Source organism: Rissa tridactyla, chromosome 1 (assembly GCF_028500815.1).
Source record: "Rissa tridactyla isolate bRisTri1 chromosome 1, bRisTri1.patW.cur.20221130, whole genome shotgun sequence".
In the NCBI taxonomy this organism is placed as follows: domain Eukaryota; kingdom Metazoa; phylum Chordata; class Aves; order Charadriiformes; family Laridae; genus Rissa; species Rissa tridactyla.
The window spans coordinates 24,804,871-24,949,049 of NC_071466.1; the positions used below are offsets into that span (position 1 = coordinate 24,804,871).

At 40.5% G+C, this 144,179-nt stretch overlaps 2 protein-coding genes across 3 annotated transcripts; one reads left to right on the forward strand and one right to left on the reverse strand.

The window, feature by feature from the left end:
* The first annotated feature begins 3,749 nt into the window (after positions 1-3,749).
* On the forward strand, positions 3,750-79,237 carry WASF3 (WASP family member 3). Of its 2 annotated transcripts, XM_054194357.1 has the most exons (11): positions 3,750-3,828; positions 28,534-28,627; positions 29,359-29,430; positions 51,729-51,871; positions 58,837-58,971; positions 62,315-62,468; positions 64,605-64,722; positions 72,690-72,856; positions 73,706-73,969; positions 75,592-75,962; positions 76,641-79,237. In XM_054194357.1, exons 4-11 carry the CDS (start codon positions 51,739-51,741, stop codon positions 76,796-76,798), a joined length of 1,500 nt encoding a protein of 499 aa, XP_054050332.1. In that variant the 5' UTR covers positions 3,750-3,828; positions 28,534-28,627; positions 29,359-29,430; positions 51,729-51,738; the 3' UTR covers positions 76,799-79,237. The 2 variants fall into 2 exon arrangements, with proteins under 2 accessions (XP_054050332.1, XP_054050340.1); XM_054194365.1 differs by lacking the exon at positions 29,359-29,430.
* A 37,202-nt stretch (positions 79,238-116,439) lies between these two features.
* GPR12 (G protein-coupled receptor 12) lies at positions 116,440-117,444 on the reverse strand. The gene has a single exon (XM_054222872.1). It carries the CDS (start codon positions 117,442-117,444, stop codon positions 116,440-116,442), a length of 1,005 nt encoding a protein of 334 aa, XP_054078847.1.
* Positions 117,445-144,179: the final 26,735 nt, after the last annotated feature.

The window sequence follows — 144,179 nt, forward strand, 5'->3', positions numbered from 1 at the left end:
TTTAGGAAAGGACTGTTGGGTCTTTAACAAGCATATGTCTACAGTGAATCCAAAGAGGAGAAATAAAATTTAGCTCATCCTTAGCTGACGGAAAAGTGTTTTTGGTACAGCCCACTTTGAAACACTACAGACTGTCCTGTTTGTAGGACTCTAACTATCCTTGAGAGCTGACCTTCTCTTCTCTTCTTTCAGATCAGATATTCACCCCATGGTTCTTGTTTCTTAGCTTCATCCCATTAGTCCTAGCTGCGTCCTGCATTGTACAGCTGCTAAACCAACAGTCTATTACTAATTACAGCTTTCTGTATATCATTTTTTGATCTGCTGAGGAACTTGGAATCATGTCTTTCATGTGTTTATTTTTAAAAAGGGAGCTTGTTCAACTGATGATGCTGTAAAACCATTAAGAGACTACGTCCACTCCCGCTATAGATCATCAGTCCCTGCTTTGTAGGATGCCCTACTACACTGCCCTACCAAAGTGTCAGAGCCAGCAAAGACAGATGAGTGCTTTGCATAACAAACGGTTTTTATGACTTACAGTTAATGGACCTTACTATTAATTGGCAGAATTACAACTCTTCTTGAGTTGATGAAAGTAGCTGTCTTGAAAAGTTATTAGACTTCCTTTTGTTCTTGTTTGCCTGCATTTTTTTTCTCAAGATTGATTACACAGTGCCTCTTTGAACTTATATTGAATGTTTCCTTTGAGGATCTACTTGCATCTTGGTTTCATATACTTTGCTAGTCTTTCAGTATTCCAGTGATCCAGGGATATTAGAAGGAAAACAACAACAAAAAAAGCAAAACAATTAATAGTCTCAGGAAAATACTCCTGATAAATATGAATAGTATGGAAATATCAATAATACTGAAAATATGAAGAGTATGAGAAATACGTATGCAGACTTATCAAGGCTAAACAGTTTTACATTAATGGAAAATAAAGTCCATCAACAGAGACGTAGTAGTGAACAAAGCATCTTATGTTGTGCATTGCACGTATCTGCTAGCTGTCCTAAATCAATTACTTTAGTCAAGACATGTTTCCCCTTTCTCTGGGGTGCGGCTGCGGCTGGAGGGAAAGCAATTTATTTAAGAAGCTGATTCAGCAAGAGACTCTTCAGGGCCCCATCAATGTCCCATTAATAATCAGAGATGCTGTAATGATTATCGGTGGCATTGTAAATCATTTGCGTAACACTATTTGTTTTAACATTATTCAGCAATTTTGTGTTTCCTGAAAGACAAAAAGATTTCCGTATCATGAAATATGCCCTTCAGCAGGAAGCAACAAGAGGTATAACAGACTTTTCAAATATTGATTCTTCTTATGCTGTACCTTTTTTAGTGAAACTAACCATTCAAGAAAAGGAGGTCCTTATAAATTTGATCTAAGCCAGTGATATTATAATCAGATATTAAAAAAATGTCATGTTCACTTCCGCTAACTCGTCTTGGCTTCAGTCTCTAATAATCCTCCCTTTTCATTACTCTCTGAAGCCTGCTTCTGTCTTCAAGTGAAATTAATGGGAGAAAGATCAATCCTGGACATCTCTTGGTGTGTCAGTCTAAACCTGAACCTACTGCCTTCAGAGGACTTTTCTGAAGCATGATTTCAATAAAAATAACAATTGAATTATCCCTTGCAGAGAATTTAACCACCTTTTTTTTGTCTCTTGATGGAAACTCAGTACAGATTAAATGCAAAGTGTTTGGCAGATTTGCCTTTTTTGCAGATTCTAAGGCAAGGTCAAAACAGCCATAATAAAGCTCTGCCTCAGTTCTTTTTTTACAAGATGTAGATGTTATTAAAACAGCATTTAAAATGTCATGAATACAGAGGAGAAAAATGAAAGCTGAGAAGGAATCCAAGAGCCTGGAAAGCAGCTGGAATGAAATAAGTGTTCATTAATACCTTGCGTCACACAGACTCCTTACTTCTATTGATTGAACAGAAAAAAAATTACTGGTAGTGATATGTCTGTTTGAAATTAATATTTTTCAAACCTCAAGATCACATTTTCAGTATGAAAAAAGCATCACTGAATGAGCATAAATGCAGCTGCGTTTTAGCAACGCCAGGTCATTTTCCTCCGTTTTATTTTACAGTCTGAAGAGTTTCCTCTTGCTGCATACACGTTTTAGGGAAAATACTCTCCTTTTGAAAAGAACGACCTTTTCTCAAAACCTAGAGACTATTTTCCTTTTAGAATTTTTGTCTTAGTGAGTCCTTATGCTGAGTAAAAAGACTGCTGCTTCCTTTTTTTAGGGTTATGTTACTTAATGGCTTCTTTTCTGTTTGCTTTGCTAGTGATCATAAAACTGTCACCATCCGCACTTCAAAGCTGCCTTGCAGCTTATTGTTGTGTAACCTTGAGTGATTACAGCAGTGATTCTCAGCTGCTGCGTCTTACCACGACCAGTATCGGTATCTTAAGCACAAAAAAATTTTCTAAAATTAATAGCAGTACTGTGTATTATTTTTGGGGAAAAGGAGGTGCGTGTGAGCCCGTGTCTTTGCCGTAAGGTGAAGTGTGGATAGCTGAAGCCAGTGGTGCAACTGGGTTTGAGTTCAGTAAACTTTCAGTTGCCAAACACGATTGACTCGAGACGGTGTTTGATAACCTCTGCTTTCATCTGTGATTATTTATTGAAGTGCCCCAGGCCATGAAAATTCGGTGATTATTCTAACCCCGAAATCTCATTCACATGATAAAGTCCGATTTAATTTTTTTCTAAAGGCTTTGCAGTGAGCAACAAAGCCCCTGTTACAGGGCTAACCACAAAGGACAACATGACATCTCCGGCAGAGCAGGGGAGGGGGACATTGCTGGGGCTGGGCCAGCAGCTGCGGTCCTCACAACACACCCCGCCCAGCGGGGCAAAGACCCCCGCCGCCCTCCCAGAAGCCAGCCCCACCGGCGTGCGGCTGCCTGTCGGTACTAACGTGACTCCCTTTAGGGCCTGGACCCGAAGTTGGATGCAGCGGGAATCGTGTGGGAAAGGCCGGCAAAGGGCAGGGGTGATGCCAGTGGGGGATGAGGGCAGAGGCCCCGGCCAGGCGGATGAGGGGCCATGCCGGCGGGTGGATGACAGCGCAGGCCCCATTAGCAACCAGGAAGGCTGGGGGAAACCCAAGACGGCCCCCATGGCTGCGGGGGACTGGGATGAGCGCCCTGAAGCCGGGAGAAGCGTGACAGGGTCCCGAAGGCCCGCACCCCGGCCCTGCCTGTGAGGGGAGAGCGGCCCTGAGGGCAGGGGGACCCCAGCAGCGGGGTCAGGCTGCTGAGGCGCCTGTGGGGGTGCGGGGGCGAGGCCGGCGCGGCGCCGGGGCGAGAAGGGACTGCTCCTGAGGATGTTGAGGGGGAGACAGCCGCCAGGCAGCCTCCACAGCCCCGGGGAAGGGGGCGGTCCGGCGACCCCACCGAGCGGCGGGAGCGAGGCCCAGGGCGGCGGTGGGGGATGGAACGAGCTGCCGCGCCGGTCAGCGGGAGGAAACTCCCCTCCCCCGCGTCCGGCCTCTTGTGAACCCCAGGTAGGGGCCGCTGATTGACAGCTCTCCCCCCCCCCCCCACCCGTCTGGCATTTTGATTGGGCGTCTTTCACGCCGATCAGCAGTGTGTGGAGCCAAGCGCCGGCTACCATTGGCGCACCTTGCCCCGCCCCTCCCGGCACGGGTCAAAAGGGAGGCCGAGGGGGGCGGGGCTTGAGGCTAAGGGGCGGGGCGGCGGCGGGGGGCGCGGAGGCTTAGCCCGCGAAGGCGGTCGGCGGCGGCTGGAGCGGTCGAGCGGCGGCCGTGTGGGTTGGGATGGAGCACGGCGGCAGGTGGGTGCGGGACCCCGCTCCCGCCTCGGCGGAGGGAGGGAGGGAGGAAGGAGGGCGGCGGCGCTGAGGGGGGTCCGTTACCCCACCGCCGGGAGGGGCGCTGAGAGGGGAGCAACCGCTTTTTAACGGTCTCTTACCGGATAATCCCGTCGTTGCCCTGTGGGAGCCCCCTCAGCGCAGCGGTGGCGTCGCCTTTCTCCTCACGGCCGCGGTGAGGGCAGCTCGGGGCCGGGCTGAGCTACCCGTCCCGGGGCCCTCCCGCCTCAGCCGGGAGCGGGGAAGCTTTGTTTCGAGCCCCCCTGCCGGCCTCGGCCCCTTGCCGGTCCCCAGAGCCGCGGGCCGCGTCCCCTTTCGGGTCTCGGGGGGGGATGTTGGGGGGGAGCTCGGTCGGGGAAGAGCCGCCCCCCCCCCACTCCCATCCCCCGGACTCGGCGGTTCTCGGAGCTGGGCGTCGTGTTCCCCGCAGCCCGGTCGGAGCAGCTCCGAGAACCGCCGAGTCCGGGGGGCGCTTCTTCCCCGACTCGTAGCCGTGACACCGGCAGGTCTCTTCTGATGCCCAGCGGTCTTCAAGTACTTAAAAATAATCGTCTTTGGCTTTGAAGGGCGCTGGGAGACCTTGGCGGCTCAGGAACTTTTAAACGCCCCCCCCCTTCTTTCCTTTTTTTTTTTTTTCTACTCGTGTTTTTTTGCAGATTAATCGGATTTTTCCCACTTCATAAGTGAATGTGCCGCTGAGAAGAAGCTGGGAGTCTGAGTGAGTGCAGGCGTGTGAAGGCAGGGATTTATTGCAACTGCTGAATGTCTAACGCTATCTGAAAAGTGGCTAAGAAATGCTCATTCTCTTTCTTGTCGTTTCTGGTCCAATTCAGTCATCTCTGCAGATAACTAACAGAAGGACTGAGCAACAAGGTCTCAGACTGAGCAACAGTTTGTGAAGTGGGGCCAGTACTTGAGTGATGGGTTATTGGTTGCGGTTGTGAGATTCCTTGATAGAAAGTACTTCAAAGCACAAATGGTTTAGTTTGTAGGCTGTTTGTGCAGCAATAGGAAAAAGCTGTCTAGCTGTGGTTCTCTGTGCTTCTTTTGTGAACTATTAGAAAAAGATGGGGGCAAATTACGAAAGCAGCCAGGAGCTTCAAGGCTTGTAATCTGAAGGTGACAAGGAGGAGGTAATTTTGCCTTGTGTATCATGCCAGACTGATTTTTTTTTGTTGTTGTTGTTCAAAACAACAGTCTGTCTCATACAAACGTAACATTTTTAATTACATTTATGAGAGACAGACTGTTGTTTTGAATTTGCCTGATACAGTGTTTTCCATAGTCATTAATAGCGTGTGTGCTTGAAGAAGGGAATGAAGTAATGGAATAAGGCTGTAGTTCTTGCTCTCCCACGCTACAGTGATCTGTAGCTCAGATGTGAAATTGTGTGGTCTCTAATATATGGAGGTTGACATGATACAGAATAATTATTTAGACTGATATTCAAGTTGTAAATCTGTTGTGTTAAAGTTATAGTGCTTGCAAACTTAAAGATTCAAGATTAAACCCCATATTTGAGCGGTGGAACTGAGCTTTGGTAGGTGTTGCGTTCAATTACAGCTTACTTTTGCCTTTGAGTTCTCATCATAAGAAAATACACTAAGATGGCAGGACAGTTATCTGCCTACACTTAAATAAAGGTCCTAAATCGTTTGTACTCAGGAAAAACGTGGCTTTCAATAAGTCCTGTAAGAAGGATGTTTTAGCTGCAGCTCTTCAGCTGAAACCAGGACCAGACCATGTTCCCTTTGAGCAATGTGGAAGCTCCTTTTATTTTCAGCTGAATTTTGGGGATGAGTTGTGCAAAGCAGACTTTTCCTGTTGCTTGCTGGAAAATTAGTTTTGTGTTTGTATTGCTAGTGACAGTGTGAACGTAATTATTAGGTGGTGAAAACAGAGGTTTTATGGTACATGAAATAACACATAATTGAACAGGTCATCTTCTCCTTTTCCATGGCTATTTTCTTCAAATAAAGAAAAATTAGAAAACATTTTTTTAATTGGATAGATACTGAAACAATAGTCTTGATTATACACAATAGTTACTGAAACTGTGTGGTCTTTGCTAATCTTCCTATTTGTCCATGGAGGTAATAAAAGATGACTTTATATGTCAGAAATAGAATTGCTTGTGCTTTAAAAAGGGACTTTCATAGTAGGAATAAGTTATTGAGGCTTCATGTTTGATTTATATGGCACAACATATATGACATTTCATAGTTAATAGCAGCATAAACCTGCTTTATTTTCAGTATATGCCTTGTCTGTACAACATGCCTCAAAGGATTATGATTTTAGGAGTAGTAATATAAACTTCTTACAGGCCAGCTGCTCACTGGTGTGACTACTTTAGCTCGGGTTTATTTACTTTATTCTTCAGTGAGAAGGTACATGCCATATATTTCACTGAAGCAAGAATAACATTGTCTGCAGGCAGTGTTCCTGTATGGAGGAAAGAGGAAGAAAAGCCATCATCTGACAGATGATAGGAGTATTATTTTGAAGTTTCTTATATACAGTGATTAGCAGGACAGGGTTTCTAAAAACCAAACCAGAGCAGATACTTCAGTGAAGAATTCCAGAAGAGCTGACGGTAGCTGGGTCTTTAAGTCATGGTATCAATGTCACCTGGACAGTGAGTTAGCTTTCATGCCTTTGCAAGTCTTCCCTTGTTGATTAAACTTCCTGCATGGACGATTACATCTTGGTGTAATTTGCACTAATTGGAGTGGGAGAGAGCCTTGAGAGAACTAAGTGGAGGACTCGTGATGCAAGATAATAAATATATGCAGTTAAATTTTTGTTCTTTTGAGCTCTCCCATAGCACCGTCTTCCAGAGCTCTCCTGACTGCTTTTAGTGAGGAATGATCAAGAAATGTTATTGCAGTTAATTGCAGTCTGCTCTTTCAGGCCTGTCTTTAGTTGGTGTTCACTTGATATGGCTCTTGTAGCTGAGCTTGAATCTGATGTACGTTGTATAATACATCACTTTTTGGCTTTTTTTTTTTAATTCAAAGGTGATGTGTTGGTATCTTCCTGATTCATGTGTGGCTTCAATTAAAATTTTTGGACATCTTGTATTCGTTATTATGACTTCTTTTTATTTTATTTTTACTTGCATAGGCTATTGAGCTACAAGCTGTGTATCAGGTGAATTGCACTACTAGTGTAAGTTACTAACCAGGCTATGGGTGTCCAGTGGGTGTTAATACTAAGTTTTGTTAATTACCTTATTAGCAGAAAGATACAAATTTACAGTACTGATGGGGAGAAGTTGCTTTTATCAGGCTTATTTCCTAGTTCTCTAATCTTAAAGCCATTCAGTATGTGAAGATCATTAATAGGATCAGGTTACAAATACATGTCTTCCAGTGTTACATAGAACTGTACATTGCCTTCAGAAGTTTCCTTGTACAAGGAATACTATGGGTCACAGATTATAACTGCTTATTCTCTTAGCAAAGAAAGAGGTAGAGGGTGAGTATTGATAACTTCTCCATATGGAAGACTTGCATACAGAATACCTGTAGTGTAAGAAAACTGGTGACTAGACTAAGAATTAAATTGAGGCATCTTGAACCCTAGCTCTGTAGCAGAACTGCTATAGCACTTTCATTCTCCCCTGAGAACTTAGTCTACCCTTAGAGGTAATAATGAAAATAACCTGAAGTTACACTAGATTTATTTATTCAACTTTAACCTGTGAGTGCATTCCCGCACACTTGCTGTTATTTAGATCTAACTGTTCAGAAGCCAGGCTGTTGTAAAAGCCGTTGAAATGTTGCACTGGGGTGGTGTTTTTAACTGGAAAAGCACTGTTGTTTTTCACCCCTCTCTTGGAAACTTGGAGAACTGAAATATTTTTAGGTGCTGATAGATGTCACTTCTTTTTCCTCAGCAAAAAGGGGAAACACAACATTTGGGAAGAAATTAAGAAATTTGTGTGTAGAAACAGCTGGAGATCAAAATGGAAGTCTTCGTGCTCATTTAAGATGTAAACTAGGAGCTTATCTTGTTGAATTTCTTTATTTTTGGCAGGTGAGATAGCTGGAGAATTTTTGTTGAAGGCTTATTAAGCATTTGTTGGATTTGCTTGTTTGTTTTTTTTTTTTTAAAAACATATCTAAATTTATTTGTGTTAGGGATTTACAGGTGTTCTGAATTTAAACACATTGCGATTTAGTTTTTCCTTTCTCATACTTAAATATTCTGCCATTAAACTAATGGTGTTTTCTGGGTCTAGATTTGATCACTGTATGTGTTTGGGATTTTTTTTATTTTTTGGACCTCTCTTGTTTAGCAGATTTTTTTAGTTACTCTTTTTTTTCAAGACCCTTGGAGCTGCTTCCTACCTATTGGTTACAAATATCATCTCTATTCTTACAGAGATTTGGTAGCCTAATACAGTGATGGGAACAATGTGTGTTTCTGTTAAGTGTAGGACATCTTTATGCCAAATGTATTTAATATTTTATTTTTGAATATTCATTATACTCGTGCCACTCGAAGGCATACTTCAACACTGAGTTAATATTTTGTATTTTAAAATACATATTTTTCAGAAGCAGAAAAATTGAATGTTATTCAGGTTGAACTTGGTTCATGTTTGTGTTAAACACAGATGTCATTCTACAATAAAACCAATAGAAAAATATTTCCCCATCACTTGTATACTATCAGACAGATTATACTTAATGCGTAGGTTTTCTTCTAAACCTTCATAACTGCAAACGTCCTTGTTTTGGTAAGAAGTACTGGCAAGAACTGACATGGACTCTTGAGTGCTGAGTTAGAGAGTTGGCTAAACATTAGTGAACATAGTAATGTAACTAAAATAAGTGTCTTGGATGTGGCTGGCATGCAGGTATTTTTGCTTTAGTTTTTTAATTAATCTTACATTCTGTAGATACTTAGGTTTTATAATAGTCTTCATGATATGATGCAACCTTTAAAATGCTGCTAAGTGACAAAGATAAAGTAAGTATAGATATCAGTGGTAATTTGAATCTGTTCAGTGTTCATATTTTACAGTCATCATAATTGATATAAATAGAAGTAGTCTACGCTAAGGCAGTTGTAACTTCCATTAATCTGTCAAAACCAGAATTTTTGGTTGAATGAAATGTGTTTTTCTCCAGGACAAGAAGAAAAAAGATTTTCAAATGCTGTGTACAGAATTACAGCCTGGCTTGTTTTCTCTCTAGTTCCATAAATCATAAATCTATTTCACTGTTCCTTTGGCTTTTATTGCACATCCCTGTTGTGGAAATCTGCCCAATATAGAAACTATAGAATAATTTTTTGTCGTTAAGCTCTGTTGAACGCTGTTCATTTACACAGCAGTATGCACAGATAAATTCACATCGATGAAAAATACTTATCACTATTAATTTCAAATGAGACAGACTTTCTGGAGGCTTCTGCAGTGGTTACGTTTCTTCCTCTGCTGGTGTAAAAGCATAGTTCATGTTTGTTTGGGTGTTGTAACTATGCATTAATATGTTTTTGATGTTGTTTTTTTGGTACCTGAATATGCACTTGCGCTAGAGTTCTATATAAGTTATGGTGATTCTCAAGTCCTCTGTCAACCTTGTGTTTGCTGATGAACTTCAAAACTATGAAGGAAAGTTCAAATTATAAGTAGTGAAAATACTGTTTAATACATGATCTAAATGAAATTGATAGATTAAAAAAAATCTTCAACTTTGTAGCAAGTGCTACTAGAAATTACAATTTTTCAGACATTTGAAATTTTACATAAGCCTAATATTTGATACTTTTAGGTAAAGAATGCTGAAATACTTTGCTGTCATTCAGACTTTCTAACTTTTTTTTCTTTGAGATTTTGTTGAAATTGTGTCTTTCAGCCTTTCTAAGGTAATGTCATGTTTTCACGTGCCTGGCTTGTCTGTGAGCACATGTAACTATGTATATTTAAGCTGTGTGCTGAACTGTTAAATATTAAAACAGGGTGCTGTTTGGGCTGGGGCTCTGCTAGTACAGCGTGGAGGCTACAGCATCTTGTTGAGTTGAAGTGCTGTGTCTGCATGGCCACACTCAAAGGGTACTGCATGTATTTTCCTGTTGGGTTACCTGAGGGGAAGCCCCAACATTTTAGGGGTGTATCTCTTAATAGTGAACACTGTACTGTCTTACCATTAATATGTTAGAGATTCCTCATTCAGGAAACACTTGCGTCTTCTTGCCAGGAATTGGGGTGATGTTATATTTTTCTTGGAATGCTGTAATCTGCTACTTCTGCTTATATCTGTCTACGTTCTTCTCTAGTGTCGTGTCCTTTAGGTTGCTGGGTAATTAGTTGGATTTTGGCATGTAGTAATATTCTGGATTAAAGGAATGTGCTTTCTTCATGACCTACAAAGCCTGTTTAATGTTCTTGATGTATTGGTAGGTTATGAAGGCAGAGGTTGTTGATGAAATAAAATATACCAACAGTTCTGGGCTTTGCAATATAAGCAGGATATGAAAATACTACAGTGTGCCCAAAGAGGGCAACAAAGAAGGTGAAAGAACTAGAGGGCATGACTTAGGAGAAGGGGCTGAAGATACTGGGTTTGTTCAGCTTGGAGAAGAGGGTACTGAGGGGTGACCTCATCTTTGTCTACAGCTTCCTCATGAAGGGGAGAGGAAAGGGAGGTGCTCATCTCTGCTCTCTGGTATCTGGTGGTGGGACATGAGGGAATGCCTTAAAGCTGCATCAGGGGAAGTTCAGATTGGGTATTAGGAAAAAACTCTTCACTGAGAGGGTGGCCAAGCACTGGAACAAGCTCTTCAGAGAAATGGTTGTGACCCCTTGTGTTCATATTCGAGAAGGGTTTGGACAATGCTCTTGTGCATCTGTTTTAACTTTTAGGTTGCCCTGTGTGGATTCGGGAGTTGGACTTGATGATCCTCATGGCTCCCTTCCAACTCAGGATACTCTATGATAACATGAAAGCTATAATGCAATAGTATTTTAGAGGCCTTACAGGACTTGAATTTCCCTGACTGTTTAGAAGATAGCATATGCAAAAATATTTCCTTTTATTGTTGATATGTTCATAGAAACTAAAAGTGAACAAAGCACCTCATCAGTGAAGACTGAAAAGTGTGTATAATCTAATAAAAAATGTACTGTTCCAGTCTGGTTGCCAGTGCAAAGAGAACATAATGTTAAGGCTGTGTGTAAAGGACAGTGAGTGTAAGTTGGGAATTACTGGAGATCTGCCATATTTATAGGCAGGGAATATGATATAAAATGTGACCATCTGGACTATTCCATGGACTGGTTAACCGGTTACCTGCTTGTCACTTACTGCAGAGTGGAATCCCATTGACAGGGCTTAGTAAAGGCTTGGGTTCAGATCGAATCTGGGGGTGAAATTTGTTCCAGTGCTGAAGACTGTAATTGGCAGCTGAGTCTGAATATTCCTTTATTTGAGGGTTTATAGTTGTATGCAGTCATAGCTGATGTATGCAGCTCTTGTCTGCTTGTCTCTCTCAAGAAGCTTTTTCTTGCAGCCTAGCACTGCTGTTCTTGTTGCAATGCCCGCCTTTGACAGTCAGAAAGAGCTAACGTATCTTTTCTGTTTTGTGCTTCTGATGCCCTATAGGGTAGGGACAGTGGTGATTGGGTCACTGTTGTGTACCAGAGCAGAGAAGCCTGTTAGAGCAAGTGAGCAGTATATAACTCTTGGATCAATAACTCGCTTCATCAAAAAAGGTTGGTAAAGGTCGAAACAGATTCTATTCTGCATTCCTGTGACTTGGAAAATGAAATGGCATTCGGGCACAAACTTTCCTTGTAGCCATAGATGTTAGTTTTTCAGCTGATGGATCCCAAGTTTTTTGTGCATCTTCATAGTGGTAACCAGTTTGCTTGTAATGAGTAGTAGTTGGAGAGTTTGTGTATGTAATGGGTGACAGGCATAATATGTCAAAACATGTTAACAGTATTTCAGTGAATGTTGGAATTGATTTCTTGATGTTTATTTTGAAATCTCATAGTGGAAAACGTTGGTATTCTCTGATGCTGAGGAGGACCATTCATCTGCTGTGGACTTGATTCTGTCCTAACAGAGCAACAGGCAGCTGTGGGGACGAGTGTGCTACAAGACAAGGCCTGGGAAGCTTATTTTATTTTGAAACTTCAAACAGCCTTTGGAAATGCTTCTTTGAGAAGTTCCTCTGCCTCATTACATGTGAATGAAGAAGAGTTTGAACTTCTGAATTAGAGGGGGGGGCTTTAGTGCAAATGTGGCTTTTTAGTTCTTTCTTATACAGCAGTTGAGCTTGCTGCGGAGTCTTCTATAGAATGTTGAAATTCTCTGGAACTCATATCAGCACAGGTTTATTGTAGAGTTATTTCCTGGGAAAGTACTGTTTTTCTTTTTAAAGCTTGGCTGCTGCTTTGAATGCTTAAACAGCTGCAGACATGGAACAGATAACGCATCACTTAAATGAAGCCTGCGTTTGATTTTATGCTGAATTTGAAGACACTTTCATATATGTATTACTGTTTTTTTGCACACGGTTTGACTGTTGAAGTTCCCTCTAACCACTGCATGCCAACTCAGGAGCTGGAGTGGGGCTGCAGTTAAGTAAGTCATGTTTAAAGAGAATGTCTTGGTACAGTTATACAAGTGTTTTGGTTACAGTTTCAGGTTATCTAACTTTGTAGTAGGAGAAGAGTATTTGCCAGGCTATGCTAGACAAGCAGATGTGCAAGCCACACGCTCTCTGTCCACCCTTTTTTTTCGCAGAAAGAACCAGGAACTAGCATTTTAGCAGCTTCGTTTTTTCCCAGATGGAGGGCATTCTGTCTCCTTCAGCTCAGTCAGCATGCTTCTCTTGAAGCTTTCCATTCTTCAAATCCTACAGGTCTTGTACATCTTCACTGTAGCAATCACTTTGTATTTATAGCAATTAAAGAGATGAAGAGTTTGTGCATGGCAAGCATGAAATACCTGAATGTTGAAGTGATGAGGTACAAATGCCTTCAAGAGGAGTGTCTGAGACTGCGCTGGGGTATAGTCTTCCAGCCCTCAAATGAAATGTAGTTATTAGAACATTTGCCTCTGTCATCAAATACTGGTCATGCTCTTGTAGACTAGCTTGAAATTTCAAGCATCCTTTGATTCAGGGTGGGTAGCACAAGTGCATAGATAAGATTAGGAGCAACACCTAGTTATAGCTCAAGCTAATAATGCTGTAAAGACAGACCATGTCTAGCTGCTGAATTTCTGTGCTGGATTTGCACTGCTAATGACAGGAAAAGCTTCCATGTTGGCGGACTAATAAGCAGTTGGGTTTTTAATGTTAAGGATTTTTATTAGCCTGAAATAGGTGCATCTGAAATACTACTGTAAGATCATTTGGATTCTGACCTTATTTTTCTAAAATATTTGCTATTCTACTGTAGAAGGTATGTACTTTGCAATAATGTTATTCTGGTTGCCATACTAACAATTCTGAGGGCTTCTAAGCTTGCATGGATCTGCACCTTGCTGTTGCTTAGGAAATTATATTCTTCTTGGTCACTCAGCTGGCTAAACTGTTGGCTTGATTTTGGAGCAGGTTTAGCAGCCTTCAGGAATTTCTGTGTCATGGAGAGTGATAGCAAGGTTCTGTTCAATGGGATTTGTAACTCTTATTTGTAAAAACTGCTGGGAAGTGGTAATTAAAATTCTGTGATTGGGGAAAATTACAGAACTTCTGTTGTCCTAGATGCTTCAAGTTGACTAAATATTTTACATCACTTAGTAAACTGGTCTAGTTACTATTTCTGTGAGGTATTAATTGATGTCTAATAAAATGAATAAAGGATGAAGTCAAATATTGTAGCATATTGAACCCTTGTCTTAAAATTGTGGCTTTCTGAAATGTAAAGAAATAGTAGTCTTATGCAGTATATAGTCCAGTTTGCACGTTTCCATTACCAGTTCGATCTCTTAATCTGAGACTATGGAGGAAGTGGTGAAATAAACACCTTTAGTGGATGGGTGGTATTCTTGCTGTTTGTGACAACAGCAGCTGAACCCCCAAATCTGTCTCTTCTCCCTGTCTTACATTTTAAGACTAAGCTGTTAATGTTCTTTGTTGTGTGCTACTTCCTCGTTTGGGTTTTCTGTTCCACTTCCTCCTGCTGCAGACTCTCTCCTAAGGATTTCTTCTGAAGCCTTCTTTTACTTCCCTTTCGAACTTTCTTTTATATCCTAGTATTCCCCATAAGAAAGAAATGCATTGTGATGAACTTCTGCTTCGTGTCATTTCTGGTGAAACCCACAGATGCCTTTTTTTTTTTCTTTGAGTGAAATGCTTAGAGATGAAAAAAACCAAAACCCAACAAACCACAACAAAACCCCTCCCCACTGCCACATTCATCCCCAAAGAAACTTAAAATGGAGGGAAGTAGATGCAAGACATGAAATGTAAACCCGTCTTCCCTCAACTGAGTGAACTGCCTACTATCAGATTTCTTTAAACCACAGAATGTTATTTTTGGCAGGAACATCAGAAAGTATTCTTTCTTTTTAAACAGTTGTTGTTTGGAAAACAAGCATATGTCTGGCATCATCATGGATTTCTAAAAGAGGAAAAAGTGATTTTATTTTCAAAACATGTAGTAAAAGTGTATTTTCAGCAGAATCAAATGTTAAATGCTCTTGGAAGCTTAAATTTAATGTTGTGTCCTTACAGTTGGTTGTCAAGGTTGAAACAACAAGCACAGTTAGCCCTTAAGCTGCTAAATGCTAATCATAGCTTGGCAAGAGTTTTCCTCAGCCAAGTTACTGCACTGCAGAGAAGCACACAGGCAGCCTGTAATAGTTTTTTTGAAGTTTTTTCAAAGCTAAACTTAAATGTTGAGGTTCAGATATAAATAAATAAGGCTTCAGTTTATACTTACTGGAACCATGATGTTAGCTGTAAAACCCATGGCTAGAAAGATGTAGTTTGAGTATCACCACTCTTGTTCATCTTGGTAGAATTATGTCTGTTAATGCCTTTGAATATTAAGCATTAGAAAATACACTGAAGTAAGTTTTGTGGACCTGAGGGATGACAGTCTGACCAGTGAACAGCTTTGATTTGTTGGTCAAAGGTAACTTTCTTTATGCCTCAGTACAGAACAGTAAATACACCCTGCAACAGTCCCAGGTAACCAAGGAAATTTGTCTAGGTTCATTCAGTTACAGGGATAGGATAAGAATGGCTTTAGCACTGAGTGGGAAACATTAGGGAGGTTTAACTGTGAGGGCAGGAAGTATGGCTATTGAATCTAAAGGAATAAAAAAAGTGAATTTAATTGAGGGTTACTGAAAGTTATTATATTCTCTTTAAGATGTTCAACCTGATATTTTAGAACTAAAATATATGGAGGAAACCTTGAAACAAAAGCTTGTCTGAAATTCAGATCTTGAAGGACAAGCGTTCTTTTGTCAGAAGTGTATTTTTGAGTCTTCTAAATCAACTTTGAACAAAATACTAAAATAAATGTAACTGTAGGAAAGATAAGACTGTAGAAATAATTAAATTCCACTGTGGATTAGCTAATTTGCATGATATTACCAGTGTTCTATAAAATATGCCTTCCATGCTTTTTCCCCATTTCTGCAGGTGCATAATGAAGTGTTGATCCTCTTTCCAGGTTCAAAGCATGCAGGACTTGCTGATTTAAATCAAATTCTCATTGGTTGTTAAAAGAAGGATAAACTTGTCAAAAGTGGGAAGCTTGAGTATTACTTTTTATCTAGGCTTGAAACAAGATTTGGTGATTCTGAATAGAAAAGAACGTGACCTATGGAACAGCTGGCCCATAGGGATGCAGTAGCTGCAGGTACCCTGCTGTCCTCTTCCCCCTCAAACAAACAATGTTAGTTGTTAACTGTTTTGTGTAGGATTGGGATTTGCAGCAGTTTTATCCAGGAACATATACTGATGCTCTAAAGGCTTAGGAGAAAGTGAAGTTCCCTTCCGTATTAATGAGTAGTCTTTGCTAGATAGATTCTTGGTAGCCAAGAAGAGGCTTTATAAATCACTCAACTGATCTAGTAATGCTTTTCACCTACTCTTTATTTTTAATGCCTTTTGTTCCTAACGCACAGATAAATTGCTTTAGAGCTGGTTGTGCTTGGGGATGAAAATTATTTACTGTTGATAGCATAATATCACTTACAGCCATTAAATTAATGTTCCCCTGTTTTGCAGAAAGAGATGGCAAAGAAGGTAAGTTGCAAAGGGGCATGAAATCTGGAAATGTGCCTCTTGTGTGTTCTGATATGCTTTTGTTTGAATTCTGGCTAATCCCTTTTATTTTGCATTTTATTTCTTCAGAAGTGCATCTGGTACAAGATGGATTTAATGTTAAAAATTTTTCTCATATGTCTGTTTACTATTTAATAAAAAACCAGAATGTAGTAGAGAAATATTTATCATCTGTACTGTAACTGTACAAGAACTTGGAAAGTTTAGCCTTAGATTAGGCCTAGTTAGCGATGCCTTACTTTACTGGGCTTGGTTTAAAAAAAAAGTGCCACAATTCCTCTAAAGGGAAAGGAAGCTTGTGCTAGGGAGGAGAGACCTTGTATTTGTGGGAATAGGTATTGTGTGGGTTCCCATTGCCACAGATACTGCCCATTGCAGTATCACTCTGTGTAATAGTCTGTTTGCATTTAAATTTCTCAAGTACAAGTCCTAACTCTCCTTCAGGCAAGTTCACATTTCAAAAGAGCAAGAAGCTGGTAGGGGAAGGGAGAATTCTGCTAATACCTGAAATCCTGTTGATTTGTCCAAAATTTTATGTGTTACTGTACTTTTTGTTATTACTCAAATGCTATTGTCCATTAATAGTTGTTAATTACTTGAATAAAAGCAGAACAGTGACTGACCTGAGGTGATCAGATGCAGGGAGTCTAATGGAAAAGGGGTTTTGAGATTAAAATTCCACTTAATTGCACAATCCAAACTAATGTATTTTTTGCACAAAACTAGTAATCTATTTACCTGAAAAATGCAGAAAAACATTACCAGTGGAGGATCAGTGCTGGTGCGTGGTTGGACTTTTTCTACTACTTCCGTTTGTTTTGCTTTATGTTTATGGGAGGACATCACTATTTTTGTAGCAGTAAAATTATGTCTAGAAAGCTGTCTTGATCCTAGTTGGAAAATCTTAAACTTCAGTCTTTCAGTCGGCTGCGTGAGGACAAAGATCATTGTGTGGATACAAGTTATTGTTACGGTGACATTTTATTGGGGAAAATGTCCTCTCCCCATGACTGCCTACTTGGTCCTGATGGTTGTTTAGTTGTTTATTTTTTTAAGCACTTGAATGTGGGCTTGTGCTAATAATGTCTTAAGTTGTCCACTTTAAAGTTGCGAGATTCCCTTTTAAAGTAGTAGTTTTGGTGCAGAACATTTAATTATTTACATGTTAACCTGATAACAGGCTGCTCCTAAAGAAAAGCCTGTCTCAAGGGCAGGGCATCTCTGTACTGTTGTCATGCTTGAAAATGAGGTAGGTGGAAGGGTTTGTTCCCTTTGGTTTTCTTCTGTATATGTCAGCAGCATGGCTAAATCTCACTTTCTGGAAGTCTTGACTTCAAAAAGAGGAGGGGAAAAAAAAAAAGATGTCAGGGATATAGTTAGTTGACTAGTGAAACTTAGCCATATTTAGATGCCATTTTTACATTTCCATTGGTCTAAATGTCCCAACAAAGTTGAAATTTATTGAGTATCTATGATCCAGAGATCTGAGCTTGGATCTTCCATGTGTGTCAAAAGAGGAGAGACAATCATTCATGGAACTTGGTTGGAAATGTGTTGATTTTTCTAAAATATACCTGCATGGCAGGAGTAAAATTGGTGAGACAAGAAGCGTGTTGCCAGTAGTTTATGGAAATGCCAGTTTATGCTTCTAGTTAATAGAAAATGCCACTATTTCTGCAGCCAGTAAGTTGTGAAAATGTAGGATCTTAAGTGTTGGGGGCAATAACCTCTTTTTTTTTTTTTTTTTTTAATAAAAAGAGGCATGATTCCCATGGTAATCTGCAATGAGTTGCTAAAATAAGAAAGCCAGTACGCATTTGTGCTGTGCTGAGCTGAAATAAAAAATATAACATGTGGGATCAGGTGATACTTTTAAGTAGTTCCTCATAAAAGAGCCTTTGGAGGAAAAAAAAAAACCCAAACATGAAAACCCAAACCTCCAAATAACAACAACAAAATAAAACCCCAGACCCCAAAAGAAACAAGGTTCCATGTTGCTTTGGATGATCTGTTTAAGTTCATTGTACTCGATACAGAATTTGTCAGGAATTTAGTAACCTGTAATAACATGAGAGGTCAGTTCAGATGATTGTGGTGCGTATACCACCTCACCACATGTTGGTCGTAGAGGTCACCTATGAAGAACTACATGAGCATTTCAAACCAAGGTCACTTGTGGTTGTAAGGATGAGAGTAAAGATAAGGCATCAAGTTCTCAATCTGATGTGGCTTTACTTGCTAGCTTCCACACATCTGCAATGCACGTGCATGATTCTTTGAGCAAAAGCTTGACACACTGAATATCAGTAATTCTCAAACTTTTAACTGAACCTTCCTTTTTGGTAATAGTTTGTTCCTCTACTGTTTTTCTGCCAGCATCAAACAGATGTTAAACAAAGAGGGAAAGAGGAAGCAATGTGTCACAGCTGTCTTACCCTGGCCCTGTCCTCTGGGAAGTGGAGCTGAAGCCCCAAAGCATTGTGTGGTTTCTGCTTTCCTGTATGGAGGTGGGAAGAGGTGGATTTGAAGCTCTGCCAGGTTCCCTGCTGTCCCTTCTCTTTCTCTTCCTATCTCAGAGTGGTCAGTAAAACCCAAAATATCTGGTTGCTTCCATTCCTGAGCGTAAACCACATGTTTGCTTTGGAACTGTCAGCTGTTCCTTGGGTAGTCATGGTATTGCCTTGGGACATGGCATGCTTCCTTTCCTGGGATACATTCTGTGCCTCCACTCCTGTCTACATAGTGTTAAAGAGAATAGCTTTTGCTCTTCAAGTTAAAAAAAAAAAAACAAAACAAACTGCTGTGGATTTCTTGGCAGCCTATGCCTTTCAGTAGCCAGTTACCACTGTTTTAAAACACTTAAGGTTTAAGGTTTTTTCCAAAGTTGAAAACAACATTATTTGTTGTTTTCAAAATCTTCAAGAGAGGAAGGCAAGGGGAGTGTGACTTGAAAATGTAGTTGAAATGGGTAATTTATGGTTGTTGGAAGACTTAGGAAGGGACACAGGCAAGAAACTGAGAGAGAACAGGATGGCATACCTGCAGTCATATTATTATGAACTGTTAAGAGGGATCTGGGATGTATATATATACATGCAGTATTATATGTATTAAGAAATTTAGGTTTTCTTAGACTTGGTTATCAGATCAAGATTTTTTTCATTGTTTCAAAATCTCTCCATGGAAATTAGTTTTGTAAGATGCTGCATTTGTGGCAGCTGCCTGCCTCCTCCCCCATGCCAACAACAGCAACAGAAAATACTAAACATGGCTGTCAAAATGATGCGGAAGTAATGTGAGGAATAGGATTTATTGAATTTATGAAAATATTTAGTGGGAACAGACAAATCTGATCTCTTGAGTTAGTATCAACTGCTTGGTGTTGAGTCTTATGGTAAAGCAGTAGATAACCTGGATGGGTTATGTGATTAGGATAATGAAGTTCATACTTTTCTCTTCCTTACCCATATTAAACAGTGTGAAGTAGAAGTAGTTTTAAAATTCTCTTTTATGTAAACAAATCTTAATTAAAGCCATAAAAATCTCATGGTAACAGCAGGCATGATGGCTTTAAGCCACTTCAACCTTCTTTTCAAAGGAAAAAGTGGACTTTATTTCACATACTTCTGGATTTCTGTGATTTGTTTGATCTTCCTAAACTGCTAAGCTCCTCTACATTGAATGAGATTTGAGGTCACAGATCCATGCAAAACTGCTTAAATTTAACTGGCTTATAAGTAAAAATGTTAATAAAAAAGACCCAAAAGAAACAAACACAACTGCCTGTCTTGTCTGGCCCTTTAAGAACAGTACGGGGTGGGGGGGGAACCCTTGAGAAATCAGGATAAACTTGAACTGTGTAGTTAATACTAGAGTATGCTAATCTCTTTCAAGAATAGCTCTCCAGCTAGGGTGTAAAATGGAATAATTAAATACATAAGTTTCACCTGTTAATGCTTTCATTTTTCTCCCTCCTTTCTCATCCTCCTTATTTCTTTACATAGTGATGTCCTTAACTGAACCCTATAGATGAACTGTAAGGAGTCACTAACCATTAATTCCATTGAGTTTTAATTTTATAAATGGTGGCTTTTTAATCATTAATCTGTGTGATACCTACATCTGTCTAAAAACAATTTAAATGCTTTTTGAGACTTTCAAATTGGGGGAAACCCCATATTTTTCATAAATATCTTCCAGTCTGTGTCCTACTGAACCTTTGTAAAGGTTTTATGTGTGTAGAGAGATGTGTATCAATAGATATGTCTCTCTCTATATTTCTAGATATAAAAAGGCTTTATAAATAGTGAGAACTAAACTACAATAATATATATATCTACATGCATACCTAAGTATGTACATATGAGAGAGAACTGTTCATAAGAATAGAATATTTCAGTTAGAAGAGACCTACAGCGATTGTCCAGTCCAACTGCCAGACCAATTCAGGGCTGACCAAGAGTTAAAGCATGTTATTAAGGGCGATGTCCAAATGCCTCTTAAACACTGACAGGCTCAGGGCACTGACACCCTCTCTAGGAAGCCTGTTCCAGCGTTTGACTATCCTCTTGGTAAAGAAATGTTTCCTAATGTCAAATGTAAACCTCCCTTGGTGCAGCTTTGAACCATTCCCATGCATCCTGTCACTGGATACCAGGGAGAAGAAGAGATCAGCACCTCCCTCTCCACTTCCCCACCTCAGGAAGCTGTGGAGAGCAATGAGGTCGCCCCTCAGCCTCCTTTTCTCCAAACTAGACAATGTGAGGACCTTAATGTTGTTCTTAAATTGTGAGGCCCAGAACTGCACACAGTACTCGAACTGAACTGCTGCTTTTGATGGGCTGGTTGTACTGTGTTTGATGCACCCCAAGATGAGGTTTGCCCTCTTGGCTGCCACGGCTCACTGCTCACTCCTATTGAGCTGCTGCCGACCAGCACCCCCAGATCCCTTTCTGCAGGGCTGTTCTCCAGCCACTCCTCTCCCAGTTTATACTTGTGCCTGGCATTACTCTGTCCTAGGCTGCAGGATCTGGAATTTGGCCTTGTTGCATTTCATCTCATTAATTATAGCCCTATGCTCCAGTCCATCTGGATCCCTCTGCAAGGCCTCTTCTCCCTTGAGAGAGTCAGCAGCACCTCCGAGTTTGGTATCATCAGTAAACTTGCTAATGGTGCATTCAATTCCTGCATCCAGATTGTTGATAAACATATTGCACAGAACTGGCCCTAGAATTGAACCAAGAACACCACCACTGATGGCTGGTCACCAGCCAGATGTAGCCCCATTTGCTACAGCCCTTGGAGCTCTGCCCTTCAGCCAGTTCTTCACCCAGCGCACTGTGAACCCACTCATCCCACAGTTGGACAACTTTTATGGAAGGATGCGGTGAGGGACAGTATCAAAAGCCTTATAAAATCCAGAAAAAACACATCCCTTTTTTAGAAAGGGGAGAAAGGAGGACCCTGGGACCTACTGACCTGTCAGCCTCACCTCTGTGTCTGGGAAGATCATGGAACAGATCCTCCTAGAAGCCATGCTAAGGCACATGCAGGACAGGGAGGTGATTCAAGACAGCCAGCATGGCTTCACCAAGGGCAAGTCCTGCCTGACCAACCTAGTGGCCTTTTATGATGGAGTGACTAGATCAGTGGGCAAGGGAAGAGATATGGACGTTGTCTATCTGGACTTCTGTAAGGCCTTTGACATGGTCCCCTAAAACATCCTTCTCTCCAAATTGAAGACAGATGGATTTGATGGGTGGACTGTTCGGTGGATGAGGAATTAGTTGGCTGGTTGCATCCAGAGGGTAGTGGTCTGGATGGTTTTTAGCAGGGCCTCTTGTGATAAGACAAGGAATAATGGTTTTAAACTAAAAGAGGGCAGATTTGGATTAGATACAAGGAAGACATTTTTTACAATGAGGGTGGTGAAATGCTGGCACAGGTTGCTCAGAGAGGTGGTAGATGCCCCATCCCTGGAAACATTCAAGGTCAGGTTGGACGGGGCTCTGAGTAACCTGATCTAGTTGAATGCGTCCTTGTTCATTGCAGGTGGAGTGGAGTAGATGATCTTTAAAGGTCCTTTCCAACCCAAACTATTCTATGATTCCTCTCATCCACTAGGTGGGTGACCTTGTCATAGAAGGATATCAAATTAGTTAAACAGGACTCTTCCTTAGTGAACCCATGTTGACTGTGCCTGATACTTGCATTGTTCTTTACATGCATTTCAATAGTACCCACTATAATCTTCTCCATGCTTTTTCCAGGAGCTGAGCTTAGACTTGCAGTTCTGTAGTTCCCTGGGTCTTCCCTCATGCCCTTCCTTTAAATTTGAATAACATTGGCTAGCTTCCAGCCAGCAGGGACCTCCCAAGACCTTTGGTAGATGATGTAGAGGAGTTCTGTAACATCCTCTAGCTCCTTCGTTACTCTGGTTTGAATCCCATCAGGCCCCATGGACTTGTGAACATTCAGCTGATACATCTAGTCCCTTACAATTTTCTTGGCCACAAAGGGAAAGTCACTGTTCCCACCCTTGTGGCCTTCTGACCTGGGGGACTGGGCAGCCCAAGGTCTATCAGTATTAAGACTGAGGCGCAAAAAAAAAAAGGCATTGAATGCATTTGCTTTTTATTCATCTGTATTAATCAGGTGACCATCTTCACCAAGTATTGGTCCAATGTTTTCTTTAGACCTCCTCTTTCTATTAACATAAAAAAGCCTTTTAATGGGTCACAGAGCAGTTTACAAAGGAAGCAAGCTTTGTATCTCAGATGGGTTTTTGAATGAAGGATGTGGCCTCTGAGGAGAACATAATTACAGGAAAGGTGAGGTTTTTCCATGAGCCTGTACCACAAAGCATCATTCTGTCTACTAGGGTGAAGGATGTGCTTCCTATTCTCCAAACAGTGAATCTGAATGCTCTTGTCTTTTTCCATTTCTCTTTCATTTCCAAACTGTAGGGGAATTATAGAGTGATGCAAGTGGTTACTTTCAGCTAGATCCAGATGTAAAAATGTGTCTTGCCCTTGGATGGGGTGTGCTAGGGAGAGCAGCTGCTTTCCTGATCCAGCCTGTGACCATCTGCATAATTCCGATTCCATGGAATTGAAGCTGGCTGTCAGCTATGGCAGTGCTGAGCAAGATACCGTTAAGTATGACCTTGCTGCTGCCTCCTTTCCTGTTGCACCTCTTTATAGATGTGATATATTTTTTTCCCTTTTTAAAATTTACATCAGTTCTGTTTAATTTGCCTTTTTTTTCTTTAGGCATTCTGAAGCCTGCTAAATTTCATTTATCAATTTTAGTAGTTAGGTGTCTCATTTTAGTGGTGTGTATATATATACGTACAAGTAATATTTCTAACACTTTTCAGTGGGGTTCTGTATCCTGTGCTGATTCATGCTTCTGTTATTCTGCCACTTCTCTTTAATGTTATGAAGCAGTAAGGTATGAACTGCATGACCCTCTACTACTTAATGGGAAAGTCTGAGCTGAAGAAAATAGTAAGTTTTGTCCAGCACAGGGTGAAGTCTGCTGTTTGCTTTGAATGTTGACTGTTAGCTATCTGACAGTGTTTTTGTGTTGCTCATGTCATCGTATCCACCTTTTTTTTAAATGAAGCATTTAACTTTGAAAGCCTGTACCTCTGTCTTTCCCATCTAGCCTTGGACTAATCCCTTTATTGAGGCTACAGGTTTTCTTTCTGTCTGGGGTACGTATTTATGCAAAGCCTCTCTCTAGATGTTCGTGCTTTGTAGCAGTATCTGCTAACCACGAGAAATGAGGTTGAATGCTCCAGAAAGCAGAATTTAAGGGACCTTTTTATTTTAAGAAGCATGTTCTTAAATCTTATTAACTGACAAACAGTGCTATATAATGTCCCCCCGGCTGTAAGAGCAATAACTGAAATTACAGAGGCTGTGCCTGGTGAGGAAGGTCCATTTTTAGTATTGTTACTCAAGTGGATCTCCAGTTGGATGTAAAGCCAGCAGCATTCCATTAAGTAAAGCATTAGGGGGACATCTCTGGTTACTGGGAGTGGAGGTAGGAGGGAGCTCTTTGCCTTTTTGTAAAGATGTGTACACCAAACTTCTGGAGAAGAGTGTGGGGTTATATTGGGAGAAGGAGCAGGCTGATAGTACAGAAGATTTGTACTATGAGATTAGGATTGTTACCTGTGAAGATTTAGGGACAGTAAATGCTGCCAACAAACCTTTTCAAGTGTTTGAAAACATTTTAATATTGACATCCCAGATGAAATTTGCTCCTTCTCGGAGTATTAGACTTATTTCTTTGTTGGTGATTGAAGAATATTTTCTTTTTAGATGGAAGGTGAGAGAGTGAAAGAGGTACTTCCTGCCCGTTGTACTAGTCATTTGTTGTACAGCCTTATATTTACACTTGACTTCATTTGCAGTAAAGAATCATTGCTGACCATTAAGGGAGAGGGTTGTCCTTTACAAGCCTCTTGCCGATGATGTACCAAAGAGGTGAGATGTTGGGGCTGGTCAATGCTGGCATGTTGCTTATCTGACAAGAATGTCTGATAAACCAGTGCTGTTACAAGCTGGCTCATAGGCTTGATGGGCTGTCTTTTGTAGACTGCAAAATCTCTGAAGATCAAGTGTACAGCTTCAGATAAATTCCACAAGATATTTAGGATTTTGCCAGACTCTAGTTAAGATATATCTGCTCTATGCAGTACTGAAGGACTGCTGTACTCGGTCAAGCAGTGAATATTCGTACCATAATCCAAGTGAGATAAAATGAATAAAAGAGATATCAGGTACTTCACAACAGGTTGGATATTTCTACTTTGTTGTCTGCCCGTGCTTTAAAGAAAAAAATCCAAGAGCTTAAACTTGTTTGGAAGGAATTGGTGGCAGAGGACACACTGGGTGCTGTGACCAAGTCTGACAATCAAAGCAGTTCTCAGAAAGACACAGAGTAGGAAATTGTCTCTTGAGGGCTTGGCAGAGGGCAGATTTCTCCCTGCACTCCAAGGACAGTGTATGTTGTAGGTAAGTCCACATTTCTGGATATCTGTGGAGACTGAGAGTTTGGGCTAGACAACAGCAATTGAATCTTAAGGTAAAGACCACTTGGAAAACATGAGCTGCTGTGTCTTCCTTTATGCTGCTCCTGTTACATGCCCAAGTTTAATACTGGGATCTGGATCAAGCCTAGCTTAAAGATAAGAAACTTTCTAGTTGTCTTTAACAATCTCATGAAAGTTGCTTAGGGTGGGACACGGAGAGGGCTGTTGGTTCCAAGTAAATGATTGTTTGGGTCTCTTACAGAAAAGCTCCTCCATCCTACTGTAGAAGTACTGAGTGGGTTGTAACCACTAATTGATGTGTAGTTTTGCTCTTTGAAGACTCCAGAACCTGTCTGGGTTTTCCAAATGTCTGCTGTAGAGTTACAGAAGTTTCCAAGATTTTAGTTTCATGCTTTTAAGATTGAGTACACGCAGGAAGTTACCAAGGCAAATCAGTACGGGAGATTTAAACCACGTCCTTTTTTGTGTGTATGCATTGATAAAACAGTTACTTTGTAATTCAAACTACAGTAGTAAGCTTTGGATCTCCATATATGAAACTTATGATTTAAAACCCCTCCCCCCACCCCAGAAGCAGACTTTAAAATAAAATCCTTTTTTTTTTTCACCATTTTGATGATGACCTACTATTTGGATACTTTTAATCCTCAATCTGTATAAAAGTTACATCTTGCATTAAATCCTTTATGTTTGTTTTTTTTTTTTTTCCCCTTGTGGATTTCTGAAGTAATCCTCTGAGTGCCATATAGCTTGTTCTTCAAATTGCTTGCGTACAATCTCCTCATTTCTAGGAGTCCTGCTTAGAAAGTTTTAAATCATTGATTTTAAACAAAATTCAGCTGGATATATGTTTCTAACTAAAAGTCAGCATATACATTCTGCATCTCTAAAATCTTACCCTGTTGAAACTGTTCAGTACTTTCTGTAATTTAGTCAGTGAATATGAATCAAATGGGGCACTTAGCAGAGGAGTCAGTGATGTACTTAGTAATGAGTAAGAATCTTTTTATAATGGCTTTTGTTGGGATTTCTTTCCTCTTGAAGATTTTATGGGAAAGAGAGAATCCATTCAAAAGGGAGTGTGTATATTTACAGTTATGCCAGTAGATAGATATTGCTGGAAAGTTAATGGTGTACTGAAATATATTTTCCTTTCTGTATCTTACGTTGCATGCATCTGCAATGTTTTTTTCATTGTAACTGTGTATCTTAAATGTGGAACATGTAGTGAGAGAGTCCAGTATTTCTTCTCTGGCTTATCCTGGGTCCTTTTCTTAGTATTTTACTCTTAAAAAACAAAAACAAAACAAACAACAACAACAAAAAACCCCAAAAACCAACAACAAAAAACCCAAACCACAAAAACAGAAAAATCTGATTTAAAAAAGATATGAAACTACTGGACATTGGCCATATCTTGATGTCTTTATTTAACCACATAAGGATTTATACTAACCCCTGGAATATATGTCGGGATAGTTGACCTCAGTTCACTGTGAAAACTGTGCAAGAGTCTCATCCTCGCAGTTCACATGGTAATTCCCGGCTTCCTTCCCGTTCCTGTATAGGTCATGCATATTGCTGGCCTGAGTGGAGACTTCTTTCATCACAGGATGGATTCTGTGATCCTGTTTATGTAGTGCAGCACTACAGATGTGTTGATGTAACTGATGGAAGCAGTGAACCACAGTGTGCGGACAGGAACGAGTACCCAATGTGGGGAACTGAGAGCTTCGTAACGTGCCTTTGCTGCCGTGGCTAATGCAAATGTGCAGATATGTCCTCAGCCACCCTGTTAGTACTAGAGGATTTGAGTTCTATATAAAGTTCCAGTCACCTTGTACTAGGCTAGTGCTCTCTGACATCTATTTTATAGTGTTTTCCAATCTAGGGCTAATTGCTCTAAAACAGATTTACTGTTTCTTGAACCACAGGTATACTTGAATAAATCACTGTTGGTTCAAATCACTTAGGTTGACAGGATCCTGACTGACATAATTTTAGTCAGGATTGCGAAGCTGCATTTGGAAGGCACCTTCCTCCCCATATGCCACACCTATCCTGGTGATAAGATAGGAAGACCTCAGAGTGTGAATGAACTATATGTACCTGGGCCTTTTATAATGTATAACTTGAGAACAGGTCCTTTTGTAAGCATATAAACACTTAAGTGAGGACCAAGGCTGTGGCCAACTTGTAGATCTTGGTAGCAAGCTAACTAAAGGGCAGGCAATATTATGTTTGGAATAGGTGGCTGCTGCAAGATGTTGAACTTTGAATATTTTGAGGGAGGATGAAGGAAACTTAGAGTGGTGAAGTGGTGCTAGTGAACAAGAGGTGTTGTCTAGGACACTGATGTCTTGCCTTTGAGAAATCTGTGCACGGTGACTTCATCAGTGTCTTGTTCTTCTAGATGCTTTGCTATAAATCACATTTTACATAAGTGTCCTTGAAATAGAAGGTTTCTTTTCTTCTTGAAATTTTTGTCTACAATGTCTAATCAAGTTCCATCAAGGAATGTATAGCAGCAGTCTTTACAAATATGACGGTAAGATTAGTCTCTTATAATCAAATTTTCTAGTTTAGAGATCTTCTTTGTACAGTTCTTGCAGAAAGGGTAGCTATGTCTTAACCATAAAAAACTTACTTTATAAAAACTTACGTTATGACTCAATGATAGAATGGTTTGGGTTGGAAGGGCCCTTAAAGATCATCTAGTTCCAACCCCCTGCCCTGGGCAGGGACACCTCCCACTAGACCAGGCTGCTCAAAGCCCCATCCAGCCTGGCCTTGAACACTTCCAGGGATGGGAATAAGTAATCTGTAAAGCAGAGTAATCTCTTGATGCTATGATCTGTAATATTTTCATGGAAACATCTTGATACTTAATTTTTGCAAGAGATTCTCATTGCTTTTTTTTTAGTGTGTTTGTTTTGTTTTAGTGGGTTTGTGTTTAGTAATATTTAATTTACTGTGAAGTATACCAGAGGGACTCAAATCTGGTGTTTTATTATCCTGTACTATAGGCCGTTACCTTGTATTTTTCTGTCCTCACAGTCTTTAAGTGGGTGTTACCTTCTCTGCTGATGTTCCCTGTTAAAAAAAAAAAAAAGGCATTGATTATAAAATAGCAGAAGCTATTTTCTTACCTTGAAAAAATTTAAACTGTAATATGAAATAATGTTTAGCTCAAACCAGTTAAAACTATTTCTAGATTCTACTCATGCTTGTTTTAGTAAGTTTTTTTTAACCAATCACTGAAACTGATTTTTTTTTAATGTGTATCTCTAATTATTCGGTTACTGAAAAGCTAAATTTCAATTTGTCTTTGTTTGCAGATAAAGCCACCTGAGTGTGTCAACAAGTTATAGAACAGCTGTCTTCTCAAACGTGTAAACAGAAAGGATGTTCTCTACTCCCTTTTTTTAAATGGTAAGTTGTTCAAGGGAACTCTTACTGAACATACCTTGTCACTTACTTTGCATTTGTGTGAATCTGTTGCAAATAGCTTTGAAAACTGTGGTAAGTCCTTAAACTGAAGACCAGTGATGAAGTCTGGAAACTGTCCAGGAGGTTTTGAGTTAGCGTTATGAAGGAGGTTTATAGTTTTGTGATGTTGAAGTTATGCTCTATTAGGCCCTGAAACAAATGTCAAAAGCACTTCTGGTCCAGGAGACTAGCATAATTTAAACACTAATCTTATTGTGTAGAAAACAGAAGTAAATTTACTTTATTTGTGGATGTTCATGAGATATTGGATTTCTAAATTTGCATCTGTTAATTACTTTTACCCTGTATAATCTGTACTTTGCTGATGTGTCGTTTTAGAGATTTAAACTAAATCTGCTGAGGTTAAATGTTTGACTGTTTGCCTCAAAGTGCAACGGATAATAAAAGATTTATATTTATTGATATTAAACTAGCTTTGTGGGGAAAAATCTCCCTTCTCCCCAATCTGTCTCAGCTGCGACATGCACACCACACACTTCTAGACAAGGAATATCTGTTTTGTTGGTGGAAGAGTATGAAAACAACTGTGTTGCATTTCCGTCACTGTGTGATGTAAGATGTGGGCTACGCTGGGTGGTGCTAATGAAGGATTACTGTCAAAGTGCAGACAATTTTGTTAGAATTTAAGTAAAGCTGATACTTTTTTTTTTTAGGGGGCTGCAGCTTGTCTGCTGCTGCAGTGGGAAAGAGAAACCTTTTGAGCAGGGGAAGAAGCTGGAGAGCAGGTTTGTTGTTCTTCCTTCTGAGAGCATGAGTAGGTTAAAAGTAATATTAGCTACTCATAGGAGAGACTGCTTTCTTCGTGCATTGCACATCACAGTGCTGCCTTTGCCAGAAACCACAGCCAGTCTTGCTTCAAGGTCTCTGAAAAAAGCAAAGTATGCAGCAATGCTTTAGGATAGTGTTGTTGGCTTTGCCTACGTCCTAAAGCTGACCCTGGCTATGATTCTTTGGCACACTTCATCTGTTCAGCTGAAATTCACATATGCTTATTTTAATTTTGAGTTCTGATCATATGCTTGATGATATTCAAGATGCTTATCAGTGTATATGTTGTGAAAGATATTGCACCCTAAATTAGGAAAAACTCAAAGGAGTTCTGAAAACTCCACTATGTATGCATGCATTCACAGTGTCAAGTCAGAAACTTTATTGTGAGGGATGAAGGGATGAGGAAGCAATATGGTGCACACAGAAATGTGAAAGGTATGGCAACAGCCTTGGAAGGAGAAGGATGAAAGAAAATCCCTTCTTTCCCCTGTCTGCCTCTTCCACTATTCCTATTACATGGTAAGGTAACTTGATGGTTATATACTGAATTTTTTTGAAAAAAGATCACTTGCTATAAATTTCAGAGGCGGAGGAGTGTGTCAGGGAAAATAAATGGTCTGCAAACAATTTGGTAAACAAAATGGACATATCAAAGACCGAAAATATGCTTGGATTAGCATATTCTTATTATTTAATGAAACAGTGAGATATATTCCTCTTAATATATGTATTTAGTGCCTCAGGTGTCCTGTTGTCACACAGGTGTGCATACAAATAAAGGTATGTGCAAAGGTGTCTCCAGTAGCTAATTCATGCCTATGGTCACTCCAACAGCTGACTCTGACCCCGATCTCTCCAGTATCTGGCCCCCAGACATACCGTCTCTCTAGTAGCTGGCTTGACAGACCTCTTATCCTGCTCTTGGGATTAAAAAAGTCACTGCTGTCATGTTGTAACTTCCAGTGTTCCTTTTTTTTTTTTTTAATATTATAAACTTAACAATTGTTATAGCACAACAGTTGTTATATTTCAGTTGCTTTCATGCTGCATGGAAACATCATTGCTTGCTTTTATTCATTGTAGAGATTAGTTGTTACAGGAATAAGAACCTACGTTTAGGAATATTTTATCTAGGTTGTATTTATTCATAAAATTTCAAAAATTATTTGAGATATTTACTGTTCATACTCAGTGTAGTATTATCGCATACTTTCTATGTCTTTGTGCAGGTTAAGCGCAACTTTTGTGTAGAGTTTAATTGAAATGTATCTAGTGTTTATTAGTCTGGATTTTAATGTTGTTGAAGGGTATTTAAAGACAGAATGCTGAACATAATTGAAAATAATCAGCTTGTGATTTTTTTTAAATTAAAACCCAAATTTAGTAAACATAAAAAATTCTAATTTTGGTTGAACACTAATCGTTTATATATCACAAACTTTCTAATAGGATATACAATTTGGAAACTACCTGGTCAATAAAATGACAAGCTTGTATTTAAAATAATGATTGATTTCTACAAAACCGTAATATTTTCTTTTTAAATTTCGCTTCCAATTCATAATTAAAAACTTAAATGGCTTAATTTGCCTGTTTTGCATGCATAGTAAGGCATTTTCATTTTAAACCAAGTCATTAATTTTGTCACTTGAATTATAATTGTGCCTTATCTTTTTTTGCTTCTCTGGATTTCCTAGTGTGTTTTGCTAATATAAATGCCCCCAAAAGTTGTCAAGTTACTCAAAATAAAATACAGCTATTAGATGTTTGGGAAAGCTGCCAATTACTTAACATGCCATCCTGTGTTAAATAACATACACTGGCTTTTCTAAACTTCCCTTGTAATCCTACAACACTCCACTACAAAAGTGTTTCCCACAAAGAGAGTTAGGGTGTGTAGTCAGGAAGGCAGTACCAAATGTGGGGCTTCAGGAAGGACCCTGATGTTTACCAGCCCCAAATGTCAATTCACTTGACCAGCTGAAGAACTCCTTTAGGAATTGCTTGTATATGAAGACAAGGAATACGTATTTATAGTTCGGCCTATAAAGATGTTATGTATTCACTTAATGTTTTGAAGAAAGATGTTAAAATTATGTTTGTGATTGCTATGTGGATAAGACTGTTCTGGTCTTTAGAAATACTTCTATTGTGAAAGCAACTTAGATATTTTTAGTTGGGGTTAAGCCAAATTTATTTGCAAGGACTTTTCCCTGCTCTATCTGACTCTTCAGTCACATAGCCTATATACTTAGTGGCTGGCAAATTATAGAATGATGTAGTAATTTAAGTTCTTGATTTAAAGCAAGCTATTAAGAAAAGTTTCCTCCAGATTTTTTTCAAAAGACTACAGTTTGCATTTTCCCTGAAGGAAAGCAACTTTTCAGAATACGAGAGAGTGAGTGCAAAAGGTAGGTTGGATAGGAGAGAGAAATAGTCTTCTGGAGGGTGGCAGAAGGTTTTTGAACTGCTCAGCAATCCAAAAGCTGAAGATTGCTAATTACATAGCAGTGGATGGGGGAAAGGTAGGATGTTTCCCAAATGGTCTCCTGGGGAGAAAAAAGGCCTGTGAGAGAGGAGAGAGAAAGTATCCCAGAATCCTTGCATTACAAATGATAAAGCCGAAAGAGGGTGGACCTGATTTTGGGAGAGACTGACTTAAGTCTGATCACAGATTCTCATCTTAAGAGATCCATGTGTTTACCATGAGCTTTTCTTGTTTTCTGTCTGGTTTTGATATCAGAAGAGGCTGAATATTTGGGCTCAACACTTGGGCCTGTCTTGGGTTAAACTCTATTCATTGTGCATTTACTCACTTTATATTTTTAAATTGTAGCCTGGCAAAATAGGTTTGATGTTAATACACAAGGAGGAATAATTTGGTAAAACTGGCATCTGTGCAGTGAGCGCCTTAGCACGCTCATCATGTTTTCCAAGATAGTGATAGGAACACGTACAGAAATCTTCTTCATTATTACTGTCTGAGACTGTGGGAAATTCAGTACTACTTCAATACTACACATAAATCCAGTCGTTGGCTTGTTCTCTGAACTTTTTCTGTGATTGGCATCATAGTAACTTCCCTTCTGAATTATGCAGCTAGTGCATAGGGATCTGCTTGAAGAGGAGATTTAAGTCTTGGTTGCCTGTGCAATGATTAACTAAATCAGTTTCTAAATTTAACTGATGTAGTAAAATTGCTTCTTGAACTGTGTGTAGATTAGTCTCTAATGGCTTGATTTTTTTTTTTTCCATAAATGCAGCTTGTGGTCTCTGTAGATTACTATTTTAAAGTGTAGTTAAGAGCAATGCAGGTATTGATGGGTTTGTTACATAATTTGGTGGGGTGTATGGAAGATCCATGTAATCACAGATAACTATAAAAGACATTCTTTGAGAATTGGAGTCAATGTGTTTGTACCTTGTGTTACTCTATCAGTACACACAAACTCTGGTCTGCAGTGCAGTTGCACAAGTTTTGCTCAAATTGATGTGATTCTCAAATAGCCTCAGGCAGGGTGCCAACAACTGCAGTTTTGTCTCCTGAAGCCTCATCACAGAGGTGGCAATAACAATCCTCTTCTTGCTCAGCAGCCAGCTGGTTACAGCCGTAGTCAAGAAATCTATTCCTCTTGGATTGTGGGATCTCATGAATTCAATGGGATTTAAACTAATAATTGCCTTTCACAGGAGAATATTTTATCACCAGAATAACAGCAAGTTTACAGTAAGCTCACTTCAGAATGTTGCATCCTTTTTTGTTTCTGTTTTTTAAAGAACAACAAAAACACTCTGGACATCAGCATTTTAGGATTTTGTTTCCGTTGTTTTTACTTCAGCATGTTTAGGTTTAAAATCTACTTGCTGGTGTTAAGCATGAACGTTTAGGAAACTTTTGTTCAAAACAATTTAATGACAGATCAATATTGAAAGTATTTTGGTCCAATATGCGAAATATTATGAAGCAAACTCATGGCAAACTTCAGGGCTAACCATTGTGGAAATGGAATGGGGAAATAATCAGATTTTTTTTTTTTTAAAATAGGTGTTGAAATTAAGCTCATATTGCTTTCTTTAAGTTCACAAGAGAATACAGTGATCATCAGGATCTAGATGGTTGCCCTTTCCTCTCTAACTTCATGAGTAAAATTAAAGCATGTTTTATGGATACTCATTGCAGTAATATACCTTTTCTTGTAAATAAAACATTAACTTGTAAAGCTTCCTCACTTTTTTTGTGCAGTTTGTATATTTATAGGATTAAATGGTCCACCCTTAAACTCTGTTCTTCTGGTTGCCGCCGCATAGCTTCTTTCTGCCTCAGCTATGCATTAAACCAGTTTATAAATAGGTATTAATGGCTCCTTATATATTTATAATATATGTATTAAAAAGCACTGAGAATCTTTGCAGGCAGCTGCCTGATCTGAAGCCTGCTAGCATTTACTTAGCTAGGCACATCTTCCCCATGATCTGTGGAGAAGCTGCATCCAGTCGTCAGGGTTTGTGTAAATAGTTGACATATGTTATGGGCCCTGTCTGAAGAATTTTCGTATTCAAATAAGAACACAGTATTTGAATAAGATATTTTATCCTGAGAGTGAGAGGGGGCTTTGGGAAGTCTGTGGGGTGTGGATAGGAAAGAGAGTAGAGCAACTACCCTGTCCCCATTCTTTTTGCTACTGGACTCTCTTTTGAGAGTAAAAAACAATCTTTAGAATCTGTCTATGACTAGTAAACAGTCCTAATAGAAGAATCATAGAATGTTTCAGGTTGGAAGGGACCTACCTTAAAGATCATCCAGTTCCAACCCCCTGCCATGGGCAGGGACAACTCCCACTAGACCAGGTTGCTCAAAGCCCCATCCAGCCTGGCCTTGAACGCTTCCAGGGATGGGGCATCCACAATGTCCCTGGGCAGCCTACTCCAGTGTCCCATCATCCTGATGGTAAAGAATTTCTTTCTAATATCTAATCTGAATCTCCCCTCTTTCAGTTTGAAACCGTTACCCCTCATCCTACTGCTCCACTCCCTTATAGAGAGTTCCTCCCCATCTTCCCTGTAGGTCTCCCTTAAGTACTCGAAGGCTGCCTGAAGTGAAGAAAAGAGCTCTCTGTCAGTAGGGCTCCTATAGAGGAGGAAAAGGTTGGATGATGGCTCTAAAATGTGGGCAGGGCATCTTATAGAATAGTTTGGGTTGGGAGGGAACTCACGAAGGGGAGGTGCTGATCTCTGCTCTCTGGTGTTCAGCGATGGGGCATGAGGGATTGACTTAAAGCTGCACCAGGGGAAGTTCAGATTGGATATTAGGAAAAAGTTCTTCACTGAGACGGTGATCAGGCACTGGAAGAAGCTTCCAAGGGAAGTGGTTGTGACCCCAAGCCATTTGGGGTTTGAGAAACATTTGGACAGTGCCTCTGGGTGTCTGTTTTAACTTTTAGGTTGCCCCGTGTGGAGTCAGGAGTTGGACCTGATGATCCTCATGGCTCCCTTCCAACTCAGGATATTCTATGACTAAAATCCTCTTTCCATGACAATATTGACACCATTTCTTGTAGGAAGCAGTTATTAATCTGTTTGGTCTAATTACCACACTTTAGGTAATCCCTTGTGTTTAGCTTGCTATTCACCAAGCCACTAAATGTTTTAAGTGGTCTTTTGAACGCCTCTATCCTGTTTCAGTATGAAATGGGAGGTTAGCTTGAATCACTGCTTGTCTGTTGTTTTTTTGTTTTTTTTTTTTTTTTTTTTTTTTTTTTCCTTTGTACTGAAACAGATTGAGCACTCTCACTGTCACTTACGTGGTATCAGCTGTAAGGGCAGTAATTCCATAAACTGCTTTGACTTCTTTCCTCTGGATTATGTTTCTTCACATTTCCAATCTGATTCCAGCCCTGGAAGCAGCTCAGCCAGGAGCAGCAGCTATAACAGCAGAAATATTGAAACAGGGAATGGGGAGAAGAATGCATTTAATTAAATGAAGGAGTGGTTGGCTTACAGCTGTCTTAAAAAGCACAACTGTAAGTGGAGTGGATCCTAAGGCAATAACTGGGTTTTGCTTCTGAGAAGGAAACATAACTCATCTTGTGGTTGAAGCATTTGTTGCTGAGTATTGGTATGATCTAGGTCCAATTTCCAGTCCTTCTACGGGCCTTGTGTGCTGGCCAGCATCATCAAGTAGCTTTGTGCTTCTCAACTGTATAATTGAGATGCTGCTTCTTGCCTTTCTCAAGTTTGGAGAGTAAATTTAATTTCTAGGTGTACAGATATTGTAATAACATGGGTATTATGCAACCTTACTGTAATAGGCTATTTCTGATGCTATTTTGCAGTTGCAACTTTGCTAGGCTTGGGCAGTCTGTTCCTCCTTCAGTGCATTTTAGTTGGCGGTATTTCCAGGAATTTGGTATGTGGTTGACTGCCAGTTAGTGGGGAAGATGGGATCCTTCCCCAAGTGTTGGGTGGCTGAGTGCATTACAGTGAAGGAGAGGACAGACGAAGCTCTGACTCTTTTGCGTAGAACATCTTTATTCCCTCCTTTCCCATGGAGCCTTCATCTGTAAATATTGGAGGGAGCCATAATTAAAAAATACTGTCTCTCAGATTTTCAGCCTTAAGATGATTGTGTTGGTTTTTTTTTCAATCAGCATTTGCCTTTTTTTTTTTTCCCCTCCACCTTGTCCTCATAAAACTAAAACAAAATACAACCATTGTTTTTTGGCCTTTACGTAGTGAATTAAAACATTGTGCCCGGTCCTGCATTTCGGTCACAACAACCCCAAGCAACGCTACAGGCTTGGGCAAGAGCGGCTGGAAAGCTGCCCGGCAGAAAAGGACCTGGGGGTGCTGGTGGAAGGCCAGCTTAACATGAGCCAGCAGTGTGCCCAGGTGGCCAAGAAGGCCAGCAGCATTCTGGCTTGTATCAGGAATAGCGTGGCCAGCAGGAGCAGGGAAGTGATCATGCCTCTGTACTCGGCACTGGTGAGGCCTCACCTCGAGTCCTGTGTTCAGTTCTGGGCCCCTCTGTACAAGAGGGACATTGAAGTGCTGGAGCGTGTCCAGAGGAGAGCTACCAGGCTGGTGAGGGGTCTGGAGACCAGGTCATATGAGGAGAGGCTGAGGGAGCTGGGCATGTTTAGCTTGGAGAAGAGGAGGCTGAGGGGAGACCTCATTGCCCTCTACAACTGCCTGAAAGGAGGTTGGAGAGAGGTGGGTGTTGGCCTCTTCTCCCAGGTGAATAATGACAGGACCAGAGGAAATGGTCTGAAGTTGCGGCAGGGGAGGTTTAGGTTAGATATTAGGAGGAATTACTTTACTGACAGAGTGGTCAGGCACTGGAACAGCCTGCCCAGGGAGGTGGTCGAGTCACCATCCCTAGAGGTGTTTAAGAAACGTCTAGATGTGGCACTTCAGGGCATGCTGTAGTGGCAGAGATTGTAGGTTGTTTGGTTGGACTCGATGATCTCAAAGGTCCTTTCCAACCATGAAGATTCTATGATTCTATGTTGAGACAACAGGCACTTTAGGGTGCATTTTGCTATTGGTTTGGTTTGGATCCAGGAGTATGTTTATGATGTGAATTCCCCAGTTGTGGAGTATATGAATTCTTTTCATCTTGCTTGAGTCTAAATGAAAAAGATGCTCTCTAGGAGCATACCTGATGGTGTTCAGCTTCTAATGGGCCATGAGACCAGTTGAGAGCTATTTTGGAACAAATATCCCTGCTTCCCTATGAAAAAAAAAAATTATATAAGACAGAATCATCAGCACTAACCACTCTTCTCTGCAGGTCTCTTTGCTCCTATTGTACCACACAGCTTGCTAATGTAGTCCTTAACCTTTGTTACTGTTTTCTGAATTCCTTTTGAAGTCTTTGAACATCCCCAGAGGTCCACAAGTGGAAAACCACTGATGGATGGTGCTGCCCTTTCTTGTGGGTTCCATGTATTTTGTTCAGTTCTGCTTTTATTTTATACTGTGTAATACTACTATACTATTTGTTTCCTCCGAATTCACCCACACTTGGCATTGACTAAAAGAAAAGAATTACAGAGATAACTGTAAATCAGTATGATACTTCCAAATATTCAATGTTAGGTTCTGAAACTTCATAGACTCTTAAAAAAGTGATGTTTACATTTTCAAGACATATGCATACATGTCTTGAAGAAAGACATAAAGACTTGTGTTTACAAAAGGTTCCACAAAGGATATTTAAATGCACTAATTTGATATATTGTAGGAAAGCAGAGTTTAAAAATTATGATTGGTAACCTCTGCATCCTCAGTAATCATAGCTAAGATTTAATGATTTTAGCTGGGGAAAAAAAGTTGCTTAAACCTCTTAGTGATTGATTATACATGGTAAGAATACTTTTTTTTTTTTCCCCCCACTTGAAGCTGGTTTCTGGAGCACTTCTACCCTGCTAGCTCCATGGAGATCTGTTGATACAGTGCCAGATTTCATGGGACGCAGCTTTTCAGCCTTCAAGTCTTGAAAGGGGATTTTTAGAGAAGACTAACTGCTGTATTCGGTCTGAGACTCACTATGGTTTTATAGTAGCTTATTTGTCTCATAATGGGAGTTACTGTATGCGTAACAAGGAAATCTCTTTAATGCTGAAAATAAGGTTTTGTAAGGCAACATTACTGTATCAAAACATGTTACTTTTACTAATGCCTGACGTTCATTTTAGGCTTTACTTAAAAACCCACGCACACCACCACCCTCCCCCGCCATAAAAAAAAACAAAACAAAGCAAATCCAAAACAAACAAAAAAGCTGAGACAAGTGTTATATGTTGAATTATTAGGAAGTTAACAATGGGAAGAACTTTGACACCTGAGTTTGGGATGCTAGTAAAAGGGAGGATTTGTCACAAAAGAGCCAGAAACGCCAAGGGAAAGTAATGTTTTATATTTTGGGAGATGTAGCTGCTATCAATCTTGATGTGCTTCATATGTTAAAATATTAGATATATCAAGTGTATTCAGATTATTTTTTTTTTTACTGCAGTTTCATTTCTCTTGGTATGCTGTTCCTGTGAAAGGTTTAAATGGATATCTGTCCATGTAACTTAATTTTTAAAAATGTCTTCAGTATTGATAAGGCCAGGAAGAGAGGTATGGACCCTGTATTACTTGCATGTGATTCAATTGTAGGGGTAAAGGAGCTCCTGTGCTTCTTATAACTGGATGTTCTGCTGTGCTATCTGTAACTATTACTGTTTTGTTTTATGAACTGAAAAATTATGAATTGCTAATTTTTTGCGCATCAAACGCGAATGGTTTCTGTGATTAACTTGACCACGTGGGGGAGAGAGAGGAAGGTTACCTGAGAGAAGTTGCATTGTTAATGTTCAAGTTACCGAACGCTGGCATTAGGAAAGATATAAAAAGCATCCCCACTCTGGGAAAACCTTATATCAGAGCTCAGCCCTCCTTTTGGCACGAAAGCGAAATAACTACAATACACAAAGAATACCTGGCTGCATTAATGCTGTGGCTTAATAAGCCTACTTGTGCTTTGTGGTGTGGGTGGTTTGTTTTGGCTTTTGGTTTTTGGTAGTGTTTGCTTTTTTTGCCACCGTTTTGAGTGTTGTTCTCTATCATTCATAGTATCTTTCTTGATTTATGTACCAGTCCTCGACTGCCTGGCACTTTGTGACACGCTGTAGTACAGTAGCCACCAGAAGATGGACTTCATGGGAACAGATGGCGCACTTGGCTCAGGATGAAAATAGTTGGGAATTTTTATGTGAATTCACTTGGACTCAGCTGTTGGATTCAAACACAAAATATTTTGCTCAGTTTTTCCTTAAAATGCACTCAAAATAAATCTGTGATGTTCCCCCCCCCCCATGTAGACTGGCTGCCACTTCCAGGTTTCTGTTATATAGGGAAAGTGCAGTGTTGATGGTAGCTTCATAGTCAGAAAAATTAGGGAAATCCCGAGTTCCCTGCTGAAATTCCATGGCAGGGGTGGATGGAAATCTTCAGTTTGAGGAATTTTAGGGATGCTGATTTATTTTGTATTAACTTAAATCTTCATGGGCTGTCTGCATGCTGGGAACATGTGGCAGGAAATTTCTGCCCCTGGCTGCCAGAACCTGGTTGTTCAGGTGGACATTGAAGTTGCTTGACTACAAGGTATTTTAGGGGTTGTGGTACACTTTAATAGCCTGATAGTTGTTTCCTAGTGGGAAGGTCTGTTCTGCCTGGTGAGGACTGGGAGTAGAGAAGGCATGTTAGGAGTCGAGGCAGACAAAGATTAATGCTGAATTGTCACGGTACAAAGTGTTTTTTTCTTTCATAGTTTGACCTACGTTATTGCTGTCTTCCATCATCGCAGAGTGTCATGTATAAAAAATGTGTATGTATCTCTGTGTGTATTTGTATATATCAAATATATATGTACACAAACTGTGTACTTGTGTGTGTATATAAGCATATATGATTTTTTGGTGGTTTTTTGGTATGGAAAAGAATTATAAAAAACTTAATACTTCCCTATGACACTTTAGATTTTGGATTAACTGAACTATGAGAAAACTTAACACTTCCCTGTGACATTTTAGATCAACTGCTGTAGGGAAGAATAGTTTAAGAACATTTTTTTTTCTGAAAAATGCTCCTCTGAAACGATTTTAATGGTAAATTAGTTTATAAAGGAAATAAGGAACACTGTGTATTGCTGTAAAATTGATATTATTGGAATGAAGTGGGTACTTCATCCCTTTTGTACTGTTCCCTGCAATTTAGGGTTAATTGGAGTTCTGAGAAACAAATTACTGAATTTGCTTCTGGTTTAGCTTCAGGTCATTTGAGGATCTGAACGGCATGTTCTCCCTGCAGGCGGGCTCCTGAGGCCTTACCGGGCTGCCTTTGTCACATGGGCTGTGACCCAGACAGTTATTTCAAGCGCTTTAAATCCAGTAAGGCTCTGTTAAATGGGATCAATGTAAGTCACCAAGGCCTAGCTGCAACTTACGTTTTCTTTAAATAATCAAGGTATTTGCTGCTGATAACACTTACTGTTTGTGAAGGAGGAAGGCTGAGACAAATGCGCTTAAAATGGTCTCCAAGAGCTATTTGTATTGTAGCCTAAACGTGAAGGCTAACATTATTATTGTAGCCTATATGTTAAGAAAAGGCTTTTTTATAGTTGCAGACTTTTAATATTCTGTTTCAAGTTGTTCTGGCATCAAATTGTCTAAAGTAGGATAAAGTATCATATGGTAATGATTCTTGTGTTACAGAATTATTCCATTTCTGTAATGTAGATAAAATGTGACTTTCCATAACTTTATTAGAAGAATGTGTGTTAGATATCCAAAACACCTTTAAAGTAAGCACTCTTAAGAAGTATAAGACCATTATTCAAGAGACCATATTGAAAGAATCACACTTATAATAATCTCTCGGTAGTTTATAGCAAATTGGGAAATTAAAAGCTACTCTGTGCCCTCTTATTTTAATTGTCAGATGGATGAAGAAGGAATTCGTGTTTGTAATGATGCTTTTGGACTGCAGTCGAAACAGATCCTGGTATAGGCAGGTGGTGAACAAGAAAGAAACTTCCTGTAGGTGGGAAATGACCTGGTAGGGTTGATTGTTAGTTAAGTAACAATATTTATTAAATAGCAGTTCTGTTTGGTTTTGTCATTTTTTTTAAATTTTGTTGCCCTATGGTATTACTATGCTAGAAAAATTGAGGTGCTAAATAGATGGGAATCACTAAGTGTTGGAAGCACACAGCAAAACGTTTGAACCATGATTTACTTCTAAGGCTAGGTTCATCTTAGCTATTTCATGGGAATACTTTGCCTGGTTGTTGAAATAGTGGCCTGTAGACATTTTCTCAGATATCTGGGCTGCTGAGTTTGGCTATGAAGAGAGAGAAATATGTGGATCTATCTGCACAATGAACTCTATACTCAAATCTGATAAGATCCAAGCCTGCTGACATCTGGAAACACTTTGACCTGCTAGCAGAAGGCTGTTCCTGACCTAATTAGCTTGGTGTTATAACCAGCTCTCTGCTGTTTTGTGATTTTGTTCCTTTTGACCTCATCCAGTTTATGCTCCTCACTGGATTTTGCCATTTAGGTCCTAAAGGCTAAAACAAAATTAGATTTCACAGGATGCCATTTTTCCAGTCAGCGTTTCAGTACTTCTGAATTTTCATGTATGTAATCGTTGGTTATTCAAAGTAGAAAGAGCTGAATAATTCAGCAGCCGTATGGTTCGCACATGTCAAGACGATGATACAAAAGAGGGGGGGATGATCAATCTAAGTCTTTTTTCCTGTGCTGCAGGACAAAGCGCTGCTTCCTTCGCTTTCTTAACTCCACGCTGAGTTCCTTCTCCTTGTTCTGGCTGAGTGCTTCTTTTCAAGAGATGGTATTCTTAAAGGGTAAATGTTATTTGAGAGGTAGACTGCATGCCATAGCAAAATATTTATCTCTATTTCTTTTTCACCTCTGCTTAAAAAACAAAGAGCTACCACTATATCTGTATATGCACAAGGAAAATATTTTTGAGTTGCTGTGCAAAACTGTTCAAATAAAATTTAAACAAGCTTAAATGCATAGTGTATATCTCTTCAGTAAAGACAAACAAAAAACTAAAGGGAAACAAATGGTGACTCAGTTCAGTTCTCTTTGCTTGAATAGGAGAAGGGACGATAATAAATTCTTGGAGAATAATACAGATTTCAAGAAAGGTCACATGAAAGAAAAATGTGTTTTCAGTGCAGTGTAAGTACTTGTTTATTGAAACAAGTCCATTCTTAAGACAGCAAAAAGTAAACAAATGCTCTTATGTGACTTAAAGACATTTTTCCTTTCTCATGTACACGCATAACACTTTTACATAGTGTTAGCCTAGTAGTATTAGGTTGAAATAGTAAAATTGATAGTGGCAGTAAGGTTGGGTTTTTTTTTATGTATAAAGGCAGTGGAACAGATGTTCAGAACAGTACGGAATATTCCTTTTTCCTCATCCCACCGTTGCTTTCACACTGAGCCATCTGGAAAGGGACTATGAGCAGGATGAGCAGCCATCATGCTAAGAACAAGATTAACGTGTCGGCATCTTTTGTTGATACTTTAAACTGGTCACTGTTCGTTCAGCGGAAAGCAACAATGTGAATTGTCGTCATTGCATGTGTGGTTACATTATCCATGTGGATATGGAAAGAAGACAGAAGAGAAAATGTGATTTATATAGAACAATGAATAAATTTAACAGTGTTTGGTCTGGACATGACCCCGGACGGGCACAAATCAACTTTTTTTCCCATTCAGCATGCTGTATTGATGTGACCAGCCACCTTTTACCTTCAAGCACAGTATCAGGTCATATCGTTCTGTTAAACCAGATTTAAATTTTATTTTGGATCAATGCTTCTGTACACATTTTCCCAGAGTTTTTCAGTCCATGCTCTTCATGTACTTTTTTATCCTGATTTTTTTTTTGTACAGCAAGAGGTATATCACATGTGGATGACTTCCAGTTTAATCAGTTGGATTTCTTTAGTACCCTTTAGCCTTATTTCTTTTGAGAGAAAGCGTGATTAGTGTTTTGGCATAATGAACAAAATTTTGGTTGGGGAAAGGATAGCATATGATCTAGAAACGAAAGACTTTAGTCATGTGTGAAGATGTCCTGGATCATCTTTATCCTGATACAGGATGAGTAGAAAAGGGTGGGTGGATCCGATGCTGGCAGAGTGACTGGATTCAGTACAGCAAGCTATTGTATTGTGCAATCTCTGAACCTGTATTAGTTTTCAGGTAAGCAAATCTGTTCTTCAATAGATATCTAAGTAACATTAAGTGTACCAAAGAAGATTAAAATGTGTTAGTGAAGGAGGAATCTTATTTAAAAGCTTAACAAATAGCTTCAGTTGGGACCACAGGGTTTTTCTTCCACTGTTTTGTGTTTAAGGAAAAGAATTTTAAGGACTGGGAATCTTACCTTAGATTCAAGAAGGCTACTTGAGAATGAGACGCTTAAAGCCTGAAACTACTATTATTGTAGTGCACTAAGCTATTCTAAGTGAGAAAGTTAAACAGAAGAAGGTGACACAGCCAAACAAAGATCTCAGCTTTCAGAGGAAAGATAAGCATGAAAAAAGAAGAAAGGTTAAAACTAACTGAGGGATATTCACAGATGGGGAAAGCTTATCCTGTGAAGAAACAAAGTAAATGATTAGCGTTTTTTTTAAAAAAGCAAGTACTTCAATATGAAAAATACAGTGTGTATATGTTTTCCTGTATCTTTATAAAAAATCATAAAGCATCTTTAAAAAGTATAAAGATTTAAGTGACAGGGGAAAAAAAATCCAAACTAATTTACTGGCGGTGTTTTTTGTGTATTTGGCATGTGAAAAAGTGCTGTGAATGTAAATTGCAAAATCCATTAATTTGGACAATGAAAAAACTTAATTCAGGGGAAAAAACTGATATTCCTAGACAGTAGATATGTTCTGTATTTCATAGATATCTTTTAGTTGGGCCTGAAAGAACTATGGTTGTATACCCAGAAATGGAGGTAAAACAATGCAGTAACCTTGATTATGCTACTGATTGTATGCTTGCTTCATTAGCAGAGAGCAAGAAATCTTTCTATTTCTTCCTCTAACAATGGTGAAGCCATTTAATTGGATGAGATGTATACGATCCTTTATTCTGGAGCAGAAGATGAAACTTTATATTTCCTTGGAAACTGCTGGGGAAAAATGTTGTGATAGAGAAAAGTTAATGTGGGGATTGTAGTTTTGGAATAATTTCTATTGGGAAGAAAAAATTTAAAGCAGTAATTTCTTTAAAGCAATCCTTCAGTCTTGTTCATTGAGAAATGCTTATTAAGCAGTGAACTATAGACGCAAGTACTTAAAGTTGCTGAGACCTTTAACACTGTTACAGTGTGGCAGGTCCACAAATAACCTTCTTAAAGCACAGTCAACAGGTAATGCAAAGATGCCGTGGCAGAACAAAGCCAAAAAAAAATACTAATCATCCAGCAAGGTTTGGAGAAAATAATGCAGATTTCTGACTTGTCTTCAGAATTGCTGATAATATTTTAAATCCTCCTTTATATTACAATGTGTACTTTCATAGAAAGAATAGTTACTTAATTTCAGTTTATATAATTTTCAGGACCTTTTTTCCATACATTAGGGAATGTCATCTTGCAGATGCTTGTTTAGAGTTAATATTAGTGTGAAATTCTGATGAGAACTAAATGTATTAAGGTAATTGAAACATAAGCGTTCAGTGCCGTGGAGACCCATTTACTTTTTTCTCTCCCAGCTTTTTAATTGGAAGAAACTTCTAAATTAATATGTTCACCTTTTAATGGTTCTGTAAACTTTTTGTGTTGCAGACCCACAGTGGTAGCAGAGGTTGAGGTTACTACCAACTCAAAATTTTTGTTATGCTTCTTATGGGTTTTTTGGAGATGTGGAGGGTTGGCTAGGGAAAAGTAAGTCCATAAAATATATTTAGGTTGTAAATAAAACCAAATACCATCCCCTCGCCTGTTGTCCTTTTTCTTGTCATTGCTTAATATCTTGATTCCTTCATAATATCCCTGGACCATAAAATCTGCCCTGAAGAGCTCAGCACAGACAAAGACCCAGCCAAATAAAAAAAACCAAAAACAAACCACCACCTAAGTTGGTGAACCGTCAGAAATAGCTCATTGCAACAGACATTAAAATTAAAGCTCCATTAAAGAAACAAAATTGCTTTAGGGATTTCTGTGCCCGTTTCATCATTGCCAGTACTCAGCTTGGTATGGCGTGAGAGGAGAATCAGAAGTGGTGGTCTGATGCTAAGAAGAAAAAAACTTATTTTCATTCCAGCCTTGACTGTCATGCCTTTCAGGTAGATCAGGAGGAAATTCTGGGGAGATAACATTGATAGAGTTTGCTATATATTAAATTTTAGCTGTTCTTTTGAGATGGGCATTTTCTAGGCATTTCACTTTATGTGTATTGTCTTGTTGAAAGATGTTGTTTGCTATGGATAAGAAAAAAATTGTTCTTGATTTTCAGTTATCCGTAAGGAACAGAATTCTATTAGATGCTGTTATGTATGTCTAAAAAACGTTCCCCCTTGTTTCAGCAAACTCAGTATCAAAATCAAGAGAGTTGCATTAAAAATTAGGGGAAACATGAAAAAAAAGTATACTAACTAATAAAAATTAACACACTGTTTGTCTCTTAAATTGTGACAAATTTAAAAAAAAACAAACCCAAACTTTAAAAAGTGCAGAAGAATGACATTATATGGATCACGAACTTAAAAGAATGATTCCCAGACTATTTGCTACTTTCAGTGTATTTGTTATTAAGTTGTCACTGATGATAAAGTAGATGATGTTCACAGATGATAAATAGGAAAGGTTCCTGAACATCGTATTCCTAGTCATCATCGTTCAGGCCAAAGGAAAAAACAGAAAAGGACACAAATAAAGACATGTCTATTCCTTTCCTTCCCTTAAGTTAAGAGGATAGTGGTGTCTGCTATCCATGTAGCCCCTCCTTTGTGTTCTGTGGTGAAAGATGAGGGGCCTTTTGAGGACAGGGAGATCTGTGATAATAGCGACTCTGTGGAAAAAATGGAGAGCATCTAAAAAACTAGTGTTTGGGGTCTTTCATCTTCCTCTTTCCCTTCTCTTCCTATTTAGCACATACATAAATTTTGAAGGTGAGGCGATTGCAGACTGTCTAGAATTACAAACTTGAATAGGAAAATGGGCAGTATTACCACATTGGGTGCCATTCAGAGATGGAAATTTAGCCTGTTGAATTGAGTGCAAGAACACTAGGTATGGGAAAATTTAACTGCCTGTGAACATCTGAAGTGTTGAAATGCCCTAGGCATAGAGACAGCGTGATTAGGAGGTAGTGTAACTTCATCGTGGGGCTAGAGGTGAGGAAACTGACAGTTTTTCTCTGGTTTTGAGGTGAAATGTGGTTCTAGATTCAGACACCTAGATTTAGGTGGGTGCATAGCAGAGCTCACGCATGAGGTGTCTGAGCTCACCATGTCATCCTGCTATCTGTCTATCAATAGATGCAGTGATTTAGTTGCTCTGTAGGCTTCTGCTGAATACGGGCACTGAGCTCATACATGTGTAGTTATACAAATTTAGGTGCTTAATTTTGAATGGAATCCCATCTGCTACGTGGGATGTGGCAATCCATATGTGGACAAGCTGTGTATTCAATCCATCTTTTGTTTTTCATCTCCACAGGAAGAGAATTAGGTAGTTTCTCTCTTTTTATACGGGACCGTGAGATTCATCAATGAAAAGCTCTAAAGCTCACTGAAAATAATAGTGTATATTCGGGGAGAATTTGGGATGGATGTATGGAAAGCTCTTTTTCATGGTAAAAATGTTCAGCTTTGTTATATTTTACTAGAGGCTATAAGAAGGAATCTCTTAAGAGTTTAAAAAAGGGATTGAACAATGTCTTTGAGAAAATGTAATAAGGAAACATTCACAAGTAGAGGGACTGTATAATGAATTGGCATTCGTTTTGTGGTATAAAGAACTTGTAATGTTACAAGAACCATGAAATTCAGCTACATACTTTTAGTCCTAGTGTAAATAACAGTGCCTTTTTGGGGATGTGAAAGGGCAAAAGGCAGGTTTGGGGAACAGCTGGTGCTTTGGGTTTTTGCCAGTTGCTCAAATATTTGAAAACCCGGCGTGTCTCTTGTAATAGCTGTGCTCTGCTGTTGTTTGGAAAGATTGTACATTGTGTTTGTCATCTTTCATGTTTGTTACTATACATCTGCTTTCTACTTGATTTTTTTAAAATCTGACTTGCCAAGACAATGTCAAACTTCCTACATGCAGTTTAACAGCTGCTGGCCAGAGGAAGGTGGTCCGAGCTGACCTGGAGCGATACTTCTGCAACTACAGGGGAAGTGTGGAAAGAAAAGCAAAAATTCTTTATTTCTTTCTGTACCTTCCTTGCCTCTACAGCAATAACTACTGGGATAAGTGCCTTCTAATTTTAAAACAAAGGCAGTTACGCAAGTTTTTATGGGGGGTGGGGGAAAAGAAGAAAAAGGGAGGCGAGAGTACTGAGGGAGCATGGTTAATGTGAATTTTTAATGGGCTGATCTAAGCTAATTCAAGCTTCTGATGTCCCATCCTTTCAGAATGTGTGTGGAAATGGAGTTAGGTTAGCGCTGCAGTTGCTGATGGCTGTGGGGTTTGGAGAGCAGTGTCTGGTTATGCTCCAGTCAGAGTTCAGTCCAGCCAGATGTTGCGTCCGATCCACATCCAACGAGGCACGCATGGATTTAGTAAGATGTTAAGCCACATCTTACCCTCTTAGTTTTCTTCTTCACCTTTTGACTGCCAATTTTCTGCTCCCGTTTTTCTGGTCTGATGCTAGTGTCTTATACATGTCTAGTGCAGCCAGTTATATATGTGTGGTACAGCATCTTTCTACATCCTCCATCTCTCGTGTCAGATGCAGCCGGTGGTTTAAAGCTAGCTGTGTCCAGCATAGGTGTCTCTGTGCAGGGAGCAGCGTTGGACTTGTTTATGCTGGTAAGTCTAGGGCTGTATTGCGTACTTAGCCAGGGTAAAATATGTAATAAAATGATCCACTATGATTGGTCCTGATCTCCTGAACTGATACAATTTTTGAAAAGAATAACAACTTCTTTGCCTTATGTTTTCCATTTATTTGGGGCTAGAAAAAAAAGTTGTTGTTACTTAACCTCTGTGTTGTAAATGTGAGTGTGATTTACCAAATGCTAATGTGTTTAACACAGTGACAGAGTATCACAATGAATCTCTCATCTCGTAATAAGCTGGGGCTAAAGTGTGACTCGAAACAGGTGGAAGATGAATTGGGAAGGCAATGGAACTGCTATTGCCAAAGCTTTTTCTTCTGCACCTGGTAACATACTACCCCCCAGCCTGGTTAAGCCTGATGAAGCTCCTGTAATTGAGGCTTATTTTGTTTTGTTTTCTTGTTTAATCTCCTGTTACATATATTTTGAAAAGATATTAGCTCCACTTCTCATGAAGTTTCTTTGAGAGATTAAGTTCGTTTAGTTGTGTGTGTGGTGAAGAAAAGAGAGGTAGTGCTTCAGTGGCACGGATGTGAGCTTTTCTATTTACTAACAGGTTATGTGTTACTTTGTTTTTATTTAAATTGGTAAATAAAGAACAGGTGTGTTTCTAATAGGCAAAGAGAAAATTTTGCAATGCTGTGATAAGCGTCACCATTGCTATCTGGTAGTTAAGTCAGAAACTTAAAAAAATACTGTGTGTGGTTTAAGACTGGGTAGGATCTGTAAGTGTTTGATTCAGATAGTTGAAGGTTTTAAACCAGAAGAAAATTGCAATTGCAGGCTTTCCCTCCCCGGCTCTGTGCCCCCCCTCCTGCCCCCCCACCCCCCGATCAGGAGCAGTTATGGCATTGTTTAATCTGTGGCATGTGTTTACTCATCAGTGTTCAGTTTACCTTTTGGAATTAAACTTCACACTGAAATGAGGTGGATGCATAATAATTTAAATTATGCATTCAAAAATTAAACTTGTTTTTCCCCCCACTCTCAGCACTGCTGTGTGTTTTAGCTTGCTCTTTAAAGAAATGGGACGTCTTGTGTCGGTCTGTCTCTCCCCTGTGCTAACTCTTGAACGCATTGGACCATTTCATAAAGAATTGATGAGAAAAGGAAAAAGTCAAACTGCAGTTCTATGTTTTCTTCAAATTAGCTTTCATAGGCAAGGAAGAACATGATGTGGAGAAGGCACTTAAATTAGTGCTCCTGGTGAAAGGAATTTCGATTATACTCAGTGTGGTGGATGTTTCAAGAGGTAGCAGGCAATTAGCCGGCCAGCGTGCAGCCAGCTTCCGACTGGCCCTGGTGCATTGCGTGGGTTGGGGGGGAAAAGTCAGGTAAACTGCAAAAGGTAAGAGGGGGGCCAGCTCTGAGAATGCTAGACAGAAAGCCATGGGAAACCAGGCTTTATTCTGCTAATCTTCTGGTCTTTTCATTTAAGGGTTTAAGTAAGATCAGTTAAAAAAAAGAAATTGAGAGGATGAACATGTGTAGCAAAACACATTCCCAGTAATTCTCTTAAAAAAGCAAACAAACCAACCTCCACAACGCCCAAACCCAGTAGAATGGTTGCCTTTTTTACCAAAGTGTTTTACTGACGAATTGCACATAAAAATTAGTTCTAAGGAAAGACAATTTTGAGATGGCTAGTCACCCACCAATATTTCAGGAATTCTGTTGTCATAGTTGTAGGGAGTCTTTTTACCCTTTTTTTAATGCCTGTTTGTATGACAGTGTTGTTAATAATACAGAGAAAACCAAAAATTGCAGCTTGTGTGTTGGAGTAGTACTAAGATTTGGAATTGGCTGCTTTAGCACTGATTTATGCTCCTATTAATTTACTTCTTACTAATTATGTTTATGAAACTTTTATTGCCGAGTGAAATAATTCCTCATAATGACTTATTTCATAGTTGCACTGTGCTAGCCTAGCCTATTTGCAGTGTGGTGTTGCTCAATGTTGCTCTTCAATAATTGTGAATTTCCAGTTTTTACCTATTTTTTGATCAAGTCCAGAAAACTGACTGCATTGGATATTAAGCGATATTTTAAAATGCATCTGTTTGTAGAGGAATACGAAAACATGGAACAGAAACAAGAAGCTTTTTGGTCTAATGTAAAATAAAAATTGTTCTTCTCTTACCTCTGATGTATTGTTTAAAACGTAGCAAACTCATCTGGCCTTAAATTCTGACGTATTTGAATAAACTTTCTCATATTAAGAAAGATGTAAAATAAAATTCAAGACTACTGCTCAGAAGTCATGAGCCTATTTCTTCCTGACCTGTTCTGAAATAATCTTACAGTTAAATAATTTGCTTTTTGCTAATTGCTTAAAAGTTGTTAATTTTTTAGAAATGTTCTTGAGAAGAAAATATTTTAAACCTTCAGGGGGAAAGTCATTACAGAGATCACTATGCAACATTTGAAAAGCAAAAAAGGTCTTTTTAATTTACTAATGTGATTTTAATGAGAGAAATGGAAGGGTTACTTTAATTGCTTTAGTGCAATAAAAAAGTAGTTTTCGGTTAAGTCTTTTCCAAATGAACTTATGTCCTTGGTAACACTGTAACTTCTCATTCCAGAAAATTTCAATACCATATAATCTTTAAACAGAATATTATTCATAAGTAATGCATGGACATTGAATTGTCAGTGTTTAAAAAAAGCTAATCAAATAGACTCATAATTGTGTTAATACCATTTTAAAGAAAACCACTTCAGAACTTTTTATATTATATGCTCTCATTTCCCTTTTGGGGGAATTCTGTCCCCCTTGGGCATCCTTGCTCTCAAAGCTGCTCTCTGCAAGCTGGTGTTTTCTATGCCATTGTGCCTTTTTGTGACACTTTGAGATCTCTTTTTGTATTTGTTTTCCCCATCCTAGTTTCTTCTATTTTTCCAAGAAAAGCAGTTCTGACAGCCTTTGTTTTCTCAGATAAATGTCGTCTTGCATCTGCCGTGCTCCCAAAATCTGTTCAATATGTGCTCTTACTTCATTCAGATTGTCATTCAGCACCACCTGTGGAAAACCATCTTCTTCCTTACATTGCAGCTTCTTATTCTCACCCAGCCTATTTCTGTGAGGCCCTTGCCCTTATCTGTCAGATGAGTTTAGCATTTTGACCAAAAACCTGTCGGAGCAAGGGTAGGTCGGTGTCTGACGTAGTCAGGGGGCTGTAATGCATGGGTAGTCCGTCGGTGTCCAGCTCGCCAAGGCAGCCAGCCAGCTTGTTCCAGACAGTGATTTTCCTGCCACTCCTGCGGGGACTGCCAGTTTTTTATAAATGCAAATGTGCACTCAAGTTCAGTGATTCTGGTACTGGAGCACAGGTCTGTGTAGACAGTAGATATTACACTTTTTGCCTTGGATTTAGTGTACATTATCTACACAGACTGTATCCTCTGGGCTTATCTGCAGTGCTCTTGTTGTGTTCTGGCTTGAGTGCGTGACTCTGATGCCTCGGTAGGAATTATACAGTATCTTACAGTGGGAACGTTGAAGCAAAGTGCTTTAAAAGAAGAAAGGTAAAGTGTATTTTGTAGGAAAAAAAACCAAACAACCAAGGAATATGTGCTAGACAGATGCATATCTCTTAATTTCATTTTTGTAAATATAATACATAATTTTCTGTAAATTCCAGGTTGTGAGCCATGCCTTTGGTGAAAAGGAACATTGAACCGCGGCATCTCTGCCGAGGAGCTCTGCCAGAGGGAATTACTAGTGAACTGGAATGTGTAACGAATAGTACCCTTGCTGCTATCATACGCCAGCTAAGCAGCTTAAGTAAGTATCTGTAACTTCCTGCAAGTATTTCATTCCTGATGAAAAAACTGAATTAATGAAAAGCCTTAAGACTACTTGTTTTAAATAGCAAAATCATGATACAAGACATTGCCGCTTATGTAATATAATAATATAATGGTACTTCATTGCTTTTACGCTCTTCTATATTTTGAAGTTTATACAAGAGCCTCTCTAAGATTTACAAGTGTAAAAAAAAAAAAGCCATGAAAAAAAAACCAAACAAAAAAAAACCCAAACAAACTCCCTCAAAACTATCAGAGAAACAACCAACCAAAAAGATGTTATAGAAAACCGGGAATTTTTCTAAGATGAGAGAAATTGGTGCAAGAAACAAGACTAGCACTTGAGTTATTCTTGGCTTTCAGTTGTATAGGATGAAGCCAGTAAACTCTTCTGCCTCTTGTTTTAATGTGCTAATATTTCTTAAGGCTTTTCTTTATATGTGTGTGTGATCAATTCATATGAATGAAATTAAGCACATACACTGAAAGAATGGCATTCACTGAAAAAACCTGTAGGCTTCTGGTGAGGCAAGCCAGCGTCAGCTCCATACAGAGCTGACAGTACCGTACACCTGTTAGTTGACACCCCAACTAGCAATTCTGGAAGCATGCCTGGAGTGCTTGCAAGAAGAATAATATTTCTTAATGAATGAGAAAAAAAGATTTCTTCAGAGAGTGTTTAACAATCAGCAGCTGTTGTTTGTGCTGATAGCTCTGGTCCTAGAAAAGAAATTATCATTTCATCGGTTTCTTCACTTTGTAAATGGAAATTGTTTAAGAATGTAAGAAAGTCTGTATGGAGTTTAAACTACGAGTCCCACTTAGTCTGGTGTTCAATTTGTGATGATACGAAATAGCCTATGCTTAGCTAAAGAGTAGAAGAAAGACAGCATGTTCCCCTTACCAGTAGTCAGTGATGCAGGGATTTTCTGAGCTGGAGGTCCCTCAGAATCATCCCGTGTAATGAGCATTTGTAAACCTGTCATCTGCGGAATTGCTTAGAGGTGTTCACATAGGGATTGCAGTGTTTTCTTGCCCAATGACGTGTGGCAGAATGTCCCACAATAGAAGTTGATCTGTTTCTTCCTTTTGATGCATTTTTGTTCTCGAGTTATGAAAAATAATGAAAGGTGTTTTCATCTTGTGTATTTCTGTAATCATCTGTGATTTTTATTAAGTTTTTATCGTGTTCTCCTAGTGATGTCTTTTCTAGGTTGGAGTGTCCTGATCTGTTAGAACTCTCTGGATAGAAACCAGTTTGTAGTTCTGATCATTGTTATTTCTGCTTTGGCTGTGTAAGTTGGGCTACGTTGGGGTTTGTTTAAGGTGGAGTGTTGAGGACTTCAAATCATAATCAAAACAGACTTCTTCTGTTTATCACTTGTTCCCTAAGAATTTATAAAATTTTGATTGCTGCTAAACATTGAGTTGATATTTTCAGCGAAGTTGCCAAGTGATTCTCTGATCTTTCTTGAGCAGTAGCTGCCAATTTAGTGTCTAATGTTATTTATAGTTAATTTGTGTTTGTATTGTCATTGAGTTTCATTTACTCTTTTATCAGGCAGTTGCTCAGTATTGACATCCTTAAGTTTCAGAAAATTGAGAAGAATGGCTAATATCTCCTTAATTACATTCACGTATATTTGATAAGACCTCATTTGGGTACTGTACAACGCCAACGTGTCAATAATACCCTTTTCACTTGTCTGACTTGCTAGGAATGTCTAGCTTTCATTTCTCCAGATTTGGTCTTGGGGCCAATCTGCCTGTTACACTGCCTATGCAGATCCCCTTACAATTGTTGCTGAGGAACTGGCTACTTACACAATCCGTATCCTGCAGTTTTCCCTTGGTGTATTTCTTGGGTCATCAGAAGTCTCTGTAGACAGCCCTAAAGTTCTTTATTTGTGTCAAGTTAAAGATCTATGCAAATAAATGATGTGTCCTTTGTTTTAACAGATGAATACATGGTATTTAATGAGTGAAGTCTGTCACCAGGCTTGTCCACAGTCTAAAATCTGTGATGTTTGCAGAGGGTTTTTTCTGTAGACAGTGTTTGCTTTGCCTGTGTTTCAAGCCAACCGGGAGCAAGGAAATGATCATAGAAAAACGCTGTGCTGGAGCTAATGTAATATGTCCCGCTGACAGCATCAGAGCCTGTTGGTATTCCCACAGCTTGAAGCATAGAGAGAGCAAGTGCAGGTCTGTCTTGCAGTCACACTGTTTTTTAATGTTGCACTGTGAGTTCAGTGTGGATTTTAAAAACTGGCAGATCTGTGCTGTTGCGTACAAATTTGGCTTGCTTCTGCCTCTGCTCTTTTCAGGAGACGTGAACAAGTTCCTGTCCAAAAGGAATGTGCTCTCAGTGGAGCTGCTTTTTTTTTTTTTCTGTTATGTCTTCAGATTTGGGTTTGTTTGCAGCCAGCTGGCTTGGAGCACAGGCAGAGTGAGAAGCATTCTGTATGAAACTGTGCACTTTTATATAAGGCAAAAACTTGACAAGGGGATTCACCTCCACTTGGGAGGAGAGAATCTACCGGGGGCAGGACTGGGAGCGTTTGCAGCCCATGCTTGTGAGTACCATGATGCTTTACATAGTAAACACAGTCATGGAGCAAAGGCTTTGAAGAAAGCTTCCACAAAATACTCCCTTACTTCTGGCAGTGGAGTTTGGTCTGATGGCCGCAGGACTCTAACCAGTGAAAAAAGCTGCTTTCTGCAGCAGGATCTGTTGCACTGTGGTTTCATTCTGGAGTTTTGCATATATGTACATATGGGGAAGAAATAATAAATTACATCTGATTATCATTGAAGACTAAATATTAGAAGTCCATATGTACTCTTTTATTGAGCTTTTCTTAATTAGATTTCAGTCTGTGCGTTAATATATTCATTGTGTTTCAAGTTACATTACCACGTCTTAACTTCTTTCCTTTAAATATTTTGTACTTTTCTATCTTTGGCTTCTCCATTCATTCAGATAGTCCCTGTCAGGCTGAAATCTTATTTCTGCACAGGTATAAACCATCTGTACGTGGGTATAGTGTTACTTACTTTGACCCATATGCAAGTGATACTGTACATTTTTTGCTGTACAACAGAAAACAGAGGAATTATTTTGCCTGCAGGCCTGAGCACGCTGTGTCCCACTTTCTGTGACACTGTTCTTTACCATGGCTCAGTTGGGTTGAGTTGAGAAGTCAGCATTTTTTGGCATTAGGTATCGTGCTGGAGGTACTAGGATGAGGCAAGTAAGAATCGAGACCTGTTCAGTAACAGCCTACCTCTTTTGCTTATTTTAAAAAAAAAGGCGGGGGGGGGGAAGCATGATTCTAATGCCTAATTAGTTAGAAATGTGTAGGTGGAATCACTGTCTTCAGCTCCATGCTGTGATAAAATGGTCATGTCCTGGGTGAATTCCAATTTCCAAAACACCACCTAGTTCTGCAGGGCATTTCAGTCCTTACCTAGGACCCTGAGGAGAGCATTAATGCCTCGCTGGCTCCCTTTGGGGGAGCCCAAGTGTCATCTTTCTTCCAGTGTCTTGTAGAACTGGCATCCTGATGCCAGGTGATGCCATTGCTCTACCTTTTCTCTTTGATCATGCATGTTCATGGTGTTAAAAACCGTAACCCTTTTAATGCACTGTAAATCTTTCTGTTAGCTTGAATGTGTTTTTCCATGTACTTGTGCTGTGGAACAAGGAATGCAAAGCAAAGCTGTACTTTTTAGACTCAAATATGTGAAAGAAAACTAGCCAAAGTAACACTGTTGGGTTTCCAGTCTTCAGACAAGCCAGCACCATTGTTGAATTCCTCTTCTGTTACAGCACTGAGCATTTTGACTGCTGACAAAAAATGCCTTTGGGGCAATGTATTCAATGTATTAATGCACACCTTTTTATGCAGTATGTGAAAATCAATTGTAATTAATTCAGATGGTGTCTAGTCTCTGCTAGAGATGTTATAAACTGATATGGCAAGATGGCGTTTTATGTAATTACTGTAGAACTTGGGTAGAGGTTTCACAATTATTTGTGAAATACTCTGATATGTGAAAGACTCTTGATAATGTCTCACAATGCTTGGAAATTTATTTTGTGAGCAACTAAATATACAGCTCTATGAAGATGACCTGTGGACGTGCTAGAAAGATGCACTTCTGTTAAATGACATTGAAACCTGTTGAGAGCGGGGATTTGGTGAGGCAGCATCATGACTAAACTTCTCCTCGGCTACTTCTGTGGTTGGACGGAGCATTAGAAAGAAAGACTGTGTAATTCCTTTGGTGGTTTTTCTTTTAAATTAATATTTAGGTTGCCTGTATGTTGGGAAGCACCTCATGTTTTTAAATGACCAAAATCAGCTCTTAAGTTGAAAGATACATGCTTGTAATTTTAGGTGGTTTTTTTTCCTGCTTGTTTCTCTATTGTTAAAAATATAATAAAAAAGATGTTAACATAGAAAACGAGAGAAGTATTACTTTTTCTAAAACTTGTTAATCAGAATAGCACGTTCCAATATTACTTTACCGTGTCACTGTTTTTACTGACAGAAGATTGACTACCTGTCTTTCACTTGTTTTAGAGTAGCAAGTGTTTTAAAAAAAAAATAAAAAAAATACAAATTAAAAGAAGTATGTTCCCACAAATCAACTTTATGACTTATTTTGCCTTCTGAAGGATAACTGACAAGCCACCTGTCTGCTTGACATCTCTAGGGGTGATGTGCTTAATGTTAGAATCTGGCAGTCCTCCCTCCGCAGGCTGATTTCACTATATTAAGATAAACTAGCATCCGTTAAAATTTATTGATGTTTTGAGCTCTGAATACTGGTGGCTGAAGAACGTAATGCCTGCTTTATTTATCTGCAGAGTTGAAAAGCTTATTCATTCCATAGCTTGGAATAACCTTTTCATTTGCAGCAACTAAATCAAATGGGGATTATAACTGAATCCCAACTAGCTGCTGGGAAGCACTTAGAGAACACTTTTAGCGTGAAGGTGGTTGAACACTGGCTCGGGTTGCCCAGAGAAATTGTGGAGCTTCTGTCGTTGGAAGTGCTCAAAACTGAACTGGACACAGTGCTGGGCGACCTGGTCTGCTGACCGTGCTTTGAGCAGGGAGTTGGACTAGATGATTTTCAACCTCAGCTATTCTGTGGTTGTGTGACTTCTGTTTTGGAGGGGGAGGACGTTAGGAGCAGGAGGGCAGCACACCTTACCTGTCCACCTTCCACATACATATGAAGCAGAGCTTGGATACACCAAAATATCTAACATTTTGCGTTAGTTATTGGCGGATCCTATGTTTAGCGAGAAAAATCTGTTACAGGTAAAGTCCTCCACTCAAAGCAAGGCAATCAAATTTTTTTTTTTCATTTGTAGTTCACAAACAGTGCTTTCAGATATTGTTTTAGTGTTGTTGCTGTTCTCTTCCCCCCAACTAAATAATCCAAGAAAAGGGCAGATCCTGCTGATTTCCTAAGTGTGGCTATTTTTTTAGTTTGAATTATGGTCTCCAGATGTTCCCAGGATGGGATCTTGACGGAAATTTTAATTACGTCTTGTCTTTCCTCTGTAAAATATTAAGGTTGGTTATAGGACGCAACTTAAAATGTCAACAATTGCTGTTCTTTTGGAAGTCACTGGCATTTAGATGGTTAATATATATTCCATAATGTTCCAACTGTTAGACAAAGTCTTACTTTCCCCCTCCCCTACATTTCTGCTCTTCAGACTCATCTTGATACAGGTCATAACGAGAGGAGTTTAACTCAGAAGTAGAGCTTTAAAATTTATTTTTGTTTAAAAGCATGGTTAAATGCAGGAGACAGGATTTTACTTTTTCATGGAGAACTGATGGAGTGTGGATGTCTTGAGAAGGGTATTGGCTGCAGAAACTGTGGAGGGGGAGATCTTAGATGAAGCAGCAGTATCTGGGTAGGAGGGACTAAGAGACAAGTAGGCGCAGTACCGTCAGTTGAGTGAGCAGGAGCAATGGATTTGGGTGGAATCTGAAATTTATAGGCGAAGTTCTGGGGCAGGAGAAGTGTTAAACTGGGGCTTCTGATCTGGAGTGGTTGAGAGGTTTGGACTGGGGCAGGAGAGTCAAACTGTGGATGAGAATGCCTACTACTTTGGGAGGTGGGAGGTCTAGGAAAGGAATGGGCCTGCCTGAGGATCTGTGGCCTCAGAGGGGATTGGGTTTATCATGTGGCACTCCTGTTCTCTCTAGCACTTTTTGGGTAGAGCCTGAGGCTGCAGATCTGAACTGGACTATCCAGGCTCATAGGGATGGGAAAAATAAGGCAGCTGAAAGGGAGGCTGAAAAGTTTGAAGGCTCCTCTTTTGAGCTATAAGTCCAGACTGGCCACAGGTAAATGTGGTCAGTGCCATCTTAGTCTCTCAAATGACTCCAGTGACGAAGCAACATTGCTACAGTGAGCATTTGTAGAGGTAAGTGGGCTGCCTTGCATGAGGATCCTGCTTTTTATCTGTTTCACTTCGCCTTCGTTTTGGTCTTGGGTTTTGCTCATGTTTACAATTAAATCCTAATGGTTTGCAAGATTTTAGATTTCAAAATTTACTTCAGAAGCTTTTATGGCCAGACATAACTTTGATGGGCCTTTGTTTTCATCACAGAGGCAGGTTTTAATGATCAGTTGTGTGTCTGTTGGCAGTAGTTCAGCTACATATGGATGAAAATTTATTTAAGTGGAAGACTAACCAGAATGTCCAGGAGAACAGACTTCAGGCAGCATTTATGGTATATTTTGAGATTTTGTCCAAATCTATTGCCTATAATTTTGCTGAATGACAAACTGAGCTGTTATAATCTTGCAGCTACTGTGTTTTATTATAACTTCATGATATTGAAGCCATTTGTCTTGTGTTTTGTAAGCCCTTAGCAAAGGGATTTCCCTGTATATTTTCTTACACAGGCAAACATGCTGAAGACATATTTGGTGAATTGTTTAATGAGGCCAACAGCTTCTACATCAGAGCAAATTCCCTTCAAGACAGAATTGATCGCCTTGCTGTCAAAGTTACCCAGCTGGATTCGACAGTAGAAGAGGGTAGGTAATTGCATGAAAGCATTGAGCCAGAAGTGATGTTGACAAGACCACAGTATTTAATTACACAACAGTCTCTGTCATTTCAAAGTAATCCTGAACCGATATTTCATCTTGTTTTTTCAGAAAGGCAAGCTGGGAAAAATCATGTTAGCAGAGCAAGAAAAAATATTCTTGAGTCATATAGCTGTCTTCATTTTTTTACTTAGTGTTGCTTCAGGAAGCCCCTGTAGTAATGGAGCCATTGAGCTACCATTTTCCCGTCAAAGGGAAAACTTTTAGTTTGGGAATGTAATAAATCAGAAGTCAATAAATCTAAAAAACCTTACTGGAGATAAATCAGAATATTGGGAAAAGTTTGAGACAATAGGTCTAATTATTTAAGGATGGGGTGGTCACAAACTGTGTTAGTAGCATCTGTTCTGCAGTCATCTAATATCTTTACCTCAATGAGGCACTGCGGGTTTGCATCAACTAGGTGAGATTCTCTCGGGGGTTCTAGTCACTGGAAACAGCCATTTCCTTTAAAATGGTGTTACATCCTCACTTGCTTATGTTTCTGGTCATTCACTTTGTAAATACAAAGTAAAACCAAAGGATTTCAGTAACATCATTACATTGTTCAAAAACACTTATTTGCGAAAGTAAAACGTTTCTCTGTCTAGCTCTGAGAGCTGTAACGTGCATGTTTGCTTCCATGTTCAGTTACATGTCTGAGCCAACCACTGTGTGTACTCCCTGTTTAGATGACTCCTGACATTTAGTAAAATGTAAAAGCTTGTTATATCAGGACAGTAGAGTAATATTTACTTAGTAGTAGTTAATGCTACTTATGATGTCATAGAATCATAGAATGCTTTGGGTTGGAAAGGACCTTAAAGATTGTCTGGTTCCAACCCCCCTACCATGGGCAGGGACACCTCCGCTAGATCATTTTACTATATTTAATAGTAGTATTTATATAGTTCATATATTATTTTATATTTGTATAGCTTATATATTATATTCAATACTACTATTAAGCCTTCCATTTTTAGCTTGTTACTGTCTGGAAATTATTACATGCCTGATTTTTTTCTGGTTTTGGGACACAGAAATCACAGTTGATACTCCCACTTTTCTTTTGCCATCTTAGAGGTAAAGAGCTATATGGGAATATAAACCAAGCTATTATAACTACTATTCAGATTAGTTTTTGAGGCATATTGCGGCGGTAATATGAGCAAACTAGATGATATTCATACACTGTACTTTCTCTGTGCTGAGGTGGATGACGTCAGTCTTCATGACTTTCGAGTCCAACGTTTTTGGAAATGCAGTCCTCATCAGAGGTCGCTTTTGCTTTTGTGTCTTTTTTTTAATGTCTCATTTGTATTATGCAATACCTCTTGGCTAGTTTCCAGAGTTTGCAGAGTAATTAAAAGCAGCCTGTTGGGAAGGGAGGCTAGTGTATGGACTGAGAATTTAATCAGTTCTTATTTTAAATTGACAGCATACTCTTGCATTGCTAATGGTCTTTCCCATTAATAAGCTATGTATACAAACTGCTGTCACTATAGTGTCAGGAAGAAGTTTTATTAGCTATTTAGCTGTAGAAGTTGAAACCTTTATAATAATTCATTGTACTGTCACTAATACTCAGTGTATTTCTGGGTAGCTTAGGCATTTAAGCATAATGTCATTTGCTAGGTTGATTTTAAAAAACCCTTTAGATTTAATTGCATCAGTAATTTTTTTACATTCTTAGGTATAACTAAGATGTAGTGTTTATATAAAAATATATGTAACTAATACTACAGTTGAAAAAAAAACATTTTAAAATAATTGACATTTTCAAAAGAATATAAATAACTTACACTCAAAAGCCCCATAAAAATGGGATTTGTGCTCTTTTGAATGTCTTCCTTCAAACAAGAATGTAACAATTCAGATAAATACATCTGAAAAAACACCTGAAATACCTTACTGGTTTCCTTAAAGGCAGGTTTAAATAGAAAGTAGTTTCTCAAAAATGGTGTTCTGATACTTCACATAATGCGGATGGGGGAAGGACAATTTGGAATGAAATCTTCTACTTCTAATTTTTTGCTCTTTTAAAAGCTACGGAACAATTTAAGTGATCTAAGAGCTCACCACAGATGATAAAAATAGTTGGGTGGAGAAGTCTGAGTGGGATTTGTTTTTTTCCATCATGACAAAGGATAACTGTGTACCTTATAGGGTCTCTATCAAACTTCATGCCTTTCTGGTTCTGCAGGTGGTCAATATATTAAACTTCTGCCCAGTGACATTCTCACTGTTTGTTCTTGATAGTTGATAAACACTAGATGAAATGTCAATGGGAATAAAAAGAAAACAAGCCTGTGCATTTTGTTTGCACTACTCCTACACCTTACACGTTTGTAAAACAGTTGGATCAATTCAAGAAGTGGTTAGTGTCATTGTAGACAAGCCAATGAAGACTTCAGTGTTCTGTTCAACTGCAGTCAAAACCCTGTATTTCAGGTTGCCTAAGAATGGAAGATAATGTGGAGGGCTTACTGCCACTTCTAAATTGTGATTGGCATTATCTGGATCTTTTTAGCAATGCTCACTCCATCTCAGGAAAATTTATATTAAGAATAAAACAATTTCTTGCTAGAAGTGACAGGAACAATTAAAAGCAACTTAATCTTTCATTTGAAAGGAAAGAATGAAAAGGCTAGTATTGTTTCCCCCAGAACTGTATATGCGAAAAGATAAAATAGAAGTGTGTTACTGGGCTGTATAAAGAAGGTAAGTATTCCTCTCTATAGAGAGATAAGGAAAACTTAAGATCGAGGGATGTCCAATTATGTGGAAAGATGTTGGAGTTGAAAGATGGTAAAGGATGTGGAACTCTCTCTTGCAGGAGGTTGTGGAGGCCATAATTCAATTAAACTTTGAATGGGGTTGAATGTATATGAATACCACATGTAATGATAAAACGCGCTGTGTCAGAGGAATACCAGACCTGGTGTTTCAGGCTTGAAGCCAATCTTTCTGCTATTAGGAGTGCAGGTTAAACCTCATAAAAAGGGGAGATCCTTGGACATCCGCATGGTACAGGACATTATCTTCCAAGGCAGTCCATGGTCCCATTATTTTAAGTGAGGTTCTGGACCAAGTGGGACTTAAATCTGATTTATTATGGTAATTCTTACATGCCTTTGTACTTAAATGTCATCATTATCCACTAAAGAAGAATCTTCCAGTTTTCCTTCTGTATTTTGCTGAAAATATTTTAAATAGCTAGTGTAAAATGGAGTTTGTTTATCCACTTATGTTAATTTCAGACCTGTGATAAATGTATTTTTGTTTCTAACAGTATCGTTACAGGATATCAACATGAAAAAAGCATTTAAGAGCTCAACAATTCAAGATCAGCAGGTAGTTTCAAAGAACAGCATTCCTAACCCTGTGGCTGATATTTATAATCAGAGTGACAAACCACCACCTCTGAATATTCTTTCACCTTACAGGTATGGAAATATTAATTGTCTATGTTCTTGTATTTTGCCCGTTATCTCCTATTTGTATGCAGAGAATAATTATAGCAGAAGGAAAAAGCTGTGTTGGTTGTTGAGATTTGTTTTTTCAGGGACTTTCCTGTTCATGGAAACAAAAAATTGCTGTTACCACACTTAAAATTGTAAGGTGTACCTGACAAAAAATCATCATATTTCAGCTAAGTGTTACATGGCAGCACAGGATCAGACAGCAAGGGCTATTGATTATGTAAAACGCGAAAAGAAATTTAATAATTTACTAAACTGCTGTGTTTGGTTAATTTATCCAGAAAGCTGGATTTGTTGCTTTTGCCTTCCCTCCATTCTCCCTGTTCCCCCCAACATACACAGCTGTGTGCACACGCAATCTTTGCCTTTTCTTTTCCTGGTTACTTATTGGTGAATAAATGAGCAGCAAGCAGGACTTCCTTTCCTGTTTTCTTTTCTTGTTTCTTGAATTTTATTGTTGCTCATGAAATGAATATAATTTGTCTGTCTGAAGGGTTGTGGACAACGCCTTTTTACTGTGTCCTTCAACTTTTGAGAGGTACTAGATTGTGAGGTATCTGTCTGAAGCAGGCGCTCAGTCTGCAGTGAATTATTTGAATTTTTTTTAGGAATGACATAGCAGAGCGTTTGCAGTGTATTTTATTTTTAAGAGCTTTTACATGAAAGGTAAAATTTTTAGATTTGTAGCTGAAGGCCATGTTTTTTGCCACTATTGCAGACAATGATGGTGTTTGATTGTTTGTAGGCATCCAGTTACTAAAAGCTGTTATCGATCAGCTGTTCTGCACAGCTGTGTCCTAATATGTATGTGGATGACAGTGTCAGTGACCTTTATTGTTATTCCTGTTTTATTAGTGATACTTTAGGGAAATTTACTTAAACTATATTTCTTGGTATGTCTTTTACATCTACCAAATTTAAATTATTTGTATTTGCCTTCGACAAAGCTTAAACAAATTTCAGATTGTAGTCTGTCTGAAGCTGGAGGGGTAGAAGAGTGGCCTCAGTGCCCCTGTCAGTAGGTTAGATGTTTGTAGCGAGGAGATCTAGCATGCTAAAAGTAAGGGGTTTATGGTTGTATGACCAGACAGTATACAAGATCTACTCTTTGTACTCTGCTTCAGGGGTTATAAGGTTTCCATGTGCTGGATCTCCATCGCTCCTGATCTTGCTGGTAGAAATTAGTATTCAGCTGCCATCAAAATTTGCCCTCAAAAGGAAGAAATTAGGAACCCACAGCCAAAAGGGACTCTGAAGGACACCAATTTAGCAAGCTAGACTGGTGTCACCATCATATACTTTTTGGACCATGCCAGCTGCCCTGCCATGTTGACTCCCCGTGTACCCATTGATTTCCAGGAGTTGAGGATATTAGAAGATTCCCTGTTTCCAGCCATGGGGTCAAATTAAGATTTGATAGCATAACTTTTTTGTGGTTTCTTAGTCTGAGTGTCCCTGGCTCCTGCTGACAATTGGAGCTGACAAGCCCAGATCAGCTCTGTCTCACATCCTCCTAGAGTAGCCTGGTAGGATTCAACCTTTCAGTTGCCACCCCTTTCCTAGCCCTTCCCCTAGTTAGAAGAGTCCCACTGAGAATAGGTGACTGTCTTGTGCTTCCTGTCATAAGGGCAAAGGTACTCAGACCCACCTTGTTCCTAAATCCAGATCTTAAGACCCATCTGGGTTGAGACAAATACTCCTTTTCCAGTTCTTCTGAGACAGCCAAGTTCCATTCTTATGCTCCTCTGTCCTCTGCACACCCTCTCTTGGCACCAATTGTCTTGCAGCACCATCGAATTTCACTCCGGTGAGGTGGCTGATCCAGGAGCCTGGTCAGCTCCTGCTGAGCTCTGATGAGGCAGAGCCTGGGAGCATGTTTCGCGAAAGGTTGTGTATTCCACCCTTTTCCCCCTCAAATTCTTGGCATGAATCAAGCCAAATGTAAGCTGTAAGTACCAAGAGTGGCATTTAATGCACTTGGCATGCTATCATCCTATAATGCAAAAAAGATTAAGCTTGGATGATCGTCAAAGGTGAGTTTTGTTGATTTGAAAAATACTAATTCATATTTTCTGAGCTTTTCTTCTACTGTATTTCCAGGGATGATAAGAAAGATGGATTGAAGTTCTATACTGATCCTTCCTATTTTTTTGATCTTTGGAAAGAAAAAATGTTACAAGATACTGAAGATAAGCGAAAAGAAAAGAGGAGACAAAAGGTAAAAGCAGAAACATAATAGCAAATGTGTGCATTACAGTTTTGTGTACGGTTGTCCAGGCATAAAAATTGCTAGGTCATACTTAGTTTGTGTGCATGGAAAGACTATTCCTCTTTGTGTGGCTGTAGATTCAGTTGGTTCAGTTTTTATAGCTCATACTGTCTATTTTAAGAAGTTGGCAAATTGAATTTTAGGAACTGTATTTATCTTCTTAATTTAGGAATTGTAGTTATCTTCCAAGATACTTTCTTTAATCCTTTGCCAGCATCTGCTTATTAGTACTCAGCAAAATGGCCCTGTTGTGCTTTGGAAAAAGACACTGTGACTTGGGGGTGGGGAGAATTTGAATTATAGTTTCCTTTATTTCCATAGTTCTTTATCCAGCAGCATCAACTCCTGTAGCGAAACATGAGCTTATCCAGAAATAAATACTTCGTTGAGGTTTTTAATTCCTTGATAGTAACTCTTCACTTTTTTTCTACACCTGTTACAAGTTAGTAAGATGATAATACACAGCAAAATTACTCTGTAGCTCAGCAACAAGAGAAGATTAATTTTAGGAGAAATATTCTCTGTTTCTTCTAAGTTCAAAACCATAAAAAAAGACTTTTTCATAGTGTCTTCAGTCCTTCTGAAATATCTTCAGCAGTTTGAGCCAAGATGTGTGTTGTGATGCAATCAAGATTTTCGTAATGGATTTTAGTTTTGAATGAAGAAATCAGTTGCTACTTCTGTGCTTCTTTGCGGTCAATGTATTTTATCAAATCTGAGGGCTTTAAGATTTTTGAAGATAATTATGAAAAAAAAATTGAAGAAGGAGAGTTTGAAGCAATGACTGCCTATCTTATCTGGCAGAAGGTGCCCTTTTAGATAGGTTCAGTGAGAGATAAGGGATTTAAAATAAAAGGAATCCAAACAAGATGCACAGACTGCTCAGAGGAAATAGAAGGAAGCTACTTAATTTTTAGTACACATACACACACATGTGTGTGTATGTACACATACGCATATATATCATATTTATCAACATACCTATATATGTTTATATATAAACAGGTATTCTACTATATCAGCATATATATACATGTATTGTACACATGTCATATATACATGCTGTCTAATATGTGAATATACATGTGAATGTGTATTTGTGTATATACATTGTGTGTGTAATACATGTGTGTGTATATATGGTACCTGATAAGAAATCAAATTGTAGGGCATGACTGGGAAGTTTTACTATTCTGTTTTTATAAAATTCTATGAATTCCTTGTTCTGTTGCTAGACAAAAATTTATGACTACAACATTTTTAAACAAAACACAAAGACTTGGTTTAACTAAAACATTTCGTGAATTCATGATTTTCAAAGTTCTGGAAGAGATAAATCATGAGTTCCTGCTAGGAGTATGAGACAAAAATGTTTTCTGTTTTGGCAGGTATTTCAGCATTGAAATATTAAATAGAGTTGAAAAAGTTGAGTAAGCATTTTCAGTGGAAGTTACTGTCTAAAGCAAAGTATTGGAAAATATTCAGTTTGTTATTTGTATAATTATATACAAATGTATATGCAAGAATATAATCCCACTATTATCCTCTGTATGATAAGTCACAGAGCTGATTAGAAGACTTGAAATAATTAAAGCAGCTATCATTCTCTGGTTTAGTTATTTTTTTAAAATTCCGTTCAGTATTTCTTTATGAAAAATATATAGGGATGATTGCAGCCTTTGGATTTTTTTCCTCCCACCTTTTTCCCTTCAAATTTAGATCTCGTCACTAGAGAGGGATAAACGGAAACTATCAACTGCTATTTTTTCCCATTCTGATTTAATATTAAAAAGGACAAAACACAAAAGCTTTTGAAAAAACTTTAACAGAGTATCGCTTGAAAAATTTTTGATAGCTTTAGAGAGATTTTTACAAAACCACTTTATATATAAACTTGCTTTTAGACTATGTTTTAGGCAACACATCTCACTTATTTCCATCTATTTTTGTAGATTTTAATTGTCTTATTACAGTCTACAAACCAGATGTAAAATTGCTCAATTCTAGCCCTGTAGGATTATAGCCGTACATCACAGAAATACCCCGTGATGAGCTGTAACGGAAGTGCTATTTGATCTGATTAAATACATGACAAGACCAACTAAGAAGAAAGCAGCATAGATTTGAGTTTCCGTGGGTAGGTGTCACTTTGACAGGAGGAAATCTGGTTTTTGTCTTTGCAAAACCTGGTGTGCAAATTAGCTTTTTCTCATCTGGAACCTTTAGAGAGCTGGAGGGTTTGGGTGAGATGTCTCACAGGCACCATTTGTTCCACAGGTTGCTTAACAGGCTGTCATTTTCTTTTGTTCTTGTCCTTATAATAGCAGTGACCAGGAATGATTCCAGAGCGTCTATTAACAATTTTGTGGCTCAATTTGTATTTTGAAGCTACTGAGTGAGAATTCCTTATGTGATTTGTATTCTACAGAAGCTCAAAATATGAAAGTTGTTGAGAAACTGTGCAGGTGAAATACATGTGTATTGTTTAGCAAATTACAAACTAGACATCCAAATGCAGTCCTACTCAGCTGACCAAATACAGCTGGTTTTTAGCCTCAATTTTTCAGGTAGTCAGTGAAGCCTTGAGAGTACTCCTTGCACCAGAGAATCAGTTTTCCAGTATTATTTTGGTAATTTGCCTTAACTGCTTGAGCTGTTGCGGCAAAAGGTTTGTGAGGAGTTTGATATTTGAAAGCAGGAAAATTATACTTACATATTGTTTCTGTATTCAGTTTAACTGAAGAAGTCTAACACAAGCATTCCTTGATTTGGCTCTTTCAGGTGAACTTTTTCTCCAAAGAAAACTGTAATTTTAATTCTTTAAGTTTACAATCTGTGGTGTAGTCTCTGGGTTTTTTTTTTACTGTCAGACTCTTAGTAGATCAGTGCCTAAGAGTTCAGTGAAGTTAGTTTTGACTCTTCAACGTATCAGTAATATTCTGAATTGAATGGCTATAGTAGACCAGTTGCTAACCATTGGTTAACGAAAGGAAAATTGTTCTACTTTGCTTTTTATTGTTCCCCATTTTTTCTGAGGGATGATTAGTTATTTAAATAAGTAGAAATATTTAAATTTGGAGGGCATACATTTTTTGAGGACTTGTGATTGGTAGGATCTTGTAAATTGTGAAGTCAGGAAAATACTCTAGGCTCATGCTTCCAGTTTTTTGAAAGTATTGCAAATACTTGCTGAAGCTACTTTCTATTACTAGCTCTAATTCTTTATTAAGACGCTTGAAACATCATTTGCTAACTCTTGATGCAAATACCAAACTTAAAATTAACCTAACGCTGTTTGAGGGCTCTAATACATTTGTTGTATTTGCTGAAATCGCTTCCTGCTGACAGCTGAATGATGTACCTATTTTCTGACTTAACCTACAGCATCCACTTGTCTGCCACAGCTTCTGTTACACTTGGTTAAGGGAAGTAACTCTTCTTAATATTGCTTAACTTTCCTAGGAAAGGTTTCTAACTGTAGTTATTTTGAAAGGCTTCAGCTCCCCTAAAAAAACCTCTGTTGTAATTGTCCTAGGTATTAAAACTAGAGCTGTCACCATTGTTTGTCAAGATAATGACGGCATTCCTGGAACAACTTAAAACTACTTAGAGGTGTATATATAGTTTTGTCAGCTGCTAATAATTGGCTTGCCCCACTGTTTTGGAAGAAATGAAATGGTTTAGAGATGTATGTATATAATATTTGATTCTAAAACCAATACAAGTAGGGTTTAGTACTGTCTGAATAAAAAGGGCGTCAGCATATTTATTCATTAGCACACTTACAGATGCTGGTTTGGAACACCCTATCCAGCTGGAATCAGATCCAATAAAAACAAACTAAGCTTTGTGTTTATTTTGTGTTGTTTATTTATACGTGCATATGTTTTTACTTTTTTCATAAAAAACATAGCGATCTCTCTAAAACCCAATTTTTAAATAGGTGGTTGTATGTAAGCAGTCATGTAAGCACTCCTTATGGTATAGGAATTATCTCAAAATGACTGTCTTCTGAGCAGCATCATACATTAGTCAAAAGGTGGATATTTACTTTATCTAGAGACTTGCATGAAATATGTAGTTGTGACCCTTAGAAAATGGAGTAACTATTCTGTGAGAAAAGAAAACTAAAGCATATTTTTGGTTAACCAGAAGGCTTATTTGTACTTTCCCCTGCAACGATTTAGTAACAAAACCTTAATAAATGAACCAGGATAAAAGTGACAAAACAAATTTAATTTTGTGGCAATCAAATGAAAGACAGATGTAAAGCCTTTAACAAGCACATATTCAACTATGGTGGTTAGCAAAACTTTTTATGTATTTAAACTGAAGCATGACTGAATCTGTCTCCCTTCTGCTCCAATTCCTGTATTGGGAAGTTTTCATGTGAAGAAGTGGTATTAAAGGAGAGAGTGAAGCCTTTCATAACCTGGATAAAAAAGGGTGTGATTCTAAAAAGTTTGGAGAGGAAAAAGATTTTCTAGGAAGTAATTAAGAACGAAGGTGATGATCTTTACTTAACATGAATCAGATCAAAAATCTACTCACTGCAGGGGCCAGGAGTGAGCAAGTGTTGTCGGAACATTTGGATGTTGAACTTCAAAAAGACTTCTCTCTGTCATTCTTAATGTTAGCAGATGTGGATCAGCAGGTCCCTAGTATGGACATGCATGAACAAGGAAGAGATCCAAAACATGGGCAGGCACGCCATTCAGTAGATTTATTTTTTTGTTAGTTGTATAACGACAATTACATTATTTTGAAATTATTTGCTCAGTGCTGTTTGACAGTTGAAGTAAAATATCTGTTCATCTGTGATGTACTTTTTTCTTTTTGGTGAGACTGTCTTTCCAACTATTATCACTTACTTTGACGGCAGAGATTCCCCAATAAAATGCTTGTATATCAGTATTTTACCAAACTCTTCTCTAAATGCAATTGAATATGGGTGTATTCTCAGAATATCAATATAATTATTTTCTGAGAAACTATTTTTCTAGCAGCCAAAAGTCCCATACTGACTTATTAATAGATAAAACATGTTTAACGTATTTTTGAATTAGTATTCTAAGATGTGGGCTCTAGAGCTGACTAAAAAAATAAAATTAAATATTATTACATCTCATAAATGTTGAGAGAAAGAGTAGCACATAAATACCCTTCCCACTGTTAGGAGATCTTACTGATAGATAAACACTGACATTGCTTGGGCCTGAAACTATATAGAAAGATTTAAAAAACTAAACAGACTGATTTGTCATGAAGCCATCAAGCTGTAATATATTATTACCGGCCTGAATATTAGTGACACATTGCAGAGAGGATTAGCATCATTCATTTTTATGTAAGATAATGGGATACAATGATGAGGAAAAACTAGGAGGAATTTTGGTAGTTAATCAGATCTAAGAAGGGAGAGGAAGTTTAAAAAAAAAAATCATTTCACATAGACTATGAAATAGGGAAGTGTTTCTAATTTTTCTATACTTCCCCAAAGTCTCAGGTGATTGTGACCCTAATGAATAACAAAAATAACCCTGATCATATGTAACATATTTGCATAAGATTGATTTGCAGGAGAAGGAAATGACAAGTTCTTCAGGATGGTCTAAATAAATGACATAGAATGTCAGAAGTAGTTAAATTTTCTGGCTTTTAAAATCAGTCACACTTCTGTATTGGGAAAGCCAGTAGGTCGTTATCACATGAGCATGTGCATCCTACAGAAGAAGGGCAAAGCTGCAGTCTTAGTACTAACGAGGTTTGTAGTGTAAGGAGATATTCTCAGTGCAGAGAGATTTTATGAAGACTTGGCTTCATCTGTAAATCTGGTCTTATTTTCGTGCACTCTAACTGCATTTTAACCAGCTTTTTTCCTTTCCTTTTTTTTCTCTCTTTGCATGCTTTATTTCTTTTGTTTGAACATTAGGAGCAAAAGCGCATAGATGGCACCACCCGTGAGGTGAAAAAGGTTAGAAAAGCCAGGAACAGACGCCAGGAGTGGAATATGATGGCATATGACAAAGAGCTTAGACCTGACAACAGGTTGTCTCAAAGTGTGTACCATGGAGCATCTTCCGAGGGATCACTGTCCCCAGATACTAGGTCTGTTTATGGCAAAGACGTTTGTTATACCACAGTTGTATGTTCAGAAATACTGAGTAGAATTAGGTGTTTTTACAGGTTGGGAATAGCTAGAAGAGAGAAAACATACAATGCATCTTTTAAAGTTCTTCTCAACATTATTTTAAAGCATAAATAACGTAACAAATTCTGTGATGATTTTTTTCTTCCTCAGCTTCAGATGAGCGTTTTGTCATCATAATGTTATACACTGTAGTGAAATAAGTGTTTGTTGCATGCTTTATAGTTGATCTTGAGTAGCTGTAGTTACAAAAGCATTTAAGTCTGCCTGTACTAGATAATGTCAGTACCTCTTCCTTCCCGTCTAGTTTGTCGTATGTTATGCTGCTTGTAGCTTAATAAATATTTTTCCGTGATCTACTCAGTCGAGCATACTTTCACCTCTAACAGAATGCTTTAATGGGGGAATAGTTCAGCTTTATTGATGTTATGTTTGTCTAAAAAGCAAGCTACAAAACTAGATGCAACATTATTGCCTGAAGTAGCAGAAATCTCTGCTTAGAGACACGCATTCATCTTTGTTGAGTAGGATTCCCCTTGAGCTCAGTGGGAGTTACTTTCTCCTGGTGTGCACGGAGGTCTGAGTTCTCACTAAGCTGGTCTCACTAGAGGATTTTCCCACTTATTTCATTTTCTCTGTCGTGGTTAATTGCTAGCAGTAATGTTAGGAATAAAGAGAATCTTGAATGGCTGGGTTGAGGAAGCAGCCACCACTGCAAAAGTGTGGACCAATACCTTTAGTCTGCTGTCCAGTGGAGATTAATTTAAAAAAAAATAATAATCTGCTCAGAACTTTGTATATGTACTGTTTTGGTCTTTGTGAAGAGTAATCCTCTTGTAATTGAAAGAAATTTTTAAAAATTGCTACTGCTGTTTCAATAATATATTTGGACCCCCCTCTTTGTCTAAAATCCTTTAATCACCAATTTTTACTTTATTTTTTTTAGTTTCAAATGCAAAATATTGTGTCCTGTTTGCCAGTCTGTAGTGTTTCACTGAGACTATGCTTTCTGTAGGTTGATCTGGTAAAATGACATTGATGTTCAGCTGTCAAGTGCAAGATGTGGATTTTTTTGTCATGAATTCTGCGTTTCACACATTTTGATTCTTTTTCTAGCCTTAACACCTTGCTTCCAGGATTCCCAAGTTTAAATAATCATATTGAAGTGTTTTGCTTTTATATCCCAGCAATTTCAATGTCTATGTGAATGCTTGCAGATATCCATAGTATTTGCAATCTGTAGGGTTTTTTAAGCAGAAATTGTAGGATGCATCATTATGTTGGATATAGATGTTCTAAGATGACAGATATCTTGTACTTATATAAGCCTCTATCAAATTCTGTAATGTATGGAGAACTTTCAATCACTGATACTTTATTCATTGAAATTTAATCCTGAAGTCTGTTTTACATGCATGAAGGGTTAATTTTGTGAGTGGTAGTGAGGTGGAGAGAAGGCTTTCGAATTTTTGTGTTGTGTTAGTCTTAGCTGTAGGAACTAAGCTATAAAAAACCCCATACGTATAGAAATAAGTACTGGTTTCAGAGACGCTTTTATGCTGACAGCTACTGCATGAGCAGTGTTTTGTAAATAAGGTCTGAAAGAAGTGTATTTGGCTATATTGTGGTTCTTTTTTAATGCTAAAGTAAAAAAAAGCTCATGTTTCTTCTCGTTTGCTAATTATAAGAATTACTCACTGAACATTGACATCCAAGTGTCCAGACTGTCACAATTTACAATGTATTTGTTATACTTATTGTACTTTAGAGAGAGAAACACAAGCTGAATCCAAACAGAAACCAGCAAATTAATGTGAGAAAAGTAAGAACAAGAAAAGAAGAGTGGGAGAGAAGGAAAATGGGCATTGAGTTCATGAGTGACGCAAAGAAAATGGAGCAGGCAGGAAGCATGAAAGAGGACAAAATGCCCAAAGGGTTTGTCATTTTGTTTTACTCAAAGCCCTGGCTTTTTGTTGCTTACCTTGCTTCCAGTCTTACAGATAAGTGCATCAGTTTACTGTGTTCACTAAAAGCCAGGCTGCACGATTGTTCATTACTAAAACAACTATTTGCAGTAATGGGATTAAGAGATCCTTTTGCTCCCTCTCTTGGGCTTATTTGACAGAGCATCCTAGACTTTGTATCTTTATGAACTCTCTGCTCAACTAATATTTACATTTCCCAGTTTCTCTAAGCCTTTCCAGCAAAATTAATTGTGCAAACAAAATAAAAAGCGTTTTCTAACTTTTGAAATTGGTTTCGTCTGCTTTGGTGAAATGTACTCTTCTGCATAATTGTGTGTGCTTGCAGTATTGCTTTCCTTTTTCTGCTGCCGTTGTTAACTTAAGGCAGGCCTGATAAGTATTATCATTTCAAACAGTGGACTGTCAAAATCATTGTCAAAAACAATATACCTCCTTATGGTTACTAAAGAACTCTAAAATCTGGAGAAAGCTCTAAATTTTTTTGCCTCTGCATTATAGGAGGACATTCTGCATGCAGCTAGTATGCTGAAATATTGAAAACATTCCATTTCAGTCCTTTTATGCTGACTTTTCAGACTAATTTATTTTCAAGTCATGTTAAACTGAACCATATTTTTTTGTTGCATTTGTTCTTGTGCTTTCTGTGGACTTACAAGGGAATGGTGCTTAATCAGGGAGTCCTGTTACAACAAAAATAATTCTGTTTGCATTCTTTTTAGCTTTTCTTGTGAGCTATTTAGATAATACCCTGTTACACTCACATAATCTGTTCTTCTGCATCCATTTACTTTAATTTTAGGTCCCATGCATCTGATGTTACAGATTATTCTTATCCTGCTACTCCGAATCATTCCCTCCATCAGCAGATAGCAATGCCTTCATATGGAACAGGAGATGGTCCACAGTACATGGCAGCATCCCAAAGCCATGAGCATGAATACAGACCACCTTCCACCACTGTACGACATGCTACTTTAAACAGACCTCAGCAACCACCTCCACCTCCACCCCAGCCTTCAGAGGGCCAACATAGCTCAGTACCTGTGGTACCAGCAGAATATGGGTAAAACTCCTGATTTATTCCAGTGGATTCTTGACAAAACTACAGGGATGCATGTTTTTCATAACCATCGTAACATATAATGCATACACGCAGAAAGACCCCAAATACATTTGTTATCTCCCTGGGAGGACTGAAAAAAATTGGTATAATTTCTATGTATGAACTGAATTTAAGTGAAGAAGTAGTGAAAGTATTGAGTATTGAATGTGGTGAAATCAATATGCTTGTAAAATATTAAGGGTTCCTAATATGATATTAAAAAGGGGATAGTTTTCCTTTAATGTGGAAAGTAGCGTAATTTGAATAATATTTTAAACTCAGGCAGCGTGCAGAAAAAATATTGCTGAATGTGATTAATATGGCAGTCTGTGGTGCATCCCTGAAATGACTTTTTAAAGGAGCTTATGGCAGAATTGGAAGGGATCTCCTCAGACACAGACTCGAGTTCCTCTACTGTCACAGACAACTCCATAATTCAAGATATGAATTTATCAAACTCCTATGTAGATATTTTGCCTGAATGCATTCTGAAGGAAGGCTGGCGCCAGAGTCCTAGCCCTCCGATAGCAAGAAAACATCTGTTTTCTAACCAGTCTGTGCCTTTTTGTTCTTTTGCTTGCATAGCTTAAACTTTCAAGTTGTAACCTAAGGAAAACTGTTATCATTCTTGCCTCTGTTTTAAACTAAGCAAGGCAAGGTTTTTCAGCCTCACTTGATACATCCTGGGATAGCATTTGCCTGATTCATGACTGTATCATGCTGTACGTGACTCAGTTATGCTCTGATTGACTGCTCCAACCTGCATTTTCTCTGTTATTTCCAGTTTATAACAAATACTTGTGCTTAGTCCCCAGGTACATAGCCATTGTCAGTGTATCACAGTTGTCATACATTGACACGCATCACTGAATGTCATCAGTAACTTCCCTTCAACTCCTGTCTACTATATCTAGTTCTTTACCTGCTTCATAACTCTTACGTTGATTCCCATTTTTTCTGCTTAAGAATTTTTTTAATGACATTTTAACAAGGAAATAATCTCTTCCCTGTTCTTCCTCTTTAAAATATCAGTCAAATGTATCAATTTAATTAAATAATATTTAAATTGATAAACTTAACTAAAGAAGCACATGAGGTGCATGATATACCTTTGGTAAATCTTTCCATTCATACTTTCCGTTGTCCTCCATGCCTCTGTCTCTTACTATCTCTTAATATTTGTTCTAACACTTGGTCTTCTATGGAAGTGATATGCATAGTCTCCAGTTTTCTTGGTCCCTTCTTCATCATAGGCACTGAATTTAATATTCTCACAGAGTAGATGTTTAGTAACAAATACAGCTTTATACTTAACTAGGCAGGAGTATTAAGATAAAAAGTCTCACTTTGTGGAGTGCTGAAAGGAATGCTGCCTTTAACTTCGTCATCTGTCTTAAATTTCTCAATGTATTATCAATATTTGACAATTCATACGTTTATAGTCACTTGCATATTTAACTCAGCAGTTTAAAATCCTTTTGATCTTTGTTTTAGCTGAGGTTGGATGAGAGCAGTTTAAGGGGTGATGATTCTGTAAGTCGTAACTTTCAATGCATTAAATGTTTTTGTTCTGTTTTATATAGGATGCTTCCAGCTCAGATGGTGGATTATTACAATCCCACAGGTCCTCCCCCTCCTCCTCCTCCCCCTATGATTCCTTCAGCACAAACGGCATTCGTTAGTCCCCTCCAGCTTCCTGTGCCACCTTCCCATTCTGGACTGGTGACTGGCTCTACCTATGCAGCTACTCATCCTCCTCCTTCTAGTGGGCTTGTTGTCACTGCTCCTCCTCCTCCCGGCCCACCTCCTCCCCCTCCGGGCCCTCCTGCTGCAGGTTCATCCCTCTCTTCCTCCCCAATGCATGCTCCTCCGGCTGCAGAGGCGAAACGTCACGAACCTGCACAGCCGCCAATAAGCGATGCACGGAGCGATCTTCTTGCTGCCATTCGAATGGGTAAGTGGACACTTTAGGTATTTCTTTTTTTCAATGAAAGCACTGTGTTTTCCAGTGATCTGAGTTTATGGCTTCTGTTCCCAGCTGGGAAACTGGTTAACGCAGAAACTGGTTAACCAGAGGTACCACACACCCATTCTAACATGTATTGACCCTGACTTTGGATCTTTTTCTAATGCCCAAAGCTTTGTCAAACATGTTCTAGTGCTTGTGTGGACATAACCAAATGAAAACAGAACTTGTGTTTGTTACATAAAGTAGCCAGTAGGGGTACATGGATTTTTCCTTCTGTTCAGAACTGAGTTATCCAACACCAGGCTTCAGCTCACTGATTTTTAACAAGTGACTAATGGCTGTTCCTGACTTTGCTTACAAAATGGAACTGTAGGTCTAATGGTCAAAAGATCAAAAGGACCCGTACAGTCTTGAATATTTAGTTTTAACATACAGTTGAGAGTTTTAGAAGTCTAAAAAGTATTCAGTCTCTGAGAATGGATTCCAGTCTGCCGCCTTTGTCTTTCTCTCTTCCTTGCTCAGGGAGGCTCTCTGACTCAGTGGTTTCTTTTTTTCTTCTTCTTTCTGAATATATTGTTAGAATACAAGAAACGCACCAATAACAATATGAAATTTAAAATCTCTTATGCAGAAAACTTTGTCTGAGAGTAATTGTCTCTATAGGAATCCAGCTGAAGAAGGTGCAGGAACAACGTGAGCAAGAAGCAAAGCGAGAGCCTGTTGGAAATGATGTGGCAACCATCCTTTCAAGACGCATTGCTGTGGAATACAGCGATTCTGATGATGATTCAGAGTTTGATGAGAACGATTGGTCAGATTGAACCTGGTCCAAGCCCAGTGGCAAGTTCAGTAAATACTTGGCTTCAGTGATTACTTTCTTAGCAAGATGTAAAGCAGGACGCTGACATGTATTAAGGCTAGTGATCGAAGTGCTAAAATTGAGTTGGTATTATTCAGAAGGCTGTAGCTTAGCAACTCTGGTAATGATGATGTGATTATGCTTATGCAGATCAGAAACTTGTCTTACTTTCAGTATTTACCGCATAATACTTAAGTGCCACTAAATGTAGCAAATCATGTGCTGCATGCAAAATATGCTGCAGTTGTTGCACTGTTACAGAACCAGCATTTTATTTTACTTTCCTGATCTTGAAGGGATAAAATATATTTTTTTGACTTTACATCTTATTCTTTTAATTATGTAAGCAATGTAGGTACTTGTGAATTGGTCTGGTTGTTAGTCTTTGAGGGCAGTTAACTATATGACTGAGTGAAGTGTTGAGTTCCATAAATAGGATTTTTAGCTTTTTTTATTAGTTACTGATTATGCCCACCTTAGTCTATTTTTAATCACTTCTGGGCTTAGGTTTTTTTGCGTATAGAATTGTTTTTATATAATCTTTTTTTTTTAATCTTAAAAATGTAGAAGATGATGAAATGTATGCTTTGAAGAAGGAATCCACGTGATCCAAAATTACCGTTTTGTGAGCAGACTGGCTAAGTTTCTAACAGTACCAGCTCTGGGTTTGCTGGCTGCTTGTTGGGCAGAGTGCTGGGGAGTCCCTGATAGGTAGCGGATTCATGTCCACATTTCAAATGAAAGTTAAAATACCTGTAGAGCGTTTCAGTTTTGTGGTACAGATCAACTAGATGCAAAGACTTCAGGATAGACCTGATTGAAGCCATACGGTTATTGCAGTGTAGAAATGTGACTCTCTTATTACTGAACATTGGAACAGTCCAGATCTAGCAATCAGATACATTTCACAAGTATTAAACTTGGGTTTTATGCCTGGAGGTATAAATGTTTGTAAATAAGTGTTGTTGTTGGTTTGTACATGTATAGTCATGACAGATCGTTTTCTGTTTCCTGTAGCACGTTTGCTCAAAACTATTATTTTGAATGTATTTCTTTTCCAGTACATCCCGTTGATAAAACATTGGCAGTTAAAGCAGTTGTAATGTCTGTTTAGGTACTATGCCATATATATGCACACACTTGTTTTCTCCTTCCCTAGGAAGAGTTGCTGCCATACAGTCTGCTTTGGCTGTCTGTTTTCTTTAAAAGTAATAACCTTTTTTTTTTTTGTACAGTATTAAAATGTTTTTTTTTGGTTTTTTCTTTCTTCTGGACTGAGAGTCAGGCTGCTGCTTTGCCTAATGAGGCTTTTTAAAAATGTATTCATAGCGGGGGAAGAGTTTTTTCCTTACCAGATTACAGTTTTAATCTTTGTAACTGAAGTCTGTGTAATTCCAGGTCCGACGTTTGGTAAAGCTCCTTTTTTCCATGAGACCCTGTCTGTTCTTAAAAAAAGAAAGTATGTAAAATAAAAAGAGAAATGGAAGATTATTATCTAACTTGTGTTTAAACAATTAACAGGCCTGGAAATGTAACAGTCTAACACGATGTTTGCATGTGAACTATCGGCTACTGCATTTGCTGTTTATTCTGCGTTATGAGTTTTCAATCTGCGGTGGCTGTCTTTATGGTAGGGTGGTAACATCCTGCCTCGATGTTGGGGTTAAAATTTATCACGTAAAGTATGACCAATCTCTGCATAACGGCGAGCAGCTTCAGCTCTTGGGAACTGGTGGCAGCTGGAGGTACTCATCTCTGTTGCAGTTGGAGCTGGCTTTGTCTTTGCCTTGAACTACAGAGCTGAAGTCTGCTTTATTTTGTGTGCTGGAGTCTGGGGTCTGTGTGTCCACCACAGAGGACAGAATTTAGGCCGTAGCCCGATGGTGGTTTTCATCACTGTATGAGAGATGACTTATCATCATGCTGTGCTTGCGGAGTGGCTTGCAAAATGATTCTTTGGAGGGAGTGGGCTAAAAGCGTAACTGGGACTGCATCGTTACGTCGCTGTATAGGTGGGGAGAGTACTCTCAGTATTCTTTTAATACATGCTGAAATGAAATATCTCAGCAGAAAATTCTTTCCAATCTAATGAAATTTGATATGATAGAAGATATATTTTATGAGCACAGGAGTTGGGTGTGTCTGAAATTTTGTAATTTGTGTTAATTTTAAATAATAAGCATTCAACAAGCAATCAGTTGTGACCAGTTAAGATAGTGTAGATTTTTCAGTCATAGTAGCTGACCTGTTTTTCTGAACCTGCAATGTTGTCATTTTCCTTTTGGTATTTTATTAATAGAATGTGAATTGAATTTAGTGATGTAAACTAATATTATTCTAGGCTGTTTTTATCAGTTTTATCACACTTTGAGTTGTGAAGAAGTAACAAATATGAATAAAATCTCACTTTTAAGCCTGTGTTTCTTTCCTTAGATTAGTAAGATTTTGCTATTACTCTTTATCCCTTGTTGATAAATAACGGAAATGAAAATGTAGAGCTCCCAAATGCTATCTGTGATCCCAGGAACCACGATTTTACTGCGTTGGAGGCTGGAATCTACAAAACCAGACTCCTTTTAAGGTCCTGCTGCTCCTCCTAACGTGCATACTTCTTTGTTCTTTTGCAACCTTGATGCAAGCTCCAAGTTGAAGTTCTTGGCTGGTGTAAACAGGCTTTAATTTCCCTACATGTAGCTTTATTCTTTTTTTCAGTGAAATGCATTAAACAGCTTTGCTTCCAAAAAGAACAGAACAGAATGTACGAGTTGTATTAGCAAGTTCCCTTCCCCACTTTTTTTAATAAGAACGAGTCTTCGTCAGTTAATGACACCAAGCACGATACTGTAAAATGCAAACCAATGTCTGCCTACTTGAAAAATATTTTTAATCTTTTAATTGCAATCAGGTTAAGACCTGGTATGGTAACAGGAGAGGCTTTTCATCATACTGGGAAGAACTTACATAAACCAATTGTGTAATACGGTAGCCTAATTGCAAATTTAACAGATTTGTTTATGCATCTTAGACTTGGTTGTTTCCTGGGAAAAAAAAATTAATCTTTACTCTGTTCAACTGAAAATTCCAGGCCCTCTTGTGCTTGCTTCTTATTTTGCTGAAATTTTCCATCATTGATTTGACCTTAACTCAGGTGATTTAGAGCAAAGACACCAATAAAAACTGAATTTATGAGCTTGCAATTTGGTTCAAAGGCTGTTTAGTAAAGCATTTATAACTGCTCGTTTATCAGTTGGAGTTAAGACTGATCACTCGGCGTACCGCTTCTACAGGTTTTATGGTTGTCTTTTGAATGTTAAAAAATATTTCCATGCAACTAAACTGGCATCACTTGAGTTTTTAGGTATTTTGGATTTTTCTGTACTAAGATGAACTGCATGAAGAATAAGGGAAAAAAAAAATCTTTATTGTGAGAGAGGTGCATGCTGTTCAGAACAAGCTCAAAATTGAGCTCGTTTGTGGTATGCAAATGGAGTTGGCAGGAAGGGAAATTTACTCTTCGGGAAATCTATTCCTGTGATGTATTTTGCAGGTGTGCTGTCTCTCATGTGCCAGGCGTAGTTTTAATAATGAAGAGGTGTTTGCTTCCACTTGAAATAACACACAGAAGGATACAGCAGATGTGTAACTTCTGAAAATGTTTAAAATCTCACTGTAAACTGAACTGAGTGTAAACCTCTGATGATAATGAAAAATTCATTAGAATCTTGAGGCTGGAAGCTGAAGTTGCACAAATTCAATCTCAAGCTGAGATACTATTTCCTAGCAGAAGAGTAAAATAAATATTAGAACAGCTTATCCAAAGATGGCTTTGACAGTGGTTTGGGTTTTTTTTTAAATATTTTTTAAATTTTGTTTTTTAAGGTGACATTACCCTTCTTCCTCCTGAAAAACCAAGCAAAAAAAAAATCCAACCTACCATAGTCTGCTTTTTGGAAAAGTTTCTTGCCCTGGGAGGGGGGGTAGCCAGCATGAACTGTAAAGTCTGAGTCTGAATTTGAGGTGTTCCTGATACCAGCGCATACAAACACACGAGAACTGCACACACATGGAAGTCCAAAGATTTTTCAGCATCTTGAGGCAGCTCTGCATTTGTGCACTTCAGTGTTGTCTGTGTGCTCAGTGCTGTACGGGGAGTGAAAATAAATGGCATCCCTCCTAGAATCTCTCAGCCCCTGGCATCTGCCACAGAATAGTTGGGTGTGATTTGAGCATGGCACTGAATAACCTTCCTGGTTCCCTTGGACTTTAAGGAAGCGTGGGAACTCCAGAAGGACTGTAGGTTTCCAGTCAACCATTGTCTTTCATTAGAGGTGGATAGAAAGAATGGGAACACTGAAGAAGACAAAAAAAAAGGTCCTTTAAGTACAAAACAGGGGGAAAGAATATAATATTTTGATTTTTCTACTAATAGGAGGAGGCGGTGGAGGCAAAGAGTATCTTTTTGTGTGCTGTCAAATATCTGTAGGTTTCTATGGAGAAACGTGTTCTCATCTAGATGACATAGGTGTGTGCTTCTACGTGTGGAATGTAATGTCGTATGTTTGTGCTGGACTGCGCTTTCCTTCAGCTGCATAAGAAAACAAGTAGCCCTTAAGAGATTCTTAGCTAAATATAGTAGTCTCTTTAGAGATTAATTCTTAGTGCTGCAGATAAATAGAGAAGTTCTTATCTGATTAGCCGGAGGAGGGACTACTTCTCTTCTTCTGTCTTGGTGGGGGAGGTCACGTGCAGAGTGCTTTGGAGATTAGAGCTGAGGGCAACCGTTTCAGAGATGTCTCAACAGCTCGTCTTAGATGTGTTGCCTTTCTGAGCCACTCAGCATTTTCAGTTGCTAACACGCTGTCATGCCACGTGAAAACTAGCTGCCCCATTCAGCAATCGCTCACGTTGCCAGTGTAGTGTGGGTTAAAGGAAGGAAGAGAGGGCTGGGAATCTGAAAAGTTACCCTAATACCAGCTAATATTGGGCAATCTGTCCCGTCTGTCTTTGAGAGGAACCTTAAACAGGGGTCCTACCATCTATACTGAAGGAGATGGCAGAAGTCATCTGTTTTCTCTGTTTTTCTTGAAAATCAGGCTGCTGCATTCTTTATTCAGTTTCCTGAGTAAACCTGCTGTTAATATTCTCTTTCTCTAACAAATTTGAGTTTGTGGTCCCTTATCAGGTACCTTTCCGTCACTTGCTGAATGGCCTGTGCCCATTGCTTGTCACCCTTTGCGAACTGGATGCAGTCCCCAGCTGTTGTAAAAATACCTTTACTCTTCTGAAGTCAATAGCGCGGTGCTGATTTTCACCTGCAGCCTGTCCCTTCTATGTCCTTCTCTCTTGAGTCTCTTCTGGTTTTTAATAGGTAGTTTGCATGTTACCAGCCAAGGATTTTCCCATTAACTGTGTCAGCAGGACTTTGGTTGTTTGGTTGGTTGGCCGTGGCTTCTTTCCCTTGAATAGATTCTTGTTCTGTGTCTGTGCTGGTAGCAGTGGATGTTACAAGGGGTGCTGCTTTGAGGTACAGGGCCTCCTTCCACACAGGATGATGGTAGTAGCAGGATTGTTTATCATAGGCTTAGCTTAGTGATGAAACTTGAGTATTTCCAAAGTTCCTGCTCATTCCAGCCATGTGAGACCTCATGTTAATCTTGTTTTGGACATAGGGCTACAAATACGATTAGGGGACTATAAAATCTCTCTTATGAAGAAAGGCTGAGGGATTTGGGTCTTCTTAGTCTGCAAAAAAAGACTGAGGAGGGACCTTATCAATGCTTATAAATACTTAAAGGGTGGGTGTCAGGAGGATGGGGCCAGGCTCTTTTCAGTGGTGCCTGGGGACAGGACAAGAGGTAACGGGCACAAACTGGAACACAGGAAGTTCCATCTCAACATGAGAAGGAACTTCTTTGAGGGTGGCAGAGCACTGGCACAGGCTGCCCAGAGAGGTGGTGGAGTCTCCGTCTCTGGAGACATTCAAAACCCGCCTGGACGCGCTCCTGTGCAACCTGCTCTGTGTGACCCTGCTCTGGCAGGGGGGTTGGACTAGATGATCTCCAGAGGTCCCTTCCAGCCCCTACCATTCTGTGATGGCTTCAGATTTGTGTGTATTCATTTTCTCTAGTCTGTTTTTGTGGTGTTTTTAGCTACATCTGGATTGGTTCATTTGTCTGTTCTGTTTGGGTTTCTTTCCAAATTTAGCAGACGTCCTAAAACTCTTTTTTTTTAAGGTGCCTTCACGCAGCTGGCTAAACTGCTTCTGAATACCATTGCTGTGAATGTTATTTCTGTATTTGAGGAAGAAGGATTTTATTTTGTTTCATATTCTCAGAATGACTACCACAGTAACACTTTCTAGACTGTAAAAGCTTTCTCATAAATTTATTTCTATGTGATTTCTGTTTATGGCACAGTTTCTCTTAACAAAGGGTTAGAAGTTTTGCTTAGTGTAGTTAGTGAACTTTTTGGATTGCTGTGAAGATCTCTTGTGTAGGTTCATCAAAATATTTAATCTGATTGTGACAAGAGAATGTTAAGGTATGTAATGTCTGCAGCACTGTGTTTCAGTGTGTACATTGAAATATTGACATATACCCGGACCGTGATTATTTATAATGTCAACGGTTCCTCGGGGCATTTGGAGTTCACTTTGAAATACATGGATCCTGATGGCTCTCGTTGCTTCTCCCAGTAACCAGTCACTGACTTCCCATAGCTGTTGAAAACCACCATTGTGACATTTCACCAGTCTTCTAAGATAGATAAGCAAGATAGCCACCTTGTACCCAACTGACTTCATCAGACGAATTCTTATCTGAAAAAAAAAAGTTATCTCATTTTTGTTCATTCTCTGTATTCTCTTCAAAGCCCTCAGTGACTGTCAAGTCGCCCTTTGCCTCTTGTATTATTTAAGAGCCATCTTCATTCTTTAAGTTGACATAGTCTGTCTAGGAAACTGAATTTAGGTCTACCACATGCTTTAAGTAAAGGACGCTCCATCCCTCTCCTGTGGTGCCCCTCCTGACCTATATTCCTTGCTATGTTTCTAGAATTTATATGAATTATGTATGTGGCATGATAGATTTACTTTGTACTTTGCCGAAAGTGATAATAAATCCTCACTTTAGGGATTTTCAAACCTAGTTAAAACACACCAAATTCTGAGGCAGGTGCTAACAACTAGAATTATTTGAGATAAGAGACGTGGGAGTTATCTAGCTGTAATGTTGCTTCTTACATACCGTTTTATCAGAGAAAAAGCATTTAAGTGCAAGATGCCTCACTTCAATGGGGAGAGTAACACCACAGATCTGTGGCATTCTTCTGTCTCTTAAATGGGAGGTAGGAAAATAGAGGATTTTAGGACAGAGATGGTGAAGAAGAGAAAGGCCAGGATTTCTCCTGTGCTAAACAGAAGATATTTTGGTGAATAATTGATGATACTTCTCTTTGTATTTGTTTTATTTTATCTCCATACAGAAATACCCTCTGAATGGTGAGGCTAAGTTTTAACCTTCTCCCTGAAGATCACCTTATCTATTTTATTCTCTTCGCCTTATTAGTTGCAGTATGTAATGACCTTTCTCTCCGATTCAGCCGTCTGCCTGCTTCAGCTTTTATTTCTTTCACTGATCAGATGAGACATGAGAGCACAAACGGCACTGGCAGTGCTGCTGGCCTCAATACCTGATTTGGATAAATAGACTTAAGTTGACATTTAAATAGGAAATAGTCGTCTTTAAAATTCATGAATACAAGAATTATTAAAGGAGTCGAGCGAACTGGGAATGTTTCCTACTCAGAAAGCGAAACGTGAATATTCAGGGTGGTAGGATATTTAAGGAATATGTGGGTAAAGCGTACTTCTAAAGTCGAGCTCTATTATAAGGCTTCCAGGTGTGAGCTTTGCACAATTGCTGTAATTGCCAGCCTGCTGCAGGTATCGCTTCTCTCTGGGTTTTGGGCAGCAACCATTATTCTCACCCATCTGTTCCAAAGCTAACAGGGTTCCCAGCACTGTAGAAAGGTTGTAGAAAAAATTGGTCGGCTCTGGAAGCATATGTGGAATGAAATGGAGTAGCGGAGGGACGGAAAGAGCAAAGTGTCCCTCTGAGAACATCAGGGCTCTTGGCAGGACAGAACTGAAGTTATCGAAGGCACCATTAATTTATTAGCACAGAAGTTAAAGAAAATAATGTAGAACTTGAAAGTGCCAGGTCTTGAGATACATGGCATGGGGATGTCTCAGCTCATCAGACTTCATGTCTCCGTTTTTCCATTTGGTGCCCAAACCAGAGATGCGAAGGCAAGGAGAGTCCCTGGTAGTGTTCCTTTCCTTCCACTGGGATTGCTTTGAGATCCATAGATCACAAGTCCTCTACTGGAAATAGGCAAAACTGCAGCCTGAACAGGCTTCATGTCATCTGGTTGGTCAGCCCTGTCCATGTTACTTGGAAGCAGACCTCAAAGGGAGCCAGTCTGTACACGGGAGAGCAGTGGGTGCAGCAGTAGCCAGGCTTCAGGAGCTCTGCTTCCCGCTGCTGCAGCAAGAGCAGGTCTCACACTAAGCTGCCTCTGCGAGGAATCGAATTCGTGCGCTGCTCCATGACGGGAATTAAAGCATGGCAAGTGGGAATGAGCAGATTTGCTTCCAAAGTGCTTCTCATCCCAACTCAAATACCGGTATGGGCAGTGTCTGACCAGTGGCTGTGATCTACGCGTGACTGCCCAACAGCTCTGTTTTCACGGCTGTTTACCCTTCCCCGCCACACTCCCTCCCTCCTGTCCGCTGCTGTCGTCAGCCTTCAACATCCTACGTTGCTCAGCTTGGGAGAGGCAAGCACCCCTAGCTCGGATGCGCTGAATGTCTGGCAAAGTGTTGGCAGTTGCTGAAGAAGCATCGCTAATGAGGGAGCGTTTCTGAAAGCCGCGTGGGGCAGCGCATCTCCCACGCAGCGCGTGTAGCAGCCTAAACAGGCGCCTTCTCTGGAGCTCATCCCGGCAAACGAGCCAAGTAGGAGTAACTAGACAGTAAAAATCTATCGCCTGGCAATTGCACTGTAGTATTGGATTAAAATACAAGGCCAGGTAATGCAGGAAGCATGAAAATGTTTGAACGCGTTTATTCATCAGTTCGGAATTCCCTGCCCAACTAGGTGAGAGGGGAGCAAGGCATTTGCCTCCTACAACGCTGCAGTGGTGGCAGGAGAGCTGCAGGATGGCTCTGGGAGCTTTTGCCCTGCTCGAGCCAGCTTAATATCTGGGAAAACAATAAATTTGAGGTTCCTTCAATTTTTTGTGTGACCTTATTAAAACCTTAGCTTGATTGAGAAGGGACGTGCGAGGAGGGGGCTTCCTTTGGCAGCGATGGACCCATACTAGGCTTCTATCTTCATCTTGGACCTGAAGCCTTAAAATCCTGTGGCAGGAGAATGAGGCGCTGCTGTAGGAGTTCTATCCCCTGTAAAGGCACCAGGTAAGAGGGACTGTCTTTTTGTAGAAGGATACTGACCTCCAGTGGACAAATGGGGCAATCGTTAAGAGTTCGTTCTAATTAAAATTTGGCTGTATGAGAACCCAGACAAGAGAAGTTGTTCAAGATACGGAGATTCCTGCACTTTGCTGTACCCCAGACTCTCAGTGCTTTTATTTTTCTGTACAACCACAGAGCAAAGATTCCAATGTACCTTGGTGAAATTTCGTCATCTTTAAAATTGCTGATCGTCTTAATAAAATGATGTCCCTTCAATTTCCACACGTTTTCTGTGGAGGCACTGCCCCGCGCAGACAGGCGTTCTGAAATAAGAGAAACCCAGCTATTAAGACATGATGCAATGTGAGCTCCGCTCTACTAATTTGATAGTTCCAAGAGGTCAAAGACACTGGAACTGTCCTTTGCAGATCTTTCAACTGTTTGTTCCTCTCTCAGTAACTGTGTGGTACCATGGTAGAAGCCGGTGTACAGCAAAAATCTCAGTGCATGTGCAGCTGTGACGACTTCTGGAGGCTCGGAGTCCCCCAGTCCTTGATGAAGTTAGAACAAGGCAGAGACGCTCCGAAATGTAAAACTGCCATGAAGCTAAAAGCACTGAAGCGACAAGATACGACAGCTGAGGAAGTTACTGCACTGCTGCTGAGCTCCCTCACGCCTGTAAATGTCCTCAGAAGTCCTCTGAGCCTGCCCTAGTTGTGAGGTGATGTGACACTGCACAAATGAAGAGGAGGCCTCCAGGGAAGCTGGGAGAGGGGAGTGAATTGCAGTAGCTTACAGTTGGATGTTTTAAGCTTTTCGTTCACAGAATCTCAGAGGGAATAGAGGTGGAAAGGGACCTCTGGAGGTCATCTGGTCCAACCCACCTCCTCAAGCAAGGTCACCTAGAGCTAGGTGCCCAGGACCATGTACAGATGGCTTTTGAATATCTCCAAGGGTGGAGACTCCACAACCTCTTGGGCACCCTGTGCCAGTGCTTGGTCACTCACTGTGAAAAAGTTTCAGAGGGAACCTCCTGTGTTTCCATTTATGCTCATTGTGTTCAGTTGTGTGCTTGAGCCCTAGGGATGCCGAGCACCTCTGCTCACTAACTGCCTTGCTGTAAACATAATGCTTGAGTTAAAAATGGTCGAGGTCCCTCTTTTTGCACGGGAGATGATGTACGGCTGGCAATGGATGTGCTGTTCTGCTTCTCAGTTACACGGCAATAAAAATCACAGCCATCACAGTTGTACAGACTGCATTTGCACAGCAGGTTCCATCATCAGACTTCTGGTGGCTGTAGCTGAGCATAAGATGAAACTAGAAAACCTTGGTTGTTCCTCTCAAGCCTTGCTTGACAGATGTGCTTTGAGTTTCACCGTGCTGGAAAGGTTTTCTAATGCCCATCAGCAGCCTAATGAGAAATAACCTGAGGACCTTGTTGGGTCTGATGAGGCTGTTTTTCAAGGAGGAGGAGAGAGAGTTTTGTGGCTGCCTTTTAGAAAAGGACTGGAAGGGCAGAGTGAGGTTTTGGCAGACCTAGGTTTTTCTCCTTTCTTTTGTGAGCAAGCATGGGTTTGGAAGGGGAAGTAATTGGGAACCAGTCTCCCAGCCAAGAAGGGAAGTGTGTTCAGCAGCAAGAGCTAGTGGTGTTTCCTTAGGCTCCAGTGCCCCTTTGTGTGGTGGAAATGAGTCTTCATAGAAAGCCTTTCCTCTGGTCTTTCATAGGACCACGGGGTAATTCAGGCAGGAGGAAGCCTCAGGAGGTCTCTGGTCCAATGTGCTGCTCACAGCAGGATCAGCTCTAAGGTCAGACCAAGCTGTCCCTGCTCCCTCTGGTAAGATATTTTTTTTCCCCAGTGTGTGACAAGGATCTTCAAGATATGGGACTAAGCATTCCCCTCCCAAAGTGCAATGACTGATGACGTGGGACCGACCACTGCCTCCACCATCGCTGTGAAGAGGAGAAAGCAAATGTTTCCTGGTCATTAAGGGAAGAGCACGTGGGAAACACCCTTGCTGTGGTATGGGGAGAGCTGCTGGCGGTGCCAACCTTCCTTCCTCCCCGGGCGGGCTCTCGGGGGAGAAGCCAGCTCGGGTGTGGGTGTGTTTATGCTGCTGCTTTGCTTTCTTTCTCCTCTGGAACTTCTCCAGATTTGGGGAATTTGAATAGTTGGTAGATGGAAGGTGTCACTGTCTTCCCCTGTCCTCCTCTGGTGAAACAAAAGGGGATAATTCTTCCCCTCGGGACAAAGATGGTGAGCTATATTTTTTGCAGCATTGCTGCGTACACCACACCTTCTCTCATAAGGAATCCATCCCAAATTTTCCTTAGGATGTTTGATGATGTGGCTGTAGATGCAGGTGTCAATGTGCAAAGGCCTAACCAGATTTCATTAGGTGTGTTATTGTCTGGAACTTGCCAATAAGTCGGCCTGCTGGTGTGAGAACAGATCGATGCTTGAATGACAACTAATCTATATTGTGAAATATATTATAGAATCTTTAATTTACATAGAGATGAAGCCTGCTTACTGGGAGTGGGAATCAATAGTGGCTTTTATGTTGTCCTCTGGGCGGAATATGAAATCTGAAACTCCATAATATCTAAACTGCATCAAGAGATTACAAGCCAATAGTACTAATAGCATAAAAAGGATGTTTTTTTCCCTTTCTTAATAAACTGGATATATCTGCAGTTTCCAGGTGTTTTTTTTTTTTTTTTTTGCTTTATCAGAACAAGAAATGTGTTGCAGGCATTATCATTTTATCAGCATTTGGGGTCAGAAGCTTGCGATGCCAGGTGGTGTATAAACACCAGAAAGAAAAGGTGATCCCTATGATTTGAGGGGTAGGTGGTGGGCAGCTACGTTATTTAAAAAGGAGCCTTGGGTTTTTCTTAATTCAGAGCCCACTCATGCACACAGAGATTTGCCATAGACCAAACTGTGCTCAATTTAATGCTGTAAAGATATCAAGAAGGGAGTGGATTCAGATTAAACCCAGCCATCCCAGCAAAGACCATAGAATCACAGAATGGTTTGGGTTGGAAGGGACCTTAAAGATCTAGTTCCAACCCCCTGCCACGGGCAGGGACACCTCCCACCAGACCAGGCTGCTCAAAGCCCCATCCAGCCTGGCCTTGAACACTTCCAGGGATGGGGCATCCACAGCTTCCCTGGGCAACCTGTTCCACTGCCTCACCGCCCTCACAGGAAAGAATCTAATCTAAATCTCCCCTCTTTCAGTTTAAAACTGTTACTCCTCATCCTATAGCTCCACTCCCTGACAAAGAGTCCCTCCCCATCCCTCCTGCAGGCCCCCTTCAGAGACTGGAGGCTGCTATAAGGTCTCCCCGGAGCCTTCTCTTCTCCAGGCTGAACAGCCCCAGCTCTCTCAGCCTGTCCTCACAGCAGAGGTGCTCCAGCCCTCTCATCATCTTCGTGGCCCTCCATGTCGCCAGTGCGTTCCTACAGTGTACCGTGTGATTCCCAGTCCAGCTGGCTTCTGGTTCAGGTCTGCCCATAGCATAACTGCAGCACAGGTCTGCACCGTGCCTTGGAAGGGCATTGCTGCTGCTTGATTTTGTTGTTCTTTGAGCTGACAGGAGCCGTATAACAATCTGCTTCAGCCATGCTGTTCTTCAGGCTCTATTTTTTCTACAATTTGCTTTGATCTTGAAAAGATGGGAAAGGTGACAATGAAAGAAAACATTTCCATCAGAACAATGTCTCTTTCCAAAGGCTTGTCACAACATGAAATACAATTAAAATTGACTGAACGCCCACAGTTGGTACATAAAATCTTCTGCTGTGCAGTTTATGGTGATTCACAGTAGCAGAGCACAGTGAACGCAGTGCGCCCGAGTATTGATGCTCCCTGGCTGGATCTCTGCAGCTTCTGCAAGTCCAAGTTGCAGCGCTATTTCTCAGCCCCCTCCACCCCCGCTGCTCTCTTGTCTTCTGTATGATGCATACAGTCATTAGTCCAAGACTAACTTTATTCAGGCTCTTTATATCACTTTTTCATCCTCTGATTTTAATTAGCTTTGCACAACAAAGTTAGGTCTGCCTTAAATCTGCTGTACTTTAACTTACAAAGATGCAAGAGGCCAACTGTATGAGGTTTAATAAGGCCAAGTGCCAGGTCCTGCATTTCGGTCACAACAACCCCAAGCAACGCGACAGGCTTGGGGAAGAGTGGCTGGAAAGCTGCCCGGCAGAAAAGGACCTGGGGGTGCTGGTGGAAGGCCAGCTTAACATGAGCCAGCAGTGTGCCCAGGTGGCCAAGAAGGCCAGCAGCATTCTGGCTTGTATCAGGAATAGTGTGGCCAGCAGGCGCAGGGAAGTGACCGTGCCTCTGTACTCGGCACTGGTGAGGCCTCACCTCGAGTCCTGTGTTCAGTTCTGGGTCCCCCTGTGCAAGAGGGACATTGAAGTGCTGGAGCGTGTCCAGAGGAGAGCTACCAGGCTGGTGAGGGGTCTGGAGACCAGGTCATACGAGGAGAGGCTGAGGGAGCTGGGCATGTTTAGCTTGGAGAAGAGGAGGCTGAGGGGAGACCTCATTGCCCTCTACAACTGCCTGAAAGAAGGTTGGAGAGAGGTGGGTGTTGGCCTCTTCTCCCAAATAAGTAACAACAGGACCAGAGGAAATGGTCTGAAGTTGTGGCAGGGGAGGTTTAGGTTAGATATTAGGAGGAATTACTTTACTGACAGAGTGGTCAGGCACTGGAACAGCCTGCCCAGGGAGGTGGTTTGAGTCACCATCCCTAGAGGTATTTAAGAAACATCTAGATGTGGCACTTCAGGGCATGCTCTAGTGGCAGAGATTGTAGGTTGTTTGGTTGGACTCGATGATCTTTAAGGTCCTTTCCAACCATGAAGATTCTGTGATTCTGTGATTCTAAGAGGAACCAGCAGGTGCGAGAGGACAGAAGTAAGGAAAGGACGATGACAAAACTGTGGTAGTGGGAGGAGAATAGGTGCATGATGTGATGGGAGCAGGGTTGGGTGCCCAAGAAGGGATGGGGAACAGCTAGTTAAGGGGCTGGGGATGGAGGGGGTCTGGGAAGTCTGAAAGGATGGAGCTGTGATTGCTGGTACCAAAAGTAGAGAAACCTGGTACAAACAGTCAACTAAGGGACAAGCTGCAAGTGGGGAAATGTGGTTTGGAGAAGGTAGGCAAAGGAAAAGTGTGTGAGGAAATGGGCAGGGGTCTCTGTGCCTTCTAGAAAAATCATTGCCGTGCCTTGATGTGGAATCCCAGAGCCCTTCTGCTGCTGGGAAAGGTCTTGGGAACCAGAGGCAGAGCCCATTTCTCCATGTCTTACTTAAACTGAAGATGGCCACGGGTTGCTGCGCGTTGTCCGCTAGCTCATGTTGTAAAGAATGCGAAGAGTCCAGCTGGGCTCACCCTTGGGATGGTAGTGCTGGGTGTGGGATGAAATTTTGGAAGGCTTTTTAGGCAGGCTGTTTAAATAGCTTGAAAAATTACCTTTTTCAGAGAACATATAATGGTTTCCAAGTGAATTACTCAAAACCGGGACTTTTTGAGACTAGGGTTTTCTCAGAATTTCTTGGAGAATAGAAATTAAAGTGTTGAGCCAGCTTGGTCAATAACCTTCTGTCAGGCAGCTTTTGTGTGTACGGCAGGTACGTGTATAGACGGGCTATTTCTTCTCTAAAACTACGTCTCTACTGCAGCATTCAAAGCCTCCATCTACTTTGCATTCCTTATTTCTCATGCTGTCATGGCGAAGTCATTTGGTTTCTTCGGTTGTGCCCTATCTAGTCAAATAAAATACGGAAGAAAGCTTTAGATAATGCAAATTCCATTAAACAGATCGATGTTTTATAGAAAAGAGAGCAGATTCTGAGACTACTTTTTTTTTTTAAAGATGCAGCCCATTTAATTAGTTATTTCAATAAATTATTTCTTTCAAGGCAATTTACTTCATTTTATCCACAGATAATTCTATTGAAGCCCCTGGAGTCTGCGAATTGTACAATTACCGTATCTTCCGATCTCTGTAGATCTCTAGCCAAAACAAATTCCAGGGCTGACATTTTAATTTGTATTTGCATTTCAGCTCTGCCAGGTGACTGCAGTTTCTCGAAGTGAGCTAGACTAAAGAAACCTCATGTGAACAGGTGGCAAAAAATAGAGCAGGCAGGCTTCTTTGCCAGTCCCACATTACCTTCCCAACAGTGAATCTCTTTTTGGATTCGATGTGTACGTGCTTTGCTGTGTTTTCATTCCCTTCTAGTGAAGATCCACTTTCTCTGTGCTGGGCGCCGGGTGAGCACAGGTACATGCCTACCCCAAAGGGTGAGTTTGACACATCCGCAGCAATGTACTGATTCTTCCTGGCCCACTAGTAATTTCAGTAACGGAGGATCAATTTAAGAGTGGGCCTGAAGAAAAGCTTGTATGCACCAAAAGTTGGAAATTTCACTTGTAACTGCTGAAGGTTGGAAGTTTCTGCCGTGGAAGCATGGTTTAGGAGTAGGCATGGACAAAAGTGAAGCCAAGAGCAACCTGAAATGGTACAACATAATCTGTACTATTCTAAAAAAAAATAAATGAAAGTTTCAGCATCCGGCATCCACTGAGAAGGTAACTGTTCCTGAAAAATCTGATTTACATCATACACTATGGAGGTGTTTGTAATCATTAGATTTAGGTTTAGATTGGATATTTGGAAAAATTTCTTCACCGAAAGGGTTATCAAACACTGGAACAGGCTACAAGGGAAGTGGTGGAATCGCAATCCCTAGAGGTATTTAGAAGGTGGGTAGACGTGGTGCTGAGGGACTCAGTTTAGTGGTGGTTTTGGCAGTGTTAGGTTGATGGTTGGACTCAATGATCTTAAAGATCCCTCCCAACCTAGATGATTCTATGATCATCTTCATCTGAGGACCTAAGAGTTGCTGTATTGTTACCTTGCTGTTAAGGGGCATGGCACTGCGAAGCTCTCTGGTCTCTGAAAGCAGATGATTTGTTGTGACACTGAGGATGCAAATACTCACCAAAGCCGAACACGTGACAGCGCTGGAGCTGGTAGGAGCCATCGCTCTGGGTAGCAGCACTGGCAAAGTCCGATGCCAAAGAGCGTGGAAACGAACTGCTGCCTCACTGCTGCGCCATCCACAGAGGAGGTGGGCATTCGAGAACCGCATTCTCTGTCAAGTGATACTTCAGGCACAGACATAACTACGAAAGAGGGTGCAGATGGCACAACAGCAATAAAATTCTTATTGCTGTATGTTGGCGAGGGGTTTGGTTTGCTCTCTGTGTGCCACCTAGTCGTGATGCTCTCTGTGTCTGCACTGACCTTTGACAGCCCAGGCCTACTGCATATTGCGTATTTTTCCTTTTGTGTTAATTTTTAACCATCCTGTAGACTTTCCGGGTGTCCCTTCAGCTGTTGGCTTTGGCTGTGCCACAGCTGCCGCTGCCAAGGCGTTCAGCGCCATTCCCTGTGCTGCTCACTTCAGGCAGGAGACGATCAACAAAGGCCGAGAATTGCCTGTGAAATGCAAATCGCTCTGCCAGGCAGGAGGGCGAAAGCAAAGCAAATGAGGGTGTCTTCTAATTAAATGTAATGACAAGGAGGCCGAAAAGCATCCCCTGCTAATTCTTGAACTATGCTGGCAGGAGGCAGAGAGGTAGGAACAAGGGAGGAGACCTGCCAGAGTGGGGAAAGAAGAGAAAACCAGGACAAAATGGGAGGTGGCACCGCAGCTTGTCCTGACAGCCCCCTCCGGCTTTGGTAAGGGGATCTCTGCCCCCCCCACTCTCACCAGGACCAACTCACAGCATCCTTCGGCCCCTGGTGCTCGGCTTCTCCTCGAGAGAGAGACAGTTATACGAACAGTGGCTGTCTCTCATCCGTAGGCAAATCCTTTAGATGAGATAGCGCTGTTACTAGCTGCTCTGGCTTTAATCTTCTCCTAATTCTTGCAGGAGTATGCATGCGCCTAAGATAATTTTAGTAATGTAGCTTCTGTAATTCCTTTTTATTGGTGCTGTAGAGCTGAGGAAAAGCCCTACTGTCCTGGGAGCTGTACTCATAAAAACAAATCTTCTTCCTTCAGTTTATTTCAGTTTCTTTGTCTTTCGAGTGAGACTATGCTCTGGTGCATCCTAAAATTGGCTTCTTGGCAGGGAGGATTAGCTCAAGCGAGATTTTGTGCTATCCCAGAGGTAGGTGGCAGGTACGCTACCCCCAGCTAGTGCATACGCAGCTCTGCTGGCTCTGTGTGAGCTGTACTTCATTTTATTGCATAGACACCACTTGTGGAAGCACCAGAGCTAAGCAGGCTCCTCCAGGAACTCCTCCTCAGCTGCTCCACCTCCTGCTGGGGAGTAGAGTGGTGATGGATGGGCATCACCTCATGGATGGATGTAAATGTGCGCACACGCTATTTCTGGTACATCTGGATCTTCACGTTTTCTCTATTGTTAGTCTCTGCCGTGGAGTACACTCCACACGGACAGGACTCTCCACACACCTCCATCTCCTCAAGCATTCAGGGAGCGATGTGAGCACACCCCCCTCCCAGTCTCACGTTCTGCATCCTCCCAGGGAATTCCCTCCTACCAAAAGCAAAAGAGGTAAGCAAAAGGCAAAAAGGCAAGAGCAAAAGGCAAAAGACAAGCCTCCCTCATATTCCCTCACGCCCAGGCCGAGCGACAAACCTCACCAGCAGCCTCAGGCCCCACCACAGGCAAGTTGCTGAGAGTTTGGTGCAGGGCAGCTTCTGGTGCGTTTCGGGGTGGGCTGACATGCCGCTCAGGTGTTAGTACTCAGGGTTTCCAGCGACCGACTGCAAATAAACTGAGAAAATGTTTTTCTCCCAGTCTGATGGCGATGGAAGCTGCCAGGTGAGCAGTTTTTGGCTGGGCAGGATGGCGGTGGGCCTGTTGTAATGAGTCCAGGCGGCTTACGTGGAGATTTCCATCAGATATTTTTGAGTGTGAGATTCGTTTTTTAAAATGCGTGTCATATAAGTAAGTCGGGAACAATTTCTTGTTGCAGGTTCGAAACTTTTCGACGGGACAAAAGCCTAAAATCAGATTCAAAAGTAGTTTGTGAACGGGACTCCTAGCAAGTGGTTTATACAGCCGTCCGGGACGGTGACAAACGAGCTGTTACTTCACGTACTCAGGCGGTTTGATTCATTGTCAAGCTAGAGCAGGGAACAGTTTCTATAAAGTGTGGATGCGTAGTATTTTATTTTATTATTGCAGCAAAATTATATTATATTTAGAGAGATAATGCCAGAGACAATATGGAAAATACTATTAAGGAATATATATTAGTTTAGCAAAACACCAGCTGCCATAGAGAATTTTCATTTCATAAACATCACCACTTGATCGGTAATGCTGGCAGCAGCAGGATTTTTTCCTCCTTTTTTTTTCCCCCCTGTGACTTCAGTGTTTTTGAATATGTCATGTTGGTAGTCCTGGAGACTGGAAGGCTCACTCCATCCAGAAATTGCGCAAGCGTCTCCGTGTGCCTCAGTCCTCGGGAGGACAGGACGTCTTTAAGTCCCTTACGGGCTCTCGGTTCTTTTCCAGTCCGGCACTGTGAATTAAAGAGGCAAACATCAGAGCCATTAATGGCAGTCATACCAACTAGCCCGACACCCCCAAATTATTTCAAGTACAGAAATAAATCCCGGTGAGCTGATAATTGTGATTGGTCTTTATATTTTTTTTATTTGTATTAAGCATAGGTCAGCTGCGATTCAAAGGTGAGGACCCAGGGTGTGTTGTGCCAGGTACCCTGCAGACACAGAGTCCTGCCTTAGATGATCTGGCCTTGAGGACTTGAGATATGCCTACAACTCAACTGGAGTTGAGCGACCGCGAGATATTTGGTTTCACAAAGGATAAGCTTTTAATGGTATTGGGAGATTTTTCCCACTCAGAATCCGAATGCTAATGGTGCCTCGTGCTGTAACTCCGGTCTTTCTGTCGTTCTGGTCTATCTATTGAGGAGACCAACACACAAGCATGGGTTTTCTAAATGCTATTTCTGCCTCTGATAGGACATAAACACATTGTGGGCCAAGGAAGACCTTCGTCTAATTTTAATTAATTTTATTTCCAAAGCTCATGCACCAAGGCAGATCTTCTGTAATGTTTAAAATTTTAAAATGTTTGTGCCATCTTTTGTGTGCACCCAAAGTTATGAATAATAGGGGAAATACTTAAAATTATGGAAGGCATCACGTAAGAAGTGGAAAAAATGGGTAGGGGCATATCCTTTCTCTGCCCTCCTCCAAAATGTAGGCACTGAAATAGTTTGCTACTGTTTAAGGCAGCTGATACCAAGAGGTAGAGGAGGAGGATCCAGTACATAACCTGTGGCGGCTGTGCCAGTAGCTCTGCTGTTACCAAGGTCACTGATTCCTAGCATTTAATATCAGAAATGGCCATTATATCATCAAGCCAGACCACCAATATTTCATAGGGTCTTTTTATTTTACAGACATTTATTCCTCTACTGAGTCCAGTAGTTTGTGCTTGGCTCAAGCCATCCCACGAGCAAGTTTAGCTGTCAGGAGATGGGGACCTCCATTTCCTGGGGACTGTCTTCCAACGCTTACACACCTGGGTGTTGAAGCGGATCTAACTTACTTCAGCTTCCATCCACTAGCTCATATTACATCATTTTCTGTTTGATCCATATGCTCCTCATACCTCCTATTTTCTCCAAACGGTACTTCTACTATGCTATATTCATGTCACTCTTCAGATTTCCTTGGGTAAGGAAAACAACTTGTGTTCTCAAGCCTCCCTCTGTCCATGAACGTTCTTTTTCAGACTCTTTCCTATGTAAAAACGTTAAAGGTTCTTTTACAGACTACGTAAAAACATACTTTTGCAAGTATGGGAACAGACTGGGTTGCAATGTTCGGGGCTCATCTCACCTCAGCTGTACCAAACAAAAAGAGGAGATCACCTCCCAGCTGCCTCGGGTGACACCTCTCACTCAAGGACTCAGATTATGAAGAAGTGATCCGAGGTACCCGGCCCAGGAGTGTTCCCAAAGTGTGTTCTCCTTTGAACACTGATGCAGGGTTTTGACCCATGGCCCCAAACCCAGGTGTCTTCTGTTGCCACTGGCCGGCAACAGGAAAATGGGAGAGGGGCAGCCCTGCTGAGGGGCTGGTGAGCTGTAGCTCTCCAGCCCCTGGGGAGGAACCAGCTGTATTTATCTTGTGACAACTTTGTTCAAAATTTGGTTGAGTTTTTTTGTGGGCAGTATGTTTTTAAAAGAAAGATTGGGTTCTGCTCTAAAGAAGCATGAGACCTGCACCCGATGTGCAGGTTGGGCTCACCATACCCAGAGCCACCTCCTGCCGGGGCTGGGCAGCCGGGCTGGGCAAGGAGAAAGAGGGGAAGAGGAGTTTGTTTGTGCTGAAAGTTGCTCCCAGGCCAGAAAGGCTCTGTAAAAGGCTCTGTGTTACAAACCAAGCCCCGACGGGCTGGCTCGGAGCTGGGGCAGGAGGTGTTGCAGCAGCTCTGGAGCAGCTCTGCCGGGGCCGCAGCCTGCCTGGTGATGCGGCGTTGACGGAGATGCTGGCGGGGAGCAGCGTCTGCACATCTGTCTGGAAAAAGAATATCCGATCAGACCAAAGCCTTGCAGCTGCCATGGGGCTCTTAATCTCTAAATGTGGCTTCAGGGCAAAAGCCTTTGGCTTTTCTCCTGCCCAGGGCTCATTTCTGTATCTTCATGCTAGCAGGGGAAGCTGGGTTCAAAGCACGGTGGGAAGAGCTGTGTCTATTGGGCTCATTATGCAGAGAGTCTCCTCCAGGGCTCGTACACCCTGCTGTCATAGAGGTGGCACAGAAACTTGCTAGGTATTGGCACGATATAAAACCCGGCACATTGTGTCAAGCTGCACCGTTTGTATTTGTCCGCCTTTTCCCCCTATTGACTCCGAGCGAGAGACTCCTTCAGTAAATTATTGCTAGGGCTATCCAGACAGCAAGCACCCACATCACCAAAAAAAACCCCCCACCAAAACCTAAACCCTCCAGTTTTATACCTCAGTCTGCCTGTCACAGGTGATGGGTAAGGCGGCTGGATGCCTTCAGGTGTGTCTCATTCCCCATGAGGACCACAGGATAATTCAGGTTGGAAGGGACCTCAGGAGGTCTGTAGTCCAACCTCTGGCTCCAAGCAGAGTCAGACCAGGTTGCTAAGGGATTTATCCAGTTGGGTCTTGAAAACCTCCAAGGAGAGACCACACAACCTCTCTGGCCAACCTGCGCACTGCCTGACTCTCCTGATGATGGGGAAAAAGTTTCTCCTTATACTCTGTCTCAGCCTCTTTTTTTTTGCTTATGCCTGCTGTGTCTCATCCTCTCACCATGCACCACCATAAAGACCCTGGGTCCGTCTTCTCGATAACCTCCCTGTAGCCACAGTTAGGTCCCCTTCAGCCATCTCTTCTCCAGGCCGAGCAAAGCTTCCCCGGTGTCTCCTTGTGGGTGTTGTGGAACCGCCTGTGACTTACCTGTACTGTTACCTTCCCACATGGGTACGTGTTCACAAAACAAATCCCTTAACATCAAAATGCCGTACAAGGTGATGTTGATTTGTTGAGCAGACTGATCTCAGTTATCTTGATGACAATTTGGGTATTACATAGCCTGTGTAGGATAAAGCACAGATGTCTATATATTTTATGTAAATATCAAAGCTTCCCATCCATTCCTCTCTGTTCTCCTCTGCTAAGTTTGATTTTATACACTGCTAAGATGTTGGCTTAGGCTACCAGTACCTCCAGGACTGTGCCCGCCTCTCACCACCTGTCTGCCCTCCCTCCGGCTCAAAGCTCAGGCATCAGGACTGAAATGCTTTCCTCCAGGCTGGGTCCCCCTCGGCTGCCCTGCTGGCTTCCCGTCTTCTCGCTTCACAGTTATCTCAAATGTCACCTCCATGCCCCACCAGCTACCCACACCTCTGTTGCCTCCTGGCAAACCAGAGGGAAAGCAGAGCAATCAAGAGGTTCCCAGGTTGCTTCCTGAATTCTTAACGTTCGCTGTAGGGAAGACAGGCTCTCACGTAAGACACACTCCATCTTATTGACCCATTTATTTCTGAAATACCATATCCTAGCTGTGATAGTGTGCGTGAAGGGTACAGTCCTGCTCTTCTACTTACACATTTCCTCTGTTTTTACCATCAGCAACAAACTTGTACTTTCTCCTGGGCAGCGTTTTATTTCTAGGTCTGGTTTTTGTAGTCAGCTGCTGCAACCCGGGGGCAATTACAGCGCTTTACACAGCTGCTAGGTGGTTTTTAGATGGAGTTTTGAGGATTGTTTTTGACTCAGAAAGCTGCAAATGGCCTGTGACCTTTCTGCAGGAAACAGTACCTCTGCTGCAGTTCAACCAATGGATGTGCGTTGCAAAATACCTCTTGGGCTCCGTCTTCACCAGGAAAAAATGAAGCCCTTCTTCATCTGTGTTACCAAGCATCTGGTAAAACCCTACTGGAGACAAGGCTTTTTGTAACTTTTCATGGGTTAAGTAAACCATATGCTTCTTATGGCCTTTTACCTGATCCACTGACCAGAAACTCCCAGTTGCTGTGTCTCCCCTTGGATTTTTCACTGCTTTGGACTGGAGACATGTCTATGGTGCCCCAGGGGAGGTGGCACACAGGGCTCAAAGCTTCACAGAATCCATGAAGTATCCATACCTTTCCCCTACCCTGTTACTGGAAGCCTTTGAAGTTACCATCTCTTTTTTACACTGGTATTTGCAGCTGCATCACCAGAAGGCTGACGCCAGCCTGTTTTACACCATAAGCTTGACAACACGGTAGTTTTATGTTAAGCATTACAACTGCTACGTGGTGGCGCACTCTTCCAGATGATAGAAGCTATTGACAGGGAGACATACAGGTAATGTGCCAGCCTTTTTTCAGGAGTGGAAATTGCTTAGAACTTTTAAGTAGATGTTAAATTCACTGCAATAATTTCTTTTAGGCATTAATCCTGCAAATGCACAGCGACAGAGAGCACTAGACTTACCTGCCCCGTTCTCACAATAAGCCCTTAAACAGGGAAGCAAGGAGGAAGAGCAGCAGATATTTGGATTTGCCGCATGCTTGGTATGACCTCTTTCCACTCACGGTGCCATCTGCTGTGAAGCACTTTGCCTGTGTTTGCCAAGGCTTCTGTAGCTTTGGAAACAATACTGCTACTTTATCATAAATGGCCTGAATTATTCTATGTATGGCCCTTACCTTTCCACTTATACTGACATCTTTACAGGTGCTTAGCTGCTGGTCAGGATTTTTGATGCTGATTTCCACTGCGGGGGTCAGAGCCCTGCTGCTTTTTGTCTGAGAGTACCTTCCCAAAAGGAAGCGCTCTACCACGGAAGCTATTCACGGGGTAAACTTCACCTATGGCTGCAACGCAGCTGCGTCTGATGTTAAATATGAAATCCACTGATATTTTGACACATGGGAAAGACCAGTGCTTGAGGAAGTCCTTTATCATACGATTAAGCTGTCATTTACATGGTGTAAAAAATAACTTCGAAGCAGAGGAAAAGGCAACAGTCTTTTTGCAAATGACTGCTGAAGGTGAGATGATTGAAAGGGACACAGCAGCATTTTGTTCTGTTTTTAACTTGACTAAAACAAAGCACTGCATCATTTTGTGAAACAGTGAAAATGATGGAGATTCCGCTGCTTAGATCTCTGGAGAGAGATGCGTGTTTAATGAGTGCTCATTAAAACAGCCTCTAATAGAATCAAGTAGAAGCAGAAAAATGCTAACGAGAATAGGGGAAACTACCAGGCTCTGATGAACGCTTTATCTCATCTCTGAGGACGAATACAACACTCCTTGCTAAGGCAAATCAAGTGTAAATGCGAAGAAAACACTGAATTGATACGACCTGGAAACCACAGAGCTGCTGTGGTCTGCTGTGTACATGCTCCTCCCAGCACAGCCTGCACGTCCACGGGACAAGTCTGGCTTATGACACGTACCCATCTAGCCTGGTGACTCTTCCCTCCAGGAGACGCACCGTGCATGTCCGAGCAGCAAACATCTCCTGGACCAGTCAAAGTCTATTCCCGCACCTGCTCACAACTTGGTATCACAAGGGAAGGAGAATCAGCCTCCCTGACCAGTGCCTGCTGCTGTCTGCCCCTCACAACCCACTCCTCCCAGGCCCCGGCGACGTGGTGACTACAGCAGCAGCAACCAGCACCCCGGGAACGCTCTCTTGGCCTCCCCTTCTGCTAGCGAAACCGGCCAATTTTAGCAATCGCTCTGCGGGGTGCAGAGGTAGGTCACTGTCACCATCTGAGGAGGGCTGCTGCTGCTCCTGGGGAAGTGGGCAGCTTGCGAGAGCGGTCCCAGAGCTGACACGCAGCTGCTGAAATTGAGCCAGCCCGAACTGCCCTGTGATGGCAGGCACAGGGGTTTGCAGATCTAAGACCAGACGCGTCTATTGGCAGGGCTGACCGTGTTTCTGTAAAGGCTGCGCACAAGCTCCGGCTGGACAGAAGGCAAACATGGACTGTCCAGAAAGAGCACGATGAATGAAATGGACCAAGCATCAAGGTCATGACAGTCTTCTGTGACTTCTTCCTAGAAGGGGGAAAAAACCCACACCAAAACCAACCTCAGCACAGAGAACTCCAGGGACCCTAAAACAGGCTGTTTAATTAAAAAACACCACCACTACCAACACCGAAACCCAGAGCTGCTTTATTAGTTCTCACAGAAAGCTGTCTGAAGGGACTGGGAATCCGGCATTGACAATAAATCCTGGAGTCCATTTCCACAAGAAACTAGGCTGCAGAAGGAGCCAAAGCATCAAGGGAGAGATGAGCTGTTGCTGCGCGGCCCTGGCTCAGCGCAGCTTACGCTGCCTTGCCAGGCAGTGAACTCAGCCCTGCCTGCAGAGCCACAGAGCCAAGGGAGTGTCTGCAGGCTGCACAGGGACCTCCACAGTCCCTGCCTCTTGGTCAGCGGGAGCAAAGTGGAAGCTTGCCCTTGTTTCTCTCTTGAGAGCAGTGGGTCGATTTGAACTGCTTGGATGTTCAGGAAGGAAAGATTTTTTCTGTTGGGTTAAACTGGCAAATAGCAAATGCTTCCTTCTCCTCCCTGATGCCCTTGGAGATGCACTGTTTGGCTAACAGTAATTTCCACAGATGTCCCCACAACTGCACCGCCAGCGGCACCACTGGGAAAGGCCAACTCTTAGAAAAAGCTGAACGGGAACTGGAGGCTGCAGCGATGGATGGCAGGTGAGAGACAAGGGGGGACATTAAGGCTTCCTGAACAGCAGCCAGGAAGCTGCTTTGTCACCCCCCTCTTGTGAAGGCAAAAGAGTAAGAATATCCAGGGATGGAGGGGAATCCTTAGGTTAGTTTGAGATTTTGGAATCCTCTCGCTCACAGTTAGACCCGCCTAATGCCTGAAACTGGAGTTGTAAGGGCTCTCTCCCGCCTTGACTTGCCACATCCTCTGCACTCCCCTTGTAAGCTGAATGATTTGGAGTGTTATGATCCTTGTTCTGGAAATTGTAAGAGAATGCTTTTGAGCTTGACAGCTCAAAATGATGATGATGGCAAACTCGATGCATCTTAAAAACATATTTATATAGGCTCTCTGTCAAGCATCATTTAAATCCCATACATCATGATAAAAAATGAAGATGAAACCAGCTCTGCTAGGCTGCTAGTGTTAAGACAGTGTCCCAGTACATTAAAACACCTTTTGTTGTCAGATAAAGAATGCCTTGCATTGAAAGGCCACCATTTTTACAATTAGCACAAAATAAGGGGATGAAACACTTCAGCAGATACGAAAGAACAAAATCCTAACAAAATCCACGAGCGGAAGACCCTGGAGAGCTGATCTGCATGTAGTAACCAAGTGTTGGTTGTAACATGCTGTACAGCACTGGGTTTGCTCAGCTCACATCCAAGTTAGAGGAATGCAAAGAGCAACAACCGCAGGGAGCATTTCTGTTATGAGGATGACATCTCAATTAAAAAAAAAAACAAAAAACAAACAAACTAAAAAAAAACCCCAAATTAGGTTTGAGCTGCTAGCTTCAAAATAAATTCTAGAAGAAAAAAAAAAAATTTAGATCTGCATGATCGTAGATAATTTCAAAAGAACTTCGAAAGCTATATACGAATTGGAGCTTTTTAAAAGCCTGAGTACCTGCAAATGGAATTGTCTTTGTCATACATGCCAGACTGATGGTATTTCCTATACAGTTTTCAGGGATGACCACAAAATATCCATGAACTGCAGGAGCTTCACACTTTGCACAGACATCACAGAGTCAGGCTATAGGACAGCGGTGAGGTTGTAGACACTCTCTGATACCCTTCTATAAATAAGATGATTAACAAGAATTTAGTATGAAGGTAAGACACACTGCACCATATCCCAGCGGCTCGTCTCTGATGTGACCTACAGACACTTAAAAAAAGAATGTAAGAACAAGCATGTGCACCTGGAACGCTGCAGCCAAGCCTCCTTGAACCAAAGAATAACCCTGGACTACACTCTTTTAATTTCCACTTGTGGGCCTCATGTAAAAAAACTTTATTTTGCTTACTCTAGCATGGAAATTATTTGATGTCCCAACAGCTTTCAATTATTTTATCCTTGTAAACACACTGACCATTTATTATTGGCCACAGAAGTTTCCTGTTGCATACCCATCATTAAAAATTCTGCCGTTACCCTCTGCTTAGTTCCAGATTTAGCTGACATACCTGATATCCAACCACAGTGCATAAAGCACTATACATTTGGCAAGGGGGACAAAGTAGTTGTTACTGGGTGGTCTAAGCATTGCCAATGCCTCAAGTTCCCAGTTAATCCAAAACACTACTTTAGTAACAGTGCTGTTTGCTGGCCTTGTGATACTGCTGCTTGCTTTGAAGCAGGACGTTACCTGCACTAAACAAAAATGCAGCCCAGATACCTACCAGTTCTGTAATGCCATTAATACCTCCGCCATTTTAACAGGAATTCCTTTACAATTCTGGCTGAGTACCATTAAGTTTTTGCAGGTATTTACTATTCTATTTATTGATTTGTTCATACATTTTGCCCTCTTAATGATATTTCCATCTGAGACTGCTAGGGAGCTGTTAGGCTGATGCTGATGCTGTCAGGTGTGGAAGGGATACCAACACAGCAATGCCAAGATGCTCGAGCCATCCACCCCTGGCTCCTTCCTGATCTTCCTAACTGCAGACACAGGTTAAGCGCATCATATGGTCAGAACAGGTTCAGTTTATTGTCCTACTTTAGGCTCCAGCAATTAAGCCCAAAGAGATCCCCAAACAGCCCTGGCCACATGATTTCAATAATGGCTTCTCCATTAAGTGAAACATTTATTTCCCCTCCCTCTCTATTGTTTTTTCCCATTAATTTTTATTCATTTTCCAGTTTAATAGATTGGATGGCTGATAGTTCCTAAGGGTCTATACTGTGTAATTGCAGTTCATGTTTAGTTAAGCAAAAACCATTCATCAAATACATCCTGATCACCACTGAGCTGTAGTCCTTTTGGCTGTAATTTGACTGCAGAAAGACAAACTGGGACTCTACCCCTGCACCATGACACCAATTTCTTCTTCTCTAGATAAAGTAGCTGGTGCCTGAATGTCTGATTTGAGGTGAGGTGGGGAGGACAGCTGTGTCTGGTAGAAGTAAACTTCACTAAGATCTCCTCCAGGATACGCCTGCACTGCAGGACTATAGTCCTGCGCAGTACAAAGGAAGCAGCCTCGCTCTCCCTTACCTACCTGAGTATCTGTCAGTCACTGGGCAGTTTCTTTCACAAGTCATATTTTCACTGGCTACAGTACACAATACTCAGTTTTACAGTTAGAGATGTAGCTCATTTCATCAGCTTATATGCCTGGAAAGTAAGTTGGGTATTCAAGAAAACCATTCAGAAGAATTAAAATATACTTTTTTTTTTTTTAAATAATTTGGAAAATGAGACAGACCACCATTTTCTTTTAGCCTGTCTATAACAGTAAAATTGAAAAAACAGGACTCTGATCATGCATCTGATTTTGCAGTTACTTAATTGGAGGATCAGGACCAAACTTCTAAAAAAAAAAAATAATTTAGGTTAATACAGTTTCTTTCAACTCTTACCTCTCCCAGTTAACGATCACTAACTCAAATATTAAGTATTTACATCCATTTAGCAAGACCCAATGCAGAGCCTCTTGTACATCCATACTGAATTTTGTTCCCTAAGACTGAGCATATACAATGATAACAAACGGCAGCGTGTCAGAAGAGAACTGCAGTAGAGGTAAGTTAACTTGGATAAGGAAAGTAGACTTGGAAGGGCACCCTGGCTTTCATTTACAACTTTATATTCAAGAATTCCTGGTAGCTCTTCTTTCAGACTTTTTGTACAGAACTGTAGTGCCTGGTATTTCCTTCTGCAGAGTTAGTGGATGCAGGGGACCTCCAGAAGTCCAACTGAAGTCTGCACATCTGAATTTAATCTCCCAAGTTTAGTTAGTGTCATCAGCCACCTCTTTGCACTGGAACATATTTAATTTAATATTTTTGGAAATAATATTGTTTTGTTATTTGAAATAGAATGTGCAATTCAATTAAATGAAAGGGACAACCATTCTTTTTTTTTTTTTTAGAAAGGAAAATTTATTTATGGTTACATATACCACATATAAAATCAACATTTAACTGAAACATGTAATTGTTTCAATCATTTATGACTAAACACTGACAATGTTAACTACAAAACTGTACAGTTTATATTTATTAACCGATTCTTACAGCATAGTGCAATTGTAACATTTTATAAACAAAATAACTTGTGCCTTTTTTTAAATAAAGTGCATTAAATGACTATCTTGTATACAACAAGAAGCTCTGTAGTTGCAATCCAAAGCCTTAATCTTAAGGGAAACTGAGGCAAAGATGTTTCACTTCTTTTTAAAATTACTTCATATACTGGCAAGCTATGGTTCAAACTTCAACAACAGTTAAATGAAAAAACCCTAAATTAGTATAAGAAATAACCACAGGCTTTTATGTACTAAACCAGTAATTGGTTCTCATACGAAAAGCACAACATGCAGAATTTAAATTACTGGTTTAAAGCCATTTAGCTCCTAATGAGACTGTGTATCATGAGAGCTACCCCCATGCAGCTGCTTTTGCTGAAGCTTTTAGAATTCAGCATGGAACCACACTGCAGTCAGTAGTATCAGGAGTTTACACGAATCGTACATTGTTTCCTAGGAAAAGTTCTCTCTGAGAATTTCAAGAGATGACCATGGTAAATCACAGGTTATTTTCAATTGCATTTGGCAATAAAAAGAAAGTAGGGGTCTAGTTAGTATATCCAGAAAATTACAAGTGGTTCTACTAGCCCAGGGTATTCCAAATTTCATGGCCTGAAGTTAAATACAAAGTTTTAACAGCTTTATTTCAGAGGCACAGTTATAACATTTTATTGTATGAATATTTTTTTTTATTTGTAAACACATTTACAATCAACTTTTGTAGGTTTTGGCTGTGACAGTGAAGCTGAGACCAAACAAAGGACGACACGACTGTAGATTTTAGCCCTAAAGAGTAAAAAGATGTAGACATACAAAATGGATAAAGCTCTGATGTGGCTCTTTCTAGAAATAGTGACAAAAATAAGAATGCCCATTTCCTTTGGTGGGCTCCGGCTGAGGCCCAACAGAAAAGTCCATATTGTTCTCCTTCTCCATACGTACACGGGACTGCTATCAGCTTCAACAGAAAATATATTTAAGCACAGGCAAGTAACCCTAGAGACTGCCTGAGTATTTTGCTGTATATGTAATCCAGGCAATTTACCTGCCTCTTCAGCTGCAATACTCATTCCACACTTTTGGCACAAATCACACATACTGTTTGCACATTCTGGAAAACCACATTTTCTTCCTATACATTTTAACCTGTGGGACCAGCCTGGGTTCACAAGCAGACTACTGTATATTCAGCTGCTCTGCTCTGGGACATCTGCTGTGTAAAAAGCTGTGTGCTGGAGCACGCCAACTCCCAGCAATGACTTACTCTCCTCCTCCTCGACTCAGGGAAGTCTCTGCTTACATTCAAGGGGAAATACAAAAGAAAGGAGCTAAAACTTGGTTGGAATGTGATCGAAGAAGGATCACTATTTTCTATCATGTCTTCAGAAAGCTCTCTGCTGAGAGCAGAGCTCCCTTCCAAACCCGGCATGCTTTGATCCTGCGATCAACGCTGTAGAAAAGCCTTACCTCCGTGCTGTTTTCTCGTGAGCCCTCTGGGGCAGAGGCACCAGAAGGTGGACAGAGCTTTGCTCACAAATAAAGTGAGTACATTGTCAGAGGATAACTAAAGAGCAGCAGAAAAAAAGCCCATGGATGGGGCACCACTCCCTGAGCTTAGCGGGGACGCAACAGTACAGCCCGTTCAGGATGTGGGTATCTCAATTTTCGAAGGGCCAGGTCATGCTGCTTTCATTTCCATACTATAAAATATGTCTTCCCTGAAAGCAGTGGAAGCTGTACTCCTGATTATTTTGATGGGTTTCATCTTAGCAAACACTGAAGATAGAGGAAAATTCTATAGGGACCATAAACAAGCAATACATTAAGAGCTCCATACCTTGGCCCTAAATCTTACAGGTCCTAGTCCCTTTTCCTAGAATGCCCCTGAAGCATATGTGTATTTCATGTACCCTTTAAAAATAAATGTATAAGATTTTTTAGATACTGTAATACTGCCCAGCTTAGGATCAGCCAGTGCAAAATGTGTACCTGTGTCATATGACTGTGTGGACTGCTGTTTAGACTCAATGGTCTGTGCAGTCCTGTTACTAAAGCACCTACAAAAGACACAGAGAGAGAACACAGGTAACAGTATGCGCAGGAACATATAACTGCTATATAGACTCATGTTAGTGATAAATACCCTTCTTGTACTCTGTCCCGGGTGTGGCCATATAACACATTCCTGTAATCCCAAAACTGTCAGTGGGATTTGTCCAAATTAAAGACATGAGAATTCACCTCCCTTCCAAAACCTCTGGGTTGTCTGTTGAAATATCGATTACTCGTCACTGACTCCTTCAGTGTTTGCAACATTCATACAAGTTTGGCAACGCTTTTCTTTAATCATATGATACTGCCTCAGCAGAGAGATTACACTTTGACCATTACAACACTGAAGGTATCTAGCATATCATACATATAAAAAGTAAATTAAATAATCATAATAATTATGTATATATATTACACTTAAGTATGCAATTATGCTATTTAAGTATGATAGCTCATAATACTTAATTAGGTTAATGGCATACCAAAATACTCTAAGACACTGTTTCTCCACTCAGCATGTAATATAACTAGTACTTATGTTCTTTAAGTTAAACCTGGACATAGGTATTGTCTTTTAAAAATTAGTTTATACTTTTAAAGGAAAGTTTTATTCCTTAAAAATGGAAGGCCCCTCCATTTTCCAAAGTAAATCCTTGCAGAATTTAACCTTCAGCACGTGCAGGTAGTATTGGCTCATTTTTTCCTTGAGAAATCGAGACTAGGCCTGTGCTCAGACATCACGGTAGATCATATGGTTGGGATCAAATAGTTTGAGGAAAAAACAGTATCACCAGTGTAAAGAAACCAGTAGCAGTTCACTTGCTCACCCACCCCCCACACCCTCTGCAGGCAAACCATAAATTTCCAGTGTAACACAAATGCTCACCCAAGTTGTTCAATGAAAAAGTGCTGCTGATATACTTGAAAGGGTTATAACAAGCTATTAAAACTTTTGTAAATAAGTTTTTACCTAAGAATACAGCACTGCACTTATGAGAGGCAGGTTCTTAGAATCATAGAATCATTTAAGTTGGAAAAGACCTTTAAGATCATCAAGTCCAACTGTAAATCAACATTTGTCTTGAAAGAAAGACTGTGACAGACATCTTACTACTGGAGGGGGGAACACTCCACCCCCACCCCAGTAATTCTATGGCCATCAGCTGAATTACTCTATACTAGTAATTTAATGAGGCCCCTAAGTGTGCAGTGAATGTCCATAAGTACTCTACGCTTTTTAGAAGGGTCTGTTTTACTTAAGAGATATCAGATAAATAAATCCGTTCACTAATTCTGGGACATAAAAGTCTTCCCTCCACCTGGGAGGGGGAAACCGATAATACTATCTTGTCCAGTCAAATATTTAGCACATCAGCAAGAGTTTGCAAAAATTGCCTTGGCATATGTAGAGTGCAAAACAAAAGGTTTGGGGAGGTGAGGACAATTTCTTCAAAAGGCAATGCAAAGAGTCTGGGATGCAAGTTTGATTGACCTTTGTTTTAAAATGAGTTTTAGTCTCTCAGCCCACTTGCAAAAGTCCTCCACTGGAAAATCCCCCCTTATCCTTTCAATGGCACTGAATTAGTTTGCATCACAGCAGTGACACACTAGTTACTTACGATATGGTTTCATCTAACCTACGTTCATGTTTGTTTTTTTTTTTTCCTTCTCTTCTAGGAGAAACTTGTATAACACAATGAAATATGCAACTGTTTCTTCTTCTTGTCTGGCTTACAAGATCACAATAATTTTGCAAAAAACCTGCAGTGTGGACTTTTTAGTTTTTTTGGTGCAAGGGCATATTGTTTTCAAAGAAACAGTTACTGGAAAGTTACAGACCCAGCTGCTCCTCAGAAGAAACAGAAATACGTAATGACTTACTCCAAAATAATCTGCTGTCGGTTCTACTTTTATATTTTCAATGTTTTTCCACAAAAACCCTCTTCTGATTTCAAGTGAAATCATGTCAGACTGTGCTAACAAGACAAGTTATAACCTGGATAAAACATATGAGGTCACGTTTTCAAGGGAGAAGGACGTACCTGCTGACCATTATCTCCTCCTTTCTGTTCTCTGGGCACCATTCAATAGGAACAGTGATACTGCCAGCCTCAGGGACACGGGGACTGCTGCACTTCACCCCAGAGCAACGGCAGTCCCAGAGCCCCTCTCAGGTGTTCTGTGTACATCAAGTAAGGTTCAAAATGGACAGTTCAAAATAACCTTCTCACAGGGGATGCATTCTTTCAAGCATCCTTCCTATCCAAGCTCCAGAACCAAGTACCTGGCTGATTCACCAAGCCGTGAAGACTTACATCCTCTCATCTTTCAGCAGCCACCTAATATGAAAGCAGATACTCTTGCAGTTCATCCAGATTTCTGATCCGTTAAAAGGAATTGCAAATTCTTGGCCTGATGAAGCCAGTAGCACCCGGTTTTATGGGGTAATTCCCTTTTGTACCAAAAAAGTATTTCCAGATATGAGACCACTCAAGTTTACTGGGAGTCGTCCCATCACTCTTTTGCTGACAGATGAGGCAGATATGCATGCTTAAATTATCTTTCCTGTACTATTGCTTATTCATGACATGTAAATCATGCCCCTTCCCTTTAGTCCCCTCTCTATAAGCAGAGATTGAGAGATTTCTTTTTTCTTCATTGCACATCTCTGGAATACCATTAAGCCAAACTAAACGTGGCACTGAAAGAGAGGGTAAACCACCACTGCTTTATATAATGGCATTCAAAAAACAGGAAGAAAATCAGGAAATTGAAATATTATTTAAAATTGTGTTTCCTGGTTTATAGTAATGCACTGTTATCTGTACTGGCGGGGTTCTTTTTGGTTAAGCACCAAATTTCACATGCTTTTGAGTAGCCCTGCTGCCTCATACCCGTCAAGTTACAGGGCTTCTCGCTAACATGCAATATGCTAAGAGTCCAATACACGTGAAAATTTTGTTTTTCTAAGTTTACCGTTTTCGTAAAGTGACCTCCTGTGGTATTGTTACAAAGATGTTGTCTAGTTGCAAACAACAATTCTGACTGCAAATAGCTACTTTTTTCCTTTGGATAAATATGTAAAGAAGGACAACCTCTGGAGCAATCTCTGGTTCTAGAATCGACTGCTCCAAAAGGCAGCCAAGTAAAACCTTAAAATGATTCTCAGACCTTCTCCCAAAGATGTGATAAGTCTACATGTAGATATTTAACATATACCTTAACTACTTCTTTCACAGATGTATCTGCATTCTTGATCCACCTCAAAACATACATCACCATGATACCTTTCCTGGATAGTTAGCCAGTAGCACTTTAAAATATTCTTGAATTCTTAGAACATAGGATCCGTATCCAGTGAGGTTCTATCTGTTATTGCCTTCCTGCAGCACTATGATTTAAAGAAATGCTGTTCTTTTTCTGGTGCTATTCCTATACACCTAGGACTTGATCTGTCTACAGCTGGTGTGCAGGTATCCTGTTCTTACTCCTATTCACAGCAGAGCTGTTACATCACGTTGTTTTGCACTTGCAACCACGCTTTTGCTCCTACTTCTGCTACAAAGTTTTTTACACTGGCCTGTGGGTATTCAGGATTTTCTAGAAAGTGGCCAGAATTGGTTTCTGTTTCAAGGACTAAGAACTATTCAGCATCTCAGATAAAGTGACAGAATAGCCGGTGTTTTTTTAAATAGTGACCACTCTGTCCAATTCTTAATTTTCTTTATTTATTTATTGTACATACAAAAAATAGACCATACATACTTTCTCTCCATAAAAGTCAGGGCCAACATTTTGAAAATACGGTTCTGAATGTTACAGAACCACATTATTTATTTTTTTTTAAAGTAATGAGTGTGTAGTTATGTTTCAGGGGCTTGATTTGTAGCTATTTTATCCCAACTTCCAGTCACACTGCAGGCTGCTTAACACTTTTGAGAAACATATCTTATTTTTAAAAGCTAAACAATCCCTAAGAAAATGAGGCAACAGAAAAATAAATCTTTGTGGACAGAACAGCTGCTGGCCTAAGCCAAAGCTCACTGCTGTCCATGGAGGGGTTTTACCAACTTCAGGAAGCCTCAAGGCTGGCCCCTGAACACGAAGGATGGATGCAGCGCCTTATGTCACTGAGAGTCCATGCTAGGAAGATACAGCAGCCATAGAAGGCCTTTCAGCCTGCTTCCAAATACACTGGGTATCGGTAAGGTTTTTCTTCAATGATACCATAACTTTCTTCTTTTAAAAGCCAAGCTGCCTTCAGAATAGACTAGCACCATTTATCATATCCACCTTCATGGGCATCACAAATTCAGGTATTCTCAGTTTTTGTTTGGTGAAGGGTATTCTCAGTATCAAGTTATAATCGGAATCCCTGAATGCAATGAAATTTATCCACCGAATGCTGCACAACTAAATGCCAAACAATGAAAATAACAAAAATCCCCACTGCAGTACCTAATTCTCTCTTGCAAATAGCATGAATTTGGGATCCAAGAACTAAGGTAGAAGGTTATTGCTGAGTAATTCTATTCAGGAACTCAATAACTGTAACACAAACCAACCAGAAATGATGTCCCACATCAGTCTGATAGCAACTGCTTAACAAAGGAAGACTTCTGCTTACTTAAAGTCCTTATGCAAGTTACTATTTTTTTTTGTCTAAAGAAGATATTGCTTCCTCTCTATTGCTCTGAGTTTACTCAGCAGTTTATAGTACCTGCAACATGGAGGATTTTATTGCTCTTGTGCTAAAAGCATATTTCCCCTTATTGCTGAAATCTTACTGTTAGGAGAAATGGTCAAAAGAAAAAAGGCAATTAAAAAAAATCCTCTCCCAAGCTTTGAGGATGAATATATTAAAACACTGACTACAGTAAATTTTGCCCATCAAGATACAATCTGTTACTAACTTTGGGTCAAGCGTGTTAATAAATAAAAATGAACTTCAATTCTTTAAACTAAGTCACGCATTAAGAAAAAACTCTTTTGTCATTACAATGGAGATATGAAAGAGATAGAATAGTGAATCTAACACCCCAATCTTACCCACGGGTGTTGTTTAATGGGACACCGAAACGACAGAATCCTGCAAGATAGCTGGATTTCTGCCAGTTTCAGAGGGATCTTGGATGGACACTGGCACCTCACCATACAGAAGTGGGGCCTATACTGTAACTCTGAGGTGATAGCAGAGAACTGTTTAATTCTTCAGGGTCTGGAAAGTGGCTGGCTGTCAAACATTTCTTTTTTGCAAGTGAGGTAGGCAGCTCTGTACCCACAGCTCTGGCCCTGCTCCCAAGAGTTCGTTCACAGGTGTGTTATATCACATCTGTCCAGTACCACAAACCACGTTAAAGCTTGCTCTGACAGCTGTGGGCAAACCTCTGTCATTGACTCCCAGGAGGATTTTCTGGTGCATGCTGCACAGTCTCAATTTAAGAACATATTTCTGGAAGAGAAAACATCCTCACTGGAGGTCACAGCAGCAGCTTGAGAGGCACAATCATGTTTCTCATCTGTTTGTGGTGAAAGGTAACCACGCGCTACTCCTCAAATGAGGGCAAGTCACATCCCTATGAGCTAGCTTTGTGGAACTTCTATAATTAATCCTTCTTTCCGCCATTTGACTCACACTGCTCCTCAGGAGAGGAGCTTCCAATTACAAATCTCTCTGCACAAGGAAAAGGTCGGCTCCCCCAGCACTCTGAAGAGCCTCTGTGGATCCGAGCAGCCTGTGGAGTGAGGAAGATGACAAGGACACTAGGTGAACCAGCATGAGAAGAGGGGACGACATTATCTCCCTCTGTGTTGTTATTCTCTGGCGTCCCTACCACCCGGGTGCTGTGGAGAGAAAAACACTAGTGCCTGTGAGGTTATCCAAGAGGATGAGAACAGGTCTGCATAAGCAGCGTAACAGTTGCCCTCAGGACTAAATTTTGGTCACAGTTGTAGCTGCTCATCCTCATTGCACTTCTTAGCAATTTGATACAGAAGAACAATTGGAGAAAATAAAGGGAGGGGGATGTAAACTTTGCATGACTTCAACTCATTTTTTGTTTTAAAAAGTGCCACTGTACATTTTTCAGTCTGACTTTTACTGCCAATTATTCCCAATACTTTGCATGCTTGCAAAACTGCATGCATACATAGTATGGGTATTTATGAAGTGATTATTTCTTATACAAAAATTCATGACAAAATGGGTACAAGGCAATGACTAGAGTTTCATTAGCATTCAGAAGTAGATAAAAGAACACCGATATCCTACACTGAGCAGGGGTCATTGTCTAACTGTGCTGAGCATCTGTAAGTCACAGTGAAGCCAAGGGAGCTGCAAGTTCACAGCTCTACTGGACCATGCCATGCAATTATTAAACTAATTAGATTACAAAGTAAGAGCCAAATATCATGAAGATTGAACTAAGTAAATAATGGAATTTGAACCCAGCATTGCAACTAAAATTAATTATTGCTCATAAAAATCTCTACAGAGCCTTGTTTACAGACAACTCATTCACATTTGAGATTCAGCTTTGTGTATAGCATATGATTCTTAACATCACAGAAACTTTGCCACAAAAAGCTACAGTCACCCAAACATCCATGTGAAAAGGACAGATTCCATTTGGAAAAATCCAGACCAGCAACATGGTTGTCTCTACTATCTATACTATACAGGTATATTTTTTTCATTGAATTGTAAATATTGCTATTTTTACACTTGAGTTTGTTGGGTTTTTTAAAACTGTAACGGAATATATTGAAGCAACAATACAGTATGCTGACTTTGACCTTCAAGGGAATATAACAAATATGCAATTCTGTGATAACCTCCTACTGATGCCAGGGCATTAACACACTGAGCTCCCATCAACACTAATGGAAGCGGTTCTATAAACTCCTATGTGCTGACATTAGGGCAGACCTTAAGTTTCACGAAGACATCTGCCAGGAAGATTTTCTCTGACAATCAAATCTTCAAATTAGAAAACAATGTTTTATTTCCAGTGCATTCTAATGTGGCTTCAGTAAAAGGTCAGAAGCGGTTTGAAAAGCTCTGCTTTTTTGACCGGAACTATCATCCTACAATGAACTGAACTGACACATGTACAGTGTGAAGAATCACAATCTGTAATGGATGAAACTGCCAGAAAAGGAGAAAATATTGTTTCATGTTGCAGTTCTGGTTGCATACAATTATGAACCAGATATGCTTTGAGAATTTATAAACCTCAGTATTTTAAGTTATATAGCAGAACAACAAAAAAAAGCAGTGATAGCTTTGACTTGATAACAAACTTAAGGGGAACCATTTCACGTACATGCTAAATACATGTTGCAAGTAACGTGTAAGTTATTTCCTTATACACTTCTGAAAAGATAAACTTGTCTGAGAAACTTAGTGTTGCATCTATTACAAATGCATAGCCAGAAGAGGCCATATTGTTTCATCAATTTCAAAACGTCCCACTGAATTATTTTTAAAATTAATAATGACCTCCGATGTCCCATAGCTAAGTGAAAACATATGGCTGACTTTTCAAAAGGAAGGCAAAGTGTATCTTCTGTTTTAACATCCTGCCAGAACTCAGGAGAGAACAGGTAACACTTTAAAACAATTATCAAACTTAATTCATGCCGAGACATAAAATAAAAAGCTATACAAGTACTTACTCTCCTAGAATAAATTTGTTGCACTGAGATTATTACAACAAATACCACATAAATCAGTACAATTGGCCATTATTTTGAAGAGTATTATGATGATATACAAACGGGGTAACAGAACATTGTCTGTTGTTGGTTTTTTTTCCTGTTCTAAAATTAATTAGGGGGAAAAAATATCCTGACAACAGGCTGTAACATGCAGCATGACTGAACTCAATCACAACCAATTTCAAAGAAGGTATGCTGTTTCAACCTAATTTTAATTAGCAAACAATGTGAAATCATGGCAAAGTCTGGGTAGTATAACAAAAAGACCCTGAGTAACATTATAAATCTGTAACACTGATTATTTTGATTTTGGAAATCTCCCTTAAACCACTTGATTCATTTTGGTCACTGGGGTTTTCTGTTTACAAGAAGGTCAGTGCATCCTGTGGTTTTTATATGAACCCATTACACATCATTTAATGAATGCATCTAAACCAAAGACAGTGTCGCAAGAATGTCTGGAAAGTAACATGTTAAGGAGCGTCCTCCTAGCTGCCAATCAGACATCACTGGGTGATCTTGCTCTCTGAGACAGGTTAGAAGGAATACAGCCACAACAGATGAGCCAAAGTGCTTTCTGTATCTCCTGGTTTCTAAAAGCATATATTACAGGATTGATGATGGAATTGTAGGTAGCTGGCAGGAGGGTGGCATAGGTGTATATAGAAGGATAGGTGTAATCTGCTATTAAAGAATAGAGTGTAAAAGGCATCCAGCAAGCAGCAAAAGTCCCCAAAATAATGGCCAAAGTAGACACTCCTTTTCGGGTGGTCACATAGTGGGAAGTGGCCAGGAAATGGTGTTGCAAGGCAATCTGATGGGCATGGCGCATCACAATTTTACAGATTTGAATGTAGAGCTGCAGCATGAGGGCAAACATAAGCAAGAAAGAGACCGAAAGGACTGCTGCATTATTTTTAGTGAGTGGTCTGATAACACTGCAGGTGGATTCATCTCTGAGGCAGTTCCAGCCCATTACAGGCAGCAGTCCAACACAGATAGATGCTCCCCAGAGCAATATAAGCATGACATAGGTAAAAGTGACAGTCCTCTCTGAATTGTAAGTCAAAGCGTAATACAGGGAGAGGTAACGATCAACAGTAATAGCCAGCAAGCTGCCAACAGATGCTGAGAAAGAGGCAACAATCAGTCCAATCGTAACCAGTTTCGTAGCTTCTGATTGCAGAAGGTATGCAAAAACAAAATTGATGATCAATCCAATGCCCGCTAAGAGATCTGCCAGCGCCAGGCTGCCTATCAGGAGGAACATGGGGGCACGAAGACTGGGATTATGGAAAATTATAAGAACCACAATGGCATTTTCGCAGGAGATAAGGGTCCCTGAAGTACACAAGACAATGTCCCAGGGGTTTACCAAAAGCTCTGGCTCTGGGTCTACGACAGGAACCAGGGAGGAGCCTGCGGCTGAGGCATTCTCGGTAGAGCTGGCTTCTACATGATCCTGAGGCAGCCAGCTCAAATTAACCTTCAGATCTTCATTCATTTTAACCCCTGTCTTCTTCAACGGAAAGACATGTTTTTTAATGTTCAGACACAGCACTGGATACAGCACCCCCGGAGCATGCAACGCCCTAGACGGCAACACCAACCTCATGTGCAAGCAGGCACTTGTTACATAAATGTGACAATAAAATAAAAAAAACAAAACAAAACGGGGGTGGAGGGGATTTAAAACTGCCCGAAATTATCTGCCGAGGGACCGACAGAATAAGTGATCCGAGAGGTTAACTCCCTTCACCTGCAGAGGGAAGAAGGAGGAGGCAGGGGAGGGAGCCCATGAAACAGCTAACCGCCGCCCCCCCCCCCCCACCCCACCGTGGAAAAGCTGCAATTTGGGGTGTGGAGCGGTGTAAAACCCCGGTATTCAGCCGCCACGGTTTCAAAGCGGGATTATTTTTTGTCGGTCACGGAGGGAGCGGCCAGGATAAGGGCGGGAGAGGGAGGGAGGGAGGGGGGAATCCTTCACCGACCCCCTGTGAGGAAAACCCCGCTCGGGAAGGTGCGGGGCGGGGTGTGTGGGGGGGAGGTCATATCTTCTGAGAACTTACAAACTCGACGCGGACACCTCACACACACACACCACCACCACCACCACCACCACCACCATCATACACACACACCCCCCCCGGCGGCGGTTCACCTGGGCTTTCCCCCGGCGTGGTCGGAGGATGGATGGATGGAAGGAAGGAAGGAAGGAAGGAAGGAATAGGAACAGAGGAAGGTTTCGCCCCTGGGTCCCTTCAAAGGAGGCAGCGGGACCGCCCGCCCCTCACGGCGGGGCCGAGGGAGCAGCGCAGGTGCGCGCCCCCCCGCCTCGCCCGCGCGCCCGCGCGCGCGTGCAGGGTGTGTGCGCGCCTGCGCAGGTGCCTCCCGGCGCGCGCGCGCGCGCGCGGAGGCGGGGGGGAGAGGGGCGGGGAGGAGCGGGGGGGCGGACGCCCCCCCGCTCCTCCCCGCCCCTCTCCCCCCCCCTCCTGCTCCCCCCCTACCGGCGCGCGCGCGAGCTCCCCTGAGGTAACGCCGCAACCGCCCCTCGTCGTCTGCTCTTTCGTGTCCAGTTTTGGGGCCCCTCACCACAAAAAAAGACATTGAGGTGCTGGAGTGGGTCCAGAGAAGGGCAACGGAGCTGGTGAGGGGTCTGGAGAACAAGTCTTAGGAGGAGCAGCTGAGGGAGCTGGGGTTGTTCAGCCTGGAGAAAAGGAGGCTGAGGGGAGACCTTACCGCTCTCTACAACTACCTGAAGGGAGGTTGTAGAGAGGCGGGGGTCGGTCTGTTCTCCCAAGTAACAGGCAATAGGATAAGAGGAAACGGCCTCAAATTGCGCCAGGGGAGGTTTAGATTGGATTGTCGGAAAAATTTCTTTTCCAAAAGGGTTGTTGAGCATTGGAACGAGCTGCCCAGGGAAGTGGTTGAGTTGCCATCCCTGGAGGTATTTAAGAGACAGATGTGGTGCTGAGGGACATGGTTTAGTGGTGGACTTGGTGGTGCTAAATTAACAGTTGGACCTGATGATCTTAAAGGTCTTTTCCAACCAAAATGTTTCAATGAGATACTCAGAACCCGATGACACAGTCCTGAGTGACACCCTCTAACGTGCTGGACCAGTCCATCTCCAGAGGTGCCTTAAAGCCTCAACAATTCTGTGAGCCTATGGTGTCTAGCCATATGGAAGTGAAAACAGTATAAAAGATTTAAAGGAGTGATGCACAGAATCAGGTCTAGAGCAGGCAGTGCCTGACAGCACGCAGAGCGCCTGGTGGGGAAACCTGTGCACAGGGTTGCCTGCCATCTCCAGAGGGGAACATCAGACTCATAGAATCATGGAATACCAGGTTGGGAGGGACCTCAAGGATCATGTGGTCCAACCTTTCATGGCAAAAGCATGGTCTAGACAAGATGGCCCCACACCCTGCCCAGATGAATCTTAGAAGTGTCCAATGATGGGGAATCCACCACTTCCCTGGGGAGATTATTCCAATGGCTGATTGTTCTCATTGTGAAAAATTTTCCTCTTGTCTCCAGTCGGAATCTACCCTGGAATAACTTGTACCTATTACCTCTTGTGTTTTCCATGTGACTCCTAGTAAAATGGGAGTATCCATCTTCTTTGTAGCCCCCCTTTAAATACTGGAACAAAGGGACAATTAGGGACACATGGTCAGATTTGCAGAGCTGTTACGTATTGGATGGTGCAGTTAGGCCAGTGGGGCTTTCAGTGAGTTAGAAACTGAACTTGCATAAAAGCCACTGGGTCAGAGGAACCACAGCAAACACCTTTAGACACCAGATGTAGATGTTTGTGCGCAGAAGATAATATTTCAAGGTCCCGTATATTGTCAGTGGAGAGAAGCATGCCCTCCAAGGCATGTCAAAATAGTGGGATGAGTTGATCTTTTGAAGAGCCTGGGCAATTTTAAGAAAACATGCTTTGTCCTCATTTGCACACTATATACCTAAAGCACTTGGGAAAATCTGGCCCTGGGAGATGACTGGAATCTCAAGGGAAGAATTCCTTCTCCCTTGTTGAGTAACGCACCCAGCCAGCTCACGTGGTGCCATCCTTCATTCAGTTCTACCTTGGTCATTGCGCTAAGCCTTGTGAAACTGTGCTGGATGATTCAAGATGATTCATTGATATTTCTCGTGACCCTCCTGCTTTATAATGAGGATTAAAAATGAGTATCACCTTGCTGCTGATTGCTGTCTTCCTGATTTATCCACTGATTTCTTATGTGACAGCGTAACAAATACTTTCCTGTGATCTAGACTGAGTATGTTTGGTGTGTTTCAGCATCTGTCACTCCTACATTTATAACAGTTGCATTAAAAAATGCAAAAATTTTTCTTCATCCTGTTTTAACATTTGTTTCACAAATAGGGAAGACCAGCATTTCAATTAAATATTTTAATTTAGGACTTCGGAGAGCTGTGTTTATTCACTTAGTTAATTTGTGAATTATTTCCATTCCAATTACAACACATTATAAGCAAGCTAGTGTTTGTATCCTGTATTGCCAGTTTGTCACTTTTTTAGTGAGATGGTGAACTGTCATGGTTATTAGGGCAAATGGCATTGGCATGGATTTCACCTTGTAGTGCTACAGAACATTTGTCATTTAGAGGAGAATCTCTTTCTAGCCATTGTGAAGATTAACAGATGCGAAAATTAGTGATGGGTCGTAGTTACAGAGCTCTTGTACCACTGTCTTGCTGCCGATCTCTGTCTCACTCTCGTGAACACACTGATACAGGCGATGTTTGCTGACCCTCAAGCTGGCACAGAACAGCTGAGTGCTGGAACAGGAAGCAGAGGTCGGGCTGTGCTGGCTTTGGACCTGAGCTGTCTGACGCTGTGACTGCCATGGCGATGTACAAAGATACTCTGGACTATCTTAGATAACACAACATGACTTTGCACAATATTGGCGTATCCTGAGGCATCAGCTGTGAAGTCTAGTGCTGTTACCTATCTCAGAGTATAGTTTGGAAGTTAACTCACTCTTCAGGCAGTCTCTGGCCTGCCGTGTCCAGGAGGTCTGGATGAGTTCAGGCACATGCACTTCTTCCCTTCAGGTAAGAAGATATTCCCTGGCAATACATGGGAGCTGCTCCTCTGGGTCCACACAGGACCCTTTGTGCCATGGATGGGAAGCCTGTTCATGCAGCCAAGAGATGAAAAACATCACCTGGTCCAGTGACTTCCTGAACTGAACGGTAGGAGCATCAGACTTGGGGGTGCATCCTGATTTACCCAGTGATTTAGTACAGAGCTGTATATAGAAACCAAACAGCCCCATTCAAAGAGGAAAAAATGATCCTTAAGTAGCACATTGACATAGTCTTCACCCGGGGCCTTAGCAGCTAGCAGGCCTTCCTTCAGAAAATCCAACAGGGCCCCATGCCTCTCTCATTCCTTCCTAAGCACCCTCTCTCCTTAATCCCCTTTTATAGGCTCCTAGGCTTTAATCCATATAACCAAAACCACCCTGAAGGAGCACCTAGCCAAGGACAGTCCTCAGTACACTCTTACTTGGAGTTATTTTTCCTTTGGATTTTTTCCCCATACATAGTCCTATAGTAACTTAAATAAAAATATTAAGAAAGTTCATATTCTACTAACAACTCTTACAGATAGTGGCGGTTAGCTGTATAAAGGAAGTGTGAAGAACCCAAATATATGACAGCAGCCTGTGTGCATTTTAGAAATGTCTTTTTTTAGATTTTGTTTTGGGAGATTTAAAATCTTCTTTAAATACTTACAGTGGTATTAAATATGAATTTTAATGCTTTACAGAATCTTCAGAGTTGGAAGGGACCTCTAGAGATCATCTAGTCCAACTCCCCTGCTAGAGCAGGATTGCCTAAACCACATCCCTCAGGGCTGCATCCAGGTGGGTCTTGAAAATCTCCAGAGAAGGGGATTCCACAACCTTCCTGGGCAGCCTGTTCCAGTGCTCTGTCACCCTCACTGTAAAGAAGTTTTTCCGTGTATTTGAACGGAACTTCCTATGTTCTAGCTTGTGCCCATTGCCCCTTGTCCTGTCGCTGGGAACCATTGAAAAGAGCCTGGCTCCGTCCTCCTTAAACCCACCCTTTAGATACTTGTAAACATTAATCAGGTCCCCCCTCAACCTTCTCTTCTCCAGGCTAAAGAGTCCCAGCTCTTTCAGCCTTTCCTCATAAGGGAGACGCTCCAGTCCCATAATCATCTTGGTTGCCCTTCGCTGGACTCGCTCCAGTAGTTCCCTTTCCCTCTTGAACTGGGGAGCCCAAAACTGGACACAGTACTCCAGTTGTGGCCTCACCAGTGCAGAGTAGAGGGGAAGAATGACCTCCCTCGACCTACTGGCCACACTCTTCCCTATGCAGCCCAGGATGCCATTGGCCTTCTTGGCGACAAGGGCACACTGCTGGCTCATGGATAATTTGCTGTCTACCAGGACCCCCAGGTCCTTCTCCTCAGAGCTGCTTCCCAGCATGTCCGCCCCTAACATATACTGGTGTTTGGCATTCTTCCTTCCCAGGTGCAGGACCCTACACTTGCTTTTGTTGAACCTCATTAGGTTCTTCTCTGCCCAGCTCTCCAGCCTGTCCAGGTCACGCTGGATGGCAGCACGGCCCTCTGGAGTGTCGGCCACCCCTCCCAGCTTGGTATCATCAGCAAACTTGCTGAGGATACACTCTGTCCCCTCATCTAGGTCATTAATGAATATATTGAACAAAATTGGTCCAAGTATTGACACCTGAGGGACACCACTCGTTACAGGCCTCCAACTGGACTCTGTGCCGCTGATCACAACCCTCTGGGTTCTGTCACTCAGCCAGCTCTCGATCCACCTCACTGTCACCTCGTCTAGCCCATACTTCCTCAGCTTCCTAATGAGGATGTTATGGGAGACAGTGTCAAAAGCCTTGCTAAGGTCAAGGTAGATGACATCTACGGCTCTCCCCTCATCCAGCCAACCCGTTATAACATCATAGAAAGCTATCAGATTGGTCAGGCATGATTTGCCCTTGGTAAATCCATGCTGACCACTTCCAATAACTTCCTGTTCCTCTATGTGTTTGGAGACGACATCCAGAATGAGTCGCTCCATTACCTTCCCAGGGACAGAGGTGAGACTAACTGGCCTGTAGTTCCCTGGGTCCTCCTTCTTGCCTTTTTTGAAGATTGGAGTGACGTTAGCCTTCCTCCAGTCCTCAGGCACCTCTCCTGTTCCCCATGACTTTTCAAAGACGATGGAGAGTGGTCTAGCGATAACATCTGCCAGCTCTCTCAGCACTCGCGGGTGCATCCCGTCAGGGCCCATTATTTTAAATTTCAGAAAAATATTAAAAGCTTTGAAAGATGAACTCATTAAGCATAACACTTGTTAAAAAACAAATATCCAGTGAAGCAGCAAAGTAACATATAGATAGAATTCTGTATGCAAATGTATAAAGAGTTATTATAATAATCTTTTCTGTCACACTGAGACAGTTATACACAGTGTAAAAGTACTTACAGCCCAGTTACCTTGTTCCTGAACTTTTGTCTGTAATTTCTCTATCTCTGAGAATTAATTATTTTAGATAGCAATAAAAATATGGGTAAGTTTTACTTTCAAATGTGCATCCATCTTCTCTATGAATGCTCTCTGCCTGCCTTGGGCCTGCCTTTAATTACTTCAATAATTGTCTCCTGCAAAGTGAGAAGTGACTTGAGGTTCTGTAAACGTGTTTGTCACTTCTTTTTTATTCCTTCCTCTTTGCCAATATTTTTTATTTTGCCAGGGAGCTACCTTCACATTGATTTAATCTTCAGTGTTAAATGAGTGTCATTTAGATGCTCAGACCATGTAATGTGCCAAACTCTGCCCGTGCACAAAATTGTGCAGTTATTACTGACCTTTCATAATCTTTGAACTGGAATACCCTGGGAACTGCACAGCTCATTTTACCTGTTTTTTTAACTTTGTTTTTTTCCTCCCATTCATGAACCAAGTGTTGAAGTCTTCACTCATTTTTTTTTCTGAATTGCTAGGCAAGCTGAAAACAATTAGGAGCTTGACTAAAGTAAGGGTTATATAGAGAATGCTTTGGGTTTATTCCCTTATCCCAAATGAGTCCTTTGTCCATTTCTGAAGGAAGGAAAGAAAATGGAGAATAAAAGAATACTTGCCAATCTATATCAATTTAATAGAAAATAAGTCTTGTCACATAGATGTGATGTTATTACAATGGGAAGATTCATTCTGTTCCTCCGCAGATGCAACAGATTTTTGAAAGGCACTTGTCTTATCACATGTCATTATAACACAAGTGCCAATTTTCATTAAAATACTTGTGAAGGAGATTAATACCTGTTTAGCTACAACCTCTTAAAACACTAGCTTCCAACAGACCCTGTGCCAAACTTGCAGTCATTCAATAACCCACAGACCACTGGCAAAGAATGGACATGTTACAAAGTTGGGTGTAATGGTAAATGAAGGGGAAGGCAGGGCACTGAGAAGGGAGGATTTGGTCACACAGCTTGTTCAGAGAACTTATTTTTTAATACATGCAGCTAAATGCATAACTGTATTTCTAAGAAGAGCTGATGTAGTCATGTGAAACTCAGTACTGGAAAGCATTCACTGTACACAGGAAGTAGTTGGTTGTGTGTGAATGCCCTGTGCAGAGCTGTAACGAAGAGGGCTGCTGTGATATAAGGAGAATCATGAACAAAAACAGGGAGGTAATATCACTTCTGGACAGGGAACTGGTGAGATCAATATTTGAAAGCTGGGTATAGTTCAGGCATGCATGTTTTAAAAAGGTTCTGAGAAAGGAGAGAAAATGCAGGAAAGAGTCACAGAAATGATACTGAAGACCTGAGAAAAGGTCTCCTTGTGAAGGATTTATAGAAGTCACTCTGTTCAGTGAGTCTAAAAGAAGATCAAGAGATGACTGGATTACAGCATACTTTCACCAGGCTTTCACATGGCTCTTGAATCTAACAGAAAAGGGTGTAGTATCTGGAAGCTAAAGTTAGAGAAGTTCAGATTCAAAATTAAGCTCAAACATTTAATAGCAAGATAATTAAGCACTAGAACAACACATCCAGGACAAGTAATGGTTCCATTTCCTCTTAATACCTTTTTGGAAGATGCCCTTATCAAATACAAGTTCTGCACAGGCACAAGCCAGAATAAAAACCTTAGTCAAAAGTAATAGCAATTGATTTTTTTCCTTTTTGCAGGTTATTATAGCAAAGAAAATTTTCTTATAACTCACAGTTTGTTTTCTTCAGGTAAAAAGAACATGATACTGTGGTGGTCTTAGATGTTTAAAAACAACTCCTTTTCTCTTGGGTGCCAAATGCTCTCAGTAGCCAAGGCTGCCCTGAGAAGTTGTCCTCTGCCAGTGGGTTCCTTTCTTTCCTGTCTGATAAACAGCTCAGTATTCAGGGTCTTCAAAATCATCTGTCCTGGGGAGATGTTTCCCTGCATATACATCTCATGCTTGTTTTGGTAGCTGCTGTGTCTCTTTTCTGCTTCCTTTAACACACCATACTGATTCACTTCTGCATATGTACTTTAAATAACTTTTTTCTCTTCTTTTTTGGGTGATTTATCATGGCTGGATCATTCTGGAACTGAGGACAGTGCACTTTGTTTCTACTTTTGTGCAGCTTTTCGTTATTTTTTGATTACATCTAAAAAAAGTGCTTTCATGACAATCTTCATTTACTAATTGGGAATAAAGCATGAGATGACTGTGGGAGTCACTGAGCTTCTTTAGGCCACCACAAAGTACTTGAAGTTCTTCAAAAGACCACAAAGGACATCGGCGATGCACTCACCTCTCAGAGTTCTTAGAACAGAAAACAAGAGAAGCGTAATACAAATACTAAAAGGTGTATGTTGTCCTGGAAAAAGTTTGTACTACAAACCATTATATTGACCATGCTTAAGTAGAAAGACTGGCTTGCAGCTATATTTGGTTGCTCTGTTTGCCAGCAAAGTAATACCCCACAGTTGAAAGCGATTCAAGGCATGTTGATAATTCTACTTATTTTAAATTAGATAATGGACATCATGGCTCTTAAAAGCATGGGGAGTATTTCTGAGAACATTTCTGAAAAGTGTGTTCAGTTATAATAGATGAGATGACCAACTACTCTGACAGAAGGGCAAGTGACTATATTGCTGCAACATATAAATGATGATTTCAATGTTCATGCTTGCACCTTGGTGGAAATTGTGGTAACAATGCTTAAAAGTATGTTGTCACATTTGAATGTAGAAACTGGCAGCTGTTGTAGGCAACGCTCTCATGGTGTCTTAACAAACTGTACAAGCCCTATGATGATCAGGCTGCAAACGAAAGAAATGGGAGCTACACACATTTATGATCTGAGCATGGTATCCCTGAAACTTTGGAAGTTCACAAATGTAATCAAAAAATTATCCAAGTGAAATGTATTACAGTGCATGACATGCGAAACATTAGCTGTGTGAGGAGGTTGGATGAAGAGGTCATCCAACAAGATGCGCTCCTCATGCGGAAGCATTAGCTTTATTCTCTGATGGCTGCTTTGTATTACACGTGATGTTCATTGAAAGGGGTTAAACTGTGAGCTTGGTAGGTGGCAGAATCCATTCAATGGAAGAGTTTGACTTCCTCTTTTGTGTCAAAGAGGAAAATATCTCAGAAATTCTTCATGGATCCAACATGTCTTTCGCAGAATTATCACATGTATAAAAGTGATGCTCCGCTTTAATCCATGTAATCAAATGAAAGTTAGATTTTTGGGGGGGACAAATCCACTGGAAATAAAAAGTTTGCTGCTACACTCCAAATGACAGAACCTTTCTGAATTGCTTATTTGCTAATACCAGTGTCAGAGATCTGGTAGTAGCGCAAGTACAACTTAGGACAGGTCAGAGAGAAGCTTTATTAACTGTGATCATAGTTACTGATGTGGGGAATTGGGGAGCTGGAAACAATTATGGTTAGCTTTTACTTGAAAGGAATGTTCTTTTAGTTAGTTAAACTTATTAGCCAGACCTCTCAAATCTTATATATTAATAATTTTACTGCCATACCAGCAATGGGTGCCATATATGACCATGTTTATAGAGCAGCAGTAGCAGAACTGCTTTTAAGTTTTATGTCAAGACACAACAATAAAGATAAATCAAAATTTGTGCTTTATTTCATCCAGTCATCTTGAAAAGAAGAAAAGAATATGTATAATATATGTATGTATTTATTAGGGACTGTATGAGTGAAGGAAAGAATTCTGGACATGAGAAGAAGGTTTGCAATCCACTTTATTAAAAGGGAGCACATTTAGTAGTGATATAAATCTGCCCTAGACTGACACTGCTAGTCTCCCCTCCTTACTTGACTTTCCCGGTTACTTACCGTTTTTGGTCTCTGGTCATCATCCTACCTATTTTTCAGCGATTATTGTCCAGCTCAGGCCTATTTGTCTCCTTGCATTCAGATTCAATCTATGCCCTTTAGATTATAATATTGCCTTTCTTTACTACCTGCATGGTGATAGGTCTTGCCTAGTCTCTCATTGCTGAAGCTTGATTCTATCTAAGCTCAACAAATGCAGCCTTCTCCAGCTGGTATCCACCCAGAATGCTGCTTGCAGAGGTCCCTTTCCTAGAGCAGTGCTTTGAACAATTTAATCCTGTTTTAACAACCCTCCACTGACTCTTGCCTCTCAAACTTCAAATATGAGAGGCTCATTTTCTCTTCCAAAACCCTCCAGGAAACATTAAATTTAGTATTGAGAAGTGTTCATCACCTCTGATGAGCTTCTGGAGGCAGCCTCTGCTACCTATTGGTTACATATAGTCTCCTGTGCTCCCTTTGGCACTTGGAAAATGCCTCCCATAAAACATCTATGCTACCACCTCATTATCCCCTTTCAAATGACTTGTTAGTGCTGTTGACTGATTTATTCAAATGTAAGATGAATTATTAGATGAAGTCTTACAGAGGTCAGGCTTCTTGATCCAAAGATACCTTTTGGTCCTAAATGCTATGAATCTCAAAGATTCCTGAGTTTTATTTAATCTTTGTGCCGTGAGTGCTATTTTGTTCCATACCTGCCATATAAGTGGCTGGATATACTTGTTATGTTTTACTTTGGTGTATCATGCTTCCAAAAGTGTTCTTATTTTCTATAAAACAGAGGTAATTAATGAGCCTTTTCTGTATTTTTCACATAATTAATGTGACGTCTAATGAATTGGCCTCTTCAGAATCCTCCCGCTCCTCTGACTGCTTTTATTACCTAACAGTCTAGGCAGCATCTTCACATTTGGCTACTACAGGCCAAATTAATTCACAGACAAAATTCTTATTGATGATGCCATACATTAGACAACAGAGCATGATCCCAGTGACAAATAATCAAACATCATCACATGGGCTTTTAACTTTTTGATTACTTCCAGAATTCCCTTTCAAAGGCAAAGGTGCAGTAACAAGGAGAAGCTGTGTTTCCTATTGACTGATCTTATGTTCACTTCCACTCTTCTGTAAAACTAAAAGTAATAGAATAAAGTTACTAATGTACTTTTCATTGGTGCTCTGCCCATAACTCCCTCATGTTTGAATCCCTAACTTAATTTCACTTTTAAAATACTATGTATGAAATTTTACTTTGTCTTGTTTGGCTGTTCATTACTGGTGTTTCTTCTGTGCTGTTGTCCTTGTTCTTAACCATCTATGAGAGGAGAGAACCATGATCAAGCAACAGTAGTTTATCAAGTTACTGCTTGCTAGCTGAGATGCACTAACTGCCCATGTCCCTGTTCTTAGACCCAGATGAGAAGTTACGTGACTTAATTTAGCTTACGATCAAAAAGAATTAAATGTCATCATCTTGTATTTTTCATAGTCCTAAGACTGATTGCATGGGCAACTACACAGATGTTTGGTGACTTGTTAATGGCAATAATTTCTCAGAGAATCTAAAAGGTTAGAAACCTGAAATCAGTCACAGTATCCGAATGGCTTGAAGGGCCCTCCAGAGGTCTCTAGACTAAACCCTGGCTCAAAGCAGGTCCAGTGATACAGCTGGTCACCCAGAGCTGTGTCCAGTTTGAGTATCTCCAGAGATGGAGATTCCACTGGCTCTCTGGGCAACAAATGTATGAATTGAAATTTCACTAGAGTTAAATATTGAAGAAAGGTAATAAAAATCAATAAAAATTTGTAATGGGCAGTATTATGTTGCTTTTTAGCATAGTAAAGAAGTAAATGTTGCTAGGTTTCTTTCAGCGCTTGAAAATATTCTTTGTTACTGTTACAAGTGGTAAAAAAATTGTAAGATATTGCTAGAAACTTTTTGGGGTTGAGAAGGAAATAATTTGTGGGGTTTTTTTTGTTTAAATTCATGGAATCACAGTAATAGCTTTAGCACAGGCCTAGAAGTGCAGTGATTAGGGATGTATTCATAATGAAGTTTGCTTAGTGCATCGTGTATTTTACAAGTAAAGACAGTAAAATTTTATCTGCCAAGTTTTTTTTATGTGTTTTTATATATTTTATGTGTTAAACATGATTGAAATTTTCGTTTATACAAGGAAATGACTGGATATATTACTTGACGTTAATTTTTCTTTTTGTGTCTCTGGGAGCAAAACAGTTACAGGCACATTTGTTAACAGTCTTCTGATTTGATTTTGGTTTACATGCTAATTTCTGCTGTCCCCTTTATACATTAAGTTTGGCCTTCCTGCACTATAAAAAATCCACTGAAGTTTGCTGAAGAACTGCATACCCATGGAATAAACTGCTGGACTCAAGTATTTCAGAAAAATTGTAATGTTAGTCATAATGATAATGATTAACTTGTGCTGGATTTCTATGTGATTGCAGCAATACAATTTTAAGAAATTTTAAGAAATTGCTGAAATTTTAAGAGCTGGGTTTGTTGATGCCATTTTCTTTTGGGATGCCCATCTCAAATAATAATACACAATTTATTCAAAAGTTTTCTAATTTACAGACAATTACTAACCTGGCATTTAAAGTCTATGAGCTGCAGTGGTCTTTAGAGCAATTTCTGTTTCAGGAGGAGCAAGAAAATGATTTTTCATATCTGTAGGGCTAACTATAGCCTATGATGGATTATAAACTAGATCACAGGCTTCTAATATTTTACTATCTGGACAGTGACCCAGAACAACCTCTTTCTTTGGCCATAAAAGTGATTAATTTTCATGGCTCATTCATCCATAGAAATATTTTCAGCTAAGATGACCAGTTTCTGTAATGAGAGTGATTTTGAGTTACAGATTTCTGAAGTTCACACAGCACATATCTATTCACTAATCAATTATTTGTAACCAGTGTCAGTTCTTACAGTGGCATTTATAGGCACACATGCTAATTATATACTTACTCATATTTTTGGTTCAGTGATCATGCTCATAATTCAATTTTTTTATACTGGCAACAGTTCTCATGTAAATTTTAAAATGCTTTAAATTGGTAATTTTACATTATCTATATTAGGGTTGAAATTAAGGCTTGAAAATGACACATGCTTATTAGCATGTGTTGTCTAAAAATTAGTGCATGGTCATAACTTGGGGGAGTTGTTATAATGCTGGCGTTTCCCTAAATGTCAAATGCTTTATACATCTGACATTTAGAAACTGTGAAGGAAAGAGGAGTGGTAAAATATGCAACCATAGAGCTGATAATTGAAAGCTGGCCTTAAAAAGTCAGGTCTATAGGGCTCCTACCCTGGTCATAGATGCAGGAGGTGTGTGATTAAGTATCTGAACCTGTGAAGATTTGTAAGAACAATCATTATTCACAGCAGTCATATGAATAAAAAATAGCACTAGAAAGAAGGATTTGGGATATGGAGGAAAAGGATGATGAGCAGAACTGGTGGTTCATCATGATTTCATTTACACGACTATAAATCTGTAACTACTTAATGTCACATCTACATATTTGGGTTCAGTGTCTGACTGGTATTTAATTATTCCACAGTTTTGGTAGGGAACCCGGGGCTGACGCAGTCACAGTGTAAACAACGCAGCTGTACAGTTGCTGTACACACATACAACTGTACATCCTATAGCTGAGAACACGGGGCTGCCTTGGCTTGCCCTAATGGAACAGTAAATATATACCCAGTAAATATAATCAATGCATCTATTACAATAAAGCATAGACAGAGTTCTTGCATACAGGATGTGTTTAGAGTCCTTCAGAGATCTCTGTCCCTTGCCTTTAGGAGGAATGAATATTCAAGGAATTCCTGAGATGAAGCAGTTGCGAGAATGATGCTTGATTATGATGGAGGTTCTATCCTTCAGTCTGATGGTTTGCGGTGTAATTTTATCTGCTCATTCTGTTAAAAATGGCTCACTGGGGAAATCACAACCACTAAAAGCATTTGGGGATTTCAAGCCTAGTAGAATGATTTTTCTCTCATTTTTCTCTCTCTGGCAGGGGTGGAAATATAGCACTCCTTCCCAGGGTTGAGAGGGAAGGGGGGTGGGACAAAAGCCATCAGAAGTGCTTCTCCTGGGAGCTTTCCCTGGGGAAAGTGCCACTTCTGAATCTAGAGTAATGCTGTTATGCTGTTCCAGTGCCTTTGTGTAAAATTAGTCCGTACTGATAGCTTAACGATCTGTAACAAACTCATTCACAGCAGTGGAGAATCTAACCTTGCTTTTTGTATCTTTGTCACTTTGTTTAGCTTTGTTTTTAACATTCTTGCTACAAAGGCTGCTACAACCCCTTAGGTTTCAGCTGATCCCAGGAGAACTTCTATACGTGCCAATAACCACAACAGAAATGGCCTGAACAGAAGCTATAATAACCCTCTGTCCTCATTTATGGAGGCAATGACTGATACATTTCTTCTTTCCATCTTTTTCTTTCTAAGCCTCTGTGGCACAGTGATGGTTTATAGCGCGTGAAACAACAGAAAATAGCTAAGTGTCCAGATGAAGAAGTACAATGCAGACCAACCGCAACATGAGAAGTTTCTGAATTCCTGTATATTGGCTATTGTATGAAAAAAGTAAATGTACCTTTGCTTATGTCCTTGCAACTGTAATGTTCCTGTAGCAGAAATGCTCCAAACCATGAACTGTAGGCATTCTAGCTTAAGTATTTATAGATGTTTTTGAGTAATTCTATGGATATTCATTGTCAGCTTGAGACCAGCCTGTTTCTCCATTATTACCTTGTGTGCTAAGCAGGACAAGTTCTGGGTCAGGGCAATCCCATGCACAAAGACAGGCTGGGTGGAGAATGCATTGAGAGCAGCCCTGAGGAGAGGCACTTGAGGGTGTTGGTGGATGAGAAGCTCAACATGATCCGGCAGTGTGCACTTGCAGCCCAGAAAGCCAACCATATCCTGAGCTGCATCAAAAGAAACGTGGCCAGAAGGTCGAGGGAGGTGATTCTGCCCCTCTGCTCTGCTCTCATGAGACCCCACCTGGAGTACTGTGTCCAGCTCCGGAGCCCCCAACATAAGAAGGACATGGATCTGTTGGAGTGGGTCCAGAGGAGGCCCATGAAGATGATCAGAGGGTTAGAGCACCTCTCCTATGAAGACATGCTGAGAGAGTTGGGGTTGTTCAGCCTGGAGAAGAGAAGGCTCCAGGAACACCTTATAGGAGCTTTCCAGTATCTGAAGATGGCCTACAAGAAAGCTGCAGGGGGACTTTTTACAAGGGCATGTAGTGATAGTATGAGGGGTAATAGCTTCAGACTGGAAGATGGTAGATTTAGACTGGATATTGGGAAGAAATTTTTCACCCTCAATTTTATGATGGTGGTGAGGCACGGGAAGAGGTTGTCCAGAGAAGTGGATGCCCCATCCCTGGAAGTGTTCAAGGCCAGGTTGGATGGTGCTTTGAGCAACCTGGTCTACTGGGAGGTGTCCCTGCCCATGGCAGGGGGGTTGGAACTGGATGATCTTTAAGGGCCCTTCCAACCTAAACCATTTTATGATTCTGTCATACAGAAGCTGGAAAACTCTGAGCTGCAGACACATCTGTATCCATCCTGAGTGGTGAATCCAGTGACAGGACCTTGAAGTTGTTATTGCCGCTGCTTGTCATAGCACTCTTAAAATTCAGATAGGCATGTTGCAGAAGAATTCATATCTTGGGGATTATAATCTTTGTAATGTTTTGTCTGAAGTCTTTTGGTATTAGAGAAGCTTTGGGGGAAATGTGGGATAAAATAGGTTGAGAAAAATTAGCTTCTCTTGATGTAGGACAAGCCAGTTCTCAGTGACATTCCAATGCAATGTTGACCTATGATGGGTTTCAAAAATGGTTAGGCTGTGGTTTGATCTGTTTGCTGAGTACACACAAGACAGGGAGTTCTGGATCCACCATCTGGCAACAGTGAGGTATGTATGTTGGTGTGAAAGGCACCCCAGTTATGACTGTAATTAGCTGCATGAAATGGGTGCTTGGAAACGTGACAAGCGTAGTAAATGAGACAAGAAGATATAGTAAGCGCATTATTAAGCAAAGTAGTCAGTTAGAGAGCACATGGTCATCCCTGATAGTAGGTGGCTGATAATGAATAGGAAAATGTATGGTATGATGTGAAGAAGCAATAAATACATGTACAATAGGAACTGGAATGTGCAGTTGTTGGACTCAGGCTGCTGGACCGTTCCACCTCTGTCTGCATTTTGATTCCCAACTTGCCATGCTTTCTGAGTATTCTTCTGTAAGTGATGAATCTGGTTTAGTCTTTGGTTCAAGATCAGTTCGGATCTGTGGCGAGTGAAAGAGGAAAATTCTGCACCACTCAGTAGGCAAATGTTGGTAAGAGCCCTACTTAGAAAGAGATCTAACAACCAGTAACTGAACCAGTATATTTTCATTTATATCTGGAATGTGTTTCCTTGATTTTTATTTTTCCAGTTTTTTGTTTGGTTAGTCTTTTGCTAAGTGCATCCTTCTGGATATGTATATGAAAGAACAAGAACGGTACTCTTGATATAAATGGTTAAAACACACTTGCATCCATTTTCAGGAAACAAATGCTGTCAACTAAAGAGAAACCTGCAAGGATGCACCCACTGACTTTTACTATTTATGAGATATATATTATTTATTTGACCTAAATATTCTTGTATGGCTTCCCATCTTGTAAAAACAAGTGCAAGAGATTGTATGGCCAGTGTATTGACAAGCTGCCTGAATTACTCATCTAAACGATAGGAGCACTCTGCTATTACTTTTTTTTTTTTTTTTTTTTTTTTTGGTAAGTGTATCCGTTCCACAGAATGGCTTCTTTGGTCTTTTTTTTTCAGTGCTTTGACATTACATTGCCTATGCAGTATGTAAACTATGGCTACCAGAGTTAAGCAATGTTTGGAATATATTTATTTTAAAGCATTTCAGTTCCTCTTTAAATTAGTAGATATATGAGCGGGCTAATTAGAAATGAGTCAATCTGAGTTTATTTCAGAATGAATACAAATGTTGAAATCTGGCCAGGTTTGGAAAAGAAAGAAAAGAATCTTCCTCATAGATTTCTCAGCTGTACCACAGCATACAAAAACAAGCCCAGCAGAAACCAGAACTTTATCTGAAATTCATGATTGATTACCTTGGATGTTGTCAAACCGTTGCAAAAGTGAAATAAATAAAACCACTCACTACGTTAAACCCAAAACACTTTGGCTGCAACTTGGTTTCCAAAATGTGGAATACATTTAATACTAGTTTGAAGCGACCTATGGTTTGGCCACCCCATTTCTGTCTGTTCTTAACACCTGTTTTCATTTAGCTATACAAGACGGACCAAAATTCTGCGCTAGCTTTACACTCCAAATGACTCCACTGAAATCAGCGATAGCAGTTGATTTTGAACACAATCCACAGTATCACACTTCATTTCTTCTGGAAAAACAATATTATGGAAAAATGACAGTGTAACTAGCCAAACTGATGGGAATTTTATAAGATGACTGTAACACAGTTAAAACCCAACTGTGCTCTTGTGGCTTCATTCTCTCCTTTCTCTTTGGACGATAGCTCACTTTCTCCTGCCCTTATGTTACTTGAAAGCTGCCACAAATCATGCAGAAGCTCCAGGAAAAATTTGTGACAGGGGAATATTTTATGGAAATAGAAGCAAAGTAAAGGAAAACAAGTAAAATTATGTTTAACAAACAAACCAGATGGTTCCTTAAATACTCAATATTAGTTGATTGGTACATTTTAGTCCAAAATTCCAGGCTGTTTTTTTACCTTACTTTTTCATTTTCTGTTCTAGTGTATTCAGGAGAAAAAAACAGCTGCATGATCCATCTTGTTGTTTGTAGTTGTTTGTAGTATTCAACCTTGTCATTAGTTTTACCATTTTTATATGTGATAATTTTCTGATACATCATTGTACCTATCAAGCACTTTCAAACAAGCTACTTTGGTCTGCATCTATAATAGCCGTGTTATTGAATTAGTGATAGATTAAACTCATTTCGTCAAATACATCAAAGGAAATGTTTAGCAAACAGCCGTTTTAGTGTGTTGCCCACTATTTTGTGTTACTCAGTGATTAAGATGTGGGTTTGGCTTTTGAGAAATATCAGTTCAAAATCATGTTTTGCTGCATGCTTTCTTTATAATCTAATTAAGTCCCCATGCGTGGGAACAAAGTTAGTGTCTTGTATTCTGCAGCCATCCAGTTTTGGTCTGTATGTAATTTAGGGTTAGATAATCCCTGAGAGTAATTTTAATTTACTTATTTTAGGAAGGACCTGTCACCCTTTGAAAGTGCTTGCTTCTCTTTCACTTCATGATGGACAGAGCCCAGGTTACTGTTTTAGACAAAGTGACTTAAAGTCCAATGAAGTGAACCTCAGCCTTTCAGTGTTTTGGCTCCTTCTCCCTGAAGTGGACACAGCAGCATTACCATGCCTTAGGTAGCTACCACAATGATGTTAATAATTATGAGATATTAATGAATCATAATAGAAGTTATATGAATATAAGATTTATCTCTTGGAAAAAGGAGAGCTTCTATCTCTTTCCAATTGAGACTTCCTTGTACTTTTGCGTTTTACCAAAGATATGTTTGCTACAATCTGATATTAGGAAGATTTTTACATACAGAATATAGGAAATATCCATTTTTACATATTGATATAGGAAAGATTTTTACAGGATTATTTAAAAACCAAAATGAATTGTATATATTTTACTGAGACTTCTAAAGAAAGGACAGGCCCTTACACTGTGCTACTGCACCTTAAAAAAATATTCAGCTATTAATCTTACAGACATCTCTGTGAAGAGTTCCAGTATGAGGGACTGCAGCAAAGTGGGATTTGAGACATGCTAAATACGGTATGGAGGTTTTGTTTGTGACTGTGGACTTTGAAGGGGCATCTGTGTTCTAGAGTGACATTTCTAGCAGTCAATATAGTAAAACACAGGCAGCCTGAATGGATCATGATGACCTCATGTCACCTTGTAACAAAGATAGGAAGCTCCCTAATCAAACGGTATGTTAAGCTTCAGAAAATTTTCCTAAGTTTATCTGATCTCTTTTTTTTTTTTGGTAGGAGACTGCATGGAAGATGACTCAATGAAATGTCTCAGTATGAATCATCATAGCCAAGGAAAATGACGCATGAAGTGGCAAAACTGATGGTAACCTCACAAGTCTCTCTAATGGGCTGTGTTGGTGCATATAACTTTCTCTGTGTGGATGTGTAAGTGGATCTGTGGCAAAGCTGGGCTCTCTGAAGCTGGTTCTTCCTCCAAGTGAATAGTACAGGCTGTGTGTAGGGGGTGAATATTGGTGTAGTGTGCTTCATGGGTGAGTGCACACCTGCATATGGTGTGGCATTCCCAGTGCTATGTCACTTAGCATAATGTCACTCCTTGCTCTTTTTGTCTTAATGCAGCTCAACAACTGATAAGTTTAGGATTAATGTGCAGCGGTAGCTCCCCATGGAGCAGATACTTAAGGCCAGTATTTCAATATCAGATTCCCGTAGGCACAAATTGAAACCAATCTCTCCTTGCAAGATTTACAATTCTCTTTCTGATTAGCAAGAACTGGACGTTGTTTCCTGGAATGTCAGTATTGCTGCAGCTCGGTAATGAGTGTGACACTAATTAAAAAAAGCAGGGGAGACAAAAGCATTCCTGTTGTAACTTTATCAAAGCTGCAGGCAAATGTGGATTTGACCCTAGTGTTGCGTTTTGGATACCTGCACAGAGTAATACTTGTATCTGTGCCAGTAGTTTGTAGGGCTGGTTACTTCTCTTTTGTGTACTCTCTTTTGTATTAGGCACCTATTGGCAATGTCAGAAGAATTTAGCCACTTTTTCTGTGGAACAAGCTGTGTGACTCGTGGAAAACACTTTTTATTTCATGTGCATTTTCTTATGGAGCAATCTGCTCTTTTGTCTTTACAATGAGAATGAAAGAAGTTCTGAAAAACTTAAGTTTAAGTTAGAGCCATTGTTCATAAGAAAAGTAGTAGAAATCTGTGATACAAACAGGATGGAATGAATGAGAAAGTATTACAAGGCTGCATGTCCTCACTGATCAAAAGGAAATGGTCTGTACTGCAACATTTCATGAAGGGAGCATTCCATTTCTTTGTAACTATCTACATTTATTTTTTTTTGAAACAACCAGGACTTTGAGGGAGGACCCTGACCCACCTAGCTTCTCTTGCTCTGCAGTACTGATCCAGAGATGTCAAGATGTAAACTGAACTTCAAAAACTACCAATAGCTCTGTATGAAAAATGTAAGCATGTATCACAACATTGCTGTAAGGGAAAATTCACCCATTCCTTGGAGTCTGGAGGCGCTTTATTTCATCCCCTCTCTTTATGCTGTTTTGAGCCGGTCCCCTGTGAAGTTCTGCCCTAGAAATCAAACCCAGCAACAAATGCGTATTTATTTTTAAGGTTGTTGGGATTCAGTGCCTTGGATGGGCATGTACAAGATGGGGAGATTAAACATAGCAGTCATGGTTATTTTCCTGATTATGCAGCTTTTGTAGGATACATTCTTGAGCTAGTAAGAGAGTAAGTAATTGGGATTTAGCTGGCTGTGCCAACAGCCAATGCTGAGTGAAACGCTTGGATGGACACAGGTTCTAGGAAGCTGCTGTGTCTTCCTCACTAGCCTTTTTCAACCCCTGTCCAAACAGTCAGATTGCTTTAGAATTGAGGTCAAAGTTAAGAGATATTCCTCTATGGAGGTTACTTCCTCCATAAATCAAAGACTTCCAGCCACAGGGAGGGAGAATTTCCTTCCTGCAAATGTAACATGGAAGCATAAAAGAAAGAAAATACTAATAGCTTAGCTCCTTTAGATAAGAGGAAAGGGCTACAAATATTCTGCTTGCTTACTTGGCACCTTGGCTGTATGATGCACACTTGACCTGGAGAGATGTAGCAAAGGCAGGTGGTTCCCCAGTTACTTCATGCTGACGTACTTATCTGTGTGGACATATTTAAATATATATCTGTGTAGACATACCATCATGTGTGGCATACAAGGGACACTCTTCTGCTTGCTAGAGAAAGAACCAAAATCTCCAGTCTTCGTACACAGTTCCCTTCCTGCCATATTCTGGACACCCAAAGCAGGCATTGTCCCAGTCCAGCCCTGTGCAGCTGCGTGAGGTCCTGCTTGCGGCAAGCAGCTGGATGTAGGTTCAATGCTGTATTCTCTGCAGGGATATTACAGGGTTAAATATTTTGTTCACCTCAACATTACTGTAGTGTTTTTCAGATTGTCTTCTGGCTGGTGTCATTACTGGTTGTCACAGCATGCTTATTACAGCATTGCAGGGAGCTGTCACTACTACAAAGCAAAAGCAAGCCCGTCTGTTGTTACCTACCAAGAGGTCAGTGCTTTACTGATTACTGCAGGAAAGATGGATTGCTGTGCAAATAAAACCATTCAGCACTGTCTGTAGTGGTAAAAATGGTTAATTGTGCCATAAATAAAAATCCTGAATACATAAAAAGCTGGAGTAGCAGCCTTTGTTTCCTTTAGGTAAGCGAGTTCAGCTGATTCAGGTGAAAATTGTACCGGGCTGAGATCCTGTTATTATCACTTTATTGCTAACTTCGTTAATACCTCAGTGCTGGCAGGTGTCATTTTGTGCTAGTTACTACACAAAAATGTAGCACAGAGCTTACCAGCAAAGACAGTGGAAGGCACAACAGATGGATGTGGGGGAAAAAAAACCCCAAACAGATGAGCCAGCAAACAGGTGGTGTGTGTGAGGAGGGATGAGATAACAGTGCAGCAGGTTTTTATAAACCTGCTCGTTAGTTGGGCACATGTAGCTGTATACTAGATATGCCTAGCTAGACTACGTAGCAGAGCTCACTCTTGAAGGAACTTAAGGCCATAGTGGCGTGGTGAGGGAAGACTTATGTTACATAGGAAGGGCAGAATCTGAGAAAGTTCTGACAGGAGGGAGAAATAAGCTTTCATGCAGATTTTACCCTGTGAATTCTTGAGATGTATTAGGATAACAAAGAGGCAACAAAGGTAACCTCTGGTTTAGGTGGTTAGGGAGGTTACCCTACTCGCTATCGGCCTCTTGCAATAGGACCCTGCTGAGTCATCAAGCTGGCAGCTTTCAGTCTTCTGTTTTAATGTTTAATTATGTCTATAAATATTTCATATGGAGATTCATTACACAGCTTAACTCTAAGTTGTAGTTCCTTTTTCTTCCCCACAGTTAGTGCTTATGTGGCTTTTCCTAGTGGTGGTGTGTTTTGGAGCAAAGTGCACCTATCTCTTCTGAACTAAATAGCAACCCATGAGACAGTGTTACGTAGCAAAGGTAAAAAGGGAAAAGTGAGGAGAACAAGAGGATTATGAAGAAAACACATCCAAGTCCTAAAATGAAGAAATGTTCCTCTTTTGTTCAGCCAATCAAATGAAAATTCCTGAGGGGTAAGAAGCAAACAACTCTCACCATAAATGAACTATGAATTATATTTGCAAATAACATTTTTAATTATGCTTGGCATATCTGAACCTCCTGCTGGTGGGAGCCCAATGCAAGAGCCTGTAAACCAGAAACCAATCAATTCAATGTTCGTTGGGTATTTATTGTCTATTGTCTCAGGTTACATTGGTAGTTTGTTTATCCATTCTCTAACAGCAAAAGGAAGAGGTGAGAATTTTGCTGATTCATACTTTTAAATGTACAGATTTTACGGAAGGAAGCTCTGCATCTTGACACATTGCAGAGACTGTCAGTGACGTGACTGTTGCAAAGTCTGCAGCCCCAAATGTTTGAAACCATGACTCACACATATAAAACTCATGAGAATAACCTGCATGATATAGGGTGAGTTTTTGTTTGTTTTGTTTAGTAATAAATTGGTGTTGTCTTATTTGCCCTCTGTCTTTGAACCATTAGGATTCACAGAAACATGCAGCCCGTGCTTGTAACATGTTTGCTGGGGCTTCCACATACGGAATCGAAGATGAAAGTGCTGAAATTATGTCTCTAGTGAAGTCTCTAAAAATCTCTGGCTATTTAAGTGTGTACCTATCATTATTTTCTATGGTAAATACATGATCAAGATTTCTAAGCCCAAATACCATTATTTTAAAGGTGATGAACTGAGGCAGAGAGATTAAGACCATCCTCCCCTTCCTTTTTCTTATCAGCTATAGTTATGACTGTAATCTGTATGATGCAGAGAGGACTGTCTTCATCTATATTGCACAGTGTATAATACAATGCCACCGGGATATAAATAATAAACAATGATGATATACAAATTCAGATAACTAAGTAGCTGCCTCTGCCTTTGCTGCTTTGAGAATTTGAGATCTTCTCTTTAGCAGGGGAATAAGGCAGACATGTAAAAATTGAAGCTTTCTTTTTGAAAGGAAGCTCTGTACCTTATGTTTGAAAGATACTGTGATTCTTAAGACCCCAAGAGAAATTAAATTGTGCATAGCTCAATTTGAAAAATTGCTTCTTTAGGCATCCAGAGTGCCAATGCCAATTCCAGAAATTTTGTTGGTGCTAGGGGAAGGCAGGCAAACAAACAGAAAACTCCAATTCTTACTGTGAGAAACCAGGAGACAAAAACCCCAAACAAACAAACAAAAGAAAACAACCTAAATCTCATAAATACAGAAGATCCATGAGCTGCTACAGAAACAGCCTATTTAAAGTGATCACATTTTATAAATAATACAGCAAATTCTGGAGTGTGTGTCTTTCCCCATATATTGTCCCCACGGGGCTCCACTAGGTTTCATCTCTGCTGTTGTAGGTAGTCAACTTGAGTAAGACAGTGCCCGTGTTTCTGTTGAAATCCATGTGATCTGCCAGCAAGGTCCATCATTTTTAAGAAAGCACGACAGATTCATTTCTGAAAGGCATGTCCAAATCACTCAAAACATTACAGTGAAAAAATCCAACACTTTCATCCGAACAGCTAAATAATAAATGCAAAATGCTGGACCTTGAGCTGGATGTCATGCAGTGCAGATTTGTTAAGCTCTCATGCTGGTTACCAGGATAAATAAAAACGTAATGCATGTTTCTGTTTATGTCTCTGGTTTTATTTGGAGATCTGTAATCTCTGTAAACTCCCTGGGGGAGTTCTTCTCTGACCCAAACATTTTTAAAATGTAAGCAAATATCTGAGATAGTTATTTTCTTGCTGAAACAATTTATTTCCTGATTACTGAAAGCATTAACTAGATATATATGGTGCACATGCTCTAAATATACAGGAACTGTAACTAGGTAATACTGTAAGCTTTGAAATAAGCTAATTTGAAACACTGAGTAGTTGTAGAAAGAGCAGTAAAATAATTTTGAACTTTAGTCTTGAAGTGAATTCACGCTTTGTTCTCGGTGCTTCTAAATTTCCTATTGTACTGTATCAGCCTTCAAAGAAAAGAAAAAAGAAAAATAAAAAGAGGACAAGCAGGGTTTGTTTTCCTTTCCCTCTCCAATATCTTTATGCTTTTATTGGGAGTGAGCTGAAGGTCCTGTTTGATATGACAGCTTTTTCTCTTGTATTGAGTCAGAACCCTCAGAACTGCAATCACTCCATCAGCTATTATCTTCCAGCCTCTGTGAACCCTCATTGTCTCCACTGCACTTGAGAAGCATCTGCATAATTTTTATCTCTATACCCCCATTTTCCCCAACCCAGCCCAACCACTAAATCAGAGCCAATGTTTTCTTCCCACTCCATGGGTGCTTCCCTAGGCTCTCTGCCAACCAGCGTCTGACAGACCCACGTCTGCGTGCACACTGCCAGGCTGTCCTTCAGACAGGAGGGAAGTGGGAAATTATAGAAACAAGCTTCCAGCCATCCATAGGCTGTGTCTACACAGGGCCTGTCAAATCAACCAGCAAAATACTACGGGCTCAGGCAGGGTGAAAGTGGAAAAGAAATGACCTCCATCAGCTGATGTGCAGTAACTGTGGACATGCTCAGTCTGTGGCAAAAGCAAATCACAGAGTCACAAGTCTTTCCTTGCAGATATCTAACAACATCGGTGCAGACAGCCATTGCAGGGCAGCTGACACATGGCAACTTGTCACCCCACTGTAACTTGTCTGTGTCCCTGAGGCTTCTCATTTTTGGCTGTGTTGCTAAGGTACATTCAAGGTTGCCAACCGCTAGGGTAGGAGAGTGATGTTTGTATCTGAAAATATGTCTGAAAACACAGTCTCGCAGAGAACTGCAGCTAGAAACCCACCATATAAATTCACTGTTTTGATCCCCCATTAATGAACTGCTCGGAGAGCACATGTTGGGTATCTATCCTGGTACAGGAAAGTGGGGACAAAGCAGACAAGTGGGACATAAGCCATTTCAGGGCAGGCTGTGCAAGGCAGCAGCTGTGCAGGGAAAGGAGCTACACCTGACCTCTAGGAGGGAGCAGGAACAAGGGAACGATAAAGCCTCTGGGGCCATCCCTGCTCTTCAGCTCCCCTCATAGCTCAGTGCAAGAGGACTGTGGGAGCAGCTCCTCCGCTGAGGGGAATGGAGAATTTCTGGCAGTAAATTTTGAGTGAGATGAGTGATATGTGACTGGTGTGATACTGATCTGTCTAGAGTCACCAGTCTGCACTGAGCACAACACACATCTAACTGTGTAACTTACTCTGTCTTTTTAACTATGCACCATCAGTTTGGCCACGGATTAGTCTTTCCAATGCGAAGCAAAAAGTTCCTTAGAAGCAACCGAATGACAAATCCAAAAAAAGTTTATAGCCCTTTTTTCTGTCTAGGCCATGGATGCACAAAACAATTGCTTGGGCAGTTGGCATGCTTCAGTGCCAAAATAGAAAGTTACAGCAGGAGAACAGTTGTGAGCAGGGGAGAGTAGAGTGTCCTGTAAGTAGAGCCTACTGTTACTAGAGGAGTTTCTATTCTGTATCGCTGATCTCTGTTTTGGGATTCAAATATCAAAGGAAGTCACTCGTGGTTGTTTCCACCTTCAGCCCTCACTGTGTTTCTATCCTTCAGCCAAAGACTTCATCCTCCAAGTTCTGCTGAAGGCTAAGCATGAATTGTACGGTGAGCAAGTGACCCCTTGCAATGATTTTCTCATTTTTTCTAATTTTTTGGGTGTGCCCATGTCCTTCAATCTCAAACTCTAGTTTCCATCTGTCCTGGTTTCAGCTGGGATAAGGTTAATTTTCTTTCTAGTGATTCCTTTGTTTCAGATTTGGTATGAAAGGAATATCAATAATGCATATTGTTTTAGTTGTTGCTAGGCAATGTTGATACCATCAGAGGACTTTTTTCAGCTTCCCATAGAAGCTGAGAAGAAGCATAGACAAAACAATGGAATGGCCAATGGAATATACTATACCACAGATGTTGTGCATGGCATATAAATGGGAGTTGGCTGGGGGGTGGGAATCCACGATCACTGCTCGGGTTGGGCTGGGCAACCAATTCACCTGGCGGTGAGAGTAACTTGTGTCTTGCATGTTTGTTTACCATTATTATTATTATTGTTATTTTCCTTTTCTGTTATTATTTTATTAAGCTGTCTTTATCTCAACCTATGAGGTGTTGGGTTTTTTTTTCCTTTTCCCTCCTTTTCTCCCTCTTCTCCTTACCCTTCTTGGGGGGAGAGTGGGAATGAGCAAGCAGCTGCCTGGTCCTAGTTGCTGGCATGGGTTAAACCATGACACCATCCAAGTTTTTGGAAATTTTTCACCTCAGATCATTTA

Coding starts and splice junctions, on each gene's coding strand:
- WASF3 (XM_054194357.1), top strand. CDS start 51,739: ATGCCTTTGGTGAAAAGGAACATTGAACCGCGGCATCTCTGCCGAGGA. Junction 58,972..62,314: donor GGATTCGACAGTAGAAGAGG/GTAGGTAATTGC, acceptor TGTTTCTAACAG/TATCGTTACAGGATATCAAC. Junction 72,857..73,705: donor GAGGACAAAATGCCCAAAGG/GTTTGTCATTTT, acceptor CTTTAATTTTAG/GTCCCATGCATCTGATGTTA.
- GPR12 (XM_054222872.1), bottom strand. CDS start 117,444: ATGAATGAAGATCTGAAGGTTAATTTGAGCTGGCTGCCTCAGGATCAT.